The sequence below is a fragment of the Myodes glareolus genome, chromosome 14 (genome assembly GCF_982192425.1).
Source record: "Myodes glareolus chromosome 14, mMyoGla1.1, whole genome shotgun sequence".
Taxonomy (NCBI): domain Eukaryota; kingdom Metazoa; phylum Chordata; class Mammalia; order Rodentia; family Cricetidae; genus Myodes; species Myodes glareolus.
In genome coordinates, this window is record NC_142039.1 from 23,927,677 (window position 1) to 24,071,855 (window position 144,179).

General features: G+C 39.4%; 3 protein-coding genes, 3 long non-coding RNA genes and 1 pseudogene across 10 annotated transcripts in view; 6 read left to right on the forward strand and 1 right to left on the reverse strand.

The window, feature by feature from the left end:
• Positions 1-31,132: 31,132 nt before the first annotated feature.
• On the forward strand, positions 31,133-33,697 carry LOC146891952 (uncharacterized). The gene is made up of 3 exons (XR_015005066.2): positions 31,133-31,356; positions 33,165-33,317; positions 33,614-33,697. It is a non-coding gene; the product is annotated as an uncharacterized LOC146891952 (long non-coding RNA).
• Positions 33,698-36,123: 2,426 nt separating this feature from the next.
• LOC148119771 (uncharacterized) lies at positions 36,124-37,970 on the forward strand. Its single transcript, XR_015734827.1, has 3 exons — positions 36,124-36,389; positions 37,422-37,656; positions 37,851-37,970. It is a non-coding gene; the product is annotated as an uncharacterized LOC148119771 (long non-coding RNA).
• A 3,049-nt stretch (positions 37,971-41,019) lies between these two features.
• On the forward strand, positions 41,020-59,155 carry LOC125417280 (aldo-keto reductase family 1 member C15). 3 transcript variants are annotated; one of them, XM_048460697.3, is made up of 9 exons: positions 41,021-41,182; positions 45,312-45,479; positions 46,739-46,855; positions 47,670-47,747; positions 48,758-48,880; positions 51,548-51,657; positions 54,238-54,403; positions 56,584-56,666; positions 58,900-59,155. In XM_048460697.3, the coding sequence occupies exons 1-9, from the start codon at positions 41,096-41,098 to the stop codon at positions 58,940-58,942; spliced, it is 975 nt and encodes a 324-aa protein (XP_048316654.3). In that variant the 5' UTR covers positions 41,021-41,095; the 3' UTR covers positions 58,943-59,155. The 3 variants fall into 3 exon arrangements, with proteins under 3 accessions (XP_087752530.1, XP_048316654.3, XP_087752529.1); XM_087896403.1 differs by lacking the exon at positions 41,021-41,182 and adding an exon at positions 42,074-42,097; XM_087896404.1 differs by lacking the exon at positions 48,758-48,880 and having other exon boundaries at positions 41,020-41,182.
• A 4,752-nt stretch (positions 59,156-63,907) lies between these two features.
• Positions 63,908-89,049, forward strand: LOC125417405 (3-alpha-hydroxysteroid dehydrogenase-like). Of its 2 annotated transcripts, XM_087896401.1 has the most exons (10): positions 63,908-64,067; positions 70,569-70,736; positions 72,314-72,430; positions 74,434-74,511; positions 80,247-80,369; positions 81,890-82,078; positions 82,808-82,917; positions 83,179-83,344; positions 85,308-85,390; positions 87,431-89,049. In XM_087896401.1, exons 1-10 carry the CDS (start codon positions 63,984-63,986, stop codon positions 87,471-87,473), a joined length of 1,161 nt encoding a protein of 386 aa, XP_087752527.1. In that variant the 5' UTR covers positions 63,908-63,983; the 3' UTR covers positions 87,474-89,049. The 2 variants fall into 2 exon arrangements, with proteins under 2 accessions (XP_087752527.1, XP_087752528.1); XM_087896402.1 differs by lacking the exon at positions 81,890-82,078.
• Positions 89,050-93,783: 4,734 nt separating this feature from the next.
• On the reverse strand, positions 93,784-104,976 carry LOC146891951 (uncharacterized). The gene is made up of 3 exons (XR_015734826.1): positions 104,790-104,976; positions 97,608-97,813; positions 93,784-97,357 (listed from the first exon to the last, which is right to left on the reverse strand). It is a non-coding gene; the product is annotated as an uncharacterized LOC146891951 (long non-coding RNA).
• On the forward strand, positions 102,119-116,029 carry LOC125417406 (prostaglandin-E(2) 9-reductase-like; annotated as a pseudogene). The gene is made up of 9 exons (XR_015734825.1): positions 102,119-102,199; positions 106,095-106,262; positions 107,053-107,169; positions 107,771-107,848; positions 108,226-108,348; positions 110,932-111,041; positions 111,565-111,730; positions 114,353-114,435; positions 115,413-116,029. The product of XR_015734825.1 is annotated as a prostaglandin-E(2) 9-reductase-like (transcript).
• A 25,408-nt stretch (positions 116,030-141,437) lies between these two features.
• LOC125417264 (aldo-keto reductase family 1 member C13-like) overlaps positions 141,438-144,179 on the forward strand; it is a 10,476-nt gene continuing 7,734 nt past the window's right edge. Inside the window, exons 1-2 of the mRNA XM_048460656.3 lie at positions 141,438-141,542; positions 144,172-144,179. The exon at positions 144,172-144,179 is cut by the window's right edge and continues 160 nt beyond it. Of these exons, the coding sequence (XP_048316613.3) occupies positions 141,459-141,542; positions 144,172-144,179 (92 nt within the window). The 5' untranslated portion in view covers positions 141,438-141,458. The remainder of the gene's footprint in view (positions 141,543-144,171) is intronic.

Below are 144,179 nucleotides of genomic sequence, written 5' to 3' on the forward strand. Positions count from 1 at the left end.
TCTTATTTAGCTTCTCTAGGATCACGAATTATAAAGAAATGTGTAGCCTAGACTGGCCTCGAACTCGTGATCCTTCTGCCTCTGCCTCCTTCAGCAAATCCATCTGGCGTGCACAACAGGCAGCAGTGCTGATTCTTAATCCTCATGTAGATAGGCCTGTGGGATATTCACAGCAGGGTGCAAAACCCTCAGGGGAGTTTCTATGAGAAAGTAAAGTTAAAAATTAGCTTAAAAAGTTAAATACTGACCAAGGTGGAATTTGGTCAGGACCACCATCTGGAAACTCTCGAGCTGTGTAGCCTTGAAATGTGTTGTTTGGGCTTATATGAATAAAACCTATAGGCTAATGTACCTTTATTTTGAGACTTTATCGTTATTTTTAAGAACTACAGTTTCGGGAATCCCAGGAATATACCTGGTCTTTGGGTTGGTGGTGCTCACAGCTTAATTTTGGGTTTAACAATTAATTTGTTTTCTGTGTCAAATCCTTGGCTCTGTGACAGATGCCATTTTATATTAGGATCTGATAACCTAATTAATTAGTATAATGGTACTCAAAAGAATTATCATCTAGTCATTATATCAGTGATGTAACAGTCAACAGTAAGTGGCAAAAAGCAGGCAGGCCCTGAATCACCTCAGTCACATTCCTGGCCAACAAGAGACAGTGATCTTCTAGCAGACATCCATTGGAGGAGGGGTGAGTTGCTCCTGGCCCAAGGACTTCGGCTAGGAGGAATTCAGACTTTCCCCACCCCCCTCGACTTTCTGGTTGCCCTGCAGTGGTGGCTATACCCTGCTGAGCTCTCCCGAATCCCATCCCAGCCCTCATCCAGGTACACCTCCCTCTCTTTCTCCCCTCCCCCTGGGGCCACAAGATCTCCCCACAGCTGCTCCCTGGCACTCTGATCCTGGGCTGTGGGCTCAGCCGGGCAGGGGCAGTTCCTGTGCTCTGAGAGCCTGCCTGACAGGCAGGCCCTGAATCACCTCAGCCACATTCCTGGCCAGCAAGAGACAGTGATTTTCTAGCAGACCTCCATTGGAGGAGGGGTGAGTTGCTCCTGGCCCGAGGACTTTGGCTAGGAGGAATTCAGACTTTCCCTACCCCCCTCGACTTTCTGGTTGCCCTGCAGTGGTGGCTATACCCTGCTGAGCTCTCCCGAATCCCATCCCAGCCCTCATCCAGGTACACCTCCCTCTCTTTCTCCTCTCCCCCTGGGGCCACAAGATCTCCCCACAGCTGCTCCCTTGCATGCTGGGACGGGGCTGTGAGTGCAACCCAGCACGAGGGAGTGCCTGTGTTTCAATAGACTGCCTGAAGAAAGGTAGACATTCTCTCAGTGAAGTCCCTGCTCAACAAGGGAACCTGACCTGGTACCAGAAGATCCAATATAGAGCAGTTGAAGGAAAAGATGGGCAGACGCCAAGGCAAGAACTCCTCCAACAATCTAAAAAACAACATGAAATCACCAGATCCCAACGACCCTACAATAGAAGGACTTGAACCTCTTAATTCAGAAGAATTGGAAAAAAATGCCATGATGAAAGCAATAGAGTCCCTTAAACAGGATATGAATAATTCCCTTAAAGAACTGGATGAGAAGTACAACAAAATGATTGAAGAAATGAGTAAAGAAATGGATGAGAAATATAACAAAAAGTTTGAAGAAATGAGTAAATCCGTGAATGATACACTGGGAAACCAAGAAAAAACAATCAAACAGGTAATGGAAACAGTTCAAGAATTGAAAACTGAAATGGAGGCAATGAAAAAAACACAAAACGAGGGCCGGCTGGATATGGAAAATCTAGGTAAACAAACAGAGACTACAGAATCAAGCATAACCAATAGGATACAAGAGATGGAAGAACGAATCTCAGAGTCTGAAGATACCATAGAGAAAATAAATGCTCAGATCAAAGAAATCAGCAAATCCAACAAATTCTCATCACAAAACATTCAAGAAATCTGGGACACAATAAAAAAACCAAATCTAAGAATAATAGGGATTGAAGAAGGAGAAGAACTGCAGATCAAAGGCCCAGAAAATATATTCAACAAAATTATAGAAGAAAACTTTCCCAACTTAAAGAATGATATTCCTATGAAGGTTCAAGAAGCATACAGAACACCGAATAGACTTGATCAAAAAAAAAATCCCCTCGCCATATAATAATCAAAACACAAAACATCCAGATTAAAGAAAGAATATTAAGAGCTGCAAAGGAAAAAGGTCAAGTAACTTATAAAGGTAAACCGATCAGATTTACACCAGACTTCTCTATGGAAACCATGAAAGACAGAAGGTCCTGGATAGAGGTACTGCAGAAATTAAGAGACCATGGATGCAAACCCAGACTACTATACCCAGCCAAGGTATCATTCACTGTCAATGGAGAAAACAAAATATTCCAGGATAAGAACAAATTTAAACAATTCGTAGCCACAAACCCAGCCTTACAGAAAGTAATAGAAGGAAAATCGCAACCCAAGGAATCCAACATCGCCAACACTGCCTACAATAACTTAGACATCTAGCGACCCTTCACGAGCTTACTCAAAGAAGGGACACATACAAACTCTATTAAACAAACAAACAAAAAATCATAATAACCGGAGTCAACAACCACTGGTCATTAATATCACTTAATATTAATGGACTCAATTCACCTATAAAAAGGCACAGACTAAGAGATTGAATACAAAAACAGGATCCAACATTCTGCTATTTACAAGAAACACACCTCAACCACAAAGACAGACATCTACTCAGAGTAAAGGGTTGGGAAAAGGTTTTTCAAGCAAACGGACCTAAGAAACAAGCAGGTGTAGCCATTCTAATTTCCAACAAAATTGACTTCAAACTAAAATCAATCAGAAGAGATGGAGACGGACATTTTATACTCATAACAGGAACAATTCACCAGGAGGAAGTCTCAATGCTGAATATCTATGCCCCTAATATAAAGCCTCCTACTTATGTAAAAGAAACACTTCTAGAACTCAAGGCAGTCATCAATCCACAGACACTAATAGTAGGAGACTTCAACACTCCTCTCTCACCAATGGACAGGTCAATCAGACAGAAACCCAGCAGAGAATTAAGAGAATTATTAGAGGTATTGAATCAAATGGAATTAACATACATCTATAGAACATTCCACCCAAATAGGAAAGAATATACCTTCTTCTCTGCAGCTCATGGAACCTTCTCGAAAATTGACCACATACTCGGTAACAAAGCAAACTTCCACAGATACAAAAAAATATTAGTAACCACCTGTGTCTTATCAGACCACCATGGATTAAAGTTAGAATTCAACAACAGTGCTACCCCCAGGATGCCAACAAATTCATGGAAGTTGAACAGTCAACTACTGAATCACCCCTGGGTCAAGGAAGAAATCAAGAAAGAAATTAAAGTCTTCCTTGAATTTAATGAAAATAAAGACACAACATACTCAAACCTATGGGACACTATGAAAGCAGTGCTAAGAGGAAAGTTCATAGCACTAAGTGCCCAATTAAAGAAAACGGAGAAAGCACACATTGGAGACTTAACAGCACACTTGAAAGCTCTAGAAAAAAAAGAAGCTGATACACCCAGGAGGTCTAGAAGACTGGAAATAATCAAACTGAGGGCTGAAATCAACAAAATAGAAACACAGAAAACAATCCAAAGAATCAATGAATCAAAAAGCTGGTTCTTGGAGAAAATCATCAAGATTGACAAACCCTTATCCAAACTAATCAAACGGCAGAGAGAGAACTTGCAAATTAATAAGGTCAGAAATGAAAAGGGGGACATAACCACAGACATAGAGGAAATTCAGAGAATCATTAGATCTTACTACGAAAATTTATATGCCACAAAGTTGGAAAATGTAAAAGAAATGGACATTTTTTTAGATAAGTACCATATACCAAAGTTGAAACAAGACCAGCTGATCAATCTAAATAGACCTGTCAGTCATGAAGAATTAGAAGCTGTTATCAAAAATCTCCCTACCAAAAAAGTTCTGGACCAGATGGTTTCAATGCAGAATTCTACCAGAACTTCCAGGAAGAGCTAATACCTATACTCCTTAATGTATTTCACAATATAGAAACAGAAGAGTCATTGCCAAACTCTTTTTATGAAGCTACAGTTACCCTGATACCAAAACCACACAAAGACACAACCAAGAAAGAGAATTACAGACCAATCTCACTCATGAACATTGACGCAAAAATACTTAATAAAATACTGGCAAACCGAATCCAAGAATACATTAGAAAAATCATCCATAATGATCAAGTGGGCTTCATCCCAGAGATGCAGGGTTGGTTCAACATACGCAAATCTATCAATGTAATCCATCATATAAATAAACTGAAAGAAAAAAACCATATGATCATTTCATTGGATGCTGAAAAAGCATTTGACAAAATTCAACACCCCTTTATGATAAGGGTGTTGGAGAGATTGGGTTTACGAGGATCATACCTGAATACAATAAAAGCAATATATAGCAAACCGACAGCTACCATCAAATTGAACGGAGAGAAACTCAAAGCCATTCCACTAAAATCAGGAACACGACAAGGCTGTCCACTGTAGAGGACCGCAACCACATTCGCCATTGCAAGATGGCGCTGACATCCGGTTCCCCCGCCCGGTGAACAGGAAATTTGCGCATGTGTTGGCAAATTTCCAACGCTGTAGTCCCTGCCTCTCCCGAGGCATCATCTGGGATGATGGGCAGCTGACCAATCTGACAGTGACACGTCCGAGGCGGGGACTGTTTCCTATATAAGGGCTGGGCTCGCCTCGCTCTGGGTCTCCGCCATGTTGGCTTATGCTCTTGCTCTCAAGAAGCATTAAAAGCTGTTCTGCAGAAGGATCCTACGTGCCCTGCGTTGTTCTTGCTGGCGAGACAGTAGCGCGGGACATCTGGTGCCGAATCCCTTGGGACGCTGAGGGACCCTGACAACTGCTCGCACCACCGGAGACCCCTTGGACACAAGGAGGATTCAGAACTGCAGGTCTGTATACTCAGAGAGATATGGCTTTTCCTGGATTTTTCGGTTTTGGGCTTGACTTGTTTCCGCATTGGGAAGGTTTCGTAGGGGCCTTGCTACCTCTTTTAGTAGTCCTCTTATTTTTCGCCAAAGACTGCTTAAAAGACGAATCCTGCCAGGCGGTTGCTGCAACGGAGGAAGTCCAGGATAGCATTTCAGAAACTGAGTACAGTGAGAGGTTAGGTGCGCGCACAGTCTCAAATAAGGAAAAAGGACCCTCCAGTGGTTTTAAGAAAATAAGAATGGGGGAGAAGACTGATTTACAAGGTCGAAAGATTTCTGGAACCAACAATAAGAAAAAAGGAAAGGACAGTAGTTTATATCCTCTGCAGGAGCTTGAAGCTCTGCAAATTGAAAGTGACCATGAAAGTGAGCATGAAAGTTCTGGCTCAGGAGAAGAGGTAGAAGAACTAGGTACAGAGGAGGAGGCAGAATTAACCAGCGGTAGGGCCATGAGGTCATCCCAAAGGGCCCATCCGCCTCCTTACGAGCTTCGCCCTCGCCCGACTGCCCCTTCGGCGCCTCCTTATGAGGAACACCTTGGGCCAAAGACTTTTTCATTTATCCCTGACAAGGTCAAGAGAAAGCTGCACCTGGCCTTCCCCGTTTATGAAGGGGAAAATGGACGGGTGTATGCGCCTGTGGAGTACAACCAAATAAAAGAATTAGCAGAGTCAGTTAGAAAATATGGAGTGACCGCTAATTTCACATTAGCCCAATTGGACAGATTAGCCTTGAGTGCCATGACTCCGGCAGACTGGGAGACAGTTGCAAAAGCGTCGCTTGTCAGCATGGGTCAATATTTGGAGTGGAAAGCTCTGTGGCATGAGGCGGCCCAGGAACAGGCCAGAGCTAACGCTCAAGCCTTAACTCCAGAACAACAACAATGGACTTTTGACCTCCTGACTGGGCAAGGGCGCTTCACCGCTGCCCAGATAGACTACCCTTATGACGCCTACCGCCAGATAGCCAATACAGCTATAAGAGCATGGAAAGCTTTGTCTAAAAAGGGAGAAGGAAGCACCCCGCTCACCAAGATTATACAAGGGACTCAGGAGCCTTTTTCAAATTTTGTGGCTAGAATGACTGAGGCAGCAGGACGCATTTTTGGCGACACTGATATGGCCACGCCACTCATAGAGCAGCTCATTTTTGAGCAAGCTACGCAGGAGTACCCTGCGGCCATAGCCCCCAGGAAAAATAAAGGATTACAGGACTGGCTCAGGGTCTGTAGAGAACTAGGAGGACCCCTGACGAATGCGGGTTTGGCTGCAGCCATCATGCAGTCACAAAAACACCCTTTTAAAGGGCCAGACAGAAGAGTTTGCTTTAAATGTGGGAAGCCAGGACATTTAAAAAAGGATTGTAGGTCATCAGAAAAGGAGAGAGCGCCTCCTACCCTCTGCTCACGCTGTGGCAAAGGTTATCATAGGGCTGAGCTCTGCCGCTCCGTTAGGGATGTCCATGGCAAGATCCTCCCACCATTAGGAAACCCACAGACTGATCCAAAAAATGGGGTGATGGGCCCTCGGTCCCAGGGCCCTCAGAAATATGGGAACAAGTTCGTCAGGGCAACGACCAAGGAACCCTCGGAGGCAGAACAAGAATGGACTTGTGTGCCTCCACCGACTTCCTATTGATGCCCCAAATGGGGGTGCAGCCTGTCCCTGTGCAGCTGCCTGAGCCTCTACCCCCTGGAAGCGTGGGCCTGCTTTTAGGGCGTGGCTCGCTTACCCTGCAGGGACTGATTGTCCACCCAGGTCTTGTTGATAGTCAGCACACTGCTGAGATACAAGCCCTGTGCTCTTGTCCTAGTGGAGTTTTTTCCATCAGTAAAGGAGACAGGATAGCTCAGTTACTGTTTCTTCCGGCAGACACCCACCAGAGGCCGGGGAGTAAATTAATGGGGTCAACAGGACAGGATTCGGCCTACCTGGTTGTTAGCCTTCAAGATCGACCCAAACTGCCCCTTTGGGTGAATGGTAAATGCTTCGAAGGCATTTTGGACACTGGCGCGGACAAAAGTATTATCTCATCGCGCTGGTGGCCACAGTCCTGGCCTGTTACTGAGTCGTCTCATGCCCTACAGGGCTTGGGCTATAGTGCAAACCCCACCATTAGCTCCACCAGATTAACCTGGGAAACAGACGAAGGGCAGTCAGGATATTTTACACCATATGTCCTTCCCTTGCCAGTCAACTTATGGGGAAGAGATGTAATGCAGGGTATGGGATTGACCTTATCTAATGCATATTCATCTCAGGCCCAAGATATAATGTTAAGAATGGGCCATAGGCCAGGAAAGGGCTTGGGTCGCTCGGAGCAAGGAATACGGGAGTCAGTAAATCCTAAACCTAATATCAATAAACAGGGTCTGGGTTTTTCCTAGGCGCCACTGGGGCAGCACGGCCCATACCATGGAAAACAGAGACCCCAGTATGGGTTCCTCAGTGGCCACTTACCTCTGAAAAACTGGAAGCAGTGAATCAGCTAGTTAATGAGCAATTCGTTTTGGGGCACATAGAACCATCCACCTCTCCGTGGAATACACCCATTTTTGTCATTAAAAAAAAATCAGGAAGATGGCGCTTGTTGCATGACTTGAGAGCCATTAATGAACAAATGCATCTTTTTGGGCCTGTGCAGCGAGGACTCCCAGTGCTTTCAGCTTTACCCAAAAATTGGAGTCTAGTAATAATAGATATTAAGGATTGTTTTTTTTCTATTCCATTGCATCCTGCTGATAGGCCTCGCTTTGCTTTTACTGTTCCTTCAATTAATCATATAGAGCCTGATAAACGCTTTCAATGGAGAGTTTTGCCTCAGGGTATGGCCAATAGTCCAACAATTTGTCAGATGTTTGTGCAGGAGGCTCTTGAACCGCTTCGTGAACGTTTCCCACGTTTGCTTGTGATTCATTACATGGATGATGTACTCATGTGTCATGAGGACTTACAGGTCCTAAGGGAAGCCTACCCATTGCTCATTAAGAGTTTACAGCTATGGGGTCTTCAAATAGCTGCTGAGAAGGTCCAGATTACAGACACTGGCCAATTCTTAGGTTCTGTTATTCTTCCTGAAAAGATTCTACCACAAAAAATAAAAATTTATAGGGACGATTTGCGAACATTAAATGATTTCCAAAAGTTGTTAGGAGATATTAATTGGCTGCGACCGTTTTTAAAAATCCCCTCTGCTGATTTGAAGCCATTGTTTGATATCTTGGAAGGGGATACTCATATTACCTCCCCTCGGGCCTTGACGCCGGCAGCAGAAGCAGCCTTATTACTAGTGGAGGAATCCATTAAGGAGGCACAGCTGTGCCGTATTGATGAAACTCAACCATTTGTTCTATGTGTGTTTAAAACAAGAAAGCTACCCACTGCTGTGTTATGGCAGGATGGACCGTTACTGTGGATCCATCCTCATGCTTCTCCTAACAAAAGTATTGATTGGTATCCAGCTGCTATAGCTCAAATTGCCCTTAAAGGCCTTAAAATGTCTGTTAGTCATTTTGGTAAACATCCAGCGGTTATGATAGTTCCCTATACCTCCTTTCAGATACAAACTTTGGCCGCCACCTCTGACGATTGGGCAATTTTGGTTACCACCTTTTCAGGAAAAATTGATAATCATTATCCCAAACACCCTCTGCTGCAGTTTGCTGCATATCATCCCATTGTGTTTCCCCGAGTTACATCTTCTGCCCCGCTAAAAGACGGGGTGATGGTGTATACAGATGGCTCCAAAAATGGTGTGGGAGCCTATGTTGTGGATTCTAAAATATATACAAAGAACTTTTCTGCCACCTCACCCCAGGTGGTGGAATGTATGGTGGTTTTAGAGGTTCTTCAAAAATTTCATTGTCCTCTTAATATTGTTTCTGATTCTGCCTATGTGGTTAATGCTGTTAAATTATTAGAGACCGCTGGAATTATAAAACCTACTAGTACAGTGGCAGCTCTTTTCCAGAGGATACAGGACTGTTTACTAAATAGGAGAGCTCCATTTTTTATCACACACATAAGAGCACATTCGGGGCTCCCGGGCCCCATGAGTTTAGGTAATGATCTGGCTGATCGTGCTATGCAGCTTGCTGCGGTAGCTCTTGCCTCCCCGTTACAGACCGCTAAAACCTTTCATGATAATTTTCATGTTACAGCTGAAACCCTGCGTAAACGTTTTTCTCTTACCAGAAAGGAGGCTCGTGATATTGTAACCCAATGTCACAATTGTTGCCAGTTTCTCCCTGTCAGACACACTGGCGTAAACCCCAGAGGGATTGCGCCTTTGCAAATATGGCAGATGGATGTGACTCATATCACTGCCTTTGGAAAACTTCAGTATGTGCATGTGTCAATTGACACATGCTCTGGCGTTATTCATGCCACACCACTTACAGGAGAAAAAACCTCTTATGTCATTCAACATTGTCTTGAGGCATGGAGTGCTTGGGGCAAGCCCACATCTTTAAAGACGGATAATGGGCCTGCCTATACTTCTCAAAAGTTTAAACAATTTTGTGCACAGATGCAAGTCACACACATTACAGGCCTGCCTTATAACCCCCAGGGGCAAGGTATTGTAGAGCAAGCACATCGCACACTCAAATCTTATCTGCTTAAACAAAAAGGGGGAATATTGAAGGAATTACCCCCGACACCAAGAGTAGCCATTGCCATGGCTCTGTTCACTATAAATTTTTTAAATCTGGACGATAATGGCCAGAATGCTGCAACACGACATAGTTCGGATCCGCAGCGGCCTAAGGATTTGGTTATATGGAAAGATGTGTTTTCTAATGAATGGAAAGGCCCGGATCCCATCCTATTGAGATCCAGGGGAGCTGTTTGTGTGTTCCCGCAGGACCAGGAAAATCCATTCTGGGTGCCAGAAAGACTGACCCGAACGGTGAGGGGTGACCCACAACACGCGGACTCGCCTGAAGATTTGGCTTCTGTTCCTCCTACCATTTTGCGGATGGATGACAACGGTTACGAAGGAGCAGCGATGGGGGATACTCTCAGCCTTCCTGAAGCCGACACCAGTCAGCCATAGAGTGGCAGTGTTTCCTCGTTTTTTTGTTTTTTTTTTTTTATTTTACAACCAATAAGACTCTGGGGCTCCCCTACCTTCTATTTATAAGCTTATAGGGTGGGGGTGGGAATGTTTGGAACAGCCCTATGCTGAGGATCAGTGTTTCTCCTCTGGTTGGTCTGCTGACTCAAATCCCAAAGTCGTAGGGACAAAGTGTGGTTATTGCACAAGCGCTGGCTGCCCTGGAACAGGGAACCTCTACTGATGTGGTTATCTATGCTGAAGCAGTAAGGTTTATGCCAACCAGCTCCTGCACCCCTAGGACACCTCTGTCCATTGCACAGGGTGGAGTGCTTGGCTTAGCTAGCCCTGAAGGTTGTCGAGCTAAAGAGCATCGCACAGAGAATGGCCCTCTCTGAGAGATATGTCGCCCGGCATAAGGGTTTCCTGCCGTATATTCCCTTTCCCAGAAAAATGGCAGAGGGCAGGCCGGATAAGTTCCAGGTGTCATGAACCTAGGGGCAGATTCCGTGCAAGCCCATTATAATGTTTCCACTTTGGGAAGTGCGACCTCTATCTCTGCCTTCTGAGGGAGTTGCCTTTCTGCAAAGAAGTAAAAAAAGGGGGAGATGTAGAGGACCGCAACCACATTCGCCATTGCAAGATGGCGCTGACATCCGGTTCCCCCGCCCGGTGAACAGGAAATTTGCGCATGTGTTGGCAAATTTCCAACGCTGTAGTCCCTGCCTCTCCCGAGGCGTCATCTGGGATGATGGGCAGCTGACCAATCTGACAGTGACACGTCCGAGGCGGGGACTGTTTCCTATATAAGGGCTGGGCTCGCCTTGCTCTGGGTCTCCGCCATGTTGGCTTATGCTCTCGCTCTCAAGAAGCATTAAAAGCTGTTCTGCAGAAGGATCCTACGTGCCCTGCGTTGTTCTTGCTGGCGAGACAGTAGCGCGGGACAGTCCACTCTCTCCATACCTCTTCAATATAGTGCTTGAAGTTCTAGCAATAGCAATAAGACAACATAAGGGAATCAAGGGGATTCGAATTGGAAAGGATGAAGTGAAACTTTCGTTATTTGCAGACGATATGATAGTGTACATAAGCGACCCCAAAAACTCTACCAAAGAACTCCTACAGTTGATAAACACCTTTAGTAATGTGGCAGGATACAAGATCAACTCCAAAATATCGTTTGCCCTCCTATACACAAAGGACAAGGAAGCAGAGAGGGAAATCAGAGAAACATCACCTTTCATGATAGCCACAAATAGCATAAAATATCTTGGGGTAACTCTAACCAAGGAAGTGAAAGACCTATTTGACAAGAACTTTAAGTCCTTGAAGAAAGAAATTGAGGAGGATAACAGAAAATGGAAAGACTTCCCCTGCTCTTGGATTGGGAGAATCAACATAGTAAAAATGGCAATTCTACCAAAAGCAATCTATAGATTCAATGCAATTCCCATCAAAATCCCACCAAACTTCTTCACAGACCTTGAGAGAACAATAATCAAGTTTATATGGCAAAACAAAAAACCCAGGATAGCCAAAACAATATTATACAATAAAGGAACTTCTGGAGGCATTACCATCCCTGACTTCAAACTCTATTACAGAGCAACAGTGTTGAAAACAGCTTGGTATTGGCATAACAGCAGAGAAGTCGACATACAGAATCGAATAGAAGACCCGGGTATTAACCCACAAACTTATGAACACCTGATTTTTGACAAGGGAGCTAAAGGTATACAATGGAAGAAGGATAGCATCTTTAACAAATGGTGCTGGCATAACTGGATGTCAACCTGTAGAAAAATGAAAATAGATCCATATCTATCACCATGCACAAAACTCAGGTCCAAATGGATTAAAGACATCAACATTAATCTGACCACTTTGAACCTGATAGAAGAGAAGGTGGGAAGTAGTCTACAAGATATAGGCACAGGAGACCACTTCCTAAGCAGAACCCCAGGAGTGCAGACAATAAGAGAAACAATGAATAAATGGGATCTACTGAAACTGAGAAGTTTCTGTAAAGCAAAGGACACTGTCAGTAAGACAAAAAGGCTACCTTCCGACTGGGAGAAGATCTTCACAAACCCCTCATCAGACAAAGGTCTGATCTCCAAAATATACAAAGAACTCAAGAAACTAGACACTAAAACCCTAATTAACCCAATTAAAAAATGGCGTACTGATCTGAACAGAGAATTCACAACAGATGAACTTCAAATGGCCAAAAGGCACTTAAGGTCATGCTCAACCTCCTTAGCGATCAGGGAAATGCAAATCAAAACAACTTTGAGATATCATCTTACACCTGTCAGAATAGCCAAACTCAAAAACACCACTGATAGCCTCTGCTGGAGAGGATGTGGAATGAGGGGAACACTCATCCATTGTTGGTGGGAATGCAAAATTTTGCAGCCACTGTGGAAATCAGTGTGGCGGTTTCTCAGGAAACTGGGAGTCAATCTCCCTCAGGACCCAGCAATTCCACTCTTGGGAATATACCCTAGAGATTCCCGAACATACTACAAAAGCATTTGTTCTACTATGTTCATAGCAGCACTATTTGTAATAGCCAGAACCTGGAAGCAGCCTAGGTGCCCCTCAATAGAAGAATAGTTAAAAAAGGTGTGGAACATATACACGTTAGAGTTTTACTCAGCGGTAAAAAACAATGACATCTTGAATTTTGCATGCAAATGGATGGAAATAGAAAACGCTTTACTGAGTGAGGTAAGCCAAACCCAAAAAGAGGAACACGGTATGTATTCACTCATAAGTGGATTCTAACCATAATTAAAAGGTCTTTGAGCCTGTTATTCATGATCCAAGAGAAGCTAAATAAGAAGATGAACCTGATGAAGATTATTTAGCTATCCGCCAGGAGGTAGGAAATAGACAAGAGTCCCAGGTAACCTCGGGTGCATGGGGGGGTGGGAGGGTTGTTGGAAGGGGAGACGGTTAGAAAGAAGGGAGTAGGGGAGGAATGGGCAAAGCTCGGCGGACCAGGATGTGGGGGAGGGAGGAAGGATGAATATGGGATCAGGGAAGAATATAGTTCAACTAAGGGAGTCATTTTTGGGATTACAGGAGACTTGATTATATATGGGATCCCAGGTCCAAGGAAAGATCCCCAGATTGTTCTCTGGACAGAGGAGAGGGTGCCTGAACCGGCCTTGGCCCATAACCATACTGATGAATATTTTGCTTATCACCATAGATCCTTCATCTGGAGATGGATGACAATACAGACGGAGACCCACATTGGAGCACCGGACTGAGCCCCCCAAGGTCCAAATGAGGAGCAGAAGGACGAAGAAAATGAAAAAAGAAATAAGGACTGCGAGGGATGCTATCACCCACTGATACAAGGGGACGGATCTAATGAGAGCTTTCCAATGCCAATTGGACTGGGACTGAACGAGCACGTGATCCAACCAGATTCTCTGAATGTGGCCGGATTCTCTGAATGTGGCTAGCCTGGAGTCTTTCTGAAAAGCCATTGACAATGACACTGGGACTTGTTTCCTCTGCATATACTGGATTTTGGGGATCCAGTCTGTTTGGATTCTCACCTTCCTGGACCTGGAGGGAGGGGGAGGAGCTTGAACTTCCCACAGGGCAGGAAACACTGTCTGCCCTTATGGACAAAGAGGGAGGAGGAGAGGGAGTGGGGGGAGTGGGGGGGTGTTGGGAGGTGGGGCGGAAATGGAAACTTTTATAATTTAATAAAATTACTTTAAAAAAAAAGCAGAAGGGTCAAAGGCCTTGTGATGGATAATATCTTTTTGTTTTTCAAAGAACAGGCCAAGTGTTCTATCATATTATAGAACCATTTTAATTTATGAATTTACCTGTTAATAAATCTGAGCCCTTTTTTTTGTATACAGGCTTTATAGGTAGTCATTTGATCACCCTTGTTAGGGAGTTTTCTTATGACTTGACTTTGTTTACTAACTATTAAGGGGAAGTAACAGCTTCCAGCTGAGCTGGGATATGGGTTTTTAAGGCCCAGGAAGGCTGAAGGGCTAGTTAAAGTCTGGGCAGTAGGGCATTCATCAGAAACGTCTGCTTAACTATTCCAGGTGAAGGGACAGGGGACATTCATATCACATTAGCTGGTTCATGTTAGTTTTCAGCAGGTCCAGAGCCCAGCAGTTTGTAGCTTGTAGGTCCCTGGATGGTGATTTTCAGCCAAGTGGGAACCAGGTGAGATAGAGACTGGGCAGAAATGTCTTTAGTTCTGTCATTAGATGAGAAACAGCTGTAGGTCTATATTTAGAGAACAATCAAAGGAAACTTAAAATTGTGAGCTTGTGACAAAACAATAAGTAGTCTGTATTTCAAGAACTAAATTAATAGTTTTTCAGAATTCCACTGACTAATGTTAAAGCTCTGAAAATTTGAAATTTTAGTGTAACAATAGCATAGAAGGAGCAAGAAATCCAAAACATTTTTATATCCCTTCAGCCATTTGTATACCTTTCCAAATAGTATACATCCATGTATCTCAAAACATTTTCCTTAGATCCTGACCGTTCAGGCTCTGGTGTCTTCAGACGTCTGTAACTTGCATTTACATCTTAATAACTTGCATTTATACACTTAAATCACTTTTTTAAATCACAATTTAAGGTTTCACATCCTCAGACCTTTATAACTCGCATTTATACATCTTCTTAGATCTTAAAACTTTTTCTCAGACCATCACAGCTTAAGGTTTAAACTTTACACCTTTTTAATATCTAGTCCTTCACCAGGAGACACGGCTGTTGACTACTGAGGGCACTCACTGTCGAGTGAGTTCATCTAAGTAAAGGGATAGTAAAAAGTTACACTGAAATCTGTTTTGTGAGTTTATCTCTTTTCCGAGTCTGGTAAAATGTAAACTGTGTCCGGACCTAGTCGGAGCTCCAGGAATTTTACACAGGAAGAGAACTGAGAAGGAGGCTGAAGTTTTGGGGAAAAAGAATGGGTATTTGCTGTTGTGACAGCTACTATTAGCAAGATTGTGTATTAACAAAACCTTTTATGAACTTAAAATTTTTATAGCCTTAGGATACTCAATATTTTTAAAGGTTGTTTCTTAATATGGATTGAGCATTTTTTGCAATTTATATGTATTATGAAATTAAATTTTTTTCCAATAAAAGTTTATCATCTTTATCCATGCTAGAGACTTTTCTCCTTATTCTAGTTTCCCTTGAAAGAGTTCTCTCTGCCATGGTTACAGCTGGATTTGTGTGTGTGTGTGTGTGTGTGTGCGTGTGAGATGATTTTAATGTTTCTTGCAGTATAGATCAAATTATAGCAGGCTAAGTTGTTGGAATCAAGCAAAGGTTTTAACTTTTAAATTCTTCAATTGGCAATTCAATTTTATTTGTTAATATATGTTTGGCTTCATAATTTATATTTCATTAGTTTCTGTTTTTAAATTATTTTATCTCTGAGTATGTGGGTTTTGGGTGAAGGATATGTGTCCATGAAGGCGTTCTGACCTGAAGAGGTCAGTAGAGGACAGAGACTTTGGATCCTCTGGGAACTAGAGTTAGAGGTGGTTATGAGCACCCTCTTTTGGGCCCTGGGAATTGAGCATCAGTCCTCTGTACGAGCAGTACTCACTCTTTTTATATTGTTGTTGTTATTATTATTTTATTACTTAAAAAATACCAATTCAAATTCCCACTCCCTCCTCTCCTCCTGCTCCCCTTTCACTCCACAGACCCTCCCACCCCACCCCCTCCAATCTTAAGAGAGGGCCATGCACCCTACCCTGTAGAAAGTCCAAGGTACTCCCTACCACATCTAGGTTGAGCAAGATTTACATCTGAAAAGAATAGGATCCTAAGAAGCCAATACCTACTGTAGAGACAAATTCCAGTGTCACTATCAGTGGCCCCTCAGTCTGCCCCAACTGTCAACTCTGAAGAGAGCCCTTCAGAGTTGACTCCCAGTCAGGAGTTGAGAGTTGATGAGTTCGAGCAAACTGTCTCAGTGGATGAACCCCTCATGGTCTTGAATTCCTTGCTCATACTCTCACTCTTTCCACTCTTCAACTGAATTTTGAGAGCTCAGTCCAGTGCTCTGATGTGGGTCATTGCCTCTGTTCCCATCTGTTGTTGAATGAAGGTTCTATGGTGATATTTAAAATAATCAACAGTATGACAACAGGGTAAGGCCAGTTCAGATACCCTCTACTCTATTGCTTAGGGTTTTAGCTGGGGTCATCCCTGTGGGTTCTTGGGCATTATTCTAGAGCCAGGTTTCTTGTACCTTCCTAATGGCTTTCTCAATCAAGATATCACTGTCCTTGCTCTTGTATCTGTTCTTCCTCCATCTCAACTATTTCATTTCCTCAAGTTCTCCTTAACTCCCTCTTCTCCATTTCCTTCTACCCCCTGGCCCCATACTCGCAAATTTTTGTCTGTTTCCAATTTTCAGGAGAGTCTATATATGTTTTCTTGGGTTTACCTTATTACTTAGCTTCTCTATGATCATGAACTATAGGCTCGTTGCCCTTTGTTTATGTCTAGTATCGACTTATGAGTGAGTACATACCATATTTGTTTTTATTTTGGGTCTGGGTTACCTCACCTAGGATAGTGTTTTCTAAATCCATCCATTTGCATGCAAAATTCAAGATGTCATTATTTTTTTAACTGCTGAGTAGTACTCTAATGTGTAAATGTGCCATACTTTATTTATCCATTCTTCAGTTGAGGGGCATCTAGGTTGTTTCCAGGTTCTGGCTATTACAAATAATGCTGCTATGAACATAGTTGAACACATGCTTTTGTAGTATGATTGAGCATCTTTTGGGTTTATTCCCAAGAGTGGTATTGCTGGATCCTGAAGTAGGTTGATTCCCAGTTTTCTGAGAAACCATCACACTGATTTCCAAAGTGGTTGCACAAGTTTGCATTCCCACCAGCAATGGATGAGTGTTCCCCTTGCTCCACATCTTCTCCAGCATAAGCTATCACTAGTGTTTTTGATCTTAGCCATTCTGACAGGAGTAAGATGATATCTCAGAGTTGTTTTGATTTGCATTTCCATGGTAACCAAGGAAGTTGAACATGTCCTTAAGCATCTTTTGTCCATCTTTTGTCCACTTGAAATTCTTCTGTTGAGAATTCTCTGTTCAGTTCGGTACACCACTTTTTAGTTGGGTTATTTAGAATTTTAAGATCTAATTTCTTGAGTTATTTATATATTTTGGAGACCAGTCCTTTGTCTAATGTGGAATTGGTTAAGATTTTTCCCATTCATTAAGCTGCCTTTTGTCTTATTGACTGTGTCCTTTCTTTTTGATCCAGTCTATTTGGTGTTCTGTAGGCTTCTTGTACCTTCAAAGGGATATCCTTCTGTAGGTTGGGAAAGTTCTTTTCTATAATTTTGTTGAATATATTTTCTGTGCCTTTGAGCTGGAGTTCTCCTTCTTCTACCCCTATTATTCTTAGGTTTGGTCTTTTCATGGTATCCCAGATTTGCTGAGTGTTTTGTGTTAAGAATTTGTTGGATTTAGTGTTTTTTTTTTGACCACTGTGTCTATTTCCTCAATAGCATCTTCAGCGCCTGAGATTCTTTCTTCTATCTCTTGTATTCTGTTGGTTATACTTGTCTCTGTAGTTCATGTTTGTTTATCCAGATTTTCCATTTCCCGAGTTCCCTTGGTTTGTGTTTTCTTTTTTTTTAAGTAATTTTATTAAATTATAAAAGTTTCCATTTACGCCCCTCTTCCCAACACCCTCCCACCCCCCCTCCTCCTCCCTCTTTGTCCCTAAGGGCAGTCAGGGTTTCAAGCCCTGTGGGAAGTTCAAGATCGTCCCCCCTCCCTCCAGGTCCAGGAAGGTGAGTATCCAAACAGACTGGATCCCAAAAATCCAGTATATGCAGAGGAAACTAGTCCCAGTGTCATTGTCAATGGCTTCTCAGAAAGACTCCGGGCCAGCCACATTCAGAGAATCTGGCCACATTCAGAGAATCTGGTTGGATCACGTGCTCGTTCAGTCCCAGTCCAACTGCCCTTGGTAAACTCTCATTAGATCCGACCCCTTGTATCAGTGGGTGATAACATCCCTTGCAGTCCTTCGTTATTTTCTTCGTCCTTCTTCTCCTCATTTGGACCTTGGGGGGCTCAGTCCGGTGCTCTAATGTGGATCTCCGTCTGTATCGCCATCCATCGCCAGATGAAGGATCTATGGTGATAAGCAAAATATTCATCAGTATGGTTATGGGCCAAGGCCGGTTCAGGCACCCTCTCCTCTGTCCAGAGAACAATCTGGGGATCTCTCCTTGGACCTGGGATCCCATATATAATCAAGTTTCCTATAAACCCTAAAATGACTCCCTTAGTTGAAATATATTCTTCTCTGATCCCATATTCATCCTTCCTCCCTTCCCCCCATCCCGGTCAACCAAGCTTTCTCCATTCCTCCCCTACTCCCTTCTCTCTAACCCTCTCCCCTTCCAACAACCCTCCCACCCCACCCCCTCATTCACACAAGGTTACCTGGTACTCTTGACTATTTCTTACCTCTTGGCGGATAGCTAAATAATCTTCATCAGGTTCGTCTTCTTATTTAGCTTCTGTAGGATCACGAATAATAGGCTCAAAGACCTTTTAATTATGGTTAGAATCCACTTATGAATGAATACATACCGTGTTCCTCTTTTTGGGTCTGGCTTACCTCACTCAGTAAAGCATTTTCTATGTCCATCCATTTGCATGCAAAATTCAAGATGTCATTATTTTTTACCGCTGAGTAAAACTCTAATGTGTATATGTTCCACACCTTTTTTAACCATTCTTCTATTGAGGGGCACCTAGGCTGTTTCCAGGTTCTGGCTATTACAAATAGTGCTGCTATGAACATAGTTGAACAAATGCTTTTGTAGTATGCTAGGGAATCTCTAGGGTATATTCCCAAGAGTGAAATTGCTGGGTCCTGAGGGAGATTGACTCCCAGTTTCCTGAGAAACCGCCACACTGATTTCCACAGTGGCTGCACAAGTTTGCATTCCCACCAACAATGGATGAGTGTTCCCCTCACCCCACATCCTCTCCAGCATAGGCTATCATTGGTGTTTTTCACTTTAGCTATTCTGACAGGTGTAAGATGGTATCTCAAAGTGGTTTTGATTTGCATTTCCCTGATCACTAAGGAGGTTGAGCATGACCTTAAGTGTCTTCTGGCCATTCGAAGTTCATCTGTTGTGAATTCTCTGTTCAGTTCAGTACCCCATTTTTTAATTGGGTTAATTAGAGTTTTAGTGCCTAGTTTCTTGAGTACTTTGTATATTCTGGAGATCAGACCTTTGTCTAATGAGGGGTTGGTGAAGATCTTCTCCCAGTCAGAAGGCATCCTTTTTGTCTTATTGACAGTATCCTTTGCTTTACAGAAGCTTCTCAGTTTCAGTAGATCCCATTTATTCATTGTTTCTCTTATTGTCTGTGCAGCTGGGGTCCTGCTTAGGAAGAGGCCTCCTGTGCCTATATCTTGTAGACTACTTCCCACTTTCTCTTCTATCAGGTTCAAAGTGGACGGATTAATGTTGATGTCTTTAATCCATTTGGACCTGAGTTTTGTGCATGGTGATAGGTATGGATCTACTTTCATCCTTCTACAGGTTGACATCCAGTTATGCCAGCACCATTTGTTAAAGATGCTTTCCTTCTTCCATTGTATACCTTTAGCTCCCTTGTCAAAAATTAGGTGCTCATAGGTTTGTGGGTTATTATCCAGGTCTTCTATTAGATTCCAAAGGTCGATTTCTCTGTTCTTATGCCAATACCAAGCTGTTTTCAAAACTGTAGCTCTGTAATAGAGTTTGAAGTCAGGGATGGTAATGCTTCCTGAAGTTCCTTTATTGTTTAAGATTGTTTTGGCTATCCTGGGTTTTTTGTTTTGCCATATAAACTTGATTATTGTTCTCTCAAGGTCTGTGAAGAAGTTTGATGGGATTTTGATGGGGATTGCATTGAATCTATAGATTGCTTTTGGTAGAATTGCCATTTTTACTATGTTGATCCTCCCAATCCAAGAACAAGGGAGATCTTTCCATTTTCTGTTATCCTCCTCAATTTCTTTCTTCAAGGACTTAAAGTTCTTGTCAAATAGGTCTTTCACTTCCTTGGTTAGAGTAACCCCAAGATATTTTATGCTATTTGTGGCTATCGTGAAAGGTGATGTTTCTCTGATTTCCCTCTCAGCTTCTTTATCCTTCATGTATAGGAGGGCCACTGATTTTTTGGAGTTGATCTTGTATCCTGCCACGTTACTAAAGGTGTTTATCAGCTGTAGGAGTTCTTTGGTAGAGTTTTTGGGGTCACTTATGTACACTAACATATCGTCAGCAAATAACGAAAGTTTAACTTCATCCTTTCCAATTCGAATCCCCTTGATCTCCTTATGTTGTCTTATTGCTATTGCTAGAACTTCAAGCACTATATTGAAGAGGTATGGAGAGAGTGGACAGCCTTGTCGTGTTCCTGATTTTAGTGGAAAGGCTTTGAGTTTCTCTCCATTCAATTTGATGTTAGCTGTCGGCTTGCTGTATATTGCTTTTATTATATTTAGGTACGATCCTTGTATCCCCAGTCTCTCCAACACCTTTATCATAAATGGGTGTTGAATTTTGTCAAATGCTTTTTCAGCATCCAATGAAATGATCATATGGTTTTTTTCTTTCCGTTTATTTATATGATGGATTACATTGATAGATTTGTGTATGTTGAACCAGCCCTGCATCTCTGGGATGAAGCCTACTTGATCATAATGAATAATTTTTCTAATGTCTTCCTGGATTCGGTTTGCCAGGATTTTATTGAGAATTTTCGCGTCAATGTTCATGAGTGAGATTGGCCTGTAATTCTCTTTCTTGGTTGTGTCTTTATGTGGTTTTGGTATTAAGGTAACTGTAGCTTCATAAAAGGAGTTTGGCAATGACTCTTCTGTTTCTATATTGTGGAATACATTAAGGAGTATAGGTATTAGCTCTTCCTGGAAGTTCTGGTAGAATTCTGCATTGAAACCATCTGGTCCTGGGCTTTTTTTGGCAGGGAGATTTCTGATAACAGCTTCTAATTCTTCACGACTAACAGGTCTATTTAGATTGTTCACCTGTTCTTGGTTCAACTTTGGTATATGGTACTTATCTAAAAAAATGTCCATTTCTTTTACATTTTCCAACTTTGTGGCATATAAACTTTCGTAGTAAGATCTATGATTCTCTGAATTTCCTCTGTGTCTGTGGTTATATCCCCCTTTTCATTTCTGATCCTATTAATTTGCAAGTTCTCTCTCTGCCGTTTGATTAGTTTGGATAGGGGTTTGTCAATCTTGTTGATTTTCTCCAAGAACCAGCTTTTTGATTCATTGATTCTTTGGATTGTTTTCTCTGTTTCTATTTTGTTGATTTCAGCCCTCAGTTTGATTATTTCCAGTCTTCTACTCCTCCTGGGTGAATCAGCTTCTTTTTTTTCTAGAGCTTTCAAGTGTGCTGTTAGGTCTCCAATGTGTGCTTTCTCCGTTTTCTTTAGTTGGGCACCTATTGCTATAAACTTTCCTCTTAGCACTGCTTTCATAGTGTCCCATAGGTTTGAGTATGTTGTGTCTTTATTTTCATTAAATTCAAGGAAGACTTTAATTTCTTTCTTAATTTCGTCCCTGACCCAGGGGTGATTTAGTAGTTGACTGTTCAACTTCCATGAGTTTGTTGACTTCCTGGGGGTAGCATTGTTGTTGAATTCTAATTTTAATCCATGGTGATCTGACAAGACACAGGTGGTTACTAATATTTTTTTGTATCTGTGGGAGTTTGCTTTGTTACCGAGTATGTGGTCAATCTTCGAGAATGTTCCATGAGCTGCAGAGAAGAAGGTATATTCTTTCCTATTTGGGTGGAGTGTTCTATAGATGTCTGTTAAGTCCATTTGATTCAATACCTCCAATAAATCTCTTAATTCTCTGTTTGGTTTCTGTCTGATTGACCTGTCCATTGGTGAGAGAGGAGTGTTGAAGTCTCCTACTATTAGTGTCTGTGGTTTGATGACTGCCTTGAGTTCTAGAAGAGTTTCTTTTACATATGTGGGTGCCTTTACATTAGGGGCATAGATATTCAGGATTGAGACTTCTTCCTGATGAGTTGTTCCTGTTATGAGTATGAAATATCCATCTCCATCTCTTCTGATTGATTTTAGTTTGAAGTCGATTTTGTTAGATATTAGAATGGCCACACCCGCTTGTTTCTTAGGTCCATTTGCTTGGAAAACCTTTTCCCAACCCTTTACTCTGAGTAGGTGTCTGTCTTTGTGGTTGAGGTGTGTTTCTTGTAAACAGCAGAATGTTGGATCCTGTTTTCATAACCAATCTCTAAGTCTGTGCCTCTTTATAGGTGAATTGAGTCCATTGATATTAAGAGATATTAATGACCATTGGTTGTTGACTCCAGTCATTTTTGGGGGGGGGTAATAGAGTGTATGTGTTTTCCTTCTTTGAATTGTGCTAGTGAAGGGTCACTAGATGTCTGAATTATTGTAGTCAGTGTTGGCAATGTTGGATTCCTTGGGATGTAATTTTCCTTCTAGTATTCTCTGTAAGGCTGGATTAGTAGTTACGTATTGTTTAAATTTGTTTTTATCCTGAAATATTTTGTTTTCTCCGTTGATAGTGAACGAAACCTTGGCTGGGTAAAGTAGTCTGGGCTTGCATCCATGGTCCCTTAATTTCTGCAGTACCTCTATCCAGGACCTTCTGGCTTTCATGGTTTCTATAGAGAAGTCTGGTGTAAGTCTGATAGGTTTACCTTTATAGGTTACTTGACCTTTTTCCTTTGCAGCTCTTAATATCCTTTCTTTAATCTGACTGCTTTGTGTTTTGATTATTATATGGCAAGGGGATGTTTTTTTCTGATCCAATCTATTCGGTGTTCTGTATGCTTCTTGCACCTTCATAGGAATATCCCTCTTTAGGATGGGAAAGTTTTCTTCTATAATTTTGTTGAATATATCTTCTGGACCTTTGATCTGCAATTCTTCTCCTTCTTCTACTCCTATTATTCTTAGATTTGGTTTTTTTATTATGTCCCATATTTCCTGAATGTTTTGTGATGAGAATTTGTTGGATTTGCTCTTTTCTTTGGTCAGGGCGTTTATTTTCTCTATGGTGTCTTCATAATCTGAGATTCGTTCTTCTATCTCTTGTATTCTATTGGTTAAGCTTGATTCTGTAGTCTCCGTTCGTTTACCTAGGTTTTCCATATCCAGCCGGCCCTCAGATTGTGTTTTCCTCACTGCCTCCATTTCAGTTTTCAATTCTTTTTTTTTTTTGAAAGTAAATTTTATTAAATTATAAAAGTTTCCATTTCCGCCCCTCTTCCCAACACCCTCCCACTCCCCCCACTCTCTCTCCTCCTCCCTCTTCGTCCCTTAGGGCAGACAGGGTTTCCTGCCCTGTGGGAAGTTCAAGTTCCTCCCCCCTCCCTCCAGGTCCAGGAAGGTAAGTATCCAAACAGACTGGATCCCCAAAATCCAGAATATGCAGAGGAAACAGGTCCCAGTATCATAGTCAATGGCTTTTCAGAAAGACTTCGGGCCTGCCACATTCAGAGAATCTGGCCAAATTCCGAGAATCTGGTTAGATCACGTCCTCGTTCAGTCCCAGTCCAACTGGCCTTGGTAAACTCTCATTAGATCCGTTTCCTTGTATCAGTGGGTGATAGCATCCCTCGCAGTACTGATTTCGTTTTTCATGTTCTTCCTCCTTCTGCTCCTCATTTGGACCTCAGGGGGCTCAGTCCGGTGCTCCAATGTGGGTCTCCGACTTTATTGCCGTCCTTCGCCAGATGAAGGATCTCTCTGGGAAGAACTCCTCAGCAGGGCAACAGGGCTAGCTGGTCTTCCCAGGACCCAGGAGACAAAGGGCCCGCAGCAGTGGGGGGAGGGGAGGGGTCCCTTGGAACACCGAAGACCCTGCCGCAGAAGCTGAGGGGGGAAGGGCTGTGCTCCCTTTCAGGACAGGGAGGCAGGCTGCCCAGGCTAGCACCCACTCAGCTCTCTGGGAAGAGCGCCTCAGCAGTGCAACAGGGCTAGCTGGACTTCCCAGGACCCAGGAGACAAAGGGCCCGCAGCAGTGGGGGGAGGGGAGGGGTCCCTTGGAACCTCAGTTTTCAATTCTTGAACTGATTCCATTACCTGTTTGATTGCTTTTTCTTGGTTTCCCAGGGTATCATTTACGAATTTATTCATTTCTTCAACCTGTTTGTTATATTTGTCTTCCATTTCTTTACTCATTACTTCCATCTTTTTGTTATATTTGTCTTCTATTTCTTTAAGTGAGTTATTCATACCCTGTTTAAGAGACTCTATTGCTTTCATAATGACACTGTTTTCCACTTCTTCAGGAATAGGGCGTTCAAGTCCTTCTGTCGTAAGATCGCTGGGATCTGGTGTTTTCACGTTGTTTTTCAGATTGTTGGAGGAATTTTTGCCTTGGCGCCTGCCCATCTCTTCCTTCAGATGCTCTCCAATGGCTCTTCCCTCTGCTGGGTCTTCTTCTACTGGATTAGTGTCCCTTGCTATCCAGGAATCACTTTGCCTGCAGTCTTGGCTCGCTGCAGGCAGGCTATTAGAACAAAGGGACTTCCTTCTCTTTGCACTCACCACCTGTCCCGCCCCGCGGTGCCCACCCCGGCTGAGATGGAGGAATTTAAGCTCCGAAAAAGGGAGAGAGGACGGGAGGGGTTTGAGGCCTAAAGCTGGGATGGCGTAGCAGGAGAGAGGGATTAGCTGGGAGATAGCTGCCCCTTTGGGGCAGCCAGGGAGATAAGGATGGCGGGAATACCGTGTGTACCTAACCGGAGTTGTATGGCGGTCAACACACTCACCCCTCCACAGGATCAGAGCCCCTCGCTGGTCAGAAGACTCGCTGCCTGCGGTCTTAGCTTGCTGCAGGCCGGATATCCGAACAAAGGGACTCCTGTCCCTTTGCACTCACCGCCTGCCCCGGGCCGCGGTGCCCACCCCGGCTGAGATGGAGGAATTTAAGCCCCGAAAAAGGGAGAGAGGACGGGAGGGGTTCGAGGCCGAAAGCTGGGATGGCGTAGCAGGAGAGAGGGATTATCTGGGGGAAGCTGCCCCTTTGGAGCAGCCAGGGAGATAAGGATGGCGGGAATACCGTGTGTACCTAACCGGAGTTGTATGGCAGTCAACACACTCACCCCTCCACAGGATCAGAGCCCCTCGCTGGTCAGAAGACTTGCTGCCTGCCGGTTTGTGTTTTCTTTATTACCTCTATTTCAATCTTCAAGTCTTGAACTGTTTCTTTCACCTGTTTGCTTTTTCTTGGTTTTCTTGGGTTTCTTTGAGGGATTTATTAATTTCTTTCAGTTTTCTGTTTGTCTTCTCTATTTCTTTAAGGGAGCTTTTCACTTCCTCTTTAAAGGTCTCCATCATTTTCACAAAGTTATGTTTAAAGTCGTTTTCTTCTACATCTTCTGGGTTAGGGTGATCAAGTCTTCCTGTTGTGTGTCTGCTGGGTTCTCGTGTTACCATGTTGTTTTTTAGGATGTTGGAGGAATTCTTGCATTGGTGCCTACCCATCTCTTCCTTCAAATGAGGCCAGCAGTGCCTTGGCTTCTTGGTCCATCCTTGCTGTGGCTGTCTCTTAGGCCCACTCAGTATTGGAGCCTGGGTTCTTAGGTACACTCAGTATTGGCACAGGGTGTGAGGGTGTGTTATGCAGGGCTCCAAGAAGCTCGCAGGGAATAACACATTGGGGGCGTGGTGGATTGAGGGCTAGCAGGGAAGCTTCCTACTGGCATCTAGAAAGCCAAGGGACCTCTTATGTCCCCCAAGTATTTGGGCTGGATGTATGGCAGGGTTCCACGAAGCTTGCAGGGAATGGCAGGTTGGGGGCAGTGTGGATTGAGGGCTAGCCAGCAAACTCCCTTCTGGTAGCTAGAAATACCAAGGGACCTCCTATGTGCCCCAAGTTTGGGTGCAGGATGTATGGCAGGGTTCCACGGAGCTCCACAGTACTCACTCTTTACCACTGGTCCATCTCTCTGGCATTTGCGGTTTCTTTTCCCACATACACGGTGACCATCAGTAAATAACTGCTCAAGTTAAACTATTGTGGAATAAGATCTTGTCTATAATCAAAACAAACACATAAAATTTTAGATGTGACTATTTTTGCACCAAGTAAAATATTATGTTCTGGACAGGACAACAACATTTAAGGCCCACCTGTCCCTTTAAGAAGAGAAACAACAGCATTTAGTTGCTGGATTGTCTTAGTCTTGTGGCCTTGTTTTATCTGAACAGCTGCTTCTGAAGTCAGCATTATTCGGAAAGGGATTTTCAAGCTTTGTTGTTTTGTTCAGCTTGACTATGCTATCAAACATAAATCCCAAATTTAGACTCAAGTGTGGGGGGTGGATACAATTGGAAGTTTTGGTGAAGAAAAACAATATAAGAGAAAAAGTTTATTTTTCATTTAATAAAATAAAACGGTTAAAGACAATCTTCCTGAAGCTCCAGCAACAATAGCCCTGAATGTCTAAGGTCAAAATTCACGGTATATATATATATATATATATATATATATATATATATATATATATATATATATATATGTATGTATGTATGTATGTATACATATATGTGTGCATATGTGTGTATGTATGTATATCCAATTATATATATATATATATATATACACACACATACACACATATTTGGGGAATAAATGAAAGTAATGGTTATTCTGTGGAAATAATAAAAATAAAAAATGAAGGTAAAACCCACAAAGTTTCTGATCTTTCAAAAATAAGATACCCTTTATCACTTTTTAAAAAAAGATTTATTTATTTACTTATTTAGTGTTCTGCCTGTATGTCTGCTTGAAGGCCAGAAGAGGGCACCAGACCTCCTTATGGGTGATTGTGAGACACCATTTGATTCTTGGGTATTGAACTCAGAACCTCTGGAAGAGCAATCAGTACTCTTAACCACTGAGCCATCTCTCCAGCCCAGGGTGCAACCATAACCCACATGAGGTAAAATCAAACTTTAATAGTTTAGATTATTTAATATTCAATATCTGGGATTTATTTCTGGACCATGTTTTTAGGACAAGACAGGAATTATCACACAAAAATCTATACTCATATAAATATCTTGGAGACCTGCTGTTTTCTTCTTTGTAGACTCACTCCATGTGGTGGTCACTTTTAATTATATGATGGTGAAGTCATATGGCATCCATTTTCTCCAGCCCTAGCAAAGATCGTTACCAGCCATGTGGCTACCTAGAGACGGCAGCAAGCCACATGTTGTTTGTATGTCAGAATGGAATCATGGCACATGATCTCTTTGAGATTACCTATGTATAGATTTTTAAAACCATGTGTTACTAGTTTTAAGAAAACTCTAAAAAAAGTTTTACCAGATTTTTAACCAAATCTAATAAAATAAACTTAGAATCTTGAGGTGTAGAATGTTTATACAAACCAAGTTTAATTTCTTGGCTATTCTACTTTGCTTTCTGTGCCAGAAGACTTAACCTGGAACAGGACATAGGAGGAACTTTTAAACATGATTGAATCTAAAGAGTGGAAGACCTAGACACCAATTATAGTAAACAGCTTTTTAATAAAATAGAACACACATTAAAAAATCTAAATTTTGCTGAACACACCAGAATGAAAAAACAGACAAACTTTCTAATGATATATCTGTAATGGTCTGTCCCGTCCCTTTAAGAGAATATCCTGCCCACTCCCCATCCCTTCTGCCAGGGCAAGGGGATCTGCCTTCTGTTTCCAGCCTGCACACACTTCCTCTTCTCTTCTCCATCTCTCTTTGGAGGAGGTGGCTATGGCTTCCTTTCCTCTCCCCTTCTCTCTCTCTCTCTCTCTCTCTCTCTCTCTCTCTCTCTCTCTCTCTCTCTCTCTCCTCTTTCTCTCCTTTCTCTTCCTTCCCCTTTTACTAAATAAATTATATCCAAACTCTCTCTGCACGGCGTGCCTATCTGTCTTTGTCTCTCATCCACACCTTGTGGGACTGTCTGCCCCGCTGACCCACTAATTTCTCTCATCTGCTGCCTCCGACCCACTTGGGACCCACAGAGGCCTTAAGTGGTGGGACTGGCTGCCCTTTGTGAGTCGCTGTGGTCTCCAGCCTGCCGCTGTCCTAAACCATTGTCGCCTTTTGGGGAACCACAGCATTTTACTCAAACCATTACATTTGATGTATCTCACCCGCCACTACCTGTCGTGGAACCGGCTGCCCCTTGTTGGACCACCACCCCTCATGGGACCAGTCCCCCACCCTTATATCTTTAAAAAGAATAACGTTGATATGTGACTCTGCCAGGCTCTCTACACGTTCCCTCCCACCTGGGGGCAGACCAGCTGAGGACAGTGAAACCCGAGGCTCAGGAACCAGGTGTCTGCCAGCACTTGAGCACCAACCTCTATGGACCCCAGTGGCTTCGGTGGGAGTTTTCTCCTTCTAGTCAGCTTAACCATTTCTCACACTCCCAGAATTCCTCTGGTATTTCTAGAAACTGGGGAATCACCTTCATAGCTACGGTTGAGCCCTTCATTGACATACATCTGTGGTTGCTTCCCTTACCTAAAATTGTGATGGGAGTACCCAGGTTAGTTAGTTGTCCCATGCTAGCACTGCACGGGCTGAGTGGTGCATTTGCACCAGGGTCCCTTGGATTTTTTCCTTTTTGCTTTGTTTTCCTTTGTCTTTTCTTTTGAACCACTTGTAAGTGGTCCCCACTGTGGGAAACCATCCAGGATGGCCTCCAGCATTTAACTTTGAGTCCTCTGGACCTGGGCCACTCAACTTCATTAACACCCAACCTGTAGAGAGAAGACGTTCTTCTACAGGCCTTGCAGTAAGCTATGGAATATAAGCCCTCAAACTATCAGCCACCTGCCTGTAAATGCTCTGCTGGTGTCTCACTGACTCCATTTTTTCCTTTCTCTGGGCAGCCCCTTCCCCACTCATCTGAAAATGCTCTTTTCCTCTCGCTTCCATTCTTTCTATTCTATCCCTGCCACCACTAATGCTGGTCCTGCGGAAAGCGACAAGATTAATCAGATCCGTGAGACAGCTGTTTTCAACTCCAGCCTTTGCTTCCTGCTGTGGCTTGTGGCATGGCAGCGTGGTGACAGGGTGGATCATGCCTCTGGGTCTCTCTTGTTATTATATTTAAAACTCCCGCAGCTCAGAAAGCATGGCTTCTCCATGCAACACATGACTGCCACCATTTTGACTGAGGTCAGGTGACCTTACTGCCATCTTAACTGAGGGTCAGGTCAGGTGACCAAGTCCCGCCATCTTTACTGAGTTATTCCCTGCCTAGGTGCCCTGGTGCTGATTCTGTTACATGTGTGTTTTGTGCAGTGGCATGTCTTTGGTAGGGTCCACCAAAAGCATCCACTTTGCCTAATTCCGGTTCATTTTGTGTGTGTGTGTGTTGTGTGTGTGTGCATACATGTAACTTAAATGCACATATGTTTACTGTTAAATGTTATAATTGTCTGCCCATTATATCTCATTCTAGACTACCAAAGCAATGTCTCAAATTTCAAATTGGTCTAAGAGAAACCAAATATTTCCATACTGCAAACACTGGACAAGAGCAAAGAGACCAGCTACCCCAGAATGTGAACAGCACCCAGCTTTCTCAGGTTCTCCCCCAACAAGACGATGCCCACAAATAAGCAGGAAGCAGTCTTGAGAATCCACCATCCCAATTCCTTTAACCTGTTGTGCCTAACTTCCCTTCTTTTTATTATAAGAGATGGGAATGTTATGAAAAGCTACTGACTTGCACTGTCCCTTAAGAGATAAGCACCGCCCACTTTCCCCCTTCTGCTGAGACTGAGGCAAGCAGATCTTCGGTCTCTCTGTCTCTCTGTCTCTCTGTCTCTCTGGGCCCAGTCTCTCCAGAAGAGGTGGCTGCAGCCTCCCCTCCTCTCGTTTTTCTCTCCCTCTCTCTCTCCCCTCCTCCTCCCACCTCTCTCTCTTCCTCTCACCCTATTCCCCTTTCTTCCACAACCCGCAGAATATACTATACCCTATTTCCCTGCATGGCATCTATCCATCTTCACCCACTGCAGCTCTAGCTCCTCGTGGTACCAGCTGCCCCACGGACCCACCACGGTCTCTTACTCATCACCTCCCACCCACCTGGGACCCACAGAGGTGATGGGACTTGGCTGCCCCCTCTGGGAACTGCGCCATTTTATCTAAACTATTACAACATCTTTCTTGAGAAGTAGACAAACAAAAGTTTCCCATGGGAAAGGCATGCTGTTAAGAATCATATAGCTTTTAAACCAAGCCTGATAGTTGATTTATAATCCCTGAGATAGGAGTTAACAGTATAATTTTAAGATGTAGAGTAAAGATTTTTAGTAGGTCTTTTAGACTTCCACAGACAGAATTGTAGCTTCTGGGAGAGGGGAGGGAGGTGACAGCAGTGGCAAAAGCATAGAACCTGAGTTCAATCTGTAACTGAGTGTGAACAACTGAGATAACTCATTACCTCCGGTCTTATCTGGCTCCCTTGGCCCCTGGATCCAGCAGACACTGTTCCCAGGAAATGTTTGTGTGCATGCTGCAGGGTCAGCAGCTCTAGACATGCAGGGAGGGGCAGGCACCTCTCCATTCCTGATACCCATGTTGTAACAAACGTAGGGAGAAGAGACTTATGTAGTTTTGGATGAGAGAGCAGAGAGAAATAAGCAGGTTTTGGAGCAAAATAAAAGAGTCAAAAGCAGAGAATTCCTTTTCATTTTTTGATTGCTCACACCCATGCATCAGCAGTAGCAACCAGTGACCCTATAACTAAGGTCACAGCAGCTGCTATGTGGTCCCACCCCTTGTGCTGTTTGTTGGCAGAGACACAGCCTTTGCAGCACGTGGCAGGGAGACAGGCTCTGCCCTTGCCTACATGATAGACAAAGGTTTTGCCCTGCGTGCATCCAAGTGAGCACAACTGGGACAGGCTGGAGCTACAACCTTGTGAACATCACGCTTTAGCTGGAGAGAGATGGAATTCTCCATGAGAGAATCAAAAGTAAACCAGAGGGAGGACAAAAGAAACTTTCAGGTCCTCTGAGGGATGGCCAGGCAAAAATACCATTACCCACTGGTGATGTCAGAATACCCACAATCCCCAAGCAGGCTGGAGAGTACCTGTTCACAGGTAACAGCTATGGGTCTTCTTCCTCAGGGATCATTGGCTATAGGTCCCCAAGGTGGAGGGAGCAGAAGTTGTAACAGGGCTCTGATGACTGTGGATACAATGGAGATAACCTTCAGGAAAGCAATTTCAACGAGACAACTCAGCTTTAATCTAAAGTATGTGAAATATAAAGGATTGGGGACAGTAACTGGGGAATCAATGATTAAACAGCAGACTCCTATTATAGCTGGGTTAGTGGCAGCACCAACCTATGAAAATAGCTAGAGCATGTTACTTAATTACCATATGGTCAGCAGAGGAAGAACATTAAGGGTTGAGGAGGCCCAAAAATGTGAACCTATTCCACCTTGTGTGAAGGTCAGAGAGTTTTCAGCTTGTTCAAAGTTGTTGACAGCAACTGTGGCTACACCCTGACCTAGGGTGTGCTTAGTTGGTGTTTTTGACAGTAAGATGGTAGATGGAGGTAGATCCACTCCTCCCTGACCATAGGTCAGAGAATTCAAACATAATTCAGCTCTTTCTTTTGAATTATGAGGTTTAACTGAGGGAGTGGTTGCCTTCAGCAAACTTGTACTAGGGTGGGTTCAACGCCTATATAACAGAATGCTTTTCTCATGAATTAATGGCTTGATGTCTCAAAGTACTGAAACAAATAACTGTTCTAGTTGTTCTTTATGTCATGTTAAAGCAGTGTGTTGCCTTTTTCTCCCCTTTTGTATTGGGGTATAAAAGTGTATGGAAAATTACACATTGGCAAACTCAATACTCAGAGCTCAGTATACAGCAGAGACTGAGCAGCCCTCAGATACTATCCTATGACTCTGTGATTCTTTCTTGTCTTTGTTCCTCCTACTTAACATTTTCTAATTCTCATGCCCCCTACCCTGCAATGTGTCACCTGCAGCAGCTAGGATTATGGCAGAAGTCACCACAAAAAGTTGGCTCTGGCAAAGGCTCATCCTTAAGATAAGTCAGGCATGGAGCCTAGAGACCTCTTCCAAACAAGGGCAGGTAGAGAACAAGAATCCTCTCTGGGGAGGGTGTCCTTCCTGTTGCTGAGTTGAGAGAAAACTACAAGACAGGGGAAGACTGTAACCTCTGACCAGCAGGGCCTCCCAACAGCTCCCTGCTTCTGCTGCCATCAGGGACTCTAAAGAAAGAAAGAAAGAAAGAAAGAAAGAAAGAAAGAAAGAAAGAAAGAAAGAAAGAAAGAAAGAAAGAAAAAAGAAAGCTCTTCCTTCTATATGTTTCCTTTATGAGGGTATTTTATCACAATAATAGAAAAGCAAGTAACTAATAGACCAAGCAGCAAAAAACAAGACAAGGCATAGCAAAACAAAACAGAAACAAGCCCTGTGCAGCAAGCAAGTGAAAGTGGACTTCAGAATTTTACCTCCCTTTCCTTATAGCCTTGCTGGATGAAAACTTGTGTTTGTGCGTCCTTCCTCAGCCCATTGTACGTGTATGTGGATCTTCTCACAGGAAGAATTAGAAGACTGGAAGTATAGTTCAGTAACTGATCCCTGGCCTAAGATGTTGGATTTAGTTCCCTGCAGTTCCCAAATAAAACAAAATAGAAACCAAGAAAACAACAGAGAATTAAAAAAACAAAACAAAACAAAACAAAACAAAGCTAGCCCCTATGGCAGAATAATTACAACACAGGGTTGTTTTCTTTAGGGTGTGAGAGCTGCTAAGCCTTTAAAATGTAAATATATAGGTTTCTAGTTCCATGACTGCCTTGCTCTGAGCTGTAACTGCTTCTAACCTGTATTTGCTGTTTTCCAGAGCTGTTGGTTTTCTTTCAGATGAAGATAATTAAAGAGCAAATGACCAGTAAATTGAGATGTGAACTCTGAAATTCTGTATCATAAACAAATTTGGTGGAGTCTCGTGTGAAGACCAGTTGTCATTTATCCTGATAATACATGTCTGTGGACTGTATCTGGATGGATGAAGGGGTCAGTGCCTTTCTTGTCTTGTAATTTTGGAATCAGTTTTGTCATTTACTTATGTGTACATGCGTGTATGAATGTGGTCCTGGGATGCAGAGTTCAGGGGTAAGTTTTAGACTTAGTTGTCCTCTTCCACTTCGTAAATCCCAGGGACAGAATTCAGGACTCTGGGGTGCCTAGAGAAGCACCTTTACCTGTAGAATCATCATGCCAGGCCCTGTAATTTTTTCTTTTTAGTGAAAATAGATGTTTTTCATACAAAATATCCTGGTTATGATTTTCCTTCCCTCTATTCCTTCCAGTTCCTCTCCACATCTTTTTCCGCTAAACTGGAAGGCTGAGCTCTAGCAAATCTGTCTCTGCCCACTTTGGTGATTGATTTACAGGTAGGTGTGCAAAGGACACATGATTAGTTTTATGAGTGTTGGGATCTAAACTCTGGTCCTCACAATTGTGCAACAATGCTCTTAACTGAGTTAAGAGTTAACTCTTAAGAGTTAAGAGTTAAGTGTTACACGATTGTGTAACAATGCTCTTAACTGATGAGTTCTATTCAGTCTGACTTTCTTTTCCTTCCTCCCTTCCTTCCTTGCTTTCTGCTTCTTTTGTTGTTTTGAGACAAGGGAGACCAAGCTTGAAGCTTGGGGTGATGATCCTCCTTCAATCCATGACTTCTGGGATTATAGGTTTGTGTCACCACACCTGACAAAGTTCTTTTTGCTTGGCCTATGAATCTGATTTTTCTGAACAACCCTCAAAGTAAGGTGAAACCAACCATAATTCAGACACAGGAAAAGTTAATAGTACAGTACTTGTTTGTGAGTTTGTATTCTATTCTATTGTAGCAATTTTCTCACTGCTTTCTAAATATCACATTCAAGAGCCTATTTGAGCATGTCATCTTTGCTTCATAGATAGTATTGAAGTTTAAAAATACTTATCATTATTATAGGAAACCATCCCTTTTTCTTTCTGAAGATTTTCTAGAAAGAAAGGATTAAAAAAACTTAAATAGAAATACATTGTTATAATGGTTATGGTATTGTTTTACCTACAATTTCAGCACTCAGTCTGATGAGGCAATAGGATCATGAATTCAAGAGCAGACTGGCTACTATGTCAAGACTCTGTACACAACCAAACAAAATGAGAAGAAAGCACCTGTGCAAACACTCTTGGCTCAGCAGTTAAGAGACCTGGCTGCTCTTACAGAGGACACTTGTTCAATTCCCAGCACCCTCATATTACATCTGTAACTCCATACAATATGTCTGATACCCTCTTCTGGACTTCTCAGGTACCAGGCATGCATGTGGTACACAGACATACAATATAGACAAAACACCCATACAAAGAAAATGAAAATTGTATTAATTGAAAATAACCAACAATTTGCAGCAACAACTGTGTCATAAACAGCACCTTCAGCATCTGTGATGAGCAGGACATCCAATTCAATAGTTTCTGGGACCTGTTCAGAGGTCAGTTCTAGGGTTCTGACACCCAGGAATGACATGAACCTTCTTGGAGACACGGGGGAAGTAAAAATCTTTTTTTCTATTGCTGTGGGCCTGGTAATTTGGCAGAATAAAAGAGAGCTTACCAGGAGACAAATGAAGAACAAGCAGTTCCTTAAGCCGTGTTTCAGCGAGGACACAAATCCAGCCTCTTGGCCAAGGTCTGTCTGTTGACCCCAGAGGCAGCAGCCTACAACTGGCAGTAGGACAATTGTAGAACACAGGGCAAAATGAATAGACTTAGAATATGAAGATCATTTGTAGGGTCAAGTACCTGCGGATTCTGGATTTCTGGGACGGTCTTCCTGACACTTATGAGACCTGGTAGAATTTGAAAGAAGGTTTTAACACATTCAGGAATGTGTTCTAGATTCTGTTCTCTTCTTATCTCTAGTTAGCTAACTGATTATCCCACTCCGATTTTCATCCTCCATCGTTACTCTCTCCCGTCCTTTAGGATAATGGTTTACTCATAGCATTATTATTACCCAGAACCTAGGGCAAGGACAAACCCCGGCTGTGGGATATACAAAAGCCTACCACAATTCATCAGTGGAAGATGATTAATCGTACAAAGCAAAGGATGTAGGTTTACTAACTATAGTGACACTGGGGAAAGCAATAGATAAAACAGTCTAGTGACCCCAAATCTGGTTTCTGGGTACTGACATAAGCTTTAGGTTTAAACAGAGGAAGAGCTGGGGTAGTTGGTAAAAGTAGATGTTTTAAGCTGTCTTGATCAAAGTGTGGTTGTTTGATTATTACATTAGTTTTTGGTTCAGCGAGGCTTTGAAGGAATCATCATTGTTATCACTTGTGGAATGCTGTTCACTATGGCTATTGCTGATCCACAGTGAGACACCGGCACAGATAACAGCCCTCATTTGGAGGAAGATAATTCCGGGAGGCTTGCTGTGACTTGTTGTTGAGTTTACCTCTTTGTCATAAAGGTGTTTACTCACGGAATACAAGGTGACTACAGGTTTAGGACAATGACCAGAGACCTTTAGGTGGTTTGGGGAGTCTGACGAGATTTTAAGGGCTGACAATAACATGTTATCCTTAGCACTATGGAAACAGAGTAGTTTTGTGCTTATCAAAGGCAGGATAAGCAAACAGTGTAAGTGCGCAGAGGTAACAGTCATTAAGTCTTAAGAGACCTCAAGATTTGTTATTAACCAAGGTTAAATAACAAATTAACCAAATAAGGTTCAGAAAAAATTCCAGTCTCTTAGACTGTAATAAATAGTTTCATAATATTTCATTGCTATACTTAATAATCTCAGAGACAAATACTGAATGCTTTCTTTCATTGGTGATTACATTCTGTATTAAATCATTTCCATATGTCTATATCTATCTGTGGAATGATATTGAAGTAAAACATTCGGGAAGACGAAGGAGACTTATGAGAGAAAGAGCAATGAAAAAAGGAGAAAGGGAGTTTGAGAAAATAGTATCAATATAAAATACATGCATGCTGAAGAGCTGAACATAGTTAAAAATAGTTTTAAAACCAAATAGACTAAGAGAAACAGCTTTCCCTTACATAAGGAAACCCGTGAGTATCCAGTTCTTTCTTTGTTCATTGTGTCTACCTTGTACTGTAAGGAGTGTCATTTACCTATAGATTCTATTTAAAGTATACCTTGCTGTCCTCCTTCTCCTCCCTCTTTCCTTCTCCCTTCTAACAAGTGCTGAATTCTCCTGTCCGCTTACCCTGTTGTTTAATCTAACCTTAATAAAACCATCTTCAGATTCTCCCCTTTGAGGTCTCATAGATTCTCTCATCAATAAAATTAAGAACCGACAAAAATGTGTTCTGTTTCCATAGTGCTAGAGATAACAGTGACAAAGACATGTTATTGTCAGCCCTTAAAATCCCGTCAGACTCCCCAAACCACCTAAAGGTCTCTGGTCATTGACCTAAACCTGTAGTCACCTTGTATTCCGTGAGTAAACACCTTTATGACAAAGAGGTAAACTCAACAACAAGTCACAGCAAGCCTCCCGGAATTATCTTCCTCCAAATGTGGGCAGTTGTCTGTGCTGGTATATCACTGTGGATCAGGAATAGCCACAATGAACAGCATTCCACAAGTGATAACAATGATGATTCCTTCAAAACCTCGCTGAACCAAAACTAATGTAATAATCAAACAACCACACTTTGATCAAGACAGCTTAAAACATCTGCCTCTGACCAACTACCCCAGCTCTTCCTCTGTTTAAACCTAAAGCTTATGTCAGTACCCAGAAGCCAGACTTGGGGTCACTAGACTGTTTTATCTATTGCTCTCCCCAGTGTCACTATAGTTAGTAAACCTACATCCTTTGCTTTGTACGATTAATCATCTTCCACTGATGAATTGTGGTAGGCTTTTGTATATCCCACAGCCGGGGTTTGTCCTTGCCCTAGGTTCTGGGTAATAATAATGCTATGAGTAAACCATTATCCTAAAGGACGGGAGAGAGTAACGATGGAGGATGAAAATCGGAGTGGGATAATCAGTTAACTAACTAGAGATATGAAGAGAACAGAATCTAGAACACATTCCTGAATGTGTTAAAACCTTCTTTCAAATTCTACCAGGTCTCATAAGTGTCAGGAAGACCCTCCCAGAAATCCAGAATCCGCAGGTACTTGACCCTACAAATGATCTTCATATTCTAAGTCTATTCATTTTGCCCTGTGTTCTACAATTGTCCTACTGCCAGTTGTAGGCTGCTGCCTCTGGGGTCAACAGAGGAACCTTGGCCAAGAGGCTGGATTTGTGTCCTCGCTGAAACACGGCTTAAGGAACTGCTTGTTCTTCATTTGTCTCCTGGTAAGCTCTCTTTTATTCTGCCAAATTACCAGGCCCACAGCAAATTTAAGATGCATAGGAGAAAATAATTTTATGAATTTGGTAACCAACCTTACTTGTATTGTATTTCTCAGATAATCGACTTATACTTTATACCCTAAGCTAATGTTTAGCTGTAGTCTTAAATTTTGTACTTTCCCATTCCCCTTTTACAGAGTAATTCATTTGTTCTGCGATTCTTTTGCTGAAAGAAAACAAAAATCGAGGTTGAAAGCAATCTTCTAAAATAAATATCAACCATAAATGTTGAACACAACGTGTAGATTTTGTTTGGTAAGCAATGATGTTTGGGTACTGTTTATTATCTGGGTTAGTTGTGGGCAACTGGAGTCAGTGACTTAATTCTTTTTAAAGCTTCGTTAAAGATTTCTGATAGTGTCCTTCATTCCTTCCCCACGTGATGAATAGACACAGACAGAGACACAGGCACAGACAAAGATAACGTGACAGGGACAGAGTCACAAGATGGCCTTCAGACAGGCACTGAGTTAGACTCAGACAACAGATGGACAGGAGGTTGAAAGACACAGGAAATGGAAAGCAGAGAGTTCCAGTTTGGGCCTGCTCTTGGTTAAATGACACTAAAAAGTGTTTTGTTCCCCTTCCTTAATGAGATACTGATGCGCTATTGGTTGTATTCTAATCAACTACACAAACAAAATTTTAATCTTATTAGTATCCAACAGTTCCTTTGCTTCTGTAAAACTACATGAGTAAATAAACTCTCGAATATTTGTGACTCACGCTGACATGAAAGAGTGTTTAGCATTCCTCTGTACAGCTCTCTTTCCCTCTTAGAATAGCTTAGTTGTCCTATTCAACATCGACATTATCATTCAATAGACTGCTGTGTTTGTTACTAGATGTGGTTAAAATGCTTGCCTGGACTGCCAGCTTTCCTTCACAGGAATGTCATGCCTGGCCATGAGAGTCTCTAGGAAGTTCATGGAATAGAAGGAATTCACTTTTCTATAAAGAAAACACTAGACCTACTTGATCACTCAAGGGAGAGTTGTATCTCTTAGTCTGATTTTAAAAATCTATGGTTTAGTTATTTAAGTTTCAATATGTGTATTTATTGTATGTTTAGAATACACATGTAGAAATACATACACACAACTTTATATATCTGCATAAAAAAATATCTAAGAACCACAGTGAGAGAAAACACCTAACACTTGCCTTTCTGAGACTTTTAACACAACTTTTGTTTGAGTTTTAATATTTATTAAGTATAGTTTAAATTCTTATAATGGATTAAAATGAGCTAAAAACAAGAACATTTCATGTAGTAATAAGCATCACAAGGAAAATAGCAGCATGAAAGGAACACCTGGAATGAATACCTGGTCAGAGACTTCTCAGCAGTCAGTAATTTCTTAAACTCTGCCCAGCTGTATAACTGAGTAAAATTATGAGTGGTGTGTCAGCATCTTTCAGGGACTGACTCTCGCAGAAGCCTCTGTTAACCTTATCCTTTCCTATGAGGCAACAGCAGAAGACAATGCTTCAGCATGGCAAGTTTCTCCTGGTTATTGGTGTGATTTCATTGGGATCCTTCCTACCATTTAGTCATTTATCAAGAGTTCTCACAGGAAAATGCAGAGTGTCTCTGGTTCTCTGATTTCTTTCTTGCTTCATCTGGTTAGTGTTTTTCCTAACCTCCAAATTGAAATTGAAAAATAGAAGCTATGTAGGCATCAACTCTTCATCCATCTTATGTGATAACATCTTGTTCACGCAGAAAGAACATTATTCTGTAAAGAAGACGAATCCTATTTCTATCAATTGTTAGGATGGGCCTGACTTGACTACTCAGTTTTTCTCTGTGCCTAGGGTGAGTCTTTTCTTCCTTGACTACTACTTCTCTATGGTCAGAGATATATTAGGGCCAAGTCTTTTTATAGAATGTCATCTTATTTCTGTTTGGCCTAGTAGTTTAAATAAACAAACAAAAAACCAAATTGTATACTCATTAATTTGTAACTGATAAAATGCTGGGATTGTAATGTTCAGTTGGGGGCATCATCCTAGTCCCTGGCATCCGTCTTTGGAAGCCACCTCTCCTGAGAGTTGTCTCAGTCCAAACCTTGACCTCTTCCTACGAAAGGTCAAGACCACTCCCACATGCTATTTAAACTGCCCCCCAGTGAAAAACACGTGGTCTTCCCTCTTCCTCTTTGGTGTTCATGTTGACTTTCTGTTTTCCCTCTTGGGGACACCCTAGAGTGCAGATGTCCAATTAAACCTGGATATATTTTTATTTGGTCTGATTTGGTCTGATTGGGATTATTTACATCAGAGGAGAGGTCCGTATTTAAGGAATATTCCTAAGAGGAATAATATAAAATAAAAGAATTAATAAAATCAGGCAAAATTCTGACCCTGCCAAGAGATGAGGATGAACTGTAAATTACAAGATAAATTATAGTGCTATTAGAATACCAGTTATAGTATTTCAAATGAGGAAGTGTGATGTATCTGTGATAGTGAACAAAGTGCTACTTAGAAGTATAACTTATAATACTCTAATGATAGCTGACTCTCTGAATTAATTTAGAGTGTAATTTACCAACATTTTTTGAGCTGCATTAATAGATATTAGAACAATGTAAGGTGACTCAGGAAAGCATGATTAATCTTATCTAATGAGGCTGTAGGAGTCATGAAGAACCTGAGACTCAAGCACATATGCTGAGCTTAATAAGCAGAATTCCTAAGGTTGGTAGTGACTGAGCTGGAGGAGAGCAGGCTATTACAGAAGCAAACAGCTGTTTAAACAAACACAACATTCCAGAGATTCATCTGTGATATAAATCTAGTTTTTCTTGAATAGAACTTATTAAAGAAATAAAATAGAGAGAATCTGAATTTTGAGTGAAACCTTAACACATGGAAGAAGAAAATTAGATAACTAAATTGAAGGTGAATATTCCAAAGGAATTTTGTTGTCTGTGATCTTGGGCGCAGATATCAAGCGTTGTTTGAGAAAATTTATAAAGTATTTTTGTTAATATTTATAAAGCAAATACAGGGTGAGGAAATTAACTAAGGTTCTGTATCAGAATTCATGTTTATAAATGAACACCCTGATGATAGTTTTTCATCTTATAAAGTAAATCTGGTGTAATTATCAGGGGCAGAATGTCACAACTAGCTTTTCTGTTTAGGAGCTGAAAATCCAACAGCTTTTAATACATAAGCTTTCTGGGTGTGTTTGCTGTAGAGGCATGAAGGGAATATAAGAAAACCCATGGACTCACTCCAACCTTGGAGCCTTTGCAATCTTGGGCCCCGCCTTTCTTGATAGAAATAAGCAGTGCTGGAGCCTTGCCTTTTATTCGGCTCAGGTTACCGAGGAAGGAAAGACAAGAGTTAGACTTGTTGGGCTGTGGACACCATGGATCTCAAACATAATCGTTCAGTGAAGCTAAATGATGGAAACTTAATGCCAGTGCTTGGACTTGGCACATTTGCTTCGGATGGAGTAAGTGGACCTCTCGGGAACTAAAGAATTAGATATCAGCTATCCTGGAAGTGTGTTCAGAGGGCAGGAGACCTGCACCTGGTGGATGATTCACCTGGGCTTCCCTTTCCCTGTTTACAATTTACTTCTGTTCGTGATTGGGGATGCGTATTGGTACGTGGTGAGATGCCAAGATGTTAGGTCTGGAGATTTGGAGGTTAAATATTATGTAGGTGGATTATGTGTTATTATGGTTATTAACATTGTTTCCTGACAAATCTCAAAGCTTGCTATATATTTAAGTACTTACATCTGTAAGTATATTAAATCCTTGATATAAGTATTCTTACTAATTTTTAAACTTTTATCATCTAAAGCTCAGGCTTCTCCTGCATTTTACTCTTGGTTAGAAAAAGACAAGGTCTCCTGAGTAAATTGGGAGCATGGGAACCTTCGGGGAAGGTTGAAGGGGGAGGGAAGAGGCAGGGAGGGGAGCAGAGAAAAATGTAGAGCTCAATAAAAATCAATAGAAAAAACAAATTCTATGGGCAATGATTACAGGAGAAAATGGATAACAGTAGGGACATCGGACTGCAGCTTTGCTGTGAGATTTTTGGAAAAAGATGTATTTGTTAACGAATTTCAACTCTTTGAATAGGTTTTAAAATTTCATCCAGGTACACAAGGTATTTTGATCTTATGCACCACTCATTCCGCACCTCCAACTCCTCTCAGACTCTCAGTACTCTTTCCCCACTTCATTTCTTCTTTCCAACTTCAACTTCTTCTCCTTCTCCTCCTCCTCCTCCTCCTCCTCCTCCTTCTTCTTCTTCTTCTTCTTCTACCTCACTAAAACCATTAATACTCATTATATGTACTTGAATATGAGGCCATCCTCTAGAACATGGCCAACTTACTTGTGGCCACATGCTTGAGGTAAGTGGATTTTCTAATTCCCAGAAGTCATTAACTGACAGTAGCAGTTTTTCGGGGGGGGCGGGGCAAGACTTTGTCTGCCCATTCTCTGTGCATGCTGCAGTGTTGACTGGATTGATATTGTGCAGGGTTTCTGCAGACAACCACAGCTGCTGTCAGCTCATGAATGCAAACTGTTCCATCCCATCCAGAAGACATTGTTGTATAGCAGTTTTCTGTTTCGTGATCCCTGGTTCTTACACTCTTTCCTCCTCCTCTTACATGATGTTCTCTGAGCCTCTTGAAGAAAGGATGAGCAATAGAATTTCCATTTATGGGTGAGCCCTCTACGGACACCTGTTTTCTGGACTAAACAATTGTGGGTCCTGGTATTAGTCATTGTCTATGGCAAAAAGAAGCTTCTTTGATGAAGATGGAGAGATGCACTAATTGATGGGCATAAAGATAAACGTTTAGAATCTTTATAAAATGTCACCGAGAATCCACATTCTCTTCATAAGTTAGTGTTGAAAACTTGCAAAATATAAAGCAGCAATTGGGGTGGGAATCACACTTCTTACTGAACACATTATGTACCCATCCAATAAGTCATTGTAGTGAACTGAAAGTGTCTAGTGCTAGTCACAGGTAATAGAAGCATGAGTGGCTTGGGAAGGAGTGTCTCCAAATGACAGGGATCAATATATTCAATGTTGGTGGAGGAATAACAAAGTATTAGTATTGAACAGAACCAATTTGTCTTAACTGATATTTGTTACTATAGTTAAAAACAGAATTGTATCTTAGGAAACAAAACAAAATCATTCTTCCATAATGCTTTCACTTGAAAAAGTAAATGTAATACACACCATTGAGAAATAGAAAGGAACAAACAGAAGCTTCTTTTACAATCTAGTAGAATTTTTTATTCTGAATGTGATTCTTACTCAATAAATGACCTCCCTATGAGGTTACTGCTGGAACAAAAGCCTGTTCCATTGTATGTTTTGTGGTATTGTTTCTCTAGCTAAGTGTTCTGGGAGCAACACAAACACAGGATATCTGATTAAATCATTAAATTATACACTGATTGAAATTTGAAGAAATTTTGTAAATATTATTATCCTGACTTTGTATCCCAGCAGCAGTTATTAAGGTGTGGTCCTTGTCCTGGTAACAATAACTGGCCAGAAGAGTAGTTTTTATCTCTCTGGGTATCTGCTAAATCTGGATACTCTCCCTGTGGTTTTTATGGATATGAATTTAGCATCCTGTCCTTTGGTCTTTCCAGTTCTGATGCAGACCAAGGGACAGACACATGTAAACTTCCTGCATGTAAAATTAGCGGATCAATTTTTGTCAGCAAGGAAAAGTATTAAAATCAATAAGCTAGTATTTAAACTAGAAAGGACTAATACACATTTACTGGTCTGGAGTATCATCTATGATGGCTATACTTTTGGTTTTGAATGAGTGATTTATTAAATATATGCAAAAAAGTAAAAGAATAAATTATGAGGGGCAATCAGAGAGAGGCAGAAGATATATAGCAAAACATTAAATCAGGGGCTGAAAAACATCTAGTAGAAACTAGCTGTGAGAACCGCATTGAGGTAACCAAATGGAATTTTCCAGTTAAAAGAGCATCCTGGGCAGAGTGAAGTATCTCCTTGGGTGAGGGTTCCAAGTAACTGAAAAAATAGCAGCAGAAAGAGTTGATATCATCAGATTGGATGCTCACTGCATCCAGCAAGAATTAACTGGGAAAATTGAGGCAGTAAATTGGAGTTCCTTATTTAGTTCTCTCTCCTTATGGATGAGCTTCCTGTGGGACAACTTTTTTTCTTCTTCTCCTCCTCCTTCTTCTCCTCCTTCTCCTCCACTGTCTCCTTCTGCTGTTGCTGCTGCCTCTCCTTCTCTTCTCCTTCCCCATGCTGGAGCCTTTTTATATCATGGGATAAATAACAATCACTTCTGTTAAGAATGATTAATATTCTGTTTTTAAGGCATGTTTTCAATACTGTTATCTGCTTGAGATTTTCTTTTCCCTGGTACAAAGCCAGAGGATCAACGTGACCCAGAGCAGAGAGTTTTTGAAAACAATTGACATAAACATGCTTGGGTCTGAAGTTGTCGGAGAGGAAAATCTGCTTTCAGAGTCAGCTTCTCAGTGAGTGAGCTTTAGCAGCTATGATAATTTATCAACATCGTGGACAATATACATTTATGCATATGCCTATTAAAGCAATCCTAGTAAATTATATCACTCTTACTTGATAATTAACCAACTTAGTGTTCATGATCAAAATTCTAATTGGCATTAAAATTCATCCTGGCAATCATAGGAGTCTGCAAAGGTTAAACATCCATTTCTGTGTTGCTTTCACAACAAAATAGAGGTATTTGAAGCATAGTTGAAAAACTGTTAAGATGAGTGTGATGAGGAGGATGATGATAATGATATTGATTAAAACAAGGTCTCATGGAGTTTGTGCTGACTTTGGACTCACTATGTAGATAAGGATGAATTTGACCTTCTGATCTTCCTGTCTCTCCATCTCCCAAGTGCTAGGATTGAAGGTGTGAGCTATCCCATCCATTTCTCATACTTTCTTGTGTAAAGACTGTCTCCTTCACTTCCTCCAGAAACCGTATGAAATAAAGGAAGCCAGTTTGTTCATGGAAAAATACCTAGTACTCCAGAGCCTAACATAGTGTTGGGCTAGAAGGCAGCACTCAGTAAAATGCTTACTGCATAAATGCTGAATGCAGAGACCTGCAAAATGAAGGGAACAAAAGAATCTTGAGTGAACTGAAGAATTATTTGGGCAAAATTGAGAACGATGGGTAATAAGAACTAATTTTCATTCAACACCTCACAAATACCTATGTATATGCACACCTGTTTAATATACTGAGTGCCTTAGAATTTTTCTCCCAGTGCTGCTTTCCTGCTAGCTAGTTCCTTCCAACTAATCTTTATTGAATGAAACTTGCATTGACATGCTTCATAAGAATCCCTCATCACTATTTTATTCAGTCAAGATTTAGAAGTTAATCTTTTGTAGTCTGTGTCTCCAGATAGATCGTAAATCTATTATCAAGTTAGTGTCATCAAACAAGATCAACCATAGGTCTGGCAGCAACTAGGGAAAAAAATGCGATTGAGATATAAATGGCTTTTTTTTTTCCTGAGTTGGTCACATCTCCAACTTTTCCTACTCTTGTCTTATAGGTTCCAAAGAGCAAGGCTAACGAGGCCACCAAAATAGCCATTGATGTAGGTTTCCGTCACATAGATGCTGCATACTTCTACCAAAATGAGGAAGAAGTTGGACAGGCCCTCAGAGACAAGATCGCTGATGGAACTGTGAAGAGAGAGGATTTATTCTACACCACGAAGGTGAGCACTTGTGGCTAGAATGGCTGAAATTCACTAACAATTCAGATATGTTCCTGGGAAAGGAGACACAACCCCCTGGGTCTCAGATTGAATCATGGCTTTGTTGCAAAAACACATTATAGACAAATAGAGAGCAGGATCAACAGAATGACTCAGCAGAAAAAGATATAGGCTGCCATGCCTGGTAACATTTTATCCTTGGCAAGTAAATGATAGAAGAAAAATGATTCTTGATATCCTACCTTTACGTGTGTGACCCCATGCACATGCATTGCTGGTCTCTCTCTCACACACACACACTCACACACACCAAAATAATGATAAAAGATTAAAAAGGAAAAATCTTGTTTTGCTTCAAAGTGTTTTCAGTGTGGCAGCTACTCAGTATCTCTGAATATCAGACATTGTCTAGATATAAAGTAAGGATGCAGTTCTGTTGGATAATCTCTCCTCTCTGGGTCCTGAGTAAATAATTCTTCAGTGGATTCCCAAGTGAGGTTGAGAATATTGTTCACAAAAGGGAAAATCCTCTTCTGAAATCTGCACTGGATGGACTGATATTTGTAACGTTTCCTCAGGTGGAAAGGCAGCCTTCCAGTGTAATTCCATCTTAACTGAGGTCTCTACAGATGTCTTCTACTCATGTTTACACTGGTGACAGCTTGTTTTTAGATGGGATCTCCTAGAATTGGTTCTGGATTTGCTAAGAACAGCAAATCCTTTGTCTACTTTACTGCTGTTTGTTCAGTTTCTTGGAAGCCTCACCCAAGAGGATACATCACTCTGCCCTGGATGGACTTTTAACTGGGGAATTCCATCTGGCTACCTCAATGGTGTTTTCTCCTAGATGTTTCTCAGCCCCCTAATTTAGTGTTTTTCTATATATCTTCTATATGTTCTATTTTTCCCACATCCAACTCATCATTTCTTGACTCTTTCAAGAACAAAACTTTTAGTTCTTGAAACACTTAAATTAGTTGCTTTCTAAATTCTGCTCATTCTCCTGACATTGTCATCACTCAAGTAAATCTCAGTATTCTATTTAGGATATGATCTATGATGAACAGCACAAAATTAGGTAGGGTTATGGGTAGGATCTTGGAAAAATTGGACGAGGGAGAAACCATGATACAAATTGCATAAAAATTTTAATAAAAATACATAAAAACTTAGCCCCAGATGCTCTTAGCTTAGCTGAGACCACCATAGCACATCTCAATCATTTCACCACAATGTGTAATTCTGTTTGGAAACTGTAGATTTGGACGACTTTCCTTAGACCAGAGTTGGTTCGTCAGTGCCTGGAGAGATCACTGAAGAAACTTGGGCTGGATTATGTAGATCTCTGCATTATTCATGCACCGTTTGCTATGAAGGTCCGTTTTGGATTTTTATTCTTTAGTTGTGTTATCTTAGGCCAACGAGATTTTTTTCTGGGTTTTTACTGAGTGTGCTCCATCAATCTGAGATTTATTAACAGAATGGATAAATGTTTATGATTCTGCATGGCCACTGAGAGACCACATGGGCAAGACTTCTTAAAATGCTCATCCTCAGTCTTTAGGAGGATTGAAGTTCAAGGACTTTACTGCCTTCTATAGACCAGAGTGCCCCAGGTTGTGGAGATTTCTGAGACTCCAGGGGATTCTCCCTCTCCTCAGGTCATGTTCTCGCCTATGTCTGCCTCTTACTCTTGAACACAGCAATCTGAATTTGGGTAATGGACAATTGGGCTTGGGCTCCTTTGGGCCTCGTGGCTTCATTTTCTTGTCAAGGTACATGTTTGCTGATCACATTTGAAAGACTCATTAACGCATAACTGAGTCATCATAAAGTGGAACAAAAACTCATAATTAATAGTGAAAGTCCCATTCTTTACGTTATTCTGTCATTGGGATATGGAAATTCCAACGGGAAGAGTCCTCATAGTTGTGAGATCCAGTGCTTCATGAGGGTCCTCAGAAAGGGGGGAGGAAAGTGATGCCAATCAAGGGGAATATATTCCAGTATACTCTAGAAGATAATTCTATTTTTCTTTCTCCAGAGTCTTCCTTAAAGACACATGTGCACACGTGTATGTGCACACACTCTCACACACAGAATGAGTGTTAGATGAGTAAGATCATTTGCCAATAGACATTGACTATTAGAGAAAGTTTTGTTAACTTTGCTTTTCTCTCTGCATTCTAGCCTGGAGAGGAACTTGTGCCAAAGGATGCCAGTGGAAAAATTATTTTAGACGTAGTGGACATTCGTGATACATGGGAGGTATGTACTGCTGTAGACATAAGCACTGTGTGACAAGTGAGGAACAAATTAATACAGAATTAGAAAAGGTGGATTTTGTTTCATTAACTGACGAGTCTAAGGCATATCATAATGCCTAGTCTTATATTACCTTACTATTCTGTGTTCAGTTGATTTCTCTGGGAGGCCTGCTCATTTCTGTAGGGCAACAGATGAGGAGTGAATAAGGGGGAGAGAGGAGGCAAGGAGGAGGTATAGGAGGAGGGGGGGAAAATGTGCCTGGAATATAATACATGAGAAAAGGAAAAAAATACAACAGCAACAACCACCACCATCCCTTCTCTGACTTTCTGTAATCTCATCCGTAGAGGAGGAGTTGAGAGGGACTGAAGTTTATTTTTTAATCTCAACTATGATTTGAGGTAGACATGTCTTTGCCTCCTAGATCCCATTAACAATATAAGCCATATAAATGGGATTAATTGAAAGAGACTCAAGAAGGGTTACACTGCTATTCCAGGACAGATAAACATGCCTTTGGAGAAGTGTAATCTGCCTTAGCACAGAGCAGGCTGTGATAAAGAAAGAAACCTGCTACTATATACCCTATCCCATATATAGTTTTCAACATTAAAGGAAAATGTAACAATACATTTTAACTAGCACAGGATCCTAGAATTCTTTGTCTTTTACTATGGTGGCACTTATTGAAGAAACGTTGTAAGACTGGCATCAAAACAGATGCCACTGAAGAGGGTGGGGCAGGTAAAAGGAGACTTATATGTACTTGCTGTTCTCAATATACATGTAATTGAATGAGCAGACAAATATGTATTCATTGCAGGTGAGTGCCTTAGGTAAGGCTGTTTTCAAGTGTCAAAATTGTTTTGAAATTTAACCAAAATTATGTAAGTAACTGAAGTTATTATGTAAGCAACTGAAATTATTATGTAAGTGTACAAATAAGCCCAAGGAGAATCTCCAAAGGGCAGAGTACAAACAGGACTAACTACATACTTTCTTCCTCCCAGGCACTGGAGAAGTGTAAAGACTTAGGTTTAACCAAGTCCATCGGGGTGTCCAATTTCAACCACAAACAGTTGGAATTGATTCTGAACAAACCAGGGCTAAAGTACAAGCCCACTTGCAATCAGGTGAGCTCTAGTTCACCTGGGCCATGCCTTACCTTCCGTTCTTCACAAACTTCTTCCTTACTCGATACTCCCCAAATCTCTGTTTCAAACCAGCTATTTAGGTTATAGCTATGTTCACTGAGACAGGAAATCTCAGTTATGGCTCAGGTTGACTAGAGTGGGAAGAACAAGACAGGGCAAGGCAGTTTGATTGACTGAAATCACAACCCTTAGAAGGAATACCACTGCTCAGTAACACTCACAATGTGAGCTTGTCCTGAAAATCACATAAAATCTTTAAAAAAAAAACTGATTGAAATAAAGCACAGCAAAATTGCCTTGCTCCTGTATTGTTTTTGTGGCACCCTAGATAATCTGTGTTGGTTTCCTTCCTAAATTTAGAATGGAAATATTTTTTAAGAAATTTCAAAGACTTTTAATTTTTGCAGAATTTAGAGCTACAAATGCACTGAGAATTGTGGAAGTAAAACTTCCCTCACCTGTGCCCATCAACACACTCAAACAATCTCTCTTCTGTACAAATTTGTCATATACACACTATAAGAAGTTTTGAGGCAGGCATCATATAGTTTTAGTCTATATTTTAAAAATACATAGTTTAAAATCATTAACAATGCTTGAACACAAATAAAACACCTACAATTTCAGCAAGGGTGTCAAAGTATGACCACGTCTTTTTGTTTTCATGGTTTTGGGATTGAACTAGAGGCTTCACACACAGTAGGCAAATGCTCTAACACTTAAGTTTTAGCTTGTGATCTTTAATGAATTATTTTAAGGTAGTCTCTCTGTGAATAATCTGGCTGACCTAAAATTTTAATCTTCCTGCCTTACACTCCCAAGTAGCTAAGTGTTTTTACTATACCTTGTAAGATGTTTTATTTATTTATTTATTTATTCTTTAAGACAGTTTTTTAATTGTTTTTATTGAACTATATATTTTTCTCTGCTTCCCTCCCTTCTTTCCCAGTCTCCTTTCTGTCCTCTCCCATAATATCCACACTCTCAATTTACTCAGGAGATCTTGTCTTTTTCTATTTCGAATGCAGATTAGATCCATGTATATTTTTCTTACAGTCCTCATTGTTGTCTAGGTTCTCTGAGGTTATGAATTCTAGGTTTTCTTTGCTTTATGTCTAAAAGCCACTTATGTGTGAGTACATGTTATACTTGTCTTCCTGGGTCTGTGTTTACCTCCACCAGTATGATGTTTTTTAGATCCATTCATTTGCCTGCAAATTTGAAGATGTCATTATTTTTTTCTGCTGTGTAATATTTCATTGTGCAAATGTACCACATTTTCTTTATTCATTCTTTGATCGAGGGACATTTAGATTGTTTCCAGGCTCTGAGTATGACAAATAATGCTTCTATGGACATAGTTATGCACATGTCCTTGTGGTATGATTGAGCATCCTTTGGGTATATACCTAAAAGTGATATTGCTGGGTCTTGAGGTAGGTTGTTTCCTAATTTTTTGAGAAATCACCATACTGATTTCCAAAAAGGCTGTACAAGTTTGAATTTCCATCAGCAATGCAGGAGTGTTCTCTCTACCCCACAACTCTTCAGCATAAGCTGACATCAGTGTTTTTCGTCTTGGCCATTATTATGGGTATAAGATGTAATCTTAGAGTTATTTGGATTTGTGTTTTGCTGATGGCTAAAAATGTTGACCATTTCCTTAAGTGCCTTTCAGCCATTTTAGATGTGTGTGTGTGTGTGTGTGTGTGTGTGTGTGTGTGTGTGTGTGTGTAGCTTTGGAGCCTGTCTTGGAACTTGCTCTATAGTCTAGACTGGCCTTGAACTCACAGAGATCTGCTTGTTTCTTTCTCCTGGGTGCTAGGATTAAAGGCATTCACCCTACTACTCTGCTATCCCTCCACCCCACATCTAGCCTTTTTTTTTATTTTTAGAGCAAATTGATTCAAAGTACGGTGGTAAAATAGCCACGAATTGCAACTGGGTGGTATGTCTATGAAGTTTTTCTTGAAATCAGGGGTTCGCTCTCTTGCATTCATATCCCCTTTCCATCCTTCCTCCTCCACTTCCCTTCTCCCTGTTCTCTGTTCTCACTCTCACCCTCTTTCTCCTTTGATCTGTTTATGACAGAAATCAAGCCATTTATCCTGTTAAAGTTCCCCACTTTAGGGGAAACTAGTCACTCACCGATCACTGTGATAGTTTGGTAGGTTGCTTTTGAATTTCTTATACATTGAGGATCAGAGCAAAAGGCTTGATAACAGAAGACCAAGGTCATGTGAGTCCCTGAAGGTTAAAAGGCAAGACATTTCCCCATCCATCTTTCTCCCCTCCTTTGTTCCCCTGAACATCTGGTCCTTCTACAAGGCTGCCCTTTCTTCCCTCTCTAGGGGCAAAGGATTTTATCTTCAGTTTGTAGTCTTCTCACACACAGATGTACCCCGTCATTGCTCTCACAGGCTATAGCTTCATTCTATAGAAACTGACAGAGACTGCAAGTTGGAAATGGGAGATTTTAATCTTAAAGTGCTAATTAAAGGACAGAAGAAAGTATTTCTGGGAAAATTTGAAACACATTGTACTTAAGTCAGGATAGAAGTAGATGTGCCCTTAAGGCACTTTTAAAATCTACATGACTTTGTTGGCTTATACACTCTAACACCGTTTTGTTTTGGAAATTTACAGGTAGAATGTCACCCGTATCTCAACCAGAGCAAACTTCTGGAGTTCTGCAAGTCCAAAGACATTGTTCTAGTTGCCTACAGTGCCCTGGGATCCCACAGAGACCCTAACTGGTAATGAGACTTTTGGACTTTATTTCCTTCCATCAACAATTCCATGTTGACAAACATTAACTTTTAACCTTGTAGAAAAGTTCAACTATGAAGAAACAATTTCAATAGTGCAGGAGTTTCTCTGCACCAGGGTTGAACTTCATTCTCGCTAGTGGTCTTTTATTCTTGCTTTATCTGTCTACCTGTTTGCAGCACTAATAAACATAGTTCTAAAAGAGATTTTAAGGCACAGTTTACAGAGATTCAACTGTAAACTATATCCTAGCCAGGCCATTTTGACAAGTGGGTGGAATGTAAACCCCACATTCATAACATTTCTAGAATCTTTCTTATTTCTACAATATTCAATGTTTAATTTAGGAAGGGCTTAGAACCATCTTCCCTCATAATATCAGTTATGTTATACAGAAACTCAAAAAAGAACTCCCAGAAGAAAATAGGACTGTCTTTCTAAGTGTTGAAATTGACTTGCAGGATATCTAACATGTTATAAGAGATTTTTCAAAGGATATATGCAGCTGAATTTATAAACTTATAGTTGTATGTACATTGATATGTTAAAATTCCATAGGCTGAGGAAAATAGTATTGCTATTACATTTTTTAGTGAATTCTGAGTTCTTCCCACACTGGTTGATTTTTTTCTTCTCTTTCTTTTTTATCTCTTTTTCTTTCTTTCTTTTTTTTTTTTTGGTTAACTTGACACATGCCTAGACTTATCTGGTAAGAGGAGGAAATCATAATTAAAACAAATTTTCTCTATAAGATTGGCCAATTGGCAAGTCTGTGTGGTATTGTCATTATTAATAATTTATGTGGGAGGGGCTAGCCCACTGTGGGTGGGGCCACCATTGTGGTCCAGAGCTGTATAAGAGCAAGTTGAGCAAGGCAGTGGCCACCTTCCTCCATGGCCTCTGCTTCAGCTCCTGCTGTGAACTCCTTTGAGGATGGACTATGATGTGGAAGTGTAAGATGAGATGAGCCCTCTTCTTCCCAGGCTGTGTTTGTCATGATGCTTTATCATAGCAATAGAAACCGTAACTAAGACAGAGCTTGAGAAAGAAGACATTTTGATGACTGTCAAAGACATTGTCTCTTGTCCTGAGCTTTTAATAGAGTGTAGCCTTTATTGTAAAAACTTGATTTTTTTTAAGTAAAGCAAAATGAAACAGAAGTTAATCAATAATAATAATAAATAGTTTTTTGCAAGTCTTTTAAGTTCTTATTACTTCTGAGACAGTTTTTCCCCACGTCTCAGACTATTAGTTTTTGTACTGTTCTTTTGCTCTAGAGAAGTTTTCCCTGTTCTGTAGGAATGTTGTGCTTATGGGTGAGGGGAATGGATTGAATTAGGATCATGCTGTATAGAGCAAACTGTCTTCAAACTCATGAATGGGGACCTCCTGCTTCTGTCTCTCAAGCACTGGGATTACAGACTTATGCTCCCGTGTCTATCTGGAATATAAAAAAGGCACATGTTTATGCCTTTTTGGCCTGTATCAGCACAATTACCTGAGCTCATGAAATTTTATAGCTATTCTCTTGAATTCTTTCCTTATTTCCTCTTCCTCCGTCTCTGTCTGTTTGTCTTTCTGTCTCTCCTTTTGTCTTTTTCTTTTTCTCTTTCCCTTCCTTCCTTCTTTCCTTCCTTCCTTCTTTCCTTCCTTCCTTTCTTCCTTCCTTCCTTCCTTCCTTCCTTCCTTTTTCTTTCCTTTCCATACTTTCTGTTATCAATTAATGGTAGCTTGAAATTATCAATGGATATCTAGAAATGTGAAATTCTTAATTTTAAATTGCATATTATTCTAAGTAACTTGATGAAATCTCATGCTTTCTGGGGCAAGGATTATCCTTTTTCAGTGTATCCTCACCAAATCTAGTCCACGTTTGCTAGTCACTTGTTTGTTGTTTGGTTTATCGGGACAACCATCATAGCATGGCAGGGCTTGTGTTTAACGAACCTTATTTTACTTAATAAAGGTTCAAAAGCATGAGAATAGTAGTGCTTGAAACTTGGATAGAGCAAAAAGAGGCACTTACTTCATTTGATAATGAGCAAGTTCTCAGCTTAATGAAAGAGAAAATTTATACACTGAGATTTTTAAAATTCATGAAAAGAGTGACTCTTCTATCTTGAAATTGTCAAAAAGAAAATTCATGTTAGCTTTGTATACCATCAAACATAAGATTCACTTATTCATCAAATATAAGTTGGAAAAAGTATCAGTTTATACACACACACACACACATACACACATATGTACACACACACACACACCTATTTATAGTATACATTTGGATCAGTGTTATTCCCATACTCTCTGAGGATAAAAGGGAGTATCTGTATTTTTGTTATATTCTATTATATGGTTACCTGTCCTACACAGTATTCATCTTCTGATCTATTGATGGGTAAATTAGTTGTTTACAGTTGCTACAATAAAAAAATCTCTGTGAATACTTACAAAATTCTGCTTTAATTATACTATATTGTACTTCTAAAAGGTCTGGGAATATAGATAAGGGGTCAACATATTCCAGATTTGTTATCTCTGTGAGTGTATGTCTGCATTTTTTTCAGGATAAGCAGTGATAGCCCATACCTTCTGGAGGAACCTATCTTAAAGACCATTGCCAAGAAACACAGCCGAACTCCAGGCCAGGTTGCCCTGCGCTACCAGCTACAGAGAGGTGTAGTAGTTTTGGCCAAGAGCTTCAATGAGAAGAGAATCAAAGAGAACTTTGAGGTAAAGGCCCAGGGACATTTCTCCAGAATGAGACCTGGGGGTCAATTTCCCTCACATGGGAACACTTGCTATTTATTTGCTCCCATGCATTGCTGCCATGTGCTACAGACAGCAGCTTGAACGGGCAGCAGAGAAAGCCTTGAGCAAAAGCCTGGGTTTCCTCCATATTATTTTTGCCTTTTACAATTTTTTTAACCAGCTATATTGTATCTCCTTTACTTCAGTTGGTTGTGAGAGTCTTTTCAGAAGGCAGAGAACTTTAAATAACTTCATTTCTATTCTTTGTATTCTCTGCTTTTAAAATCCCTGTTAGTATTAAGGACTACAATTTGGATTAAGATTAAATCCAAGGACTGGAGAGATGGCTTAGAGGTTAAGAGCACCTATTGCTCTTCCAGAGGTCCTAAGTTTAATTCCCAGCAACCACATGGGGGCTTGCAACCACTCATAATGAGATCTGGTGCCCTCTTCTGGCCTACAGGCAGGATACTATATAAATAAATAAATTAATTAATCTTTAAGAAAAAATATTAAATACAAATACAATTTCAGGTTGGTTAACTCACTGCACTATTCCGATACATTTTTGCTTTTTTTATTTAAACGTCCATAGTTCTGGCCATGGGTCTGTGTGTGTTTTCCATTAACTTACAATTATTTAGTTATATACTGGCGTCCTTTCTGAGGTATGGGATGATATATATGGCCATTTCTATTTTAATCATTGTTGTTTCTCTATGAAGAAAAGAGCTAGATAAATTTATAGATTGACCATATGAAGAAATCAATGATTAAAGTTATTCCTTAACTGCTTTCCTATATGTGCACTAGCTAGTCTCTCCTATCAGTAAGTGGTTTTTCATTTGTTTTGTTTAGAATCTCATATGGTTAAAAAATTACCCTATATTTAGTTTCTGTATGTATTTGTGTTTGAGGGCACACTCATCAGCACATAGCGTGTGGCCAGAGGATAACTTGTGAGAATTGTTTCTCTTCTTTTACCACTGCATCTCAGGGGTGGAACAAAGTGTCAACAAGCACTATCACCTGCAATATGGCAGCCATATTACTTAAAGAATGTATTTTTCAGAAGAACTTCTGGTGGATAGATGGATGGACAGTGTCTTGGTTTCTCTTCTTATTGCTGTGATAAAATATCCTAACAGAAGCAACTCTATGAAGAAAGGGTATATTCAGGATCACACTTCAAGGGTACAGTCTACCATCGCAAGGAAATTATAGTGGCAGGAGCCCGAGGGAGCTGGTCACATTGCATCCACAGTCAAATGTAGAGAAGGTTGAATGCATGCTCAGCACTTCTCTGCTGTGTGCAGTCCAAGATCCTCTGCTCAGGGAATGATCCTACCCACAATCAGGATGGGTCTTCTCATATCAATTAGCATTACAAAGGTGATTCTATACAGTCATGCCCTATTACTCATCTCACTGATGGTTCTATTCTCACTGATGGTTTTAGATTCTGTCAAGTTGACAGATGGTTTTAGATTCTGTCTAGAATGATTCTGTCAACCTGACAGAACTTTAACCATCACAGATACCTTTAATAGATATAGATGATTATACAGATATATCTAAATTTACATAATATAAATAAATTTAAATTATATATAATATCAGAAAAGTTCTTTTGATAAAAAAAATAATGTCTGATAATGTTTGAGAACATGAGATGATCAAGTGATATGGTTGAATCAGGGGAAATTTTTCTTCAACTCAGTCAAGTCTTGGAGAGGAGTTGAATTATGCTATGTGACTTGGGGAGGGGAATTATTCAAAGCTAGATTAAAGTCCAAGGTAGCGAAGTAAGAAAAAAAATCAACAAATTTTGATGAGACTAATTCTAGTATTTCATCTAGATTTGAAAATTAATTTGGAAGTTCTTTTTCCCTGCCTTTCTTAAGATTAGGGGTTGCTGAGTCTTTCTTTTGTGAAGTGGATCAAAGTAGGAAAGAATTGGGAAAGGAGGGGCCTTCCATATTCAGCCAAAAGTTCTGAGACCCAGGCAATCTGGAGGCCAATGGTGAATAAAATTCTTCTCTTAAAGTCACCCTTGTTGCTATCACACTTATATTTCCAGGTAGAGGGTCACTTCAATGGCTTATTTATTTATTTATTTATTCATTATTCTTATTTTTTCCTGAGTCTGTATTTCTTTCTAGGTGTTTGATTTTGAATTGACCCCGGATGACATGAAAGTGATTGATGGCCTCAACAGAAATTTTCGTTATTCTAAATTTTCATTGTAAGTAATGCCTCTAGACTATTTTATGGGTTATTTGCTTTTTGTAACATGGGGTGAACCATGAAGATGTTCTAGAGGATTCAGGTAATGATCAGTGTATCTAAGCATTTGCTTCTGAATGAGTGAGTTTATGTATATATACATATATATGTAAATGAAAATAATAAGTAGTGATAGATAGAAGGTTGCAAACATAATTAAATTGCACACTCAGAATATCCAGAAGTTGACTGAGACAAAAACTTTAAAACAATCAGCCTGAGTTCTCAATAGAGAGGGTCTCAAACAGAGGACAGGGTCTACTCAGGGGAGGTTTCTACGTAAAAGGGCACATGACAGCAAAAAGATTGTGTTACTAAACTGGATGCTTACAAGCATTCAGGAAAATCCAGCTGGAGAAGTTGAGGCACTTCCTAATAGACAGTCTTGAGCAGAGAAAAGTGAGCCCCTAGGGTGAGGATTTCAAGTAGAACAAACCACAGAAGAGAGAGATAACATTATCCAAATGGGTGCTTATAACATCCAGCAGAGACCTGGGAAAATGGAGATCTACCAGTGACTGGTGGTGAGGAATTGAGGTTAAATTAAAGATTCAATAGTACCAGGGACTAGGATCTGATGCTCATGAATGCCTTTACTGGCATTCTGTGAAGTTTTCTTTATTATGGAAAGCTCAGAGTTCAAAGGAGGAAGGCAGGAATGATGGAAAACATTCAGACTATTTCTTTATCACTAGAAGTGCTCAGGAGACAGGAGATCTCTTGACTGGAGGGGGTTCTTTGAATAATGTCTTTGAGCACACAAAGCTGCACAGCTAATAAGGGGAGGGGACACACCTTACCCTTGGCATTCCTTGGCAGGTGGGAGGCATTCTCCTCTTAGGAGTAAAACAAAGTGCTATGGGAACAGAGTTCACACAGCAGGCCAGTATATTATTATATGCAGGTCACAGGGGAAGATGGCTGAACTTCTGGCTTCTTTTTCCCATGGCAGGCAATTTACACTATGGAAACCTCTCAATGTTCTCAAAAGCATGATGTTTTCATTCTTGGGCTGTTTTACTGTTTTCTTCATTCCCTGTCAGAGTTTTTTCAGAGGTGGGGGGATCCCAACCCTAGGCAAGGGGCCTTGGAGGATACATTGAGACAAAAATACTTGGGTCTTAAATGAAGGAAGTGGCAACTCTGCTTCCAGAGCCAGCTTTTCAGTGAGCTGAAACAACACATGAGAGTATTTTAATACAGTGTCAGTACAGAAGACACAACTGATTTTCAGAATAAGTTTGCAACAAAGGAAGGCATCCTTATGGACCTTAGAAGAGAAGAATTCCTTCTGAAGTTCATGATATGCAGTGAGACTCAGGACAACCCCATTTCAAAACTGGCCAATCTGGGACTGTAGATTGGTTGGTTCATCACTTCCCAAGCCTAAAACAGACATGATAGTCTAAACCATTATTCTCAGCCCCTGGGAGATAGAAACAGGAGGATGAGAAGTTTAAGGTCACTCTTGATACACAGTGAGTTCATCTGAAACACAGAATACATGTGAACTTGTCCCCTCAAATGGTCAATGTTGCATCACCGTGAACTCATGTTAAAAAATGCGCTATGATCTTTGGCCAAAACAAATGTCTTCAGGGTTCACTTGCCCATTAGACTCAGAGAACAGATTATCTATGGCTCATGATATAGTAAGAGGCTCATGAAAATACTTTCTCATTAATGTGTACTGTAATCCAAAGAAATAAAAGAGAATTCAATAATAATGAAAGTACAGTTATACATCAAAATTATTTCAACTTTTTTTTACACTAAAACCTATTCTAACTTTGTTCATATTAAAGCAGTATAATGTGTACTTTGAATAATCTTTGTGGAAGATGAACTCTCAAAGGTGATATGAATAAGTCCTAGGGAAAACATCATTCCCTTTCAACTTCCTCCTCTTGGTATTCAATGACATTTCCCCTGAGACAGTCCTTTTCCAAGCTACATTAAAGGTTTTCTTTCACCTACACAAGCATGTCTTGGCACACAGACAATCATAACAAAATTCTAAGAAGAAAATAATGAAATCAGTTGATCCACAGCCTTAATCACTGATGCATTCCCTTGCACATAGCAAGACAGGGTCCACTGTAGTTTTTCTGGGTTCTCATATTATACCTATCCTCACGTTTTCTCTCAGAAGTGTGACTTGTGTAAAACCAGTGTTTCTTCTTCTCTTTCAGTGTGGTGGATCACCCTTACTATCCATTTTTAGAAGAATACTGAGCATGAGCTGTTAAACATTACAGAGACTCTCCTTCCTCCAGACATCTGTGTATCTGTGTTTGGTGGGGTGGTTGAGAAGCAGGATTCCTGCCTCCATGTGTTTGTCAAATGTTACAAAAATCTCAAGTATTTTTCCTGATGATTAAAAAAAATAACACACAAATTACAGAGAATTTATAAAATAAAAAGAAATATTTGATGTATCTTTCTTAATTTTTATGTAATTTCATGACTGCCTTATTATTTATAAAATTAAAATCAATTTCAACATGGATGATATACTTTTAAATGTAATGTTTAAAAATTATTCAACTTTATTCAAGAATTTTAGAGCTCTTTTCTGCTTGTAAAGAATAGGTCTTACTAATTTATTGGATTTCTTAGTTATCAAAGCAGGCTTGTCAATAGCATACATTCCTTTTTTATTTCCTAGCAAAATTTTGTTGAATATCTTTTTTTCCTCCAGGCATTGGTTTATAATAAATTAGGAAAATTTAGACTAAGTTTGCATATAAATATTTTTAAGTGGGTAGTTTTGTTTAGATAAATGGTGTAGGGGAAGTGAAGGGAGAGAGATAGAAAAGGAGAGAGAGAAAAAGACATATATATATATATATATATATATCGAGAGAGAGAGAGAACATTTTGAATATAAAATTCTACTGAAAAAAGTAGGCTATTAACAAATTAAAACCTGAAGTATTCAATGAGAAATGGGGAGGGGTGGACTGGAGAAGGCTCAGAGGGTAAGAGGGTGTTCTTGCAATGTGGTTCCTAGCACACGTGTTGGCACTGCACAATTCCATGTAACTCTGCCTCCAGGATATCTAAATCCATCTTTTGGCCTCTTTGGGCACACGTATTCATGTGCATTTACCTGTCCCCCAAGACATACACATAAGTAAAAAGCAAAAATAAGACAAAAAAAGAGAAATCAATAAGCATCTTTTGGAAACTAATTCTTCTTAATCTCTTACAGTTTTTCTTTTAAATTTTACTTTTTGAAGTTTTGTTTGCTTTTGTTTTTTGTTTTTCTGTTTTCTATTTACTTATTTATTCTATTCTTTATCTTTATTTTTTCTTGAAATCAGTTCTTTGAGAATTTTGTATGTATTTTTCTTATACTTGCTGTGGGACAATGGTCTTGTACCCTGTAAAGTTTTGTAAGTCGTATTAGTTTAATAAAATGCTGATTGGCCAGTAGCCAGGCAGGAGCAGCAGAATTCTTAGAAGAGGAAAGGCTGATTCTGCAATCGTAACTCAGATGCAGAGGAAGCAACATAAGAATGCCTTGCTAATCAAAGGTACCAAGCCATGTTGCTGACACAGACAAGAATTCTGGGTTAATGCAGGCTGTAAGAGTTAATAAGGCCTGAGCTAATAGACCAATCAGTTTATGATTAATGTATTTCTTGGGAACTGAACGGTTGGTTGCAGGACCAGGTGGGACAGAAATCTCATGCATGCATACTTATCCTCAGCTCTTCCTAGATCCATTCTCCTTCCTTATCCATCCAACGAAGTCTCCTAAAGAAACAACCACACCAACCAATCAACCAAACAACCAAACAACTAACTAACCAACTAACCAACCAATCAACCAACCAACCAACCAACCAACCAACCAACCAACACCAAAAACAAATCTTCTTAAGATTAGTTGTGCTACCAAAATAATTTTGGATGTGTGGTCTTTCACTGGAATGTGGTCAGCTAATAAAGGGCTACACACTTAGGAGAAACTGTCACATGCTCTTCTAGCACTAACAGTTAACATGTGTTCTATGCCTAAGGGTAGGAACATATAACTATCTACCTGCTGGAATTTCTTACATTGTTTTTACATGTGCCAGGTGGAGGGACTGACTGTGCTTCACTCTACATTTATTCAGCAAGTTTGTTTATTGAACAGTCTTGAGGTGTAGAGACAGCATCTCCCTGCAAGGAAATGTGAATCATGTCTATTAAAGTAAATAGCCAATCTCCTTGTCAATGAGGCAACCATGCTTACTGTTCATTAATAATATGGGTTCTCATTACTCAAAGTTTTTCTCTTTTTACTCAATCTACTGAATGTTCATGTGTCATTGAATTGTTTCACTTCATGCTCTGAAACCTAGAAATGCAGGAACTGATGCAAAAGTGACCTTACTTTGGCCACATATATGAATTCTCACTTATTCCTAACCCAGAAGTTTCAGGGTTTCCACCCCCATGTACAAAACATATCTAACTAGTTTATTAGTTTGTAAGTAAGATTATAATCTCGACCTTTCATATTATTGACAATTATTTGAAGTAAATTGAGGAGTGGGAAGAATGGATAATGGTAACCGAGTGGGAATGTTAGGTGCCATTTCCTTCTTTCCTCCTTCTGTTCGTTCCTTTCTCCCTCTTTTCTTCCTTTCTTCTTTCCTTCTTATTTTGAAACAGTGCCCCTCTACAAAGCCTTAACTGCATTAGAACTCTTTTTGTAGACCAGGCTGGTCTCAAATTCACAGAGTTCTGTCTGCTTCTACTTCCTGAGTACTGAATTAAAGGTGTGAGCAACTATGCTCAACTTTCTTTCTTTTAACACAATACTTTCTACTAATTATTTGGGAGTGTCACAATGATTATTATGTTTTGATTGTATTTGACTCCTCCACTTCCCCTAACTCCACCTAGATCCACCGAACACCTACCAAACTCATGTATTCTTTTTATTCTTAATTTCAAAAGGAGTTCAGTTTGTGCTGCTCATCTATTCAGCACGACTCACTTATCAGGTGCCACACACTGAATGAAAACTGACTCTCCCTCTCTAACCAGACATCAGCTATCAATAGCTCCTCAGCTAAGGGTGGGTGCAACTTTCAATAGCTTGAGAAACAATGATGCTATTGAAGCCTGACCAGTAGCAGTGATTATATTCTCCCGACACTAGTGAATTCTTAAGCTTTTGTTTCATATATCAAGTTGGGAACCACCTCGTGATATGTTTTAAAGGCTGTTGTAATCCTGTCTTATGTTACCCACAACTTGGACCGCTTGTTTCACTACCACAGTTTAGATTTGTACTCAGGATATTGTGTCAGGACCTTTCATTGTTCATACAGACAACCTATGCATCCACATGTCTTTTCCTCATTGGACTTCCTCTCTTATTCAGAGAAGCTTTTATTTTTTATCAACTGCGTGCTCAGTTACTTATCTTATTGCCCAGATCAACGGCTGTACAACTGACATCATAGCTTGTTTACAATTCCATCCTATATTTGTTACTTTCAGGGGTTGTAGTATATTACCTAGCTTCTCAGATGCTTGGGAGGACCCTCTGTAATCATGTAGCACAGCCCATTCTTCAAGGAGACATTCCAATCTATAATACATAGTGCAAGATGGCTATGTTTGGATTTCCCCGCACAGATATGTAACTTTTAGTTGAAGCAGTATTAGTTGTGTTTGTCTTTTCATCTGTTTCAAGGAGAACGCAATTACTAGTGCAGCAAGCAATCCTGCCATTCCACACCACTAAGGGAAGGGGTGGCTGTACCAGTATCACCTCCGAGGGTGCTCCACTCAGTTGCGTGTGTCATCATCATCACATGGGTGAAACAAGGCAAACTCAACTATCTGTTTTTGTAAAATGCTGTATTTTTTCTTTAATTTGTTTTCTGTTCTCTGAGTGGCATAGAGGATGAAGTCTCAAAGAGAAGGCTGGTTATTTAGCAGGTGCTTACAAAAAATAGAAAAGATAAACTTTCTAACTGCTATGCAAATCTCAACATAGTATCTAGAATCTATGGAAAAATACAAGCAGTAGGAAAAGGAAACAATTATCAAAGTGAAGGAACAGCCTATGGAACGCAAGTGGACCTTTAGCAGCTATCCATCTTCCAAAATATGAGCATCCAGAACATTTAAAGAACTGAACAATCCAAATAATAAACCATTCAATGATAAGTGAAGATTGTAAAGAGCTCTAGAATGGCCAATAAGAGTATAAAAAATCTTCACTTTTCATGGGAATCAAGGAAATGCAAAGCAAAGCTAGAAATCCTGTCACCAATCAGATGATTGAATCCAGAAAATAAAGACCAATGAATGCTGTTGAGGAAGGGGAATTGTGGGGTCCTTCTATAATGCTGGTAAGAATGTCAGTTACTTCAGCCAGTATGGAAATCAGTATGAGTAGCTTCAGAAAACTAAAACATAAACTTCATTTTGGTCTAGATATGCTGCTCCTGAATTGTATGCAAATGAATCAAAGTGAGTATAATAGCAATATCTACATACCCATGTTTTTAAAGGTACATTGCAGTGACCAATATATAGAATCAGTCTAGGTGCCAATCAGGGGATGAATGGATAATGAAAATGTGGCTTACATATAAAGTGGACTTTTATTAAGATATAAGGAGGAAAATAGCATCTTATTTGCACCAAAATGGATGAAGCTAGGTGAAAATGATCTTGATAAACATAAAAATCACAACTTAGGAAGGCAAATAGCTCATGTGTTCTCCATAGATGGTGTCTAGTTTTTCAGAAAGACATAGAGTAGAAGGGGGGGCTGTTTAGGGAGTCAGAGAGATAACAAAAGACATTGTGGACAAGGCAGTATGATCAAGATATCAAGATACCATGTGCCTATGTGGAAAAGTCACAATGAGAATCTTACTGTTTACAAAGTAAATAAGAAGAGATACCCTTTTCAAGAGAAACTGAACCCCCATCAGAAGTTGTAGGTAACATCTGATTGATCAGTTACTATCCAGCAGTTTCCTTTTTTCAATTTAAAGAAGTAAATGTGGATTATGAACAGAACAAGAAGTTCATGCTTTCATTTTCACTCTCCAGTAATTTATTAGAGTTCACATTCATACAAATACAAGCAGTCTTTAGCTCTCTTTTTTGTGGACTATTGCTTTAAGCAGCTCCTCCCACATGCCACTGTTTAACTTTCCACTAGCTATTTAAGGAGCTTTCACATTTGGCTGGACTGCACTCTGTGCAAGCAGAAGACTCAAGACCTGTTTAATTGTGTGATTGACAAGCTATGAATTCTGAATCTCTCCGTGTAGCTCTGAATGATGGTCACTTCATTCCTATACTGGGGTTTGGAACCACTGTACCTGAGAAGGTAACAATTGTGTCTTGGGTTATAATGATTTATTAAAAAAAAAAAATCAAGGATGTGTGGAAGTTGAAGGGTACTTTCAGATTTGCTCCTGTTTGAAGTAGTCCTCTAGAATCTCCAGATTAGATTTATCCATGTATAATAGAGAAGGCAGTCTTGCTACTGTTCCTTGGAGATTTATGAAGACAGTACTGTTTATTCTTGACTCCGTTTTTCCTTTAGTTTCTGCCTGTTTGGCAATAAGTGGAAATCAGCTATGACTGCTACTATTGTACTTTGAGTTTGATTGTAATGGGCTTAGTGATGTGGATTATTTCTGTGATTTAAGTAATTGCCTTTTCTGATAGATATGATGCAGATAAAATATTTCGATAGACTTTATTAATGTTGCTTATGAAAAATGATGAGCTTATTGTGTTTTGCTTACCAGTAGGGACTAAGCACCACAGCACAAATTCCAGACCTGTGGTGAAATAAGGTTTGTTTTCTACTTTCACTGTAGAAACATTTACCAAACAAATAAAGAAATAAATAAAACATTATATGGGTGTACTATATTTAACAAAGCAACTCTAAATTCTCGTTCCTTGTTCCTGTTTATGACACTTCAATCAAAATACCACAGGAGGTTCTCATGGGGTAGTGCTTACATTCTGGTTTTATCCTCCCGTTTTTTCAGTGAGTGTCAAGGACAGCACTTAAAGCTTGAATGACAGTTTTCTTCTGCAGAAGACATAATGGCCAAGATAGTTTTACTTCTTTAGGTAGGAAATTTTACTTCATAGCATGCATAGCTAGAGAGAGAGATAAAGAGCAAACATATTACAACAGCTGCGCTTTCAATAAATTTGTAGAGGTGACCACAACTTAGAAAATTACAGGGCTGGGCTCAAGAGAGTCCAAAGGGACAACTGTTGGAGGTAGTGTTGGTTAAGAGCACTGGCTACTCTTGCAGAGGAGTTGGGTCCCAAGCACCCAAATTGTACTTCCAATTGTCTATAACTCCAATTCCAGGGCATCCAACAACATTTTCTTGCTTTACTGGAAGTAGACAAGTGAGGCATGGATATCCATACAGACAAAACATTCACACACATAAGATGAAAAAAATTAAATGGAAAAGTGTCCAAGAAGAATATTATAATATTTTAGGAAGTTTGACTACATTTGAGAAAACAATTCCTGGAAAATTGTGTGGGGTCTTTGATGACTGCAGTTCAATTGATTCCTAGGATCCATATGGTATAAGGAGAGAACTGACTTTCATATGTCTTTCTAGACCTCCAGATGTAGAACACACACACACATGCACACATCTGTGCACGTGTGTACACACACACACACACACACACACACACACACACACAAACAAACAAAAAAATTAAGAAAAATTTTATAACTTATCTTCATTCTTATTATCTTCTTTGTTGGTGAAGATGAATCAAATCCATGTATTAGTAAAAACAAGCTCATTTTGATTCTATTCTTTATAAGTCATTTTTAAAAATTATGATGCATACATGTAAGCTGTGCATATAGAGCAATATCTAAAGTACTGAATTTTTTATCTTATTTTCAAACAAAAAATGGTGAATTTCAAGGTGCCAGCTGCAATAATGAACACAAAAAGGTACTATAAACAATTTTATATAGTTAAGATGATGTGTGTTATATTCATAAGAATGCTTTTTACTCACAATAGAACCAGAACAAATACTTATGTAAATAGATATTTTTATATGATATTAGGGGGGTTCAGGTTCATGTGTCTGTTTTAATAACTCATAGCATTATTATTTCCTTTAATTTGTATTAAATGCAACATTTTGAGTTCCACATAAATAATATCATTTAAATTAATGTCATCATTTCTGATATTTTGAGAGATTTATTTTCATTTCAATGCATGTATGTATATACACATGTATGTATGTATGTATGTGTGGGGGTACAGATATAAGATCTCAAGGTCAAAAGAAGGTGTGGAATTCCATGGAACTGGAGTTATAGGCAGTTGTAAGTCATCTGACATGGGTGAAGGGAGACCAGACTCAGGTGTTAATGAGATGCAGCATCATTTCTGGGAGTTGTACAATATATGTGCAGGTCAAATTAACAAATGATATACTATTATTCTGTATCTAGCTAATCCTGTTTTGTAAGCTGTGTGAATTTGATAAGTAAAAGAACTGTGGTCAAGTTCTAACCTATCTCATTTTTTCCCAACTCCATTAACGATCTAATGCAAAAGGTAAATTGGACATGACTGCTAACCCCACTTCATCATGAAACCTTAGATGAAAATGTATCTTCATGCATCTTTTAGCAAAACAAGATGGTTCTTTTACATTCTTGTTTGTGCAAGTCATTCATGAGAAAGTTTTCAACAGACTGTGAAAGGAAAATATTGACAGAATGCTGTTCTCTCTCCTTTATTTTATTTTATTTTTCTAGCTCTGAATCAACAGACAGAGAATGTTGACCCTGACTCAAAGCTTTGGGCTTTCTCAGTAAAGGGACAGTTCATTAATCATCAATATCAAGTTGATTTCAATGTGTGATGATTTTGTGAGCAGTTTGTTATTTTGTACTTGTTCAACTATAGTTATTTCACAGTTCTCTTAAAATTTATTCTACATGAAAGAGTCTTGTGTTAGAATGTAATACACTACCATTTGTTGGGGTCTAGCCTCAACGAGTTTGTACATTCCATGGTAGGTAGCCAGAAAAGAGGTTCTTCTTTTGTTTCCACTGAGGATGAGAACCTGTGGAATCCTTCCAGACTAGTGAAGTTTAATGGACCAAAACCTCCTGAAAGGTCACTTTGAACACCCCTCAAAAAGTACTTTACCCAATAAACAGCAGAAAGCAGTTTGGAGAAAAACTATGCCCATATTCCCAAATATTGTCTACAAATATTTGTTTACATTTAAAGGGGAAAATGATATAGAGATTTGTATTGGTATTGATCTTACTTTATGGATACAAATTAAGGTCAATGTTGTTTTATGCATATTTCTGCTCTTGATTATGGTATTGTATTTGTACAACTCATTTAAAAATATTATGTATAATTAAAAAATATAGGTTAATAGATAATCATCAATAATAGTAAAAATTAAAGTTACGTTAGTTAGAGAGATGTATTTCAGATAGAAAGGCATTCTTCAAACCTTTCAAAGACTATAAAATATGGTATTTAAAATATTTTAAGAATTGAGGACTTATCATGAAAATTAGAAACATCTGCTCCTGGCAGCTCCAATCTACTTCAAGAGGAAGATGGACATTAAAGAGGGTCCTTATGGAGTTGGTTAGTCATTTGGGCAAGAAATTGTTCTTGCCTGGATTGCTTGATGAACTGGACATGCAGGACACACAGAGAAATGACTGCTGAACTTGCCTAAAGGTGAGACCATCCTTTAGGGTTCCTGCTTCATGAAAGAGTCTACCAGACATTTTGTAGGACACAGAAGAAAGTGACTGAAAACCACCAATAAAGGCAGAACTGTCTTTGAAATTTCCTGTTTCATGGAAAAGTCTGCCAGATACTACGGGCCAGCAGGCTGAAGACGGATGCCCTAATGGTACAGAAGAACTTTGGGTGACTGTCCAGGCAGCAAAAAGTCCCTGTCATTTCTAGAGTTTTGGAAGATGCTTACAATGTATTTATTGTTTACTTAGGTAATATTATATCCTTCTGGAGTCTTTGATGGAGTTGAAAAGTTTATAGTTAGTTTTCTTAGTTATGATAAAAGTAAAGTAGATATAGATATTGTAACTGTAATTATTGCTTGATACATGTTTTTATATGTAATTTTACTATGTTAAAGTTAAAACCTTCCTTTTTTATTTAAATAGAAAAGGGGAGGTGATGTGGGATTCCCTTCTGTATGCTGTGAATATCATTGGTTAACAAATAAGCTGCTTTGGGCCTATAGCATAGCTATAGGGAAACAGACAGAACTAGGTGGGAAAAACTAATGTTGGGAAAAAGAAGGTGGCGTCAGAAAGAGGCCATGTAGCCCTACTGGAGACAGATTCCGGAACTTTAGCCAGTAAGCCATAGCCGCATGGCAATACACAGATTAATGGAAATGGGTTAAAGTAATATGTAAAAATAAGGTGATACGAAGCTAGAGTAAATGGGCCAAACAGTGATTTCATTAATATGGTTTCTGCATGATTATTTCAGGGCTAAGTGGCCTCCATCTAACACTGTGAAAGCAAAATATTGAAAGAACACTGTTCTCTCTCCTTTATTTATTTTTTAGCTCTGAATCAGCAGACAGAGAATGTTGACAGTGACTCAAAGGTTTGGGCTTTCTCAGTAAAGGGACATTTCATTAATCATCAGTATCAAGTTGATTTCAATGTGTGATGATTTTCTGAGAAGTTCATTATTTTGTACTTGTTCAACTATGGTTATTTCACTATCCTCTTAGAATTTTTTCTACTTGAAAGAGTCTTGGGATAGAATGTAATGCACTACCATTTGTTGGCACCTAGCTTTGATGAGTTTGTACGTTCCATGGTAGGAGCATGTGGATTAGAAAAGTTAGGCAGAATAGACAGAGATACAAAAAAAATACAGAGACATAGGATAGTACTGGGAGTGCAACTCAGTAAAAAAGGAATACTATATTCACTCATGTTTGTTCGCCATATGATTATATAACCCTATAAAAAAGCAGAACAGTTACTTGTTTCAATACTTAAGACATCAGGTCACTATTTCCCAAGTTAAGCATTCTGATGTTTGGGACAGGATATGCAGTAAATAGTCCTCAATATCTTGTAGGCAACCACTCCTTTTGTCAAACCTCCTATTTTAGAAATGAAGGAATAGGAATAGGCTTGAATTCTCTGACCTTAGGTCAGAGTGGAGCATATCCACCTCTATGGGCCATCTTAATGTTTAAACCACCAAGTAATCACATCCTAGGTCAGGATACCTTGTTTGTAGCCACACTGAAGATTAAAAATAAGCTCAAACTCTCTGACATTTAGTCAAGGTGGAACAGGACTCACATCTGTGGATCCCCACAACCATCAAATATCATTGCCCACTTGTACTTGTTGGTGTAGGTGCAATTGCAGAATGAATTTTTTAGGCTTTATAGAATTAAAAATAATTGCTTTAGTAAAAGAGAAAGAAAGAAACACACACACACAAAGAGAGAGAGAGAGAGAGAGAGAGAGAGAGAGAGAGAGAGAGAGAGGAGAAAAGTCAAGACAGGATTTGACATTTGTAATTTCATTGAAAAAATTCTTAAGTTCTTATATAGAACAATTTCTTTGTTTTTTATTCTCAACAATGCACTAATGTCTGCGTGTGTGCATGTGTGTATGTGAGCACGTATATGACTATGTTTGTGCACACATTCATTGTACATGGGTGCAGGCGTGAGGAGGTCAGAGATCAACCTTGGGTGTTGTTCATCTGGTGCTCTATGCACATTGTTTTCTTTGAGGCAGAGTCTGTTACTGGCCTGGAGCTCTGCAAGCAGACTGAGTTGGCGTGGCAGATCTGCCTTGCTTCCTCAGCTCTGGAATTACAAGTATGTTCATCTACACCCATGATTTTACATGAGTTTGGGGGATTGACCTCAGAAACTCATCTTGTGTAACAAGCATTTTACCAACTGAGCCATTTGCCTAGTCCTAAAGCACACTTTAAAACAGAGATTTAAGAATGAATGGGATATTAAGAGCAAGAAAGAGATACACCCAAATGTAGGTGTGAGCTTTTTAAGGTAATGCCACCCTTTTTCATACTAGTCACATATACCATTTAAGTGAAGTAATTATCTTCAAAAGGTTCATAAGATATCTAAATGAATTCGTGGAGTGGCTTCTGAATGACACATGGCAGAATCATAACTGATAAAGTGAAACTATTTCACAGGGATTCATGAAACTGGACTTCTTTACTGTACACAACGTTAACAGTCTTGTTTGAGATTTCCAGAAAATATTTAAGAAAATAAGCAATGTCTACAAGGCAAAGACATGCCAGGACTTAAGTCAAGCTTATTGCTCCTTAATATAAAATATTTGAATATGAAAGAACTGTTATAATATTATAGCCATCACAGCACACATTGCTAATTGTGCTGGGATTATTGATTCTCAGCTGGTAAGAGGCTTCAACCAGACTCCAAGGGAGAGGCTCCATTTTCTTCCTGTATCCCATTCCTGTAAGTTTTTCTATCTTTCTATGCTGCCTCAATTAGACTTCTGAGTCCTTTGATCAAATCACTGAATTAGGATATATTTTTTCAGGATTGCAAGGGCAGTTTTGCGCTGATTGCTCTACACTGAGCAGATTTGGGGAATGTTCCACTCTGCGGCTGATTGGAAGGGATCCAGAAAAATTGGCATTGACTTATCCCCACACATTGTCAGCAACTCCAAGAAGGAAAAGTTGATTCACTGGAAAGCCATTGTTTGTGTTTCAGATCTCTTTCACTACACAGATACTATTTTTGCTTGCTTTTTTAGGTTCCTAAGAATGAACTTATCAAGGCTATCAAAATAGCTATAGATGCTGGGTTCCGGCATTTTGATTCTGCTCATTTGTATGGAATAGAAGAGGAAGCAGGACAAGCCATTAGAAGCAAGATTGCAGATGGCACTGTGAAGAGAGAAGATATATTCTATACATCCAAGGTATCTTGTACATGAGATGCTTGTGAACCTTTTTAATGTGGCTGAGCTGAGGAGACAATATGTGTTTGGATCAATACTTGTTTCATATATCGTTACTTATTGGTATAAATTTTATTCACACAGTCATTTATTAAAGATAGGAGAAAAATAGATATATATTTCTTTGTTGAGTTAAACTTTATGTGTTTCATGTAAATATACTGTGCTGAATCTCAGGTCAAAAACAGTGTGGTTCATCATGAAATGTAGAATGAAACAGAGCTAGAGCAAGACCATGACTTAACAGTGATCATTGCTGAGGAACTGAAAAGAACTTGAGATACAAAAAAACCAGGGGACTGTAAGTTGTGCTACACTGGAGTGCATTTACTGGCATTCTGTGGAGTTTTATTCCAGAGAGATAAACAATGAAAAACAAAACAAAACTTTTCTCATCACCAATGAGCTCAGAGCATACTAAGCTTCATTGCTGAGGAGGGGAAGAAAGAGGTACTTGTTTGATACATCTCTTGGGCTGGTAGAGGCATTTGTCCCAGGCTAATAAACAGATTTTTATGAGGACAGATTGAACACAAAAGGATAGTATAGGAAAGTCTATATTATTCAGGCTATAGGGTTATAAGAACCATAGTGCTGATATTAAAGTAAATAAAAGATACTTCATTTTGGAACCATTTTGAGTAAACTTGGCTTAAGAACACAGATTTACCTTACCTCAAATTCTATTTTCCAACGAGAAAGTAGTATCATGAAGTGTTTTTATTTTTTTAGAACAAAGAAAATCATAAAGAAATACACATTTAAGATATATTGGTGGGTGCACCAGAGAGGCAGGTAGAGTGAGATGAGAGAGATTTTTTTTTATAGGTTTAGCATGCTGTTGATGACATTCTTAGCATTTGGATTGGTGGAAGTTAGTAGGCTGATAAGTTAATTTAGTCTCAGTTGTTTTTATCCATTAGTCACAAGATCTTAGTTCTGACACAGAGGTGCAGAGGCAATGACTGTTCCAGATGATAAGATAACTCGCCTCTGGGCCGCAGCATTCCAGCCTCACCACATATCGAAGTTCCAGTCGGCCAGTCAGTCTCTGCAGACACAACTTCTTTTCGGGAGATTTGGTTCACAAAAGGCATAGTTAAAGTGTATTCAGTTAAGTTTAGCACACACTAACATGCCCACAAAAGGGTTTTCCTACAACCTACATTTATGTATATTGAATGAGTACTACCTCTTCCTGTGTGGTTGAATGGGTGAGTGATTTAAGCCAATGTTGAGTGTTACTTCGTAAACTCAGCATTATTATTAAACAAAACAACATTTCTCTTTAAATATTCCATTTCATGCTCAGTAGATAAACTGATAATAGCCAAGCATGCAATAATATTCACGTTACATAGTTCAGTGGCAGGCACTGGACTGTACTCACAATGGAGTTTGTATGTGAAAAACCAGTGAAGAAAAAGAAAAGCAGAGAGGGTGTTTCCAGCTGTAGGAAAATGTCTTCTTGTTAATAAAGTAATCGAGCAAAAGTGGATGAACTCTGAGTTTAAAGTTTCGTTCTTTAACTTTGGCAGCTTTGGAGCACTTTCCACCGACCAGAATTGGTTCGATCTGGCTTGGAAACATCACTGAAGAAAGCTCAATTGGACTATGTTGATCTGTATATTATTCACTTCCCAATGGCTTTGCAGGTGAGCAATCAGTGTGCTTAACATTATTTCACTCGTGGTTCCCGTATAACTAACAGTTATGTGACAATTTATGATTTATATTCTTGGGTGAATGTATGGATTACTCTGATGAAAATCCTAAACAGTAATTCCCAAGTTCCATTTCATAGGATTTTTCTTTAGACTTGAAACAGTGTTTCCTGCCTGTGAAAGAAAATAAATTAGAGGTCTTCTGCATTAGAATGTGGGAAAAAACCCAATACCCATATCCAATCCATAGTTCTGGTTTTCGTCCTTGTGGGATTTTGTGTGTGTGTGTGTGTGTGTGTGTGTATGTGCATGTGTGTTCACATACCTGTTAGTGAACATGTGCGTGCTTATTCATATGAAGGACAGGAAGTAGTCACTGGTGTTGTTCTTTAGATGCCATTCACAATATATCTGAGGTAAGGTCTTTCATTGACCTAGAATCCTAAATAGTCTAGACTGACTGGACAATTAGCCCCAGGAATCTCCCTGTCTCCATCTTCCCAGTCCTAGGACTGCAAACATGTACAACCACACCTGGCTTTAAATTTTGTTTTCTGTTTGCTGTTTTACGTCTGTTCTGAATGTCAATCTCAGGTCCCTAGGCTTTCAAGTTCAGTATTTTACCCATTAGACCATCTATTAGTTTCCCTTAGTCTTTTGAAGGTGTTTACATGCAGATTACATGGAGATTAATAAAACTGCCACACATGATTCACAGTGAGGTTCCAAAATCTTTTGTAATTGCACTTTGAAAGCAGATCTGGTGGTACTCAGTCTGTGTTGGTGTCCTAGTTAGGTTTAGCTGTCAACTTGACAGGGCCCAAAGTCATCTGAGGAAGTCTCAGCTGAGGAATTGCTCAGAACAGATTTGCCTGAGGTCACGTCTTTGAGAAGGTATCTTGACTATGGATTGACGTGAGATGGCCACCCCCCTGTGGAAAGTACCATCCCTCTGCAGGTGGACCTGGCCTGTAGAAGGAAGGTAGCTGATGAAGGAGGAAGGGAGTGAACCCTGGAGCAGCATTCCTCCATGTTTTCTGCTTCAGTTTCTGCTTGAGTCCCTGCCCTCAATGATGGACTGTGGTATGAAAGTGGAAGACACTAAGTAAACCCTTTCCTCCCCAGCTGTTGATAATGGCAGCAGAAAGCCAACCAGTGCATCTGGTTCTCATACTACCTGCCCTTGGAGATTTGGCGATTGGAAATTATTTGTCTTGATATTTCATGGTGGTGGGGTTTTGTAGATGGCATTTAGCCATTAATAACTGTGTTATGCAGATTTCTTGCTATAAAATTACACGGAAAACTTAAGCTAGTTTGTGCAATGGAGGCTATTATATTACATAACTAGGAAGTCCAAGCCATGACTACATTTAAAGGTCTGAACAGCATCAGCTTCAGAGACACTTTCTCCATTCCTTATCTCTCCATCTTGTCTATTTAGTTGGGGGCTTTCATTTGCTATTGGCAGAAGATATGGTCTCGTGGCAATTCAAAATATGTGGTTGGTAAAACTTGAGAGCTACTCTGGCTTTCTAACCCACATTAATCCTGAAAAGAAAGTCTGACTGAGGGCCTAGTTAAAGTGTGCATGCCCTTATACAATATTCTGTCCACTGTGACAGAATATGTATTGTTCTGCTCAAATCATAATCCATTATTGTCAGAGACCAAGTTCATATAATTACTGGATTCACCAAAAAGGTAGAGGCATTTTCCTATAGGGAAATATAGGGGCTGAAATAATAACAAAAGTAATGCAAGACACCATTAAGACTCTGTAGAAAAGCACTATTTAAGCATAAGTAAAATATAAAAGATTAGGGGATGCTAATCTTTAAAGTTCCATCCTTTGACACTCCAAATGTATCTAAAACAATGTCCTAATTATTTGGGAAGGTTTCATGGCCCAGACTCTGAGAGACTTGGCAGTGTGACCAAATGTGGTAACGTGAATGTGGGTGAAATCTTTAAAATGGATGATTCTATTCCAGCCTGGAGCCAAGCTATTTCCAAGAGATGAACATGGAAATCTGTTGGTGGACCCGGTGAATCTCTGTGACACATGGGAGGTGAGTCCTTAGAGGGGAGAATACAGAGGGGACACAGTGAGGGTTGAGTCGGGTATTACCTCACCTCTGAGAATAGAATGTACATGGCTCAGTCTAGAAATTTGTAGCTTTCGTAAGAAAGATGTTGATGGAATTAGCAGAGGAATTCACTATTGGAAAATAATAGGAATGGGGGAGAATGGAGGGCAGGGGTTTAGGAATCTCTTTCCGACCAAATGTTGGAATGTCACCCATTTCTTATGTATGTACGTATGTATGTATGTATGTATGTATGTATTGAACATCTCAGCCTCATTTTTCCCTCCCTTCTCTCCTCCCAGTCCCTTCCATTCACCTTCCCTCCAACTCCCTCCATTCGGGCAGGCCTCCCATGGACACTGGTAAAACGTGACATATCAAGTTGTAATAAAATTAACCACCTAACCTTGTATTAAGACTGGGCAAGGCTACCCAATATGCGGAACAGGGCCCCAAAAGCCAGCAAGAGAGTCAGAGACAGTCCTTGGCCCCACTGTTAGGAGTCCCAGAAGAAAACCAAGATACATAACTATCATGCATATGCAGAGGGTGTAGGTCAGTTCCATGCAGGTTCCCTGGTTCTGGGTTCAGTATCTTTGAGCTCCTTTGAGCCCAAGTTAGTTGATTCTGTGGATTTTCTTGTGATGTCCTTGACCCCTCTGGCTCCATCTCTTCAGCAGGATTCCCCAAGGACAACACAATGTTTGACTGTGGGTCTCTGCATCGGTTCCACCAGTTACTGGATGAGGCCTCTCTGATGACTATTGGATTAGGCACTAATCTATGAGTATAAGAGAATACCATTAGGCATCATTATATTGACTTTCTTTTTCTCTTGTCATGTTTAGTTCTATTCTCACTATGTGGGTCATTCAGCCTCTGAGTCGTGGTGTTCCAAGCAGCGTCAGGGGTGGCTCACTCTCACTCTGCTGGCATGAACCTCAGACTAAACCAGTCATTGATTGACCAGTCCCAAAGTCTGTGTCACTCTTACACAACCCTTAGGCAGAGCAGACTTGAGGTCTAAGGTTATGTGGCTGGGTTAGTGTCCCAATGCCACCACTCGTAGTCTTGTCTGGTCACAGGAGGTGGTCAGTTCAGGCTACCTATTCCCTTATGCTAGGAGTCTTTCCTGGGGTCATTTTTGTACATTCCTGGGAGTTTCCCTTGCACCAGGTTTCTACCAGACCCTGAAATGACCCCTTTAAGTTCACCTTTTAAATATTTTTCCCCCAACCTCCCCCCGGCCCCTTGTATTCTTATCCCTATCTGCCCCCAGTCCATCCAAGAAATCTCTTGCATTTCTTCTTCCCAGGGAGATCCAAGTATCCCCTTGAGCCCTCCTTGATACTTAGCCTCCCTGGGTCTGTGAATTGTAGCATGGATCCTTTATTTTATAGATAATATCAACTTAAAAGTGAGTATAAAACTATATTTGTCTTTCTAGGTTACCTCATTCAGGATGTTTTTTTTCTAATTCCATTCATTTGCCCTCAAATTTCATGTTGCCATTGATTTTAACATCTGAGTAGTACTCCGTTGTGTAAATGTACCACATTTTCTTTATCCATTCCTTGGTTGAGGAACATCTAGGTTGGTTCCAGGTTCTGGCTATTGTGACTAAAGCTGCTATGAACACAGTTGAGCAAGTGTCCTTGTAGTACGATAGAGCATCCTTTGGATATATGCTCAAGGGTGGTGTGCTGGGTCTTATGGTAGATTGATTCCCAATTTTCTGAGAAATAACCATATTGCTTTCCAAAGTGTCTGTATCTGTTTGCACTCCCATAAGCAATGGAGGAGTGTTTGCTTTCCTTTATGTTCTTTCCAGTATGAGCTGTTGCTTGTGTTTTTGATCTTAGCCATTCTGACAGGTGTAAGGTGGAATCTCACAGTCATTTTTATCTACATTTCCCTGATGGCTAAGGATGTTGAACATCTCCTTAAGTATTTCTCAATCATTTGAGATTCTTCTGTTGAGAGCTCTCTGTTTAGATCTATACCACATTTTCAAAATTGGATTATTTGTTTTTTGATGTCTACTTTTTTGAGTTCTTTATATATTTTGGAAATCAGTCTACTGTCAGATGTTGGTATGGTGAAGATCTTTTCCCATTCTGTAGGCTGCTGTTTTGTTCTATTGACAGTGTCCTTTGCCTTACATTAGCTTTTTAGTTTTATGACATTCCACTTATTAATTGTGCATCTCAGAGTTTGCTTTATTGCTGTTCTATTCAGGAAGTTGTTTTCTGTGCCAATGTGTTCAATGCTATTCCCCATTTTCACTTACTCCAGGTTCAGTGTATTCGGGTTTATGTTGAGGTCTTTGTTTCATTTGGACTTGAGTTTTGTGCAGGGTGAAATATATTGATTTTTTGCATACTTTTAGATTTGAATATCCAGTTATGCAAGTACCATTTGTTTGAAGATGCTTTTTATTTCCATTGTATTATTTTGGCTTCTTTGTTGAAAATCAGGTGTCCATGGCTGTGTGGATATATATCAGGGTCTTCAATTTGATTTCATTGATCCACCTATCAGTTTTTATGCCAGTACCATGCATATTTCCTTACTATAGCCCTGTAGTAGAGATTGAAATCAGGGAAACCTCTGGAAGTTCTATTATTGTTTATGATTATTCTAGCTCTCCTGAGTTTTTCCTTTTCCAGATGAAGCTGAGAATTGTTCTTTCAAGGTCTGTAAGAACTGTGTTGGAATTTCCATGGGGATAAGATTGAATTTGTAGATTGTTATTGATAAGTTGACCATTTTTCTGTTTACCCTACTGATTCATGAAAATGGGAGATCGTTCTGTTTTCTGATATCTTCTCCAATTTCTTTCTTCAAAGATTTGTCGTATAGGTCTTTCACTTGCATGGTTAGAGTTCCACCAAGATATTTTATATTATTTGTAATTTGTGTGAAGCATGTTGTTTTCTGGATTTCTTTTTATCCCATCGATCATTTGTGTATTGGAGTGCTACTAATTTTTTTGAGTTAATATTGCATCGAGTCATTTCACTAAAGGTGTTTATTAGTTCTGTGAGTTCCCTGGTAGAATTCTTATTGTTGCTTTTGTATGCTAGCATATCATCAGCAAATAATAGTACTTTGACTTCTTACTTTCCAATTTGTATTCTCTTGATCTCCTTCAGTTCTGTAGCTAGAACTTCAAGTACTATAATAAATAGATGTCTTTTCCTGTTTTTTCAGTTAATTTTGGTTTGAAGTCTGTCTTGTTAGGTAATAGAATAGCTATACTTGAGTGCTTGTAAGGTCCATTTTACTGAATAATTTTTTCAACATTTTACTATGAAATAATGTTTATCTTTGATGTTGTGGTGTATTTCTTGTATGCAGAAATATGAATTCTAGTTTGTATCCATTTTGTTAGCCTGTGTCTTTTTATTATTGAAGTGAGTCCATTGATATTGAGAGATATTAATGACCACTGACTGTTTGCTCCTATAATGTTGATAATGTTGTTGTTAGTAGTAGTAGTTGTAGTATTATTATTATTAGTGTGTGTGTTTCCCATCTTTGAGTTTTTTGTAGTGAGATCATCTGTTGCCTATGTTTATATGAGTGTAGTTAATCTCCTTGGGTTGGAGTTTTCCTTCTAGTATTTTTGAAGGGTTGGATTTGTGGATATATATTGTTTAAATATAACTTTGTCATGAAATATCTTGTTTTCTCCATTTATACTGATTGAAAGCTTTGTTGGGCATATTTGTCTGGGCTGGCATTGTTGGTTTCTCAGAGTCTGCAAGACTATCCATGTCCTTCTATCTTTTAGAGTCTCAGTTGAGAAGCTGGGTGCTATTATTATATGCCTGTCTTTAGATGTTACTTGGCCTTTTTCCATAGCAATTTTTAATATTCTTTCTTTGTTCTGTATATTGAGACTTTTGATTATTGTGTGACAAAGGGTATTTCTTTTCTGATCCAGTCTGTTTGGTGTTCAGTAAGGTTTTTGTACCTTTATAGCATGTCCTTCTTTAGGTTAGGAAATTTTTTTTTTTATGATGTTGTTTCTATTTTCCAGGTTTTGAGCTGGAATTCTTTTCCTTCTTATCTTACTGTTGTTCTTAATGGGATTTTCCATGGTGTCCCAGATTTCCTGAATGCTTAGTGTTAGGAATCTTTTAGCTCTATCATTTTCTTTGACTAATGACACTATTTCTTCTATTGTATCTTCACTGTCTGACATTCTCTTCTATCTCTTGAATTCTGTTGGTGATGCGTGCATCTGTATTTTCTTCACTTACCCTAATTTTCCATTTTCTGTATTCACTTTGTGTTTTCTTTATTGCTTGTATTTCAATTTTAGTGTCTCGCGTCTTGAATTGTTTTTTCCACCTATTTGTTTTCTTCTTCTTAATTTTCTTGCCATTCTTTAAGGGATTTCTTGATTTCCTCTAACATTTTGGTTGTCGTTTTTTTCTTTCAGTTCTTTAAGGGAGGTTTTCATCTACGTTTGAAGGACTTCTATCATTACATCATGTTGCTTTTAAGGTTGTTTCCCTGTGCTTTGGTTGTGTTAGAATATTCATGGCTTGCTGTAGTGAAACGACTGGGCCCTGGTGGTAGTATATTGCCCTGGTTTATGTTTGTTGTTGTGTTACTTTTAGGCATCTAGATTTGGAGTGATTATAGGTCTAGTTGCCTATTTCTTGATTTGTCTTTGTTGGATAGATGTTTTCTTCCTTAGTTTCTATTTCCTTTCTTGTCTTCTGGATCCCAAGGACTTTGGTTGATTAGAGGGTCTCCACCCATACTGGAGGCTGGAATTCTTGATGTCCTGGGTGGCTTCTGTTCCAGCAGGAAATTGCTGCCCAAGTTTGGGGCTAATGTTTTGGTTAGGTATGTGTGTGACTTTTGATCAGACCGGGGGTCCTCTCAAATTCAGATGCTGGTCTGGTTTCTGGTGATGTAGGAGACTTCTTCCTGTTTTGTTCAGGTAGTAAGTAAGCCTGGTCTTTGGGGTTCAGGATGTTGATCTGACCTCTTGGGATCAGGATTCTGGTTTGGCCTCTGATGGGATGGAAAACGTCCACCAGAGATGTGGACTAGGATATGGTGATAAGGAGAGGAGGGGCAGTTAAAGTTATGGTGGCTGAGCACAGGTAGGGGAAGAGGCAATATTACCTGGCACTCAGGGTGTTGGTCCATCATCTGGTGAGTGGAAGTATTCAGCTTAGCGGTGAGGGCAAGGAAGAGGTGATGAGGAGAGGTGGAGTGGTTGGGGTTACGTTGGGGAGGCAGGGGTGTGTGGAGGGAGGTTTTACCTGGGATTCAGGATGCTGGCCTGGTCTCTGGATAATGGAAGGTTTCAGCCAGAGTTGTGGTCAAGATCAGGTGACAAGGAAAAGAGGGGCACTTGGGCTCATGCTGGGTGGGGTAAGTGAGAGTTGGTTGGGTTGGTGGCTTACCTGATTTTGAGGATTGTGTCCCGGCCTCTGATGGCCTGGTAGGCTTCGGCCAGTGGCGTGGGCTGGAATAAGGTGATAGGGAGAATAGGGGCGATTGGAACTAAGCTTGTTTTCAAGAAGCTGGCCTGGCTTCTCTTGTCACCTATTTCTTAAGGACTCAGGATTTTTTTTTTTAAAGTTCTCCATCTTTAGATAGTCAAAGCCAACATTGATTGGAGCATCCCCTTTAACACCAATTCTTGGAACAACTGCACAATTTTTCCTTTACTATCTCTTTCACTACAGGCCATGGAGAAGTGTAAGGATGCAGGGTTGGCCAAGTCCATTGGAGTATCTAACTTTAACCGCAGGCAGCTGGAGATGATCCTGAACAAGCCAGGGCTCAAGTACAAGCCTGTGTGCAATCAGGTGAGCCCTTTCCACTCATTGCCCTTTTATGACTTAATTTGTTCTTCCTGCACCACTGACTCATATCCATTTGTTGTTTAGTCCTATTTATTTTACCTTCATGGGACAGAAATTTTAAAAGTGGAGTCTCTCTGAGAGGACATAGAAGTACATTCATTAAAATTATTTGAAAGACAGTGGAATATCGAGGCTAATTTAGGTCTAATAGGATATAATAATTAGAACAAGGAAAGGCAACCAAAGGAGATAGGAGTTATAGTGTGGCCATTGAGAAGAAGATCAACTTCTTCTCCCTCTGTGAGAAGCAATTGGAAGAAGAAAGATGCTGTGGAGGGAATGGTGCACAGAATGAAAGGTCCTGGAAAGACAGGGTGGGCAATAAAGAATGATGGAGCAAAAGTAAAATATGGATGCTAATAATATGAATATTAGATGGTTGTGCCCTTGGTCCTGACAACCTCTGATTTCAGGTATAGTAACCAAGTCATAGCTACAGGGAAATTAACAGGAAGATATCAAATTCGTCTAGATTCATGACATATCTTACTTGGTTATGGTGAAATCATGATGGGAATTTTGGGCAGAGCACTATGAGCTGACCTGTTGCCTAACCACACACATCTATCAGAGAAGAAATTTACTCCTTCCTGCTTTCTGACAGCAATTCAACTATTTACACACACACACACACACACACACACACACACACACACACACACACACACCAGCACATATGTGTAAGTCTGAGGATTATAGGAATTACTTGGTTCTCATTTTGCACCATCTGGATCACAGGAACTGAAATCAAGTCATCAGGTCTACAGGCAAGTGCTTTAGCCTATTACACCATTTCACTTGCCCCTTTTAGGATTATTACATGATAATTTCTATAAAATGTTTTACACATCAAGGTAAAAATCAGTTTTACATGGGATTAAGAGTTTGCCCTTGACTACCAATGTTCTGAAAGAACCATCACAGTGAAAGTCAGTATAAGCAAATGGATTTGTTTACCCTTTCTTTTCTCTCTGTATTATGATGGACTTATGGGTTTCCTACATTAATATGGATCTTATGAAACTGGTTCTTTTGTCATAACAAATGTCATCAAGACCCTTTGGCCAAGCTTTCATGAAGTGGAAAAGGTTATTTGACATCCCAGAACTGGTCCATAGAATTATTTCTTCTCAGATATTTATTAAAAAAAAACCTTTCTATAAGAAAGTGTAATTAAATCTATTTAGTTAAAGTGATTGCTACTTAATGTTCTTTCTGCCTCAAATTTCACATTATTCTTTTTAAAATTTTACATTCTTTCATTTTGATGGTTTCCTTTTGTGTCAATGCAAAGCTTCTTTTTTTAAAGTAATTTTATTAAATTATAAAAGTTTCCATTTACACCCCTCTTCCCAACACCCTCCCATTCCCCCCCCCTCCCTCTTCTCCTCCCTCTTTGTCCCTAAGGGCAGTCAGGGTTTTTTGCCCTGTGGGAAGTTCAAGTTCCTCCCCTCTCCCTCCAGGTCCAGGAAGGTGAGTATCCAAACAGACTGGATCCCAAAAATCCAGTATATGCAGAGGAAACTAGTCCCAGTGTCATTGTCAATGGCTTCTCAGAAAAACTCCGGGCCAGCCACATTCAGAGAATCCGGCCACATTCAGAGAATCTGGTTGGATCACGTGCTCGTTCAGTCGCAGTCCAACTGCCCTTGGTAAACTCTCATTAGATCCGACCCCTTGTATCAGTGGGTGATAGCATCCCTCTCAGTCCTTCGTCATTTTCTTCGTCCTTCTGCTTCTCATTTGGACCTTGGGGGGCTCAGTCCGGTGCTCCAATGTGGGTCTCTGTCTGTATCGCCATCCATCGCCAGATGAAGGATCTATGGTGATAAGCAAAATATTCATCAGTATGGTTATGGGCCAAGGCCGGTTCAGACACCCTCTCCTCTGTCCAGAGAACAATCTGGGGATCTCTCCTTGGACCTGGGATCCCATATATAATCAAGTTTCCTGTAAACCCTAAAATGACTCCCTTAGTTGAAATATATTCTTCCCTGCTCCCATATTCATCCTTCCTCCCTTCCCCCCATCCCGGTCAACCGAGGTTTCTCCATTCCTCCCCTACTCCCTTCTCTCTAACCCTCTCCCCTTCCAACACCCCTCCCACCCCCCCCCATGCACCCAAGGTTACCTGGGACTCTTGTCTATTTCCTACCTCCTGGCGGATAGCTAAATAATCTTCATCAGGTTCGTCTTCTTATTTAGCTTCTCTAGGATCACGAATAATAGGCTCAAAGACCTTTAATTATCGTTAGAATCCACTTATGAGTGAATACATACCGTGTTCCTCTTTTTGGGTCTGGCTTACCTCACTCAGTAAAGCGTTTTCTATGTCCATCCATTAATGCAAAGCTTCTTATAATCTGATTTTTTTTTATCAGGTAGAGTGTCATGTTTATCTCAACCAGAGCAAACTGCTGGAGTATTGTAAGTCCAAGGACATTGCTCTGGTTGCCTACTGTACATTGGGAAGTTCACGAGATCCATTATGGTAGGTGACAAAAACAACAGCAAATCTCAAATATCATTGTTGAAATAGATTTAGTTCTTTAACAGCTTTCTAGATCTAACTCTCAGCTGGCATAGAGAGGTTGGCATTTAAATTTCTGAGAAGACCTGAGGTGATATTGACTCTACCGGCCCAAGAAGAATAGTTGCATATCTATGGTCTAGAGTATATAACAGTTTGGAAGCTTCCTATCCTTAAGATACTTTGAACTTCTGTAGTTTAGCATTTTACCTTCCCTTCCAGGGTGGACCAAAGCAGCCCAGTTCTTTTAGAAGATCCAGTTCTTTGTACCATGGCAAAGAAATACAAACAAACACCAGCCTTAGTTGCCCTTCGTTACCTGTTGCAGCGTGGGATCGTGACACTGGCCAGGAGTTTCAAAGAGAAGCGGATCAAAGATATGATGCAGGTGATGTAGGCCTTGCAGCATCTGTGAAATATCCTTAGCTAGCATTACTATTGCTGTCATAAAGCATCATGACCAAAAGCAACTTGGGGAGGAAAAGGTTTATTTGGCTTTGTTTGCACATAGTAGTTCACCATCAAAGGAAGTTGGAATAAGAACTCAACCAGGAGAGGAACCTAGAAGCAACCACTGACGCAGAGGTCATGAATGATCAGTGTTTACTGGCTTGCTCCTCTTGGTTGCTCAAACTGCTTTCTTATAAAATTGAGGGCCACCAACCCAGGGATGGCTTCACCCACAATGGGCCAGGCATCTCCCATAAATCAATAATTAAGAAAATACATTAGATCTGGATATTACAGAGACATTGTCTCAGTTGAAGTTCAGGCTTTCAGGGATTGAATTCAGGTCTTTAGTCCTGTGCCACAAGGGCTTTTATTTCCTGTACCATCTTGCTTTCTGGATTGAGTTTTCTCATTTGCGGGACAATGAGGGTTTTCTATTGATTGGGCTGTTGTATTACTGTTATCCTTCATTAGTTTACTATTTATTCTTTAGGTAACTAGCTTAAGCTGCACTTCATTACACATCACAATTGTTGTGGGGGTGGAGTAGTCTAGAAATGTCTGTTATTTACTTTCGTCTATAAGGTCATTTAAGAATCTTTCTCTCTCCCTACTCCCCTTCTGTCTTTCTGTGCATGTGCATGTGCATGTGCGTGTGTGCGTGCGTGCGTGCATGTGTGTGTGTGTGTGTGTGTGTGTTGTGCATATGGACATAATCTGATACGTGTCTGGTTGTCAGAGGACAATCTTGGGTGTCAGTTGCCACTTTTTACTTTACACAGTGTCCCTCTTGTACACAGCTGACACTGGGTGAACAGGATGCCCTAGTTAGTTTTCCTTTGCTGGCTTAAAACCGTGATCAAAAGCAACTTGAGGGAGGAAAGGGTTTGTTTGGCTTACACTGCAACATCACGGTCCACCCTACCTTTAACAGCTTTATCAGCTGCTCAGACACTGATTTTCTCTCGTCTTCTACCACACGTGACAGTAGTACTATAGATTCATAAAATCATTATTCTGAATACACTGGGAGCTAGTGATGATAATTTTAATCTCTAATTTAGGTACGATCTTTGGAATCCAGTTCCTATGCTATTTGCTGATGACTTCATTACCATTTGACAATTTATAAATTAAACTATATAAAACTTATTTTCTCATTTTTAATGGGATAGAGGAGTCTCTGTCCATACATTTTAGTAAACTCTATTGTTAAAATGTTGACTGAGTTTTCTGTCCTGCATGGTTCCCGCAGTCATTAAGTCCCAAAGAAGTCACATAGAGGTCTACATATAACTGATTGGCCTAGTATCTCAGGCTTCTTTTTAACTCTTATAACTTATATTAGCCCATAATTCTTGTCTTGTTAGCCACGTGGCTTGGTACCTTTTTCAGTAAAGCAGTCACATCTTGCTTCCTCTGTGTCTGGGTTATGACAGCAGACTGCACTTCCCCCTTCCCAGAATTCTTGTTGTCCCTCCTCTACTTCCTGGTCATCCCGCCTATATTTCCTGCCTGGCTACTGGCCAATCAGCATTTTATTAAAAAATAATATAAATGGCAGGATAAAAGACCATTGTCTCATATCATTAAAATTCAGTTTTTAGTGTTTTGTTCAATATTCTAAATTCATATATCTTAAAAACACCATCTCTGGTTCTTTCCTAGTTTGTTGTTGGTTTATTGTGTGGTTCGATCACTTATGTAAGAACATTATTTTATTTCTTTTCTGCCTGTTGTTTCTTAATAGTGTAAATCTTGTGAATGATATCTTCAAGAGATTTGGGACATGTCTCATGTGTTTTAAATATTGCCTTTGTACCACTCTTTTGAATATAATTGGGTTTCCCAGACTTATAATATGTAATATAAAAGTAATAAAATTTCTACTTCTGTGATAGGTTTTTGAATTCCAGTTGACTTCAGAGGACATGAAAGTCCTAGATGGTTTGAACAGAAATTTAAGATACAATTCTGGAGATTAGTAAGTACCTTTGATCAATATATTGCTTCAGTTTGTTTTTTTGAGTAGAAATGTAATGTGTTAAATGTTACCTCAGTATGCAGAAGACAAAGGCTGATGTGAGCTAGGGATGAGTTGCTTTGGGAGTTCTTATAGACTGTCTCTAGGGCTCTGTTCTATGGTGGAACCAGGGTCAGTTGACTTCCACATGTGCCTTCTGCACATCTCAAGCCGCAGAACTTTCTGGATAATACAAGGCCTTTGTTCAAACTGAAGCTCTGTGTAGGCTTCTGTTTTCTACAGCTTTGTCATGAAACATATACTTTGCCATCTACCTGAGTTAAATACCAGAGCTTATGACATCAGCTCCCACATACCTCAGGGTGTTTTCCTAACTGGATCAAAGATATCTTTTCGAAACCATGGTCTTATTTAGACCCTCTTATCTACTCCATATGCAATTGTTAATTACAACTTTTCAATTCAATGTTTTAAATAGATTCAAGTCTCTGAATACGCAATACCTTTTCCTGAACTCAGTCCTCAAATTCTACCTTTGTATAAAACCAGTTGTTCTTTGTGAGGTGAAGAGAAACTATTGTTTTGCGTTTTAAGAAATACAGAAATCTCAGTGCAGAGGACAGAGATGTCTCAGATTAGTGAGCTAAAAAACCAAAGGGAGATCTTGGAGATGTTCTTATTGTTAGGAGATTTTTTTCCCCCTTTTTATCGAGACAGGGTTTCTCTATGTAGCTTTGGAGCCTGTCCTGGAACTCACTTTATAGACCAGACTGGCTTCACACTCATAGAGATCTACTTGTCTCTGCCTTTCTGTGCTGGGATTAAAGATGTGTGCTTCCACTACCCAACTGTTGGGAGAAATTTGAAGCAACAAATGGTCTCTAGTTTTCCTCCCTTCTGTAAGATTGTGGGAAGTGAGAAAAGACATACCCTATAGAAGAGTGTGGGCAGCGGTGTGTAATTTTTCTGCCCAGGGGAATTTAAATTTACAATATAAATAATGGAATGGTGTATGAAATGAGAATAGCCCAATTAAAAATTATATGTGCTCAAGAAAATTCAAGATACAATATTAATAATCTTACTCTATGTACAGATAAAAGTTAAGAATTAGGGGAAATAGTACAAAGAGAAAATGGCAAGTATAAAGGTGTTATTGCTGTACTTTATGGTTAACTATAAAAATAAAAGAATTATCTTTGTCAATGATATTTGTGTTACTAGTAAAGTATGCAAATTACCAAATTACAAATCATGCATCTTGAATCAGGGTCTTAACATTGTTAAACTGGCCATGGCAGTACACAACTATAGCCCCAACACTGGGGCATAGAAGCAGGAAGGTCAGAAGTTCCCAATCATTGTCAGCTATATAGTGAGTTTGAGGACAGCATGGGATATGTGAGACCCAGTCTAAAAAATTGAATTTTTTTCCATTTATAAACTTTACTTGTAAATCACGTGTTAGGGTTACCATTGCTATGAAGAAACAGCATGATGAAAGCAACATGGGAAAAATAGTTTTTATTTTACTTATACTTTCATCTAACAGTTCCCTATCAAAAGCAGTGAAGGTAGGAACTCAAGCAGGGCACAAACCTGGAAGCTGGAGCTGATGCAGCAGCCATGGAGGAGTGCTGCTTACTGGCTTGCTCTACATGGTTTGCTCAGTCTGGTTTCTTATAAAACCCAGAACCACCAGCCCAGGGATGGCACCACCCACAATGGACTATGATCTTCCACATAGATCACTAATTAAAAAATGCTCTATTGATTTTCTGGTAGCTGGATATTATGGAGAGATTTTCTCAATTAAGGCTCTTTCCTCTCAGATGACTCTCGCTTGTGTCAAGTTGACATAAAACTAGCCAGTACAATATGCAACACTGTGTTTGATAGTAAAAAGAAAATGAACTTGTTAGCAGGAACTAGTACATCTAAAACTAACCTTTATTACTGACCAACATTTGAATTTATCTTCCTTTAAAACTAGGAAGAATCAATTTCTTATATTAAGCATTCTTTTTTTTCTAATTGCAGTTTTAATGGACATCCCAATCATCCATTTACTGATGAATATTAACATGGAGGCCCTTGTTTGAATTCCTACCAGAAGATCTGTTTATGCATCATGATATGAGACATGACTTGGATACTGGCCATTGAACACATCACTTCTTATCAGACCTTCTTGTCTCGTCAATTCACAGTCAGCTAAAGCTAGGTCCCCAGAGCTGTGTGAGAAGTTTGAGAGATAGCATCAAGATGTTTATCCCAATGATTCTTACATTTTTAAAGATTCATTTATTTTTATTTTACATGTGAGTATCCTACATGTATGTGTACCTCATGAATATTTTTGTTCACTGAGGGCAACAGATCACCTGGAATTGGAGTTACCAGTGGTTGTGAGTCACCATATGGCTGTTGAAAGCCAACTATGAGTCTTCTGTAAGAGAAGCAAGCCTTTAAACACTGCCAGTTCACCAGGTCCTACCCTAAAGATTCTTGCCTGCTTCTATTTCTGTGACTTCAATGTTTTATTTCCTTCTGACTCCTTCTGACACCAACCTGATTTGCCTAGACGTTTTGGACTGAAGGCATGAGATGATGACCGTCATTTAGTAGACAGCTTTGTGTAGGAGTTAGAAGAAATTTTAACCTTTATGGAATTAACAGTGGCAGATTATTGATAAGCCAATATTCCTCAAATTCTTTGAGAAAGAAGAAAGTACTCTGCAATTATCCCACTCTTAGTTTGGAGGTGAGGCACATCTGGCAAGGGTGACCAAGAGTCGCAGGACTTCCTTCACCAGCCCAAGAACCAGGGCTCTAAGAGCAGGGAGATAAGATTTCCCTGTGGGAAGATTGGGAGGTTGGGAGGTGGGTAAGAAGGGAACTCATCTGAAAGAGTCATCATGACACAGATGTGAAGACAAAAGAAAGCCAAACATGACTTAATTCACATCAGTGTAAACTCAATACTCAGCGAGTTTTCTTAGATTTAAAAATTGATTTGTGAAACATGATCTTATGTGCTTATTAGGTAAACAAGTTAGACTTATAAACTATAAAATATCTCTAAGATATTAAATTGTGTTATCAAATTAATATTAAAAGTACACAGCAATGGTGAGACAAACTCTATAAACTTTCGAAAATTATTTGAAATACTGTATTTGACCAGCACAGTGTTTTAAGAATTGTTAAGTTTGGGCAATATCTTTTGCACAAAGAATATGTTAAAGAAATCATAGAGGAAGGGTGATGGTGCTGTGCTCAGAGAAGGTCCAGAAGAATGTGGAGGTAAATTTTTAAAAAATTATCTATTGAGTTTCAAGGACACAGTTGGACTTATATATTTTGTTAATAAACATCTCAATTAGGAATTTTTTGAGACAGTTTCTCATTAAATACTCCATGCTCACCCCTCATTTCCCTCATTTCTCTAGAAAGCTGAGATAAAAGGCATACCACTATAACTATATATTTGAAGTCTGTTAAAGAAAAGGAAAGATTATCAAAAAGCTATAAAATCACTACTTATCCATTAACTAATCTAACAAAATATGAATCAATAACAATGTAAAATCCTATGAAATGTATTGTTACAATGAAGGTGTTATAATATTATTAATAAATGAAAATATATGTTATAATGGGGAATGTGAAATTACTTTAAAGAAATTAAGCAACATATAAAAACTACACATTTTATTACTCTCCCCCAGCCAGGGTTTGTGTTGATGTCTGTGGCTCCTGATACCATTGAAGACCATGCTGATGCCAGGGTTCTGGGCTGTCATTTAGAACCATGGTCATATCTGAGCCTAGGCTGCTACCAAGGACCATATCTAGGTCCTTCATGTAACCAAAGCCAGTAACTGTGTTGATGTCTGTGGCCCATGGTACCACCAAAGGTCACATAGATGCCCAAGGGCTGTCTCTGGCCATGTTGGTGTCTCGCCACCAGGGTCATGCCAATCTGGGTGGCCTGCACTGCCACATGGTGGCAGGGTGTTATCTGGACCTAGGATGCTATTGCTGGTCATGTCTGGGTTTGTGGTCCAGCAGTAGCCATGGTCTGGGTTTATATCTGTGGCTCCTGCTGCCACCAGGGGCTGTGCTGATGTCTGGAGTCTGGGCAGCAACCTGAGACTATTTTGTTGTCTGAGGGCTCGGAGGGGCCATACCAATCAGGGTGGCCTGTGCTCTTACTGGGGCCATGAGGATGTCTGGACCCAACTTTCTGCAAATAGCCATGTCTGAGACTGTGGTCCTGTTGCCACTGGTGTCTGTGATGATGCCTATGTCCTGTGTCACTTCATAGGTTCATATGAAATATGTGTGTTGAATTTTGCGGGCTGTGCTGAGTGGGGCCCACCTTTCACCTACCAGCCCTCAGATTGCTGGCTGTGTCCCTAGCTGGACACTGCAGTAAAAGAGCTGGTCCTACCCAACATGGGAGAACTAGTCCCTGTACCCAAGAGTAATGTTCTCATCCCTCACTAGGGGCATAGGAGAGCTGGTCCCTAGGATATTGGCCTGTAGAGCTGGCTCTGTCTCTCACCTGAAGGGGACAATCCCAGTGGCCCTGTCCAACCAGCTCAGCTACCACCAAGACACAAATTCTGGGCCTGTGGTTAGCCCACCCTAACATCTTCCCCATCTGTGACCTACTGGAGTTTGGGAAGGACCTTGTCTTCAAGAACAGTAACTGTAGAATCTCTATGACTCACAGCAACAGCATCTGACCTGAGAGGAGTTTCAGTGAGGATCCAGTGATGATGATGTGCCAGAGGCCCTGAACCAGACCACTGGCTCATCACAATGAACATTTTGCGAGTGGTATTGATTAGACAAAAGGGTTTACTGTTTGACACACTGCATCACTCAATACCACGAAGTCAAATGAAGAAGTATTGCAACAACAGAGGACCAAGCTGGTTTTTTTTGTTTGTTTGTTTATTTTGTTTTTAATTAATTTTTAGGGAGCTTCGTGGGGGCATACTGCAGGGTTAGGGGCAGGTATGGAGGGACTGGTACATGAGCAGGATTGGGGTGCATGATGTGAAATTCCAAAAGAATCAATAAAGAATTAAGTTAAAAAAATGAAATCATCAAATTATCTTCCAAGGTGGCTATACCATTATGCACCTCCATTAGCAATGAATGAGGACATCCATTGCAGAATCTTCCAGCATTAAGTGTTGTCAGTTTTCTGGAATTTTCCCATACTACTAATATTATCACCTCATTATTATTTAATTTACACCTCTTAAAACAAAAACAAATAGACAACAAGAACAAAAATAACCTAGATTTTATATCATGATCACAGTCTCAGTGTCACTAGGGTCAATGAGTCAGTTCTAAACCAATCAAAAATTCCAAGGCAATGGCAAATGAATTTGTAGACTGATTCTTTTGTGGAAGTTTATTAGGTGGTTATGAACTTTACATGACATAATGATAAGACAAAATAAAGTTACTCTTATACAGTAGGAATTATGGAGAGTTGACTTTGAACTGATAAAGATAATACAGAAATAAAATACATTAGGGCTGGAGTGATGGCTCAGCCAGACCAGTGCTATCCTTGAAAGCATGAAGACCTGAGTTTGACCCCAAAACCCACACTTAAAAAACCAGATATAGTAACACACACACTTGTAAATTTAGTGTTGGGGAGGCAAAGACAGGTGTATCCATGCCCTCCTGGCCCACTTGGCAGGTTCCAGACTGGTGAGAGATCATGTCAATGAAAACAACAACAACAACAACAACAAAGAGAAAAATGAATGGTATCTTAAAAATAACAACCAAGGTAATGCTTTGACTTCCACACACTCATGCAGACATGTTTTCAACGAAAATTAAATATGCCAGTCAAAACTAGAGAGAGCAGTGTACCATGGAAATAGAGCCCAGGTTCCTCCATCTTGAGTTTTTGCTGAGACCATTTTAGGTTAAACTAGATTTTGATCTTAATGGGAAGTCCTGTGGAAAATTATCCAGTCCCATTTTAGCAACCCAAGGCTAACTTGTCTTCTGTTAAACTGTCTGCTTGTGCAAACCTCCCCCTGAAGCGTCCAAGCAAAAGAATAGGATATACTTTTTGTCTTTAAAAGGCCTTTACTCTAAATGCTCAGCATTACACTTGGTTCTAGAGTACCTGAGTGTAGTCCCAGCTGGCTTGAATAGAGACTTTCAAATGGCTATGGATTATCTGAGTGGTCTTCTCTGGAGGGTGACCCACAACACCAGATACATACTACTGTGACTATGAATATTTGCTATCCAATTAAAATGGCACATGTATTTTGCAGGAGGATTATTTGCTCGGTCATTCCACAGTGCCAATAAAGCCTCCCTGAATTAAAGGACAGAGTTTGCAATTGGCCGACTGGGATGAGTCATAGAGTCATTGGAAGAATTTAGAGTCCGGATAGCGAAGGACAGGGAAAGGGAATAAAGAATTTCTGGGGCTTGTAGATGAAAAAAAAAAAAAAAACATGAAGAGAGGGTCAGCCAATTGACTCTCTGATGTTCCTTGGTGTTTATCAGACAGATTTTTATCTGAATTTCTGACTCCCCAGCTTTTATTAGAACAATTAGGGAAACAAAGGTGTATATTTAGAAAATTGTTTCACATATTAATTAATGTTATAGCATAATTAAACATCTACTCAGCAGAAAACACTCTAATATTAATTTTTTAAAGGTAATAAAGAATATTTTTATGTTTCCTATATAGAAAAAGTTATGATATTCATGAAGTTTGGAGAACAGTCATGAAGAATTTCATTACAACAGCAGATCCAGGCTCGGTGGCACTTACCCGTATTTCTAGCATTTGAAAGGCAGAGAAAGGAAGATCAGGAGTTAAAAGTCATCCTCAGCTACATGGCATGTTCAAGGGCAGCCCGTGAGCTACAGGAGAGCCTGTCTCAATACACACAAAACCACCAAACCCAAAACCCAGCAGAGATAAGTTGGGTGTGGTGACACACACCGAAATCCCAATAGTCAGGCAGCATAGGCAGGATGAACTACAAATTTGGTGCTAGGCTGGACTTCATAACTCGCCAGCTGAGTTTCATAGGAACCTATTTCAAAAACCAAAACAAAGTAACACAAACACAAATGGTGGTATTTGTTCATAACAAATATATCATGTAAAAATTAACATAGGATTTTTTGGGAAATATCTCGATAAGTATTGCTGATACTCTAAGAGAATTAATATTTAGAATATGTGAATTTTGTAGTCTGATCATAAAGAGTTCAGTTTCAGATTTTCATAGGTACTGTCGGCCCAGCAACTTTACCCTTGAGGCTAGTTTCTCCAGTCGCGCCACCAGGGGGCGCTTATGTAGCCCAGCCACGCAATCAAGGGGTGACCAGGCGAATTCTGAAATCAGGTTCCCAGCAGTGTCGCCTCATCTAGATTCTCCCTAGCCCCTTCTGGCACCGCAAGTTCCGTTGAGGACGAATAGTGGTGGGATTTCTAAATGCCACTCTCTTGGTTCAGCAGGACAGCTGGAAAGAATGGCATGGGAGCGGGGGGGGGGGGGGGGGGGCGGGCAGAGGGAGGGGGTGGGGTGTGGGATCATAATATGCTCAAGAAAGCGGCAGTCAGCTTTCTAGGTAGCTCAGAACTAGGTAGGGTTTAACTCGGTTACTCACTTAGGGAGAGCTCTGTGTTAGGAATTTGACACTTTCGATATAGCTTGGGGTTCGGCGAGTCAGTCAGTCCCATCTCGGTCTTTGAGAGTGGCTTAGAAAGTCTGATCTAGGAGACAGTGACAAGGACATACTGGGAGCCAAGTATCTAAGACACAGTGGGCAGCGCAGGACATCATCAATAAGACCCCATACTGGGTCTTTTGGGTCTGGAAGCAACAGCTCACTCTTAGGTCCAGGGAGGAGTTTCTCACCAGCCCCAAACAGAGCCAAATTAGGCGCGGACTACAGATCCCAACATGCACTGCGCTCACCTCTTTCAAACACAAAAATGCCATTCTTGCCAGGACTTCTGCAACTATGCAATTACCCGAATTTCAGAATCTAGAACTTCAAGTTCTGACTCGATGGTACCTGCGGCGGTGCTATCCTGCCTTCGTTTGCTTTCGTGGTTTTTTTGTTTGTTTGTTTTTGTTTTAATAAATTAGTATCCCATATTACCTGCAATGCAACACAACCAAGGCACACAGTATTCCTACCTTCCCTAAAAGTTCTTCTGTACTCTTCCTGTGACTATGACTGCGAAGAAATGGCCGGCTACTCTTTGAATTACTAACTTATCTTAATTTATTTCATAAGAGACCACAGGAACTTTCTTAAATTTCGTTTAACAATTGTACCAGAAGTACCTTCTGTAGAACACAGTGTAAAGGAGTTTCTCTATTTTTATTTCGTTCAGAGTTTGGGGAGGCTGAAGGACATGATGGTGACAGGACACAGCTCTGATTAGGACCACACGCCTGATGGCTCAGCATAGGAGAATCATATGCAGAGATTCCATCACCAGATGAGAATGTGAAGAACAGCTGTGGACCAATGATGTAATTTCATCTTAGAGTTCACTACCAAAGATCTCACCCTAATGCTTGATCCCACCTCCCAACTACCTCCTTCCCCTCTCTCTTAAATTCCTAAGTGGGCCCAGAGTCAGAGTTTCTGGTTTTTCTTTGAGGAAAACAGGAACGGTGAAGTGCTGGATATGTTCTTAGTATGACTGAATAATTCTAACATACACATGCAGAGAAGAACATCCACCTTTCTCTCCTCACATTTGCTGCCTCCAACCCATCTCCTCTGCACACACAATCTCTCCTGTTCCCATTGGCTCCCAGCCCACCAGAAAAATCTGTCCTATTTCCCCTTCCCTGGGAGATCCATGTGTTTCCCATAGAGCCCTCCTCATTACCTAACCTCCCTGAGTCTTCAGATTGTAGCTGGGTTATTATTTATTTAACTGCTAATAATAATTTGCAAGTGAATACACACAATATTTGTCTTTCTGGGTCTGATTTTACCACACTCAGGATGAATTTCTTTTCTAGTTAAATTCATTTGCCTAAACCTACTGACTGGGAGAAGATCTTCACCAACCCCGCAAGAGACAAAGGTCTGATCTCCAAAATATATAAAGAACTCAAGAAACTAGACCTTAAAATGCTAATTAACCCAATTAAAAAATGGAGCACTGAACTGAACAGAGAATTCTCAACAGAAGAAGTTCAAAAGGACAAAAGACACTTAAGGTCATGCTCAACCTCCTTAGCGATCAGGGAAATGCAAATCAAAACAACTCTGAGATACCATCTTACACCTGTCAGAAGGGCTAACATCAAAAACACCAATGATGGCATACGCTGGAGAGGATGTGGAGTAAGGGAAACACTCATCCATTGTTGGTGGGAATGCAAACTTGTGCAACCACTTTGGAAATCAGTGTGGCCCTTTCTCAGGAAACTGGGAGTCAACCTACCTCAGGACTCAGCAATTCCACTCTTGGGAATATACCCAAGAGATGCCCTATCATACTACAAAAGCATTTGTTCAACTATGTTCATAGCAGCACTATTTGTAATAGCCAGAACCTGGAAACAACCTTGGTGCCCGTCAATAGAAGAATGGATAAAGAAGGTGTATCACATATACACTTTAGAGTTCTACTCAGTGGTAAAAAAAACAATGACATCTTGAATTTTGCATGCAAATGGATGGAAATAGAAAACACTTTCCTGAGTGAGGTAACCCAGACCCAAAAAGAGGAATATGATGTGTACTCACTCATAAGTGGATTCTAGCCATAAATAAAAGACATTGAGCCTATAATTCGTGATCCTAGAGATGATAAATAAGAAGGTGAACCTAAAGAAAAACATATACTTATCCTCCTGGATATTGGAAGTTGACAAAATTGCCGGGCAGGAGTTGGGAGCACCGGGGTGCGGGTGAGGTGGGGATAAGGGGAGATGGGGGTAGAGAAGGGAGAAGGGGAGGATGGGGAGAGCTTGAGGGAACGGAATGGTTGGGATGAAGGAGGGGTGGATGTGGGAGCAGAGAAGTATATATCTTAATTAAGGGAGCCATTTTAGGGTTGGCAAGAGACTCAACTCTAGATGGGTTCCCAGGTGTCCAAGGGGATGTTCCCAGCTTGTTCCTTGAGCAGCAGAGGAAAGGGTGCCTGAACTGGCCTTGTCCTATAACTACACTGATGAATATCTTGCATATCACCATAGAACCTTAATCTGGTTATGGTTTGAGATAGAGACAGAGACCCACATTGGAGCACTGGACTGAGCTCCTAAGGTCCTAATGAGTAGCAGAAGGAGGGAGAACATGATCAAGGATGTCAGGACCACGAGGGGTGCATTTACCCCTCTGTCACAGTGGGACAGATCTAATGGGAGATCACCAAGGCCAGTTGGAATGGGACTGATGGAGCATGCGATCAAACAGGACTCTCTGAATGTGGCTGACAGTGGAGGCTGACTGAGAAGCCAAGGACAATAACGCTGGGCTTTGATTCTACTGCATGGATGGGCTTTGTGGGAGCCTTGTCTGTTTGGATGCTCACCTTCCTGGAGCTGGGGGGAACAGGGAGGACCTTGAACCTCCCATAGGGTAGGGAACTCTGACTGCTCTTTGGCCTGGAGTAGGAGGGGGAGAGGGTGGCAGAGGGAAGGGAAGGGAAGTGGGAGGAGTGGAGGAGGTGGAAATTTTTAATAATAAAAAGCACTATAAAAAATTCATTTGCCAACAAATTTCATGATGTCTTTTTTTAACAACTGAGTAATACTCTACTGTGTAAATGTAACACATTTTTTAATTCATTCTTTACTCCAGAGACATCCAGATTGTTTCCAATTTCAGCTATTATGAATAAAATCACAATGAACTAGTTGAGCAAGTGTCTTTGCAGTAGGATATAGTGTCCTTGGGGTATATGCTGGGTCTTGTAATGGAGTGACTCCTAATTTTTGGAGAAACCTGCATACTGACTTCCATAGCAACTGTACAAGTTTGCACTCCCTCCAGGAATGGAGGAGTGTCCCCCTTTATCTATATCCTCGCAAGCATGAAGTGTGACTTGTGTTATTGCTCTTAGCCATTCTGACAGGTATAGGATGTAATCTCCCAGTAGCTTTGATTTATATTTCCCTGATGGCTAAGGATGTTGAACATCTCCTTAACTGTTTAACAACCATTTGCATTTCTTCTACTGAGAATTCTCTGTTTAGATCTGTATCCTGTTTTAAATTTAATTATTTTGGGGGTTTTTGGATGTCTAGTTTTCTTTATATATTTTGGATATTAGTCCCCTACTGAATGTGGAGTTGGTAAAAAAAAAAATCTTTTCCCAATCTCTAGATTGCTGCTTTGTCAAAGTAATGGTGTCTTTTGCCATGCAGAAGCTTCTCAGTTTCATGAGGTCCTTTTTATAATTGTTGATCTTAATGCTTGTGCTACTAGTGTTCCCTTCAGAAAGTTGTCTCCTGTGGCAGTGCATTCAAAGCTATTCCCCACTTCCCTTCTATCAGGTTCAGGATTCAGGTTCAGAATTAGTCTTACAACTCTGAGGAGGGAAAGAGTTCCCCGTGAGATGTGTTGCAGCTCGTAGGAGGAAGGTTTCCCCAGTGGAGGTGTTGCAGCTCAGAGGGGAAATGTTTCACCAATGTGTTACAGTTCTGAAGGGTGAAGGGAAAGGTATCCTGACAAGCAGAAGCCAAGAAATAGCACAAAGAAACACCCATTCTATGGGATACACAGGAGATCTGGATGGGGAAAGTGAGGCTATAGCTGTTGTTTTGCTACAAAGTTCTAGGAAGGAGTCTGCTGGATGGCGTCTGCTGGGGTAACAGAGAGCATCTAACATGCGTTTGTAAGTCCAGCTCCACGGGATCTGACGATGTTTTCTGGCCTCTTCGGGAACCTGCACACACTTCAGGTATTCTGCAAGATTCAGATAGATGTGTTTGAACATTAGAATACCCTTCAAGACATAAAAAATATTGACTATAAATAATAGTTAACAGTATATTAGTCAGGGAGAGAGAGAGAGAGAGAGAGAGAGAGAGAGAGAGAGAGAGAGAGAGAGATTATTGAAATGACTTACAGGCTACAGTCTAGCTAATCCAACAACAACTAGTTGTGAACGAAAAGCCCAGAACATGTGGACCACATTAAGGAAATGTCTTTTTACCTCAAGATCCAGATTAAACGTGTGTGTCCTCCTACATCAGAAGTCTAGACTAGAAATGGAGTCACCCACTTAAAACCAAGCAGAAAATCTCTCAGACGTGTGCCTTCCATTTCTGTTTTGTAGTTTATTCCACATATGGTCAAGCTGACAACAAGAGTGGCCATCACACAATCTGTTAGTTTGTAAAATTTCTCATTTCTACCATGCTAAAGAGAAAGAGAAAGAGAAAACATGAGTTTGAACTACAACTTCTGAAGTAAAACCTATATCGCCCCTGGGAAATAGTACTTTCTTTGGTTTTCTCTGTATCAGTTCTCAAGACAGAGAAGCAAAACCAGCAAGGCCAGCCCCAACCAAAAAACTCATGTTAGTTCCTGCCTAAACTTGTTCACAATGAAATATTGAGAATGAAATAAATTCAGTATAAGGGTCACAGAAGTTGAGTGGATAGTGTACTTGGAAGAATGCAGTTCAATTCCTTATGATAAAATAAATAAATATTGTCTTGAAAAGAGTGAGTGTTAGGCATTTTAGCACTCAGGAGGCTAAGCAGTAAACGAGGGTGAGTTTGAGGTCAGCCTGAGCTCTGCAGTGAGTTTGAGGCTACTCTGGGCTGTATAACAAACATATGACTGAACTAAAGAATAAAGAAATAGAAAGAACTCCAAATCATGAAGTATTCAAAGTCCTTAAAAGTGACTTCTTAAATATTAAATAACAAAATAGCTACAGTCAACTCAGCTATGGCATTTATTACCTATTTTCTTTTAAATATGTTTCAATTGACAGGTATTTGTGTGTATTTGTAGAATAAACTCTGAGACTTTGACATCCGCAAGCGTCATTGAAAGTGCCAGTGTAGGTGGTAACTTGTCCAGATCAGCACCAACTTATGCGACCATTATGAGAACAAAAGGCTTGGACTTCTGGGCTCATGTGCAGGATCGGGGACAAAAAAGAAACATTTGGCTACTATAAGCTGTTTTCTGGATTTGTCTCAAGTGCAGGCTGGAACTGGTATAGGAAACAGCTCACGAATTAGGGGGAGGGTGTTGTGTGCATAGCCAATCTGAAGACTCCTCAAGGAAGTCTGGAATTGAATACAGGGTACACTCTGCACTTGTCTCCAATTTAGAAAACTTTGTTATGAAGTTAGTTTATGCCTGTGGCTATCAGGTACTGTCACCTCAAATGCCATGTTGTTTCTAGCTGTGTACACAGGTTAAAGGCTGAGCTCAGAACAAAGAACTCTGTGAAATACCCTGGGTTGTGATAAGGAAAGAATTCTGTGCTAAAGGGAAGAGAAAAGGAAGAAACCACAATAAACTTGGTGACTTCTGTCTTTAATTTTTATCTAAACTTTTTTTTTGAGGTAGCATCTCATATTGCCTAGAGTGTCTTCTACATTTTCTGAGTAGCCAAGGTTTACTTTGAACTTCTGTTTTCTGCATGCTAGGATTATAGGCATGAATTAGTATATCTACTTCTCTAGTGATCAAACACAGGACTTTGAATATGTGAGAACAGTACTAACTTAGACACATCCCGAGACCCACTTCTGCATTTATGGGACCCAGATATATGGAAGGAAGGGCTGAACACAAGATAGGTGACCTTCAATATCTCTGGAGGCAGTTCTAATAGGACAGATACAGAATATGATGAATAGTGCTCAGACTCAAAGTTCTAATCAGTTGTCTCTTTATATGTAGCATTTTCTGTAATGACTAACCAGGGAATGGCTACCAAGTTCGATCCCACATATGGTGGCTTCTCCATCTTGAAGGAGTCACAGAACCAGTAACTGAGGGTGAGCTTCAGCTATGAGGAAATTATTCTTGGCCAAAGAATAGGAAAAACAGGCATAAAAGGTTCACTGGAGAGGCCACAGTAAGTGAAAAGAAATGAAGGGAAGACAAGGAAAGATATTAATGTTCAGGGTCGCTGGTATACAAGTCAAGCATCAGCAGATTGGATTATGATAAAGTTGGCAGTCGTCTGAACTCAGACTACTTGGGCTAACTTTACAAGTCTTTTGTCCTTTTGTTTTAATTTCTTCACAAGTAAACAAGATTTGGGTGTAGAAGAATCCAACCAAATCACGAGCATGTAATCAGGGCAGGGCAGGGCAGAATTAAGTGAGGTCATGCATGCAGTACAGATTAGAACATGCTGGAAAACAAAAAGCCCTATGGCCTCCTCAGTGTCAAGAGATGGTCTGTTTTTTTCTTGGTCTGTGAGGCTTGACAGAGTTGTCAAGGATTCAGTTCTGTCTTTGTACAGAACTTTGTTGAAAAACAGATGCTCATCTTAAGAGACTTAAGGAATTTTGAGTCTTATGGGAGAGGGGAACAAAAGGACCCAGGGAAGGGACAAAGGAGGAGATAGGAAAGCAGGAACAGGAAGGAAGGAGACCAGATGAGAGACTGATTACTTGAGTCTCAAGTAATACCATACTCCTGTACTTCAAACAGTTAATAGTTCCTACCTTCTCTGACCTCCTTCCTGTAGAACAGTTGTCAGACCTGCTCTGCAAGGTCTTAAGGCCTGGAAATATCTAGTTTTACTACAGAGCAGAAGGGGCTTTGTTTTTATTTAAAACAATCCCTGTATGCAAAGCAATTTCCTGTTGTGCACACTGGTCCTATATAGGTGCTATGAATGCAGGACAATAGGCGAAAATGGCAGGGGACCTTACCCCCCCAGTAAATCTGTAGAGAGAGAGTGGGATATGATGACCTTTCGTTTGAATGATGGTCTGAATCTAATGAAAATGGAAGAATGAGAAAAGGAAATAGGGCCCAATGATTACCGCTGTTGAATTCAGACCTCGATGGATGGAGGCTTAGTAGAAACCACAGAGCAAGAGGGTCCCTTAGTATAGTGTTTAGGTTTTCCTTGTGAATTAGTCACAAGCAGTAAACACGCGGGTCGTTACCTGAAGTACATTTTAAGTATGAATTAACCTCCTAGGGAAGCTTGAGTTTCTGCACTAACAGTGAAAGGTGATATCAGCTTCTCCCTGGCAGAAATGTAGACTGAGAGGAGCGAATATATAGTTAACATATGGACTGACAAGATGGTTGAGTGTGCAAGGGTTCTTGTCATACCAGCCTGGAGTTCATTCCCTAGAATCCGATATGCGTGTAGTGTGATTTTAGTGTGTGTATGTGTGTGTGTGTGTGTGTGTGTGTATGTGTGTAAGAGAGAGAGAGAGAGAGAGAGAGAGAGAGAGAGAGAGAGAGAGAGAGATTTAGTGAGTAAGTGAATGAGAGTATATGAGAAGGTGAGTCATTTTGTAGGATTGCATTGCCATATGTGGGTATGTGTGCTCTCTGTGTGTTAGTTGTGAAGTGTATGTATTTGTGATGTGCTTTAGTATTTCAGTGTGTGACTATTGTTCTCTAAGTAGGCATTGTAAAGTGTGTGTTTATATGAATGAATTTTTGTGATTATAAGTGTGTGAGTGTGAGCATGCCAGTATGCTACCATGTGTGTTTGAGTGTGTTTGTGGGACTAGGTGTTAATGTGTGTGAAATAGATAACTGTTAAGTGTGTGTCTCAGTGACTGACAGTGATTGTATACATTTGTGAACAAATGTGATGTATGTGTATTTGAGTATATGTGTTTTGTCTATGTGTGTATGTTTTTGATGTGTGTGATGGTGTGTGTGCACATATGTGTAGATGTGTTATATGTACATTACTTGAATGTATATGCGTGTGTGTGTTGTGTGTAGGTTTATTCATATGCAGTACTATATGCATGTGTGGTGTATGAACATGTGTGGACCAGAGGAGAATTGTGAGTATACAGTTCTGTTACTCTCTGCTTACTTGTTTGAGACAGTTTCTTGCTGGAGCTGGAACCAGACCGACTGGCCAGCATCCCAGTGAGCCTCCTTTGTCCCTACCTGGTAGCTCTAGGAATATAGGTATACACAGCCACACCCAAACTTTTATGTAGGTGCTGGAATCTGAGTTGGGGTCCTCATCTTGTAGAGCAAGTGATCCTAGTCACTGAGCCATATACCTACCCACCCCCATTTCTTTAATTCTCTGAATGTGACTGTGTGTGTGTGGTGTGTGATAGCTTACTCTTTTTATCATGTATAACTAAGAAGAGGCTTCATCATGGCCAGAAAAACATGAGTCCAAATAAGGGAATAGAGGTAAAGAGGTTTTCAAAGTAACAAATGGCCAATGGTTGTTCAATTAATCTTCTGTTTTAGGACAGTTTGTGGGAGACTATACTGAGAAAAATTTATAAAGACTAAATAATGTATCAGCATATGGTACTTTACTCTAGAATTCTTCTTCCTATGAAATCATTGAGCTGTTACCAGTTTTCAGGGGCTTGTGAGCTGTGTTACCTCCCTTCCAATACCCTGCTGTTTAAGGGTTGGACAGAAAATGAGTAATGATTAAACTTACACCCCACATTTGCAGTATATCTTCCTGTTACTCAGCACCCAGTAATAGCAGGGAAAACAGAAGCAGAGCATTTCAAAATGAATCCTAAACTCTGTGCAGAGCTAAATGATGGCCACCACATTCCTGTTCTTGGCTTTGGAACTTATGATCCAGAAGAGGTAAGGATGGTGGTTTTGGAGTTCAGAAGAAAGCAGACAGGTCTAATGGGAGCTGAGAGTTTGACCATGAAGATAAGGACTATAATTCTTAGCTCTGTCTTCACGTTCAGTTTCAAGACTGAAACAAGCCTGTTTCCAGCTGGGTCCAATAGAGAAAATAACAACCCTTAATGCATGAAGTCTGGATAAAGGCTTGTACATGACACTAAGTTTCTTTATCTCAAATATTTTCAGAATTTTTTGAGAAATGTATATTCAGATCACATCCTCTCTATTTATTGAATTCTGTTACAAAGTTTTCTGAGTTTTTTTTATGTACCCCGAATAGTAATAATTTTCCAGATAATTTATTATTTTTGCATTGCTGTGGTCAGAATACCTCACAGAACCCAAAGAAGAGATTGGTGGGTGGTTTTTCTTTCATTTTTGGATTTAGATTATGGTCCCAAGCTCCAATTTGTTGTTGCTTGGTCAGCTTTGTCTGAGCAGAACATCAAGGTGGTGGTGATGGTGCTGGTGGGCTATGTGGAGGCAGCTGCTCTTCTGTTCTTGGTGGAAGAGAAGTGAAGGAAGGAGCTTAGGGCAAGATGCATTCCAAGCACGCAGTCCCAGGCCCCTACTTCCTCCAATTAAACCACACCCCTACTTTCTGTCACTCCCCAACACGGAAATGAAATGAAGAGATTAATCTACTGATCTGGTCAGAGTCCTCTTGATCTAATTACCTCTGTAAATGCCAACACGACACACCCAGATTTTTGTTGTTGTTGTTGTTGCTTAAAAGGAATCCAAATTAAGCCACCAAAGTGAACATGCATAGAAAGACATTTAGCAATGATTTCCTTCTTATCTGCAGGAAATTTCTTCATTCTGTTATTCCCTTGCTGCAAACATTCCCTACACAAAGATCTACATGCTAGTCAGGAATACTGAGAGTGGAGAAATAGTCTTCTCCAGGGAAGAAGACTGTGATTGGTCATCCAAAACTCAGTGGTCAGCCCTGAAAATACATGTATAATTAACACTATACAGACTGACCATGTTGTATTTAAGAATTTATATATATAAATATATTCATGTAATGACAATTAATGAAGAAAGAAGCATCAATATGAAAGAGAGCAGGGAGGGATACATGGGAAGGTTTGTGGAGAGGAAAATGCAGGGACAAATGTAGAAGCTATATTATAATCTCACAGTTAAAAAATTAACAAATTATATACTTTAATCTTTTACTCAAAAAAGTAAAAAGTGTTTCATAAGTATACATAATTTTATTTATGTATTTTCGTTTCTATGTTCTTTACATTGAGGACATGTATAAAAGATGTTACCTATACTAATGATTTGAAGGCTTGCTCTCTGCTTTCTTCCTTTGATGTCATTGTTTCAGGATAATGCAATGTTGCTTTGGTTATTATGGCTCGGTAGCATGTTTTGAAATTTAACATTACAATGAGATAATGGAAAGATTGTCTTAGATTGTCTGTTAAAAAGGGGCATCAGAAAACAAACACTGATGGAATGCTGAAAGAGCAGAACTCTCATACATGCTAATGGGAATGTAAATCAGTACAAATACTAAAGAAGACAATATATAAATTCCTAAAATTAAAATTTTTATATGTTCTACCCATAAACTCCTTCACCTGTACAAAGGAAACAAAGTCAGTATACTGGAGTGACAGATGAAGTCCCATTAGTAACAAATATGATTTTAACTTAGGTGCTCATCAAACAATGAATTATTATGTTGCATGCACACACACACACACACACACAAAGCATTGAGAATCCACGAAAAATTAATTCTTGACATTTTTATAAACTGCATGAATTAGAGGACATTTTAAAAATAAATGCAACACAGAAACCAGATACAAATATCACTTTTATGACAGCTTCATTTTTGACTGAAATGTAGAATAGTGATTATTAGGTTGAACATAGGTACCAAAGCACAGATAAGGATTAAATTGTGGCTTATCAATAGAATGTTGACTATATCTTACAGTGATATATATTTCAGTAAAGGGGATTGAACCTAAGCCCTGGAGCATACTATGTAAATATTCTATCATTGAAAGAAGTTATATATATCACCAGGCTTAACAAAAAGACTTACATTTTGAGATAAGATTGCACTGTGTTACTTACTCAGTCCTTGAACTCAGAAACCTCCTGCCTCAACCTGTGCCACCAGGTCTACTTTTATTTTGTTAATATGTGGAGGAGAGTAACTCAAAGATCCTAAATGTAATATGAAGAAAAGAGAAATGGCATTTGCACTAATTTGATTGGTGCATGTGATATACATTGGTCAAAATACTTCAACCCCATGCCGTGTCTAATGTTAGCCACCCTCTTCATTATACTAACAATGAGCCATCCCTTTGTAACATGTGGGGCCGGCTTGTTGGGGTTTCTGTCCCTCCTAGTACCCCAACAGCCGGCAAGCAACAAAGAAAATCACACACAAGACTCCATAAGGTTATAAACTGATTGGCTCATTAGGCCAGGCTTCTTGTTAACTCTTATAACTTATATTAACCCATTATTCTCATCTATGTTAGCCATAATGACTCCGTACCTTTCTCTGCTGGGCAAGTTACATGCTGTCTCTTCGGTGGTCTGTACAGGAATCGCTGAGAGAGAGCTTCTGCTTCCAGAATACTCCCAGTCTCTTTGCTCCACCCCTACTTCCTGTCTGGCTTTCCCACCTATACTGCCTGCCTGGCCAATCAGCGTTTTATTAAAATATGATTGACAGAATACAGATAATTCTCCCGCACCATCCCTTCTCATTTCTACCATTTCCCAATGATATAATCAAATCATAAATTAACTAAGGACTGACCTTCTAGTGAGGTTAAAGTCCTCAGGTTTCAATCACTTGATCCATCAGGGGACAATTAAGATTAAAACTATAACATTCTGTGCCTGGCTCCAAAAAGATTATCTCTACCTAATAACACAAGTTCATTTATTCCATTTTAAAGAGACCCTCAAATATCAACAGCCCCAGCAAAGACCCAAATTCAAAGTCTCCTCTGAGCATCAAGCAAAGTTACTTAAATAGTTCCGTTTATATATCATAAAAGTAATTCTTATGTTTAAATCTATATCCTGGCCTAATACATTTTAATGCTAGATTTACTTCAATCATACAGCTAGAATGGTTGGAAGATGAGTTAAGACAGCATCCTGCTATGTGTTACAGTGTTTATTTTTAAACTAGATACTGATTGACAGCTGGCAACCTTATTTATCACCATTTCATAATAGAGAAGAATGGCCATATTTTTAACTGTTTGCATAAAGAACAGAGTTTGTAAAGGTCTGATTTGCTTGGAAGAGTACATTTTAGAGTGACTTCAGAGAATGCCTATATAAACCCTCAGCTAAATAATTAGGAATTGAGGCTCTCAACAGATTTCCTGGAAACAATGCATACATGTATACTATTAGTGCAACGTGAGGGGAATTTATGTGTTTGCGTGATTTCTCCAGGGGAAACTTTCAATACTATTTCTCTTGCCATGCACGTTGTATTGGGGTTGTTTTACTTTATAACCTTATTCTATAAATAACAACCACTGTTACAGCTGTATACTGAGTCCCGGGGATCCTCCCAGCAAATCAGTGAACCTGGAGGAGTCCCTGAAGGCCTTGGATGGCAGTGATTCATGAGTGTCTCAGTCTGAAGACTTGGCTCAGATGCCGAATTCTCATTATGTGAGAGCAAGAGGGCCAGGCAACCCTGGGAAAATTCAACACCCCCAAGACAGAACTCACTTAACACAGCAGAAACTTGTGGTTTTGTAAAGTAACTAGCTGTTTCAGAATTAATTCAATCACACGGATCTCAAGATACTCCCTCTGGTTGCTTTTCTAGGTTCCTAAGAGTATGATTACAGAGGCCACCAAAATAGCTATAGATGCTGGATTTCGCCATATTGATGCAGCCTATATGTACCAAAATGAGGAAGAAGTAGGACTGGCCATCCGTGACAAGATTGCTTATGGTACTGTGAAGTGAGAAGATATATTCTATACTTCAAAGGTATTGCACACATATGGTATGCTGGTATGCAAATGAATGAAATTGGTGTGTTGATGATTGTATGATTTGACCACATAATTACATATGATAAACTGGTGTTGAAAACAGAGGCAGCTAATGGATCTTTGCTCACCACTATATTTGAATTTGTAACCTTAGGGTAAAATTATTTTGTTATTTTGATTCTCACCTAAAAACAGTGTGATTTAACATGGACAGAACTATGATAAGACTGGCATCTTAGAACAATCTCATATCTTATTTCTTGGGTGACTAATGTTACTTAAGTTTCTTAATATCCATTTTCACTTTCATTGGTGATGAGAAGAATAAAAATTTGTGTCCTGAGTATCTCATGAAACATTGCTAGAGTCTTGTATTGTGTCTATTATATGATAAAATATCAAGAATACTTCCTTTCATTTATGTAAATAATAGGAATGTTAACTTTTTCCTGTTGGCTAAATGAATGAAAGGATAAGAGAGAAACCTCCTTTGTAAACTCTTGTGAAATATAACTCAGAGAATGGTTGTTATTATTATTTTATCCAATTTTACACAAGTATTAATTTCCTACCATTTTCCTATCAATTGACCAATACACCTCAGGTATGTATCAGACTTGACATTAATATATTAGACAATGGAAAACTTAAGTCTGGACAGAGTATTTTTGCTCTGTGGTCACCAATTTTTGACCAGTTGAAAAAAATCTCAATTTTGGGTAAAAGAAATTCACAAATTTGGGCAATGTGTTAATGTATCACAGCTCTCACTCTGATAATTGCAGCTCCCCTCCACGTGCCATAGGCCAGAACTGGTCCGGTTTTGTTTGGAAAAGTCACTGAAAAAGCTTCAGCTGGACTATGTTGACCTCTATCTTATTCATTTCCCAGTGCCAATGAAGGTAGGCAGTCAGCATCTTCATACCTATTTTACTTCAGTGCTCAGCATGAACTTTAATCTCGCTGATGATTTGTTTAGATAAACTGATAAAAAACTTAAATGAATATATCAGGAAAATTCATGTGGAAAAATTTGGAACCCAAATCACACTAGATTGATGAATTTGGAAAAGTCTTTAGAAATTCTGTTTATAGGGTTTTCCTTTGTTCTATCTTTTCCCGTTGGTAGTAAATATAGTTTGATTATGGTTGTTTATTTTGAATGCCTTATCTGCATTTTCCAGTGAAAAATTCATCTTGAAAATAAACATGCTTGTATCAATCCTCACTTCAAACTGTGACTCTTTTTTATTTAATATTTTTATTTTTATCTTAATCTCTTTAGTTTTGATTTTTTTAAAAAAAAATGGGGCTGGCTTTGAACCTGCTGTGTTACCAAGGCTAACAATGAGTCCACACCCTCTTGCCTCCATATTCTAGGGTTGTAGATATGTGTCCTCAAGACCACTGATCTTTTTTTTAATTTGCCTTTTGTCAAGGAACATTACAATGGGGAAAGTCATGACACTGGTGGAATGGTGACAATGACTGTTTATATTCTAGCCTGACAACAATCTTAATCCAACAGTTGAAAATGGGAAAATATTATTTGATACAGTGGATCTCCATGACACTTGGGAGGTAAGTACTTGGAATACAGAGCACAGGGGAAGTTAAGAGAGGGAGTCAGGTCTCAATTTCACATGTGAGAGTCAGATGTGGGCCTTCAGATCAAGAAACACATGATCTTTGCTAAGGTTATTTTGCAGTTGCAGGTAGGACAGCATAATTGGAATATATTGGAGACTACTGGGAAAGGTTTGGGATAAATATGTTTCAATATATGATTTCTTAGGTGACCTAAGGCATTCATTCTGTCTTTATCTTCTGCCCATATTTTAAGCTGGTTTCTCTCTTCTTAATAATCAGTGCATATGCTTTATTTTCCTTTCCTGGTATTTATAAACATCTCCAGCCACTTTCATAAATCATTTTTACCAACTTCCCCCCTGACTCAGGCCATGGAGAAGTGTAAGGATGCAGGGCTGGCCAAGTCCATTGGGGTGTCCAACTTTAACCGCAGGCAGCTGGAGATGATCCTGAACAAGCCAGGGCTCAAGCACAAGCCTGTGTGCAACCAGGTGAGCATCCACAGTATTTTTTCTTCTGCTCTTCATTCTTTTCTTCTTTTATTAGAAGCCACAATCCTCTTCTCTTATTTACCTGAACTTCATGGAGCAGAGAATGCTGATTATATTTCTGATAGTTAAGTGTTTGTGGAAAAGCCTGGAAGCCACAGTGCTTCTGTGCACGCAAGAATATGGAAATATGAAAGTACTCAAGGAGAGTTGCACTTGGTAATACAGAAGATGACTAAAGACTGCAAGAATGAAAGAACCATGAAGGGGGTAGAGCAATGGCTTGGTCGTTAAGAGCGATGGCTTCTCTGAAAGAGGTTCATTTCCCAGCACCCAAATGGCAGCTCATAAGTCCATTTCTAGGGGATCTGACTTTCTCTACAGGAGGTTATTTCTGACTTTGTAGGGTAAGTTTTATAATGTTCCTTCTCTTTCTAGTTTACAGAACAGTTTTAGGAGCCATGTCATGACACATGGCTTGGTGTCAGTCCCTTGTCTTGGTTGAACAGTTTGGTGTCAATCCCTTGTCTTGGTTGCTTTCTATTGCTCTGATAAAAGACCATGACCAAAAGAAACTTGGAGAGTAACGTGTTTATTTCATTGTGCAACTTATAGTCCTTCACTGAGGGAGGTCAGGGAAGGTTCTTGCAAGCAGAAACCTGGAGTCAGGAATTTAGGCTGAGACCATAAGGAAGACTGCTTACTGACTTGCTCCCACGACTTGCTCATCCTGCTTTCTTATTACACTTCAGTACCACCTGCCCCGTGGTGGTGTCTTCTAGTGACATCAATTATTAATCAGGAAAATGGCATGTGGATTTGCCTACAGGCAACCAATAGAGGCATTTTCTCAACTGATACTCTTATTTCTAGATAACTCTGACTGTGTCAAGTTCACAAATGCTAACGTGAAAATTTCTCTTTAAAAGTGTGGTAGAATTCAGTACTGACTCTTCTGGGCCTGGATTTCTACTTGTTTACATTAGTTGGATTGCTATTATTGACTTTGTCAAGTTTTTTACATATTTTCACTTACTTTGGTAAGACATATGAGTCTAGGGATTTGCTTACTTCTAGATTTTCCAGCTTTTTAGAATGTAAGTTCTCAAATTATGCTGTAACCATCCTCTGGATTTCATTGTGTCTGTTGTAACTTCCTTTCTATCTTCTATAATTTTAATAAATTGGTCCCTCTGCTCTTCTTGTTATTTGGAGACATTTTTTAAAAAGAGATTTTTTTTGCTTCAATTATTACTATCCTGAGTCATGTTTTAACACAGGTTTCCCATAATTGAAACCTATTTCATACATCTCTTTGTATATTTTTGCCTGAATTATCTGTTTTACTGGGGTGTTTGAGAGGTTAATTGTTTTTATTTTAAGATACTTGTTTGGTTTTTTTCTTCATTGAATTCTACTATAAATAAAATTTTGATTAATAAGTGACGATGAATCACAGCTATCCCTAAGTAATGGGGTAAGCTTTGTTATTTTTCCTTAGTTGTCAATGACCTGAGGGAATTTTTACTTTGGTAGTAGCACATTAGGGACAGATATCTGTGTTGTATGTCTGTGTGTATGTATTTGTTACTTTGTAACTATTATATATGTTTACACATACATTCCTGAACACATAAAGTATATCTTGCTTCAAGGATGACCATGTGACATTGTATAAACGATTTGTATGATCTTCCCTTGGGAGTTTTTTTTTTCTTTGTGTGTGTGTGTGTGTGTGTGTGTGTGTGTGTGTGTGTGTGCGCGCGCGTGCATTTGTTTTTTTGGGATAGAGTTTCTTTGTGTACCCCTGGCTGTCCTGGAACTCACTCTGTAGACCAGACTGGCCTCAAACTCACAGAGGTCTACCTGCTTCTGCCTCCCAAATTTTGGGGTTATAAGGCATGTACCATTATCATTCGGTTCTCTGGGGATTTTTTAAACACAATTAAAAATGTATTTTTTGTGTGTATGTATATGAATGTTGTTTGTCTGTCTCTGTCTCTGTATCTCTCTGTGTGTCCATGTGTATGTCCGTGTGTGACTGTGTGGGTAGGCAGGCGTGAATGCAATGGTGTCTGTGTGGAGGTCAGAGGACAACCTTGTGGAGTTGGCTCTCTCCTTCCAACTTTATGTGGGTTCTGTAATAGAACTTAGGTCACCAGGCATGCATGGCAAGCTCTTTAATCCCCTTGCCAACCCCTCATTGCTTTGATGTCCAAATATACCCAAATGTCACCAGCAGAATCCCTACAAATTTACTCTTTTGTCCTTTATACCTACCCTCAAATGTTTTCAGTCAAATTCTTGCTTTATGGTGTAATTCAAATCCGAGGCTTGGTGAGCTTATTCTCCATGCCCTATCTGTACTTCATATTTTCTTACTGTCTCTGCATTTAGTGGTCCAGTCAGTTCATCTCAGGGATGTTTTTGGTTTTTAAAAGAGGATCATTACTTGAAGTTGAAATTTTTCTACTCAGATTTTACATAGTGTAGACTTTTCCACTTCTTTTACTTATGAACACTTCTTTTTCATGGATATTTGAGGTTCTCTATAACCTGAAATCTTTCTGTCTTGTTCATCTACAGGTAGAATGCCATCCATATCTCAACCAGAGCAAGCTCTTGGATTACTGCAAGTCAAACGACATTGTTCTGGTTGCTTATGGTGCTCTAGGAACCCAACGATATAAGAACTGGTAATGAGAATTGTAACTAAATCGTACCTAAAAAGCACATACAAAATAGTTTCAGTCTTGAAATCCCAAGTTTTCTGGAATTTACTCAACAGGCTTGAGAATGGGGAGGACAATCTACAGTTGATTGGGAAAACCTTGTTAACCAATAATCTGTAAGATGTGGAACCTAGTTTAGCTGTGGCTTTGTGGTACCTGGAGATAAAAACCTATACACCACCAAGGTGCGCTCTTTGTGTAGCTTCCCCTGTGGTCCAGCAGAGCCTGGATCTTCCATTTCTGTGGCGTGAGTTTTCCCCTTATAATAAATAAAATATATCTGTCTATCTTTAAGCTAGCCTGGTTATTTCCAGATCTAAGTAACATCAATATACAGTTCTGAAAATGTTGCAGATGATGCTAGTATTCTGGTTTTGGAGTCAAATTTTAATAGTCCTAGGTCCAGCGTAAGCAAATCCATGTGTTGTGTAAGATTTGTAACACATCAAATCTTAATCTCAAGTAGTCAACATTCCTTTCTTTTCAGGGTAGATGAGAATGCCCCATATCTCTTGGAAGATCCAATTCTTGGTGCTATGGCTGAGAAGTACAAAAAAACTCCAGTCCTAATTTCCCTCCGTTATCTACTGCAGCGTGAGACTGTGGTTGTTGCCAAGAGTTTCAATGAGAAGCGGATCAAAGAGAATATGAAGGTGAAGAAAAGACTATGGGCATCAGGGCTCCTGCACAGTGTTTCTCCCTCGAAGGCTTATTTGCAAGCTTCCAGTATTCTTGTATCAGGTGACTGTGCCTGGCATTCCCTAGGCACGTGTGTTTCAAGTGTATGCGTGAGCGTTTTCTTCTCTACAATAGCACTCTGGGTTCATGCTGTAGAGGATTAAAATTGACTTTGTTTCCTCTTTAAGATAACAATATGCTCTGTAGTCTTGGACACATGAACACCTGTCATTCATTCCCTGAAGTGAGGTAACCAGACTATGTGATTTTCAACCTTCATTAAAAATTTATTTTATACAAATTTTTAATTTATATTGATGCTCATAAAGAATAGTCTTCATATATTGATTCACTTTGTGGGTTGATTGTCTTTATTTTCAACTAGGAAAGTACTGTTACCTGTAATAGTTGTCCAGTAAGCCAGTTGCAATGTACAAGTTTACAACAAAGAAATTAATGCTATTGTTCTTTCTTGTCCTGTCTTTTTTCAGGCAGTCTCTCTGCAATCTAGGCTCATCTCAGACTCACTGTCTTCTGCTCTTAGCCTCTCAAGAGCCAGGGTTACAGGTGCACTCCACATTCAGCTAGGACCGGATACTCGAAAACTCCTTTCATTTCTAAGCTTAACACTGCCACATTATCAATGTTTTTACGCTCTGTGGGTCATGGGTCATTATAAGTTACAGGCTCAGCAAACCTCAAGGGATGGGAGAGAGACATGATCCTATACTGGGAAAAAAAAAAACTTGCATGTTCATATCACAAAAGTGTGTATCCTCAGAAATTAGAAGAGTTGGGGGAAGGGACACTTTACAGCCCATTTACCACATTTATATATTCTCAATGTTTGCTTTTCAGATTGAGAATTGTTTGTTGAAGTATCTTCCTCATAGTTCATCCCTGTTTTCATTAGTTTTATGATATATATTTATGTGCTAGAATCTCTTCCTTACTGGGCTCACACCATTCATGTCTTTACTTTGTGGTCAATGAATATTATTCTTTCCTATATGCGTAGCAAAATGAATTTTTTTACATTCTTTATGGGTGATATTTTTTTCCCAACTGGTCTTTATTGTAAAGCAAGTTTTTGAGTGCTATGTAAAATTGGGAATGATGTAAAAATATTTACTTTTTGTAAAATGGCACTTACACATTTCTAGCAACAAAATTGACCCCTCTTTTAACTGTTGTGTTTGCTTTTCTCTTTTGTGATCATTGTATTAGAAAATTGCTGTTTAATTTATTTCTTTCAATTTTAGTCTTAGAGATTGAACCTAGAGCCCACACATGATAGGCAATTTCTCTAACATTGAGCTATGCCATCAAGCTTGCTTTATTATGATTTTTATGCTTTTTGCTTAAACGCGTTTGCTCTTATTGACTGCATCTGGTCAGATAAAACTTGGCATCACATTTTCTCAATGCTGGCTCATGCATTGAAACATGATCTATTTTCTTTTTTACATTGCAAGCTTTTTTTAAAATATGATTTAGGTATACATTTCTGAATTTTAGATCTTCTTTTAATATTATTAAGTAAATTTTTACTCTGTCCATTAAAGCCTTCATAAGTATTCTGTCAGTTTGAACTTAATAATTTAGATCAATTATTGATAATGTTCATTTTGCTTTGATAATGTTCAAATTTATAGAAGTTAATTAAAAATCATAAATTGATACCTGTTACCTAGTTTTATCAACTAATACATTTTGGACACTTTTTCTGTTTCTTCCTTCCTCTATTTATAAAAATGCATATTTAAGGAACCTCTCATGTTGATGGTTTATTAATAACTGAAAATCATTTTGCTGCTTTCAGTGTTGCAAATTTCAATAGTGACATCCTTTTTGAGCCTGCTTTTGGATCCCTTAAGCAAAATATCATCTGTATTTGAGAAATTTCTGATTATATGAGAAAGTGTCATTTTTTAATATATTTTAGCTATTCATTGATTGGATGTACACAGCCTACTGTATTCATGATAATTGTTACTAACTCATATATTTTAAAGTGATCATGCTGGGCAATGGTGGTGTATTCTTTTAATCCCAGCACTCAGGAAGCAGAGGCAGGCAGATCTCTGTGAGTTCAAAGCAAGGCCAGCCTGGTCTACAGAGTGAATTTAAGGACAGGTTCCAAAGCTACAGAGAAACCCTATCTCAAAAAAAAAAACAAAACAAAACAAACAAAAAAACCAAAACAAAATCAAAACAAAACAAAACAAAAAAAAACCACGATCATTAGGTTCCTCCAGATCTGCATGCAACTGATTCTGTAATCTTTTCATTTGTCACTTTGGTTTCTTTTCTAGTCTCTTTTGAGGTCTGATATTGCCTGTAGTCCAGTGAAATTTAAATAGATTTTATATAGTAATATATTTGAATTCGTCTTTCATTTGGTATTCATTAATAGTTTCATTTGATCTTAGCAAAAGGCTGAGATTCATTTGCTTAATAACTTGAATACTTTTTGTTGCTATTCTCTTAAAAGTCCTTTGGAAGCTCTTATCCCCACATCTTTTAGTCTGATTAGCTTGTGTTTTTCAGATTGTCAAAGATGTGGTCATTCTAAAATCTGTCTACTTATGTGACAGGTTTTTGAGTTCCAGTTGCCAGAAGAGGACATGACAGTTATTGATAACCTGAACAAAAAATACCGATATTCTACTGCTAATATGTAAGTATTGGAAAAATTTCTCAATTTGTTTTATGATGTTGAATTTAATGTGGTTTTTAAGAGTAGTCTTAATATTGGGTAATGAGGTCAGTGTGAGACAGGGGTTTTGGGAATTCTGGTCCCAAATTCTTTACAGAGATTTGTCTGATACATTAACAGGGTAAATGTAATCAGGGTTAGATTGTATTGCTACATATGGGCTTCTCTACTTAGTATTCCACAGTCTGAAGATCAGCCAATATTGCTGACTTTATATCAACATATAAGCCACTATATTTGACAACTATATAGTGAATATTCATTGTGGATTTTATTGTAGCTTCTTTAGAAGGATCCAAAAATATCAAATTAGTCATTTTGAATAAATTATTTTTATTATTTTATATTTGTCTTGTTTTTCAAGTTTAGAGACCTACAAAGTATGTAATGAGTTTCATGGACATGGAAGTGTATCTCATAATTTTGTCATTTTCATTTCTAATTAACTATAGTGTGTTATGTGTGGTAACTACTGAGTTAAAGCTCATTGAATTATGAATTTGGGATAACCAGCACTAAACTTTATATACATACTTACATGCACATATATACACATGTCTGTGTATATATGTATATGTACACATACATATATATTTAGATAAATATCTATAGAAATATTATTGTACACAAATCACCATCAGATTCTAATTGCACTGAAATCTGGAATGAGGATGAGATATTGCTTTGGTAAACTGATGATATGGGTGATGGAAAATATTATGTTTGTACATTTGAATATCAAAGTTCTTTTACATTTAAGGAAGGGGAACTAAAATTAAATAATTTAGTTTTTATCAACAAACAATTGCTATGTAGGCTTTTTGTGACAGTAAGATTGTGGCAAGTAAATACAAACCTTTTATTGTGATAGCAGCCAGAAGGAGAGTCATTCTCTCTATAGTCTAAACTTGTTCTACACATTTTCTTTCTCATTTCAGTACTTCTGCCCACCAGGACTATCCATATTCAGATGAATATTAATATATAAGCCTTTGCTGTGATACCACCTTGATGGTAGCAATGTGAGAGATGCCATTGATACTGATTGGACATCACCTCTGGTCAATGTTGTGTGTCAGCCTATAATCAACCAGATCAAGAGAGATGGGTGCTGTGTTTTTGTGATACTCTAAACAATGAGATTTGTCTCTATGAGGTGCAACTAAAGCACCTCTATTGCCTTTCATTTGTGTAATTTGTTTCCCTTTGACTCATCTGAGCTCAAGGAAACTATGATTTGAGTGTTGACAGGGAATGATGTAGACAACCAGCTTTGAAGGATTAGCAATTAGGTGCATGGAATTAAGGTGAGGAGAAATGGACAATCCTATCTGAGATATATGGGTAATTGATGGGTTTATCCTATAGATAAAGAAAACTTTCCTCCCAAGAGCCAGAGTTGAGGGCTAAACCTAATGTCTTTCTGCAAATAAAGGGTAGAGTACGGCCCCAGTAAGTACTGATTGAGAGGCTGAAAATCAAATTAACTGACAACTGAAAACTGGTAAATACTTGTTCTGTGTTCAGCCTTCTTAGTTTTAAAAATAAACTTGGATTTGATACCCAAAAAGATATCATCTTTTCAAATACTTTATTTTTTGTGTGTTTACGAAGAATGTGATTGTAGGAACATGTATCAGGGACCAGTCTTGACAAAAACACCTCTTGCCAGGGTAGCAGCATGAGGATTTAGAAATATGAATAAAGAATATGAAGACACATGAAAATTAATAAAACAGAAACTATAGAATAGTACCAGGGAGGCATTCCAGTGAATACTGAAATTGTCTGTGTTTAATTTTCCATATACTTTTATACCCCAATCTAAAAAAGAAATGAAGGCAACAAAAGACTTCTTTAATATGATACAATTGACAGCTTGAACAGTTAATTATTTTAACATTTTGATATCAAGTCATTAATGTTCTGTGGTTTTGGCAGTAACGTTACCCTAAAACAGGTATCTTGAAGGTGCCATTCCCCAAGTAACCTCATATTATAAAAGAAGTATCAGAAGCATGCTTGCATATTCTGACCATCTATCAGGATGGAATGGATCTACTTGTATGAGCCATTTTAATGTCAAAAGAACCAAGTAACCACATCCTGAGTCGGGATGTGTAACTACACTTGTCAACCATTTTGAGCAACCTCCAAACTCTTTGATCATCAGACAAGGTAGCCGTAGGCTTGCCTTTTTGAGCCTCCATAATTCCTTCCTTTTTGTTAATTTTAATAAAGCCTGTGCTTTTGCAACAGGACAGTTGATTGTGTCTGCCTTAGGGGAACACCTTCCCATTCCCAGACTTACCTGTCTTTGGTACATGCATTTCAATCATACATACCCATGTTTTAGGTGCCTAGGAGGAAAAGGCTCAAACCCATTTTTGACTGCTGATTTCTGTAAGCAAAGGGTTAAGGGAGAAAGTACTTCTGGGCTGTGTATCTCTGAGTCAAGTTTCTATCAAGAGTTTATCTACAATTAGATAATGCTTTGTGAATGTATAAGCTCCTGTGGCTACAATCTCCTATTTAAAGGAGTGGAGGATCACCAGGGTTGGGAATGCCTTTTTTTAATTGGACTAGCTTTTTTAAAAACATAATTTTTAGCTGTATCAAAATCTAAATTTCTTATTAAATATGCCAAATCCAATAACTCATCAGAAATGTCAATCTTTTCTTAACATCTTATAGTGAACTAAAGAAAGCAGTTACAAACAGTAGCAGGTCAATACCATAATTCTGGAGTGGAAATTAACAATAAACACACAATTTGTCAAATCACAATCCTCTTAAATCCATTTTAATCAAAATCCAAACACAAAAAGGTTTCTCTGATGGGTAAGAATCCAACTGCATTTCTGCTTTCAAGTAATTGTCTCAGCCTCTGAGCAGCAAAAAACTTTCAGGCTACCCTCCTCATATTTGAAGAGGGGCTTCAGTCACTCCTTGTAATGAGTCTTTTTTCCTATGAGGGGAAAACAGAGGTCTCAGTTGTCAGGTCTTATTTTTTAACAGCAGATTGAATATCATACTGGCAAAATGAGTACTGTGTCCCAAAGTGTAAAACAATTAAATGTCCAATCTGTATTTTTGGGCTGACTCTAAGGTAAATGGGACTCCTTAGGTCTGGAAGTTTGAGTAGCAAGTACATCAAGAGGCTGGGAATCACAGTTGTCACCACAACCTTCTTTCCCTTCTCAGATTGCAGCAAGTTGTAGTAAGTCGGGAGCATTGGTTCAGGGGTTTCCTCGGCCTGCAGCATGGTGGGATGAGGAAATCAGGATCACAGGTTTAGGAAACTCTCTCTGCTTGTTTATGGAGTCGTCAGTGACTGTGATGTCATCAGGACTGGCATTCCTCTGCTGTATGCATCAAACCAGACATTCTGGAAGCTCTCTCGCTTGATCCTCATCCTGTCAAAAAACACAGACATGCCCTCGACACCATATTAATGCAGGATCAGGTCCTTCCCATAATTCAGTGCAAGGGTCTCCCCACCTTGCTTTAGCAAAGCTTGTCTTGGTGCCATCATGCCAAAATCTGTCCACAGCAGATTGCTCATGAACATCCATATTCAAGAAGTTTAGTGTAAAAGGTGCATGGTTCAAGACATTATGTGGTGTTTGAAGATATATTTCTTTTTGTTTTATTTTTTGAAGTTGTGTTTTTAAGGTGCCATGGGTATGTTCTACGATTCCTTGTCGTTGAGGGTTATAAGGAATGCCTGTCTTACGTTTGATCTTCCATTGGGAGCAAAATTGTTAAAATGCTTTACTAGCATATCTGGACCCATTTCCATCTTTATGATTTTTGAGGTCCTTGTAAATAAGAAGCATTTTAAGTAATGAGTTATTACATGCTTAGTGGCTTCCCCAGTTTGTGCAGTGGTCATCAAGAATCCTGAATATATATTGACTGTCACAGGCACAAGTCTTAATTTGCCAAACTTTGTAATATGAGTAACATCCATTTGCCATAAATTATTAGGAAGTAGTCCTTGGGAATTTATTTCCAGTTGGGGTAAAGGTAAATATTATGGGTGTACATCAGTCACATTGCTTAAGCATTTGACAAGCAGCTTCTCTTGTTAATCTAAATTGTTTTCTTAAACTTATTCTATTAACATATGCGGCTCTTCCATTGGAAGAACCACCTGCAAAAATTAACATGGCATCATTTAAAGGATCTTTTGCTACAACTTTAGGAAAAATAAAGGAATATAGTTGTGTGAAATGCAGCAATGGATGCAGTGGGAAAAATTGTTAATCTGGACTTCAAATTGAGCTAATGCAACTGCGCAAAAATCACTATTTTGAAATAACCAATCAGTCTGTTGCTTAGTACAAGGAACATTGATCATAGCCAGTTCTCTGCCAAAATATCTCCTAGATTCCATCCTACTCTTTTGTGCTATCCAAGCGACTGCTTCAAATAAGAGTTTAATACCTTAGCTGGTAAAATGGGAAGATACAGCCATAATAGTGGACAGTTTTGTCTTAATACTGCTGTAGAATTAAGTTTTGTAGGTCTTATACATGCTTGCCAAGGCTGATCATAGATACTATAATGTACTTACTGTCTCTGTACAGCATACTCTACCTGGGTGAGTACCTATCTGGCAGCTTCTGTAAGCTGTCTAACGGAACTTGGATCACTGTTCCCTTTAAGAATTTCACTTAGTGGCTCAAGATCTCCCATAGGATATTTTAAATAAGGTTTTCACCATTGGATATTTTATTAAAAGTTTGTAAGCTACCTTTTTGACCTAAGTTGCAAGTCTGTCTAGCTGACAGGCTTAACTCGCAGTCATTTACATTTTTATAGATACCTGTCTGAACCTGGCACTTCAGTTTCCTGAAGCTACTATTTTGCGGCTGTCAGGTCAGGTTAGGCTCATGCCTGAAGCTGAGCCATATGGTGGGGCATAAACCATGCTCTTGACTTGGCAGTGTCCCACTGGGGACTTGGGACCAGGAGGTGCCTGTCTTTCCTTGCCTGCTGTGCCTGGGCACAGGCCATGCCTTTTATTTTAGCAGTCAGTTTAGCATCAGAGGTCAGTGTTAGAGGCGGCTGACAAGTTTACAGGCTCTCGGGTGTCCGCCTTTGTAGCAGCTCTGAGACTGCAGCGTGAGACCACAGACTAAGGGGGGTTTAGCCACACCAATGTTTACTATGCTTGCTTTTTTATCTTAAATATTGTAATCACAAAATTAGGAGAATTCCTGAATCCTCACCTCTGTTAAAAGTCATGGATGTATCCATTATAAGTTCCTTGGTTCATGGACCAAATAGCCTCTAGTTATTTCCATTGACCTGCTCTGGGTGCTGACTGTGGGAGGTATAGTCCTTCAAACTTCCCTGTCTCCTGCCTTTCCTGGCTCCACAGCACAACCAAGGCCACAAGGCGTGTAAAGATTGTGAGTCAGATCTGAAGCTCTAAACCTCATTTCAGATGACCTTTTTCCAAAGATGGAGACCTTGTCATGAGTACTTGTCAAAGTCTTAGAGTTGTTGAGGACATGGGCACTTATAACACAAAACTTCCAACTGTCCTTCTTGTGACCAGTTTTGTCACATCCCAGAGGCTTTCTGAAAGCGCAGCCTTTAGCAGACACACCCAAGATGTGCATCCAAGATTACATCCACTTTTCTGAAGAGATTTCATTCTTATATTAGAGGAGCCCTAATTTTCACTTGTCCTAGAAGAATTCTTGGATTACCTTTTAAATTTGCTTTCTCCCCTAGTGACTTTAGATGTGTTTGTTAGTTTAAATGCCATTATAGACTGAGAAACCCCAAGGCAGTCTCTATAGTCCAGCTTTCCCCTAAACACTCCAGCTAGGGAGCCATGTAACACGCTCCACAGCTCTGTTTTCATCCAAAGGATACTTGAAATGCAGTGTTTCTCAAACCAAGCACCCTTATATCTCCCAATCTCTGCTGAATTTTTCCAGTCATGGCATTTGTAGATTATATTCTGTCATTCATTTTTGGGTTTTTATTTTTATTTTCTTACACTTCAAGTATAAACTCTGAGAAAGTCCTGTTAGGTTCCCCTTCAAAATGTGTTCAGAACTTGTACTTAGATTTTGAGACAGAGTCTTTGGGGTTATTGAACTCTACCATTCTGAGTCAAGACATTAACCATCTTTAAATTTCTTTAAGGGAATTCAAGAAGTATTCTTTAGTATTCATGTTGTATAACTATTCCTGGAGAGAATATTCCATTTATTCCAAATAGGAAGGACAATAACAGAAGGAAGAATTCTGTCTAAGTTTTTGGTGGTTTTGTAAAACAAACAAACAAAAAAAAACAAAAAAAAACCCAGCCCTCCAAGGGAGTGCCACTATTAGGAGGCATAGTGAAGTAGGTATGGCCTTGTTAGAGGAATTGTCACTGTGGGGATGTACTTTAATGTCTCCTAAGTTCAGGCTTCACTCGGTGTGACACTTAATTACCGCTAGCACCATATCTGCCTGAATACTGCCATCCGCCAGTCTCCCTGCCATGGTGATAATGGACTAAACCTCTGAAAGTGTAAGCCAGTACCTCGATGCTTTCCTTTATATGAATTGCCTCGGTCATGTGTCTCTTCCCAGCAATAGAAACCCTAGAAAACAAAGTCTATATTGGTGAACCAATGATATAATTTTAGAATTACTTACAGAAACATGGGTGAAGGATTAAGTATGGGTGACTTGGGCAGCCCCATCACTGCACTCTGACTGTGTGACCTCTCATGAAAGCTGTGTCTTTGGGTTCCCTGGGAAACCTTAGGTAGCTATACCACTGAAGTATCATCTTTCAGTATTCTAGTGTCCTGGCTACTTTACCCATGTTTTCTGCCATTTGGACATGTATCCTTCGCTGTATTAAAGAAGTTCTTGTACCATGTTCTCTTATTTTTAAATTTCTCTGGAATGTTTAATGTCCTCTATGATTTCTTCAATGATATACTAATTTTTTTGGATTTCTGCTAGCCACAAACTCACAGTGTACTTGAGGATTCCTTTGTACTCATGATCCTTCTGTTTCCACTCCCTTAGTGCAAGGATTATCGCTGTATACAACCACATCCAGATTATTTTTAGAAGAAAATCCAGAATGACCAAGTTCGATAAAATTGCATTGGAGTCTGAAACACAGTACAAAAGGAAATAACAAAATCTCAAGGGACCTGAGTAAAGAACTAAGTTTGGAATTTATCAGAATTTTCTGTAGCTGACTGGAAACAACTCAAACATACACAGTTTGAGTCTATGTACTTCCTGCAGATCTTTTTATTCTATGTGATTCCTATAGATATACATTCTAGGTGTTTCAATATCACATATTAAAATATTATAATGATCAATTTTACAGTATCATCTCTGAAATCTGCTCAATTTCTTATCAGACCAAAGGCCCTTCCATCATCTCCGTGGTACATGTCAGCCGCTCTTACCCTGTCCATGTGGAATTGATTACTGAATATTACTAATTTAATGGCTCTAATAATATGAAACATCTTATTTCCTTTGCACTGTATGTTTGTTCAGGACTCAGACTAACATTTTCTTAAGAATTTCTGTATTGTTGTAGTAAAAGAAACACAATTTATACTCAATGGACAATCATTACTTTCCTTCAAGCTATCTATGATTCTGTATAAGTTACAAAAAGAAGTGCAATATAAACGAAGCTAATCAAGTAACTTCTTCTTAACCTCTTTTTATTATATTATTAAAATTATATTTTATTACATTATAATTCTATTACATAACTTTTACTACAAAGAGATAGAAATACTGGCAAGCAATCAGTGGTTTTTGTTCTTACTAAAATGATGAATCATTTTATCACTTTCATGCTGCTATGAGTAACTTCCTTAGACACAAAACATTAGTCTCATAACTGATATTTTTCTAGTTCCAAATCTAATAAAGGGTAGTCTTATGATTATCAGCTAGTAAATAATTAATGGTTGAATAAAACCGACACTAAGATACTATCATCTGCTTTATCACTTAAGAGTAGTTTTTAACTTTTTATTAATTTTTAATTTGGTGTGTATGTGTTCTCACACAAACCCTGCATGTGAAGGTCAGAGGACAACTTGCAGCCATTGATTCTGTCCTCCTACCATGTGGGTCCATGTATCTAACTCAAGTCATCTAAGAAGACAGCAAACACTTTTAGCTGCTGAGCCATCTCTCTATCTCCCTAAAGTATTCATTGTTGTCAACTACATAACTGGATGTGCCCAATTCAAAACAAGACAAAATCAGTTTCTGTCTCTTTGAGAATCTGCATTAAAAAAATGGTTGGTTTTTTTTTGTTTTATTGAAAGGTGTATATATATATATATGAATGATTGACTCTGTTCTCTCTATGCATTAAGTTCCAAGAATAATGTATTTGAACAGTACATTTTATAAAAAGGTGTTTATGTTTGAATGATTGACTCTATTCTCTCTATGTGTTAAGTTCTAAGAATAATGTATTTGAACATTTCATTTTTCTTCCTCAGTTTTATTAAGAAATACTGTTTGTAAAAGTAAGAACACATGTCGTATGAATTATCAGAAAAAAAAGTTTTTAACTTTCACCTCAGTGACCATATTTATAGAAATCAAAAACTAGAAATAGTCTTCAGGTGCATTGTGCATTGTTCTCTCTCATTGCCGGTTAAAAGTTTCAATGAATATTAACATGGAGACCTTTGCTATAGCTTCTGTTAGAAGCTCTTGTGTGTGATACTGGACTCTCATATGCTGATAGCTAGACACATAACCTTCAATCCATGCTACTTAGAAACTCATCCTCAGTTTGAGTTATGTCTATATATCAAAAAGCAAAAGCACTAAATTTCAGTTATATTATGCAAATAAATAAAAATGGTTGCTTCAGCCTCATGTACTCCTGGGTATACATTGTGTATATATACCTTGAATGATTTACCCCTTCCTGCCCTGTTAAGACCTCAAACTGATTTATCTGATTTAAATATTTATGTACAGTGTTTCATATTATTAGAGCCATTAAATTAGTAATATTCAGTAATCAATTCCACATGGACAGGGTAAGAGCGGCTGACGTGTACCACAGAGATGATGGAAGGGCCTTTGGTCTGATAAGAAACTGAGCAGATTTCAGAGATGATACTGTAAAGTTGATCATTACAATATTTAAATATGTGACATTGAAATACCCAGAATGTATAGCCATAGAATACACAGATCTGCAGGAAGTATATAGACTCGGCAATGATGTGGACTCTTCCAGCACATTCCATGTCACAGATACAGGATGAACAGGTGCAACTGATTAGGTGATCCTGCATCCACCTCTCTTTTGCTGTGTCCGACAGAAAACTCTGACTGAGTCTAGAAAGAGAATTCTAGAAATCTGTGTCTTGTCTGGCTCTAAGAATTCTTTGACTTTCTCATACTGAGGTAACATTTGACAGACAGGGTTCTAATATACTCTTCTTAGGAGAGAACCATCAAAATTTCAAAAGTTATGGAAGTTACTTACATATCAGCAGGAAAGTACCATAAATTTCAGTCCAGGCCATATAGGATTTTCATGTGATCTGAAGCCAACCAGAAATCAAAAACCTGTTGTAAAAAAAATAAATGTTATTTTAAATATATATTTATGGAGAATATCAACCTGAGACAATAGACAATACTTATAACCTCTGAGAAGTTGTCCCCAGTTTTTAAAGTCATCAAGCAAATTATTGAATTCCAGATTTAAAAAAAATAAATGGAAGTATATCAACACAAATAATATGTAATACTACAGACTTAGATTTCAAAGGAAGCCGGAAAAGAAAGAAAATTGACATGAATCAAAGTGAGACTATCATGCATGCAAGAGATTCAGAGAAGAGCAGAGACAGTCTTGAAAATACATTTCAGTAATTATCATGTATACAGCTGCATTTCCTCTAGCAAACAGAGCCTTTCTTAAAAAATGCACCTACAGAAAAGCTGCCCTGGGCTTCCAGTTTTGTGTGTCTGGAAGCCCTCTTTTCTTTAAAGCTTTTTTATGTCTTATGTAGATCCATGCCCTAGACAGGAGGTACCATTTTGTAATCAGACTGCTCTTTTGTTTCCAGCTGCCCAGACCCGAATAATCACACAGAATGTTTATTAATTACAACACTGCATGACCAACGACTCAGGCATATTTCTAGCTAGCTCTTACATCTTGAATTAACCCATTTCTATTAATCTGTGTATAACCATAATGCTATGATCTACCAGGAAGGATCTGGCAGCATCTTTCTCCTTCAGTAAGTACTTGGTGTCTCCTTGCCTCCACCGATTCCCTCTATGTGTCTCCGTTCAGATTTCCCATTTGGCTTTACTCTGCTAATACACTGGCCAGAATGGATTTATTCATCAACCAATAACAGCAACACATATACAGAATTAAGAGAGTTTGAAGAATCCACATCACATCTGAAACACTTGCCTCTTGTTTTAGAGCCTCTCTTCCATAGAGCTGTACTAGCAACAGAGGAAGGAGGACTGATACATAATCACTAGGTTTTCCATGAATATGGAAGTGTAGTTGGGGAGAGCAATCATAAAAAGTGTTAGAATTTCTTCCCTGATCATTTCTTGATTTGATTGGCATTAGATGACATTAGAGAAACATTACTAGACGTTTTTTATCTTTGTTCTGGTGTTGCCTTGAATTAAATTATTTTAATGTCTTTCCATGGATCAGAGTAGGTGGGCCTTCAAGCTTATTAACTATGTCACCACTTGCAAATATGCTAGGGCTACCAAAGTGGAGTTGCATGTTTGCAGGGGTCTCATAAAGACCCAATGGGGTTCATTTGAACAGTGTGTTGACATTGAGACTTGGGATGTCATCTGTCCTCAGTAATATAATCCATTATGGAGAAGATAGAATGACACATTTTTAAAATGTGGTTGGAGGAAATGAGTGTATTACAATACCAATATAGATTTAGCAAGCCCTTACTTTTTGAGTACTCATAGGTGTAAGTGAAGACTGCTCATTTGTTCCCAGCTGCCCAAACCTGAATAATCACAGAGAAACTTTATTAACTACAAGACTGTTTGGCCCATAGCTTGGGCATATTCCTAGCTAGCCCTTACATCTTAAATTAAATCCATTTCTATAAATCCGTATATAACCATTTGGCTTTGGCTTACAGGTAACTGGTATGTTACTCTTTGGCAGCTACATGGCATCTCCTGGACTCCACCTACTCTGTATATACATATATATCTTCCAGCTTGGCAATATTCTGCCTTGCCATAGGACAAAGTTGCTTCTTTCCTGTCCAATGGTAATAAAACATATTCATAGCATACTACACATAGGCAAGCCATGTAGACTAGGTAAGAATTCTCTAATGATAGCCTGACCATATCATTGGCATTTGATATGAGATGCAGTAGAAAAATACAGTTGGTTCACCATTTACAATAATGCATCTAGTTGTGGAGTATATCTCTTCGCTGAGAAAACCACCAGTGTGGAGTTTCATTACAAAAGACATGTGACTTTGAGTAGAGAATGGCACCAGAGTGATCCCTGTGTGTGTCCAGTTATCCTGAGCTTGGATGTGTTTATATTCCAGAGTATTTTTGGAAAACATTAACCAGTATTAAAGATCACAATCATCACTAAATATTTTGACCAGGAGTAAAATCAGCTCAGATTACCAGCAAGGTATGGCAGGTTTGTTTATATCTGTGGGACTCTGATTCAGAGAATGTAAGTTAAATTTTTGATAAAATGTACGCTATTACATTACATAATCCTCTGGTATTGTATGAGTAGAGACTATGTAATCCAAATAGAATGAGCAAATCCACTGGCACCATACATATTTGATATAACAGGCCATACCAATAGATGATTAGCATTTATCCATAAGCAATTTTAAAGTATGGATCTCCTAAAGTATCTTGGAAAAAACAAGGGAACTGCTTGTTTCTACAGAAGGGAACCCTGTATACTGTCTTTGTATGGATTGGAATTAGGACACAGCAGAGTTTAGTTGGAATTTCATGGTGCCTGAACCGGCCTTGGCCTATAACCATACTGATGAAGATTTTGCCTATCACCATAGATCCTTCATCCGACGATGGATGGCGATACAGACGGAGACCCACATTGGAGCACCGGACTGAGTCCCCCATGGTCCAAATGAGGGGCAGAAGGAGGAAGAACATGAAAAAAAAACTCAGGAGTGCGAGGGGTGTGATCACCCACTGATACAAGGGGACTGATCTAATGAGAGTTCACCAAGGCCAGTTGGACTGGGACTGAACGAGCATGTGATCCAACCAGATTTTCTGAATGTGGCCGGATTCTCTGAATGTGGCTGGCCCGGAGCCTTTCTGAAAAGCCATTGACAATGACACTGGGACTTGTTTCCTCTGCATATACTGGATTTTTGGGATCCAGTCTGTTTGGATACTCACCTTCTTGGACCTGGAGGGAGGGGGGAGGAACTTGATCTTCCCACAGGGCTGGAAGCCCTGACTGCTCTTAGGGATAGAGAGGGAGGAGGAGGGGGAGGGAGGGAGTGGGAGGGTGTTGGGAGGAGGGGCGGAAATGGAAACTTTCATAATTTAATAAACTTTGAAAAAAAAACAAATTCCATCCTCTGATATAATGGATCTGTTTATATACTGTGGAACTCAAGACCCTTGCAGACCAACTCCCCTCTTGGCTCCCTCAAAGCCTTCTACAGAGACTGCAATCTCTAGCTTCTAGGCATTCTAATCTGTGAGTTTCTGAGGCTGTTTACTGCTCTACTTATGTGTATCTTGCCTTCAAGACTACATGTGATGCATTTTCTTGTTGTTTGAAGGTCGGGAGAAACACTTACTGATCAATCTCAACTAACTGATACTTCCCTAAAGGATGAGCATTCTATCCATACCTATTTTAGAAATGTCAATAAAGAGCTGTTATCTCTTAAATACTGCTCACAAATATGTTAATCAGATAAATCAGTTTGAGGTCTTAATGAGGCAGGAATAGGTAAAGCATCCATATATATATATATATATATATATATATATCATATATACACATGAATAAGTGAGGATGAAGCAAAGCATTTTTATTTATTTGCATAAATGAACTGAAATTTAATGTTTTTGCTTCTTGATATTTAGACATAACCCAAAGTCCGGGAGAGTTTCTAAGCAGTATAGATTGAATGCTATGTGTTCAGTTATCGGCATATGAAAGTCGAATATCACACACGAGAGCTTCTAACAGAAGCAATGGCAAAGGCCTCCATTGCAGAATGGAAAGTTGGGATGAGTCTTGACCTGGCAATGAGGGAGAACAATGTACAATGCACCTGAAGACTATTTCTAGTTTACGATTTCTACAGATATGGCCACTGAGGTGAAAGCTGAAATTTTTTTCTGATAATTCATATGACATGTGTTCTTTCTTTTACAAACCTTATTTCTTAATAGAACTTAGGAAGAAAAATAATGAACTTTTAAATACATTATTTTTGGAACTTAACACACAGAGAGAACAGAGTCAATCATTGAAATATATATACCTTCCTATAAAACAAAAAGACGACCATTTTTTTTTACTGCAAACTTTCAAAGAAACAGAAACTAATTTTATCTTGTTTTGAACTGGACAAGTCCAGTTATGTGTTTGACAATAATGAACACTTTGGGGGGATAGAGAGATGGCTCAGCAGCTAAAAGTGTTTGCTGTCATCCCAGGTGACTTGAATTAGATCCTTGGACCAACATGGTAGGAGACAGAATCAATGGCTGCAAACTTTCTCTGACTTTCACATGCAGGGTATGTGTGATACATCAAATTAGAAATTAATAAATAGTTTAATAAAACTACTCTTAAATGATAAAGCAGATGATAGTATCTTAGTGTCAGTTTTATTCAACCATTAATTATTCACTAGCTGAGAATCATACAGGATATACTTTGTTGGATTTAGAACTAGAAGAAATGTCAGTTATGAGACTAATGTTCTGTGTCCAAGGAAGTTACTCATAGCAGCATGAAAGTGATAAAATGATTCATCATTTTAGTAAGAACAAAAACCACTGATTGCTTGCCAGTATTGCTATCTCTTTGAAGTAAAAGTCATATAATGGAACAATAATATAATATAATTATAATAAAATAATAAAAAAAGGTTAAGAAGAAATTATCTGATTAACCTCTTTTATATTGTACATCTTTTGTAAATTATATAGCGTTATAGATAGCTTGAGGGAGAGTTATGATTTACATTGAATATAGTGCTTCATTTATAACGACAATCCAGAAATAGTTAAGAAAATGTTTGTCTGAGTCCTGAACACACATAAAGTGCAAAGGAAATAAGAGGCTTGGTATTCCTATAGCCATTCAATTAGTAGGATTCAATAATCAATTCCACATGGAGAGGGTAGGAGCGGCTAACATGTACCACAGAGATGATGGAAGTGCCTTTGGTCTGATAAGAAACTGAGCAGATTTCAGAGATGATACTGCAAAATTGATCATTACAATATTTAAATATGTGACCTTGAAACACCTAAAACGTATATCCATAGGATTCACATAGAATAAAAAGATCTGCAGGAAGCACATAAACTCATCAATGATGTGGGCTCTCCTAGCACATTCCGTGCAACTGATAGAAGAGGGACAGGTGCAACTCATCAGGTGACCCTGGATCCGCTGCTCTTTTGCTCTCTCCAAGAATAAAACTTTGAGTCGAGAAAGGGATTTCCAAAAATCTGTGCCTTTCTGACTCTAAGTGATCTTTAATTTCCTCATGATGCAGTAACTTCTGACAGAAATGCTACTAATATACTCTCCTTAAGGAGAGAACCATCAAAATTATATAATAGTTATGAAAGTTACTTAAATATCAGCAGGAAAATACCATAAATTTCTGTCCATCTAGAATTTTCATGTGATCTGAAGCAAACTGAAAATCAAAAACCTGTTATAGAAGAAGAAATGTTATTTTAAGTATTTATTTATGGAGAATATTTGTCAATCTGAGACAATAGACAATACTTAAAACCACTGAGAAGTTTCCCCCAATTCTTAAAGTCATCAAGCAAAATATTAAAATTCAGATTGAAAAATTAAATGGAAGTATATCAGCACATATAATATGTAATACTACAAATCAAGATTTCAAAGGAAGTGGGAGAAGAAGGAGAGCTGACAGGATTCAAAAGAATTCATATGAAAGTGTTAGTGAAGTGCAGAGACAGTTTTGAAAATATACTTCAGTGATTATCATGGATAAAGTTGTGTTTCTATATCCTAGCCACAAAAACTTAGGATGAGCGGAAAAAGTCATTTTCAATATTACTTAAAGTAGGAATTGCCCAATTATTAATGAGTCCTGGTCAAAGGACTCAGAAACTGACTGTAAGATGACTCATTAGATATAATTCTAACTAGTTTTATCATGAAAAAAGATGATCATTAACTATTACAATATTAACACATGGGTCCATAACTGATGGGTGTTATTCTGAAATAGTATTTTCAAGAAATAATAAAGTACAAATATTTAAAGACTGAAAATTTCAATTGGGTTCTTAAGCCGGTGTGCAGATGTAGACCCTTGCATTTGCCTGTATTAAAGAATATGATATTAATCACTCATTATAGACCAGTGGTTCTAAACTGTGCGTCGTGAACCCTTTGGATCAAATAACCTTTCACATGGGTCATATATCAGATATTCCGCTTATAAGATATTTCATTACAATTCCTAGCAAATTACAGTAGCAAACTACAGTTATGAAGTAGCAATGAAAATAATTTTATGGTTGGGAGTCAGCCCAACTTGAGCAACTATATTAAAGGGATACAGCATTGGGAAGGTTGAGAGCCATTGTCTTAGACACACTGATATTTTGTATCATTATTCTAAATGTTCTAAAAGTTTGATTGTGTTTCATTATATGACTGATATGAAAATATTACTTCTATTTCTTTAACATTTGTATTTGAAAATAATACGCCATATGTACCCAACACATAATATGTCACATTTTTCCAACTGAGAACACATTTCTTCCCTTTTTTCTAATACAGGTCTTGGCAGTTCTGGAACTCACTTTGTAGGCCAGGCTGGTCTCAAACTCACAGAGATCCACCTGCTCCTGCCTACCAAGGGCTGAAATTTAAGGCGTATATCACCACTGCCAAGGTTACATTTCTTTTTCTTTTCCCATGGGGAAGATTTTTTTTAATTGATTTTTATTGAGCTCTACATTTTTCTTTGCTCCCCTCCCTGCCTCTCCCCTCCCCTTCAACCCTCCCTTAAGATTCCCATGCTCCCAATTTACATAAGAGATCTTGTCTTTATCTAGACATGTAGATAGATCTATGTGTGTCTCTCTTAGGGTCCTCATTGTTGTTTAAGTTCTCTGGGATTGTGATTTGTGGGCTGGTCTTCTTTGTTTTATGTTTAGAAACTACTTATGAGTGAGTATATGTGATACTTGTCTTTCTGTATCTGGGTTACCTCACTCAAAATGATGTTTTCTAGCTCCATCCATTTTCCTGCAAAAATCAAGATGCCATTATTTTTTCTGCTGTGTAGTATTCTATTGTGCAAATGTACCACATTTTCCTTATCAATCCTTCAGTCAAGGGGCATTTAGGTTATTACCAGGTTCTGGCTATGACAAACAGTGCTGCTGTGAGCATAGTTGAGCACATGTCTTTGTGGCACAATTGAGCATCCTTTGGATATATACCCAAAAGTGGTATTGCTGGGTCTTGAAGAAGGTTGTTTCCTAATTTTCTGGGAAATCACTACACTGACATCCAAAAGGGCTGTACCAGCTTGCATTCCCACTAGCAATACAGGAGTGTTCCCTTTTCCCCACAACCTCTCCAGCATAAGTTGTCATCAGTGTTTTTGGATCTTGGCCATTCTTAGGGATGTAAGATGGAATCCCAGAGTTGTTTTGATTTGCATTTCTCTGATGACTAAGGATGTTGAACATTTCCTTAAGTGTCTTTCAGCCATTTTAGATTCCTCTATTTAGAGTTCTCTGTTTAGGTCTGTAATCCATTTTTTATTGGATTATTTGTTCTTTTGATGACCAATTCCTTGAGTTCTTTGTATATTTTGGAGATCAGACCTCTGTCTAATGGGGTTAGGGAAGATCTTTTCCCATTCTGTAGGATGTTATTTTGTCTTGTTGACCATGTCCTTTGCTTTACAGAAGCTTTTTAGTTTCAGGAGGTCCCATTTAATAATTGTTTCTCTCAGTGTTTGTGCTGCTGGGGTTACATTTAGGAAGTGGTCTCCTGTGTCAATAAATTCAAGTGTACTTCCCACTTTCTCTTCTATGAGGTTCAGTGTGGCTGGCTTTATGTTGAGGTCTTTGATCCATTTGGACTTGAGTTTTGTACCTGGTGATAGATATGGGTCTATTTTCATTCTTCTACATGTTGATATCCAGTTATGCCAGCACCATTTGTTAAATATGTTTTCTTTTTTTCATTTGATATTTTTTGCTTCTTTATCAAAAATCAGGTGTTCAAAGTTTTGTGGATTAATATCTGGGTCTTCAGTTTGATTCCATTGGTCCTCCTTTCTGTTTTTATGCCAATACAGGCTTTTTTTGATTAATGTTAATACTAAGTCCACTGTTCTTCGGATAGTCTACGAGTAAGATTTAGTTCCTGTGGACCCCTGGACCCAGGTCTGTCTTTTGGATAGAGAGCCTCCTGGAGTCAGGAGTACTGAACCTTCCACTCTGGTGTCTACCAAGAATTGAATTGGTTTCCATTCCACCTTTAAGGTTACCCTAGGCTTGGAAAGGGTGACTGAGCTTTGTCTCCCCTGTCGCTGTTTTCCTCCGTGGTGATCAGGATGAGGGTGGGTTTCTTTCTTGTCCTGGCAGATGTCTTCCTTTGGCCCTTGTTTTTAGGGCATTCTCAAGCCCAGTGCCCTCCTACCTTGCAGTATTCGCATTGGTTTTTCTCCACCTTCTCTCCTGTTCACTAGCCCTTTTATTTTCTCTTCCCATAGCTAGGAGAACTCATTCCATCTGTGCCTGTTGTATCTCTAGGATTTTGGCTAAATTTTTGTCACACCTTTTTTCTCACTTGTCCTCTTTTCCCTGCCTTTCTTTCTCTTTCTCTCTTGCCTCTCCTCTTCTGTTTCCCTTTTATTTTATACCTTTTTCCATCACCACAAGTAAGTCCCTCAATCTCTTTCCCCCTAAATTTTCTAACAACTGTAACTTCCTCTTGATATCTAGTGAGGCTTGATTTACATAGTCTAGAATGAGAGCCTGCTGTGCTTCTTCTGACTCCAGGTCGTAAGAAAAGAACTGTTTAAAGGTTGCCATGAGCCTATCCAAGTAGGCAGCAGGGCTTTCATCTATTCCCTGTCTAACATCATAAATTCTGGCCACACTTGTGGGCTTGTGAATGACAGCCTTGAGACCTGCCAGTAGAGCTTGGTGGCAGACTGGGAAACTCCTCTTACCTTCTACTGTGTTGTTGTCCCAGTTTGGGCATGGTGCTGGAAAGGTGGCCACAACTAGGACTGGGTCAGTCATAGGGACCGACTTTCTGGCATTTTCTAGGATTCTGTTTCTTTCCTCTGTGGTGAACTGGACCTCCAACAGTTGTTGGCAATCGTCCCAAGTGGGCTGATGAGTGAAAAGGACAGTTTCTAATAGGTTAGTTAAACTTTGGGGGTCCTGAGAAAAGGGAGGGTTTTGGACCTTTCAGTTATAAAGATCACCAGTAGTGAAGGACCAGTAGTAGAAAGGTTGATTCCCCTGATTGTCTGGGAGGCCAGCTGGTCAGAAGGGAAGGGCTACAGTGGTTTCCAGCAAGAGGGTCCTGTAACATGAGGGGGCCTGTTTGTTGGGGGTTTTTCTGTCCTACCCAGCCCCCCAGCTGTTTAGCTCCGAAGAAAATGACACAGCGGACTCCGTAAGTTATAATGCTGATTGGCCCATTAGGTCAGGCTTCTTATTGGCTAACTCTCACATCCTGATTAACCCATTTTTCTGATCTATGTTAGCCATGTGGCTCAGTACCTTTTTCAGTGGGGCAGCTCACATCCTGCTGCTTTGGTGATCTGGCCAGGAGTGGGAGGAATCAACTTCCTCCTCCCCAGAATTCTCCTGCTCTCCTTGCATCATTTCCACTTCCTGTCTGGTTTTCCCACCTACACCTCCTCCCTGGCCAATTAGTGTTTATTTAAAACATGATTGACAGAATACAGATAATTTTCCCACACCAGGGTCCCCCTCTCTGACTCTGAGTAGAGTGGGCCAGGTTTCTTTGCCCTGAGTCTGAAGAGCATGGGTCCCTGTGCACTTGTTCTAGAGCCTGCAATAGGAAGTTTGGCCCTGCTGGTGCTGAAGAAGCTGGTTGGGCCAAGTAAGGAGAGGAAAATAGTTCTTGGGGAGTCCCTCTTTGGAAGACTTGAGGCTTTGCCTTGGCCTCTCTGACTCTGGAGGGGTCTCCTGTCCTGGTAGCCAGAACATATGCACTGGGGTCCTGAGGAGACAAGAATGTTTTAACCCAAGGGTATGGTCCCCTCTCCCTGTTTATTAATCCCCTCCAAGTGACAATGTAAGGAACTTGATCAGGATGGCCAACATGGGGGCGGTAGACAATCTGCTCCACTCTGTCCATAGTTGCTGGGTCAAAAGTCCCTCCTGCTGGCCATCCAACATTGAAAGTTGACCATTCGGCTGAACAGAAAGTGACCCATTTGTGCTTCTTGACAGTCATGCTGTTGTTGTTGGCCATGTCGTGAATGTCCTGCCAGTGAGCAAGGATTAGATCCAGGGAGTAGAAGGAATATTTCCCATGATGACAGAGGGAGAGGTAGAATGGCTTAAAACAAACAAAGCAACAAGAACATAGACACCATTTAAGACAAACAAGAAACATCCAGACTTGGATAATATCCCTGGACCAACAACAAAGTTGTTTCTTTTTCCTTGGTGGGGGGAGAAACCCAAAGACACTCCTAACAGGGAACCAGGCCTCCACAAGAGGCTCTTGATCACTCACTATCAGAGGCTGCTGATACAAAATGACCACTTACATGGTCTGTCCAAAAGACTTGAGGCTTGTAACCTCTTTCTCAAAGGGAATCGAAACATCTCTCTCTCTCTCTCCAGAATCACTGTCTAGACACGTCTGTCCCAGTGAAAGCCTGCAAATTATAATCTATCAGCCGAACAATTTAAAATTAACATATATCACCTTTAGACAAACAGCACATACATATATCTTACTAGCATCAGAACAAACATTACTGACTTTGGCCAAATTGTTGGGCCAATGAGCGGCTGCACAAAGACCTCTCATCAGAACCTGGTGGTAAACCCGGAGCCCTCCTTACCTTCTGCCAAGTTGAAATTCCAGTTAGGATGGGTCAGGGGAAAGGCTTGGTCTGTTAGGGTAGGGTTGACAGTTGAGTTTCCATCAGGTCCTGGGATCAACTTTTGGGCCTCTGTCAGAATTCTCTCTTTCTTCTGTGGTAAACAGACCTGTAACAACTGATTATAATTTTCTCAGGTGGGTTGATTGATGAATATAACAGAATCTAATCTAAAAGGTTAATAAGGGCCCTCAGATTGTCTGGGAAACTGGGGTTTTGGTTTTTCCAGGTATAGAGATCACTAGTGGTGAAGGGCCAATACTGCATCTGTTCATTTCCTTCCTTGTCCTGTGGGTCAACTACCCTCAGGGGAAGAGCAACCGAACTGACAACCTGGAACAGTTCTCATTGTACCCATCCTCTGGTGAAGGGTGGGCTTCCCAAATTTCCCAAGCCTTCGTGGGCCCCCTCCCTGGTCACCTGATCAGTTTGAGGAGGTGGTCAATAATGGGGGGTGGGTGTTGAGAAAAGGAGTTCATCCTCTATACCCCTTTGCAGCACAGAGGCAGAGGGTTTAGGATGGTCTCACCTTTTGTCTCCGGGAAGGTGAAGACAGTCTTGTCTTTCAGCTCTGTGAAGATACAGGGCTTTAACCAAGGGGAAGAGTGTGCTACAAGGTCCTCCCAAGAGATTATATAAGGAATCTGGTCCAAGTGTCCAGGTTTGCCAAAAATTAGGTCTTTTGTCCTAGAAATGATATACGGGTCAATTGGTTCCAAATGCTGGCCATTCAATATTGCAAAAGATGGTAAGTTTACCCTTTTTAGTTTCCAATTTTTCTTTCTTTGCCCTATTTCTAAAGTCCTGAAAATGGTTCAGAATCAAAGTTAGGGGAGTAGAGATGCTCTTAGTCTTTCCTATGTCATCAGCATCAGTCTAAGTTAGGACAAAAACACAGCAACACACAGACACACAGGACAATGAACAGAATATAGTCCTCCTGGCGCCCCAGAGACAGAATTGAAACTAAGACGCCAGGAGCACAATCTGCACATTGATCTATTGAACCAAGCTGCTGGGAGCATCCCGCACATCTATCTACAGAAATCAGAGGGATCCACTCTCATACAGAAGGGCCCTGGGCACGTCTTCCTGGTTTCCCACCTATGATCTTTTGTGCATTCGCCTAGATCGTCTATGGGCTCTTAAAGTTTCTGGGCCCACTTATGGAAAGATCGGAGACACAGACATGATACATGAAACAAAACACAGAAAACTTGCCAGCCATTTGAAGGCTCTTAGGGTCATCTGTAATGACATCTGGCGCCCTCTTCTGGTCTACAGGCATACATGGAGGCAGAATGTTGTACACATGATAAAGAAATAAAGTCTTAAAAAAAGAAGTAGACAAATAGATAGCTGAAGAAATAGATCCCTTCTGTTAGGATAAGAGATTTTTAGAGTTAGATGAGGTCTGTAGGAAACAAGGCAGGAAGTGTTGGGTCCATGGCGGTTGCACAAAGATGGGGACAGACTACCAAAGTCTAATAAACCAGAGGCAAACTTTATTCCAGAAACCAGAATCCAGGAAAAAATAAAAAAAGATAGTATTAAAAATCCCCACAGGGCACAAAAATCTAATCATCTAGCTGAGATCACAGTCAGAGATGGATTCCATCAGGCTGTGGCAAAGATTGGTTTCTGAGCCCAACTTTTTATAGTAGGGGCGCCAAGCATTAGGTCTGAACAAAGGAATTTTTACAGTCTCAAGGTAAAATTCAGATACAGATTGCCTTACTTTATAATCTGCATTAACAGATCTTTTTAGTTAAACTAGTACTAAATCTATTGTCTTTCTTGGTACTTTCAGTGCTAACTGAAGCCCTGTGCTCTCCTCTTTGACACTGCCAGTTTTACATAGCAGGGATAATGTGTAACCCGAGGTCATATATCTATTTTCTGAAAGTTGACTCAGCTCATATCCATAAGCTAGCTCTCAGTTTGCGGAGAGATGCTTGTGTGAATAGAGCTATGGGTTCTAAAGCAGAGTAACCACTGCTAACAGTTTAAGCTATGAGAAAGCTGCTGACAGTCTGTTCTCATTCTCCTAGGCTTACATCTTTATATTTCTTTATTTTTACATTTCTATTTCTGGACTCTACGTTTTTATATTTTTATTCCTGTACCCTTCAGATGCAAACAACAGTGGTGTGTTTGTTGAATTGGGCTGTCAGTGGAAAGGGAGGGCTGAGGGGGAGGGATGAAGACCCAGCCCCAAGTCAAAGCAGAAAGGGGATACTTAGATACAAAGAGGGGGTAAATGTTTATTTATTTAAGTCTTTGAGCCTGGGGGACATCTCCAAACAAACCAAAAGACCATTAGTTGGAACTTTTTGATGTGGCCACAATTTTGCAAACAAGCAAAAAAACTCCAGTATGGTACATTTTATGCAGAAAGAGAGAGGGAGAGGCAGATTTTTAAAGTAGCAATGAGCAAAGAACAGTTAAAGAAATAGCTCCCGGGTGCTGGGATAAACGTGAAAGTGGGGCAGTCTTGAATTTTTGAATCAGGGAGAGGTCCTGGCAGAGTAGCAGTAGCTGCTATAGGACTGTCTGGGAAGAAGCCTGCTTCCTCTTTCAGGTAAATAAACAGCAGTTTTGGCTCTGGACTGAAGCAGTTAGGAAGTTAACTCTTTTGCTTCCAATGAATCATTTTCATGAAAGTTCTGATTACAGAACTATCCTAGTTGCAAGTGGCTGCAGAGCATAGTAAATCCCATTAATTTTTATTTATGTTCTCCAGGCAAATAAAGCAAAGAAAGGTGCTTGAAGCTGGCAGGGGTCCAAGCTGTCAGTCCCTTAAAGGTTCCAGAGAGCTTGGCAAACTTCATTGACCCTTGTTTATGTTCTCAGGTGGTCTTGCTGTTTGCTTAGTTAAAGGCAACAAAGAGTGCAAATTAGGATTGTAGTGTTTTGTTGTTGTTGCTGTTGTTGTTTTGGTTTGGTTTTTTTCAAGACAGGGTTTCTCTATAGTTTTGGGGCTTGTCCTGAAACTAGCTCTTGTAGACCAGGTTGGCTTTGAACTCAAAGAGTTTCGCCTGCTTCTGCCTCCCCAGTTCTGGAATTAAAGGATTGTAGTGTTTTACTTCCTTGTCTGTCATTATTTGTCTTTGATTCAGAGATCTAGCTTTACCTTTGTCTGGAGGTCGTTTCGAATTATGATAGTCTGTTGTTTCATCATTCAAGTCAGTTTTATTCTTAGAATAATTTTTTTATATATGGTTTATCAGTATCCCCTTTTGAGCTACTAATCGGAACAATTAGCTGTTTTTGAATGATTTTAAGGCATTCGGTGATTTGGTTAGAACCATATCCAGGACCTTTTATCTTAAGTATGTGTCTTAGAACTTCAACAAGTTTTTTGTTTGTTTGTTTGTTTTTGTCTTTGGATTCAGTTTGTTCTATAGAGAAAAATGGAGAGAGCGAGTTTGGGAAGGGTAGGGAATTCTATACTCACCTGCAGTTCTTAGTGAGATCTTGCTGTAGCTGACTGGTTAGGGAGACCTCCAGTATGTTCTCTCAGGAAAGCTGACTCAGCTGGGAGAGTTTACAACAAGAGCCATCTCCTTCCCTGGGTGGTTTTGAAAATTGTCTTCCTGGTCCCTTGTATTTCATGGTGCTAAAATATCGGGGATCTCTGAGTGCCAGCCTCACTGTCCCCTCGGGGTTAGGAAACAAGGCTCACAGCAAGCATGGAATTTAGAAGTATCTGAGGGTGAAATGAACTCTCCACTACAAACTTTTCTGCATCAGTTTATTTTTCTCGGCTGTTCTCCCCTATTTATATACACATGCAAAACAAAAGCAATTCTGGAGATTGGATATTCCTTTGTCTTTGAAGGACCTGAAGATCTTGTCTGGACAGGATTACTCCTCCATCAGATAACCATGCAGCCTGCTTCACATAGTCCCTGACATCTGCCCCTTTTTTGTTTAAGAAAAAAGCATGTAAATTTCTCTAAGACAGCAAATAATGTGGGTAATTAAAGGTCTGAAGATGACTGGAAGACATAATAATTTTGAAATGAATAAAAATCAATGATTCGTATTGATGGCAAGCTGAGAACCAGTTTAACTGTCTTGTAGGTAAGTTATACATGATTTATAATCTATAGTAAGAGAGAGGAATAATATAAATCTATAATAGTATGATATGATGTGGTTAAGTGTGAAAATACACCTTTCACATAGCATTTGTTCTGAGAAGTCATAATTATACTCTTCTTCCTGCATACTACTTTGTATGGTGGCACAGAATTACTTGGTCTGGAGTTTGTAGCTTTTAATATTGACACTTAAGATGAGGTTCTCTAGAACATGAGGGCTGCCCATATTGACTTCCACACTAATACATATGTACACACACACACACACACACACACACACACACACACACACACATTCTCCAGAGAGTCAAAAATAAAGTATGATAACATTAAAAAAGAGTTTCATGAGTTCAGCAAGTGGAAGGAGCTAAAATTTTCATCAGCAGATGAAGGCATAAGCAATATGTGACACATATGTAAACAAATTCAATATCCTAAGCAATCAATAGAAGGAAGCACAGTTTTTTCAGTCACATTGGTGGATCTCCGTCTCTGTGCAACAAAAACTAGGCACAAAGGAAATACAGCCGATACTGTTTTCTATTTCTTTAAAAACACTATTCACTTCATGTGCATAACTTTGCGAGCTGTCAAGTGGTCCCTGAAATCAAACCTTGGTCCCCTGGAACGGAGCTGATACTCTTAACAGCAGAGTCGTCTCTTTAGCCCTCTTTAATATTTCTTAGTAAACACTTATTTTTTGAACTCCAACTTTATAGATAGTAATTCTAGTTTGGAAAACATATAGGAAAATTATTAAACCCCATGACTATTTCCTTCAGAATAATGAAGTTTTATAAATTTCAGCCTTAACTTGTTTATAATGCACATTATATGATCACATTATATTAAAAAATATCACGTATTCTACTCTCATATGTTTTACTTTAGTGAAAATCCATATATTCTCGATTTAATAGAATGAAAAAGTCTATCTTTCGGTCTTTAACTTTATTCTCCCAGTCCAATACACATAGAAATTTTATTATTTTCAGGTGAGCTCTTTTATGAATGTTGAATGAGGCTATGAATCTAACATATTGATCTGCATTTTAACATCTTATTTATAGTTATATAAAATCAGGGACAGAATAGTTGACTCAGTGGTTAAGAATGTTTGCTCTGAAATCATGGCATCAGAATTGTATACCACATTTATATAACAAGCTAGGTTTCCCATGACTGCTGGTAACCACAAGTCCAAAGGGATCAAACATTCTCTTCTTGCACACCTGATGTAGGAACCCCCTCTGTTAACCATTAGTTAATAAAAAAGCTGCTATTGGCCAATGGTTTAGCAGAATATAGCCAGACTGGAAAAAATACATAGAGAAAAAAGGTGGAGTCAATGAGAAGCCATGTAGCCAGAGAATATACCTCCATATATTCTGCTGGAGAATGCAGAAAATTGCCGGTAGGCCACGACCTCGTGGTATTGCACTGATTAATGGAGATGGGGTTATTTTAGGAAATAATAGCTAGCTAGAAAGATACTTAAATTATTAGCCAAACAGTATTGTAAATAATATAGTTTCTGTGAGATTATTTTGGGTCGGAGGGGCTGAGAATGAACAAAGAGTATCTGGCAACACACACCTAGCTTATAGACACAAATATTTCAAAATTACCTAACCAACAAGTTCTATAGTAATGTCTAAGTCCCTTTGCTTGTTATAAAATAATACCCAGCAGTTGTCAATGGTTTATCAACCACAATGCACTATTCTGTGGTGTCCCCTTTATGCCTTTCAGGATTGTACTTGGGACAATAACAATGGAAAAATACAGGAAAAAATTCAGAAAGACTAACCTTTCATATTTTAATTATTGATTAAATTTAGTTGTGGAGTATTAATTGTTTTACATGTCCAATTGTGCCTTCTTTTTTCTTTGAATATGTTTCTATGTTGAGTGCCAGCTCATTATTTCCAATAATACATGGCCAAGTAGAGGCTTCATAATGACCAAATGACAATAAATGTCTAAAGTATTATAGTTATTCAATCAATCTCTTCTCCTCAAATATAATATATACAATAATAAAGAGAACATTACAGGAAACAAATACTTTATCAGTATATAGAAATTTGTTTAAAATTCATCCTTCATATGAAAATGAGTGGCTTCCTTTCTTACATGTGATATAATGCTTTAACTTTACTGCATCCTTCCTGTTGACTGATCATTAGACAGGCAATATGAATATTACAAAATAGACATAAAGCAATATTGCTTAACCATTAGCCAGACAGTAGCACCAATTGATCATCATTAGCTAGGGTGTAGAAAGATTTAAACATTAGCCACTAAGTAGGAATGGTTAACCACCAGAATGGGAGTGCCACTTGTTAGCCATTATATAGGAGGCTGATATATGATGATTACCAACTTCCCCTTCAAGGCATCAGAAGATTCAAGATGTGCTTAGGCAGAGGAGTGACAGGCCATGAGTTCCAAACAGCAGTTTGTCAAACTAAATGATGGCCATTTCATTCCTGCCCTGGGGTTTGGAACCTGTAAATCCCAAGAGGTAAGGATATAAGATTCTACATATTTCCAGGCCAGAGCTAGGCCATGACAAGAAGGCAGATAGTTAGGCTTGGGCCACATCAGGGTTTTATTGAGACCACACTTGTTTATTATTCCTGTTAAATAGAGGTTGGAGCAGTGGTTGCAACTGATGGCTGTGGGTAGGAGACTATTCTGTTTCCTTAGATAGACTGAGTTATGATTCTGTCAGAATAGGGTCTTTATTCATGCTTGCCCTGCTCCTGGTAAGTCAGGAGCAATGCAGGAGAAAAAAAGAGAAAGTTTAACTCTTCAAGCATTTTCTTTGAGCATGGGTGTTAGTGTTGTGTATGATGGAGCTACAGGGCACATGCCTCAGAGGCATTGGGACATTTACTATAACTCAATCTTGGACTTCAGGGATAGAGAGAAAGATTGTTTATGTTATCTGGTTATTCTTGCTGGAGACTAGGCTCTCTGGTCTTAGCAGACTGTGGCCAAGTCTTTTTTCTCTTTGTTCTTCAGGCCCAGACCTGCCTGTGAGTTTACTGTTCTGGTTTGGGGTCTGTCAACTCTTAAGAATGAACTTGGAATGAATCTTCAGGCTGTGAACTCCAAGCTTAAAGGGACATATCCATGACCTAACAATTCTGGGCACTATACTTTTTCTATGTCTATGTTTCTCAGCTGGAAAGAAGAGAAGAAAACCACCAGATTGCCTATCAGCGTTCTTGGTTGCAGTGAGAGGGACTTCTCTGTTTATGTCTACAATTCACAGCATGATAGTTCCTTTCAAGAAGGCAAGATCCATGCAAATCAGTGGTGTAATTCAGGGTGTCTCCTGAGTTAGTAATGCATGGCACAAGTGTTTGAAGACTACTTCAGTTTTATTTGGGGGTAGCCTTCTGCACCACACAGTGAATGCAGCATTTGAGCTAAGTAAGGCCCCCCATGTACAAATTCGGAACTGTAGGAAACTTACTGGAATTTATAATATATCCTTAAGATTGGGTGAAAGAGGACCTGGTAACCACAAGTATGAATTACTCGACTTCATGGGTTTAGAGCCTGGTGGTCTCCAGAACTGAAACTATCAAGGTGTGCTGTTTCTTAACCTGTAGGGACTTTCTTGTTTGTAAACTTCCTGAAACTTTTAAGAACTATGACAAAGGACCACTTCCCTTAACTTCAAATATGCACAGTTCCTTCCTATTAGATTTATTTATAAATACATAGATGAATCTGGATATATACATGTGGAAAAAAAAGAAAGGCAACAACAAGTCAAGGGTCCTGCTAAAACTTCAGTGCTGGTAACTCATAGAGTTACTTTATTTTTAGCTATGTCAGAACTGGTATCCAAAGAAGGTGGTACCAGGCAGAATTTCAGTCACTGTGGTTTATTATGAAAGATAATTGTAGAAATTGTTAAAATAATCAAAAATGTAGTCTGATTTTCTTCTCAACCCCTTTGTATGTGTTGTATGACTGTATATTTGTTTGTGTTTTTGAGCACATGTGTGTTGATGCCAGAGGTAAAAGTTTTACTAGACTGCTCTCACTTTATTTTTGTGAGGTAGGGTGTCCCATTGTGTCTGGAATTCAAGGATTCAGCTTGACTTGCAGTCCAGTGAGCTCCACGGATCACCCTGACTTAGTTTCCTCAAGCACTGGGTCTACACGTGTGTGCCACCATGCCATACTCTCCTTTTATATGAAGGCTAGGAGTCTGAACTAAGATCCTGAGACTTATTAACAAACACTTTATTTGTTGAGACATCTTCGCAGTCCACACCTTAAATTCTTTAATAAAAGAACTGTCATATCTTTATCCAAATCTCACAGTCAAGGCAGTACTTTTAGATTTAATTTCAATCATATCTTTGTTAAGGAAGTCATCTTTGGTTGAAAGGGCTGACACCCCAAATGAATAATCTCCAATATGATGTTCACAATTTATTTTAAAGAGGATATATTCATAGAGTAGGGTTTTTTCTCTGCCTGTATTTAGTTCTCTCAGACAAAGAATATGGATATGCACAAAGACTAACATAAGATACTGTTCTTTGTTCAAATCCCTATTACTAACTTGATGTTGTGTCGTATCTGAGATCTTTGCTGTCTCATGATTATGTGACAGTGTCTTAGCTGCAGTCAAGGAAGAGTGTCTATGTAATTTTGCTTGTCTCAAGAAGACTTCTTTTTGTTTATTTTGCTTAACAACCCCCACTATGTAAATTGAGTATGACTTTCAAGCAAACATTTGAAACTTGGCATTTATCAATGCCAGTAAGAATCAGGATTGCATGAATATAAAGAGGTTTTTTGAATGTGAAAGTCTTGCTATTTAACAGGAAAGACCTCTAATTTTGGCTCATTGTCTCAAATATGGGACAAAATATAGGCAAACAATGAGTTTGTGGAGAGTCTTAGTTTTCTGTGACATCTATAATATTTCTGTAGAATCCCTTATGTTTTATAGAATAAAAAGTGGGAATTCAAGGATCAGGGGACTAGGCTCTTGCCTAGTGGTCTGAGGGTGACTTTGAAAGACCTAACTCTTTCTGGTCTAGTAAACTCCCATCTAGGCTCACTCTGAATTAGCTTTCAGAATGTGCATCTCTAAATACCTCTTTCGGTTGTTTTTCTAGGTTCCCAA

What these genes read in the sequence shown, in the direction of transcription:
- LOC125417280 (XM_048460697.3), top strand. Translation starts at nt 41,096, where the DNA reads ATGGATCTCAAACATAATCGTTCAGTGAAGCTAAATGATGGAAACTTA. An exon ending in ACATTCGTGATACATGGGAG is followed by an intron (nt 47,748 to 48,757) that starts GTATGTACTGCT and finishes TCTTCCTCCCAG; the next exon opens with GCACTGGAGAAGTGTAAAGA. An exon ending in CGTTATTCTAAATTTTCATT is followed by an intron (nt 56,667 to 58,899) that starts GTAAGTAATGCC and finishes CTTCTCTTTCAG; the next exon opens with TGTGGTGGATCACCCTTACT.
- LOC125417405 (XM_087896401.1), top strand. Translation starts at nt 63,984, where the DNA reads ATGAATTCTGAATCTCTCCGTGTAGCTCTGAATGATGGTCACTTCATT. An exon ending in AGTTCACGAGATCCATTATG is followed by an intron (nt 82,918 to 83,178) that starts GTAGGTGACAAA and finishes CTTCCCTTCCAG; the next exon opens with GGTGGACCAAAGCAGCCCAG. An exon ending in AGATACAATTCTGGAGATTA is followed by an intron (nt 85,391 to 87,430) that starts GTAAGTACCTTT and finishes TTCTAATTGCAG; the next exon opens with TTTTAATGGACATCCCAATC.